This window comes from Lutra lutra, chromosome 7 (genome assembly GCF_902655055.1).
Source record: "Lutra lutra chromosome 7, mLutLut1.2, whole genome shotgun sequence".
NCBI lineage: Eukaryota > Metazoa > Chordata > Mammalia > Carnivora > Mustelidae > Lutra > Lutra lutra.
In genome coordinates, this window is record NC_062284.1 from 23,686,922 (window position 1) to 23,831,100 (window position 144,179).

The 144,179-nt window shown below is 36.3% G+C and overlaps 1 protein-coding gene across 6 annotated transcripts; it reads right to left on the reverse strand.

Moving 5' to 3' along the window:
* Positions 1-19,145: 19,145 nt before the first annotated feature.
* Positions 19,146-116,789, reverse strand: UBE3A (ubiquitin protein ligase E3A). Of its 6 annotated transcripts, XM_047735568.1 has the most exons (13): positions 116,658-116,789; positions 91,553-91,616; positions 89,283-89,402; positions 85,921-85,965; positions 63,915-64,222; positions 56,218-57,464; positions 46,750-46,894; positions 43,455-43,660; positions 42,630-42,794; positions 40,932-41,087; positions 40,764-40,837; positions 25,328-25,471; positions 19,146-24,328 (listed from the first exon to the last, which is right to left on the reverse strand). In XM_047735568.1, the coding sequence occupies exons 3-13, from the start codon at positions 89,300-89,302 to the stop codon at positions 24,208-24,210; spliced, it is 2,631 nt and encodes an 876-aa protein (XP_047591524.1). In that variant the 5' UTR covers positions 89,303-89,402; positions 91,553-91,616; positions 116,658-116,789; the 3' UTR covers positions 19,146-24,207. The 6 variants fall into 6 exon arrangements, with proteins under 6 accessions (XP_047591524.1, XP_047591525.1, XP_047591526.1 ...); XM_047735569.1 differs by lacking the exon at positions 89,283-89,402; XM_047735570.1 differs by lacking the exons at positions 89,283-89,402; positions 91,553-91,616 and having other exon boundaries at positions 116,658-116,737.
* Between the last annotated feature and the right edge of the window lie 27,390 nt (positions 116,790-144,179).

A 144,179-nucleotide genomic window follows, 5' to 3' on the forward strand; every position in this document is an offset into this window, starting at 1 on the left:
GAGTGCTACAAACAGAATAGCTCAAAAGAACAGAAATTCATTGTCTCAGTTTTGGAGGCTAGTCATCTGAAATAAAAATGTCAGCAAAGTCATATTCTCTCTGAAATCTGTAGGAGAGAATCCTTCCTTGTCTCTTCTACTTGTGATGTTTTTCAGGAATCCATGGGATTCTTTGTATTTTAGATGCATTTCTCCAATCTTTGCCTTTATCATCACATGGCCAACTTCTCCATACATGTCTCTGTTTTCTTCTAATAAGGACACTAGCCATATTGAACTCAGCCCCAATTTAATGATTTCACCTTAATTTGATTATATCTGCAAAGATCTTATTTCCAAAAAAGGCCATATTCACAGTTGTCAGGGCTTAGGACTTCAACATATCCTTTTAGGGGACACAATTCAACTCATAATAAATGACCTATATAACTTTATTTTATGTCCATTGTTGGTTTATTAGTTACAACTCTGCTTTATTAATTTAGTGGTTGCTTTAGGATTTATAGTATGCATCTTTACCACAGTCTAATTTCAAGTAATATTATACCTATATAATATCTGTAGAGTTTAAGAACCTGTATAGTTTAAGAATCTTATAATACTATATTCCATTTCTTCTCTCTTGCCTTTAGTCTATAATTTACACAATTTGATTTACGCCTATTTTATAAATCCCACAATATGTCATTTATGTTTGAAAAGTCAGGTATTTTTAGAGATATTTAAATAAGAAAAAAATCTTACTCAAATAGTTACCAGTTTTGATATTCTTCATTTCTTTGTGTATCCATATTCCCACTTGGTATCTACTCCTTCTGCCTGGAAGCTATGTATAATTTTCTTTTTCTTTATCACTGTTTTTGAGCCATTTCATTATTATCTGTTTTGGTATTGTTTTCTTCTTGTACTTAGAATTAAGTGGTATTTTTTGATTCTGTGAACTTAGGGTTTTTTTAAGTCAAATTTGGAAATCTTTGGCTATTATATCTTTAAATACATTTATTTTTAATTTTTCCTTTGCCTTTCCTGTCCTTAGAGAACTCTAATTTACATCCACCCATATTAGGCTGGTTGAAGTTATTTCAGGGTTGTTTTTTATTTTTCTGTTTCATTTTGGATAGTTTCTACTGCTACAACTTCAAGTTTATTAATATTTTATTTTGTAATCTCTGATATGCTGTTTACCACATTCAGTGGATTTTTCATTTCAAACATTATTGTCTTAATCTGTAGAATTTCATTTGAGTCCTTTAAAAATATCGGTCATGTCTTTACTTTTGAACATATGAAATACCATTATAATAAGTGTTTTTATTGTCCTTGTGTGCTAATTCTAACATCATTTTTATACGAATGAAAAATGAGTACTTAAGGGCGCCTGGGTTAAGCCGCTGCCTTCGGCTCAGGTCATGATCTCAGGGTCCTGGGATCGAGTCCTGCATCGGGCTCTCTGCTCAGCAGGGAGCCTGCTTCCCTCTCTCTCTCTCTCTCTCTCTCTCTCTGCCTGCCTCTCTGTCTACTTGTGATCTCTCTCTGTCAAATAAATAAATAAAATCTTTAAAAAAAATGAGTACTTAAAAAAAGATGCTTGATATTATTAGGCATCACAGAAATTTAAATTGAAGCCATGAGATACCACTTGAGTCTGCTATTGTCAAAAAGGCAGATAATAACATATTGATGAGGACATGGAGAAATCAGACATTCATATATCACTGGTGGGAATCTTAAATGGTGCAGCACTTTGGAAAATGACTGGCAGTTCTATTAAAGGCTAAACAGTTATCTTATGATATACAATCCACTCCTAGGTATATATTCCAGGGAAATTAAAGCATATGTCAACCCAAAATATGAACTCTAAAGTTCATAGCAACATTATTCAAAGTAGCGAATTAGTAGAAAACACCTAAATGTCCATTTATTGATGAATGAATAAGCAAGTTGTGGTATATCCATATAATAGACTATTATTCAGTAATAAAAATAAGAACTGACACATGCTACCAGAATAAACCTTGAAAACATTATGCTAAATGAAAGAAGCTAAACAGAAAAGGCCATATATTATAATTCCATCTATATGAAATGTCCAGAATAAGCACATCCATAGGGACAAAAAATAGATAACCTAGGGCTGAGACAGTTAAAAGCTAATGGGGAGTGACAACTAATGAGTACAGAGTTTCTTTTTGAGGTGATAAAAATGTTCTGAAATTGATGTGATGGTGAATGTAAAGCTCTGAACATACTAAAACCCACTGTATATTTTAAATGGGTGAGTTGTATGGTATACTAATTATATCTTAAGAAAACTGTTATAAAAATACTATAGCATAAAAAGCTTAAAATTATCTGTGTTTCTTTTGGTCTTTCACCCTGAGTGCTGCTAGGATTCACCCAGAAATTTATCCCCAAGTAGTCAGCTGACTGTATGTTCAAAGGCAATGCTCTATAAGAAGCAACTAACTATACATACTTCAGTGATTTTATATCCAGTGTACACCAGAAGCTTTGCCAGGGCCGTAATAAATGTTAGTAATGGCTTTTTATTGGTTAAAAAATGGTGTTTTGCTAATTAGTATGATATAAAAATTGGCTTGCATTGGTAAAATTGTGGATATTCAAGATATGTATCCTGACTAAAATACTTTAGAGACCCTCTCCATGGATCAGAAATTATCTGCCTTGCCATGTGGCAAAGCCTCTCTCTGAATCACTTATAATGATTATAATGATTCACACAAACTTTTATGTAAAGTTTGCAAATCTTGAGAGCATGGGATCTTACAGTAACTCTTGTATGGACACTCCTGTGTGTGCTTGGGAAGAAGTGTGTTTTAATTAATGTCTATGGCAAAATTTGTTCTGACACTGGCTCTTTTTATAAACTGCTAACAAAGTAAAGGGACATAGCTAACTCTTACACACTTTCCTTGCCAAATAGGAACCTACTGTTACCTACCAAAAGTTCCTAATAGTTGTATGTAATCAGTATGCCTGTTAGGTCAAAACACATCAAAAGCAGTTTGGTGTGAGAAAATCAATAATTTCACAAAGTGTCTCTCTCATAAGAACAAGTTTTTCACAACTTGATAGGGTTGTGAAGGGTTACTTAAGTTTTAGATATGGGTGGTGATTCCCAGCTTGTGTGACAGGACTATTTTATTCTCAAAGTTGTTTTTTCAGTAGGTTACCTGGAATTTGAAACATTGGTAGTTACACTTAACATGGGTTCAAAGAAAACTATCTGCTGCTAGGAAGAGCTGCCCAGGTGCATTGAGGAGAATAGATGTAGGTATCCTAACTCAGGTCAGAAGTCTAAGGGGGTCTCGGTGTACCTTGTGAAAAGAGAGCCCCATAAGCAATGACACTTTCATCTTGGCCTGTGCAGTGCTGCAGGTCCCATTTGGAGCCTCAGACATAGGGCTTGCCTGTGTCTTTGAAATGGTTTTAAAATGATCTTTGATTTGGCTTATGCTCTAAAAGTGGGTTGAAAGCAAATGCTTTCTGCTTCACTTGCCCATCAAGAGATGGGTTAGCAGGGGAGAAACCCATTCCCCTCTAAAGAAGGCAGCACCTGTGCAGATTGTGAAGGGAGAGAATAACATGCCCATTCAGTTTGAATGAAGGGGACATGGGAGCTCTGCCTTTTTGTCCACAAAGAGCACTCCGTAGCCTTGCACTTTGTTAGCTATCTCCTCAACCAGGTTAGAAGCAGAGGCAACCGAGTATAGTAGACAGTCCTGGGTACAGAGTACTGGGTTCAACTCCTAGATCTAGCTCTATGTGAAAACTTGGGAAGTCCCGTATCCTTTTTGGCCTTCAGACCCTTCATCATTTGAGCTTTATGACCCCTGGAAGCCTTTCCTACTTTTACATTCTGTGATCTCAGAGGCTGAACAAAGTGAGGATTAACCCATAAGGAAGTTCTCAGTTTCTAGGGGATTGGAACTCATGTTAAACACACCCCAGACAAGAAGAAGCTATAGTATAAAGAGTGAGTCAGAAGATCCTAGTAGTTGATGTCATCAGATAATGCAATAATGCAAGATAACAGTTCCTTATAAGCATATACTCCCTGCATTGATGGCCTATGTCCTTCATAGCTAAGAGCTTGTCCTATTGGCCATTGACTCCTCCAGGGCTAGCCTTTTTCGGTCTTTCTGTAGAGATTTCTGTGGCTGATCAATCCTTTTCATTGATACAGATCTTCACAAGAATTGTCACGGTATTGTGTCATGTTATACGTTTTGGAATCCTGCCTTGTTAAAGTAATCTTATTTCCATATTTCCAAATTCTACAGGGAGGTGAAATATCAAGGGTGAATACACTGTGGCACTTAGATCCTAGGTTCCAGAAATAGGATAAAAGATTGAAGGGTCAAAAAAAAAAAAAAAAAGATTGAAGGGTCACAAAGGCTCCTTAGTCTATGTGATGATAACTGAAGTGGTAGCCAAAGAGCAGAGGTGATATTAAGGACATTTCTCAGATTTTATATATATATATATATATATGACTAGAGGAATAACTAGATCGGGAGGGTCAGAAACAAAGAGCTGGAGATGTCTTTGAGTTTCCCAACATAGCTAACATGTTATTTAAGAAAGCATCAACAAGAGGTTAAGCTATAGTCTATAGTCACTGAACTAAACTGTAATTTCTTAATGTTTATTTAATGGACCTTTAAGGGTATGGTGACCTGATTATCTGAGATAATAGTCCTATGACTGTAGAATAAAATCACATAGATTGGTGCCATGTCAATGGTAAGTGTAAATGTCACCACTATAATCAGTGGGGCAGTGCTATTGGTTATTCATATAGAATTTGGTGTTGTTCGACATTTTAGTGGTGCTCACCTCCACCAAGGGCTTTTTGGCCCCTTCCTCTCTTTTCCAACATCAGCAAATCATTGCACAGCTAATCCTCAAATAATCTGCAAATCATTGCACAGCTAATCCTCAAATAATAATAATTAGTATAATGTGTTACACTAATATACTAAGATCACTTACAGTGGTAAAATTGTTCTATTATATGGACACATTAATAGTTATGGACACATCTATAATTAAAGGCAGTGTTTCAGGGGCTTATGGATTTTCTGCTGCAATGGTTGTTTACATCTAGCATCCATTCCGTTTGGTTAATGCTGCATTGTCAAATTTTTAGAGATTGTCCTTGGATGTTTTAAAGTGCTGGGCTGGGCTCTGTTGACTGTAGAACAAACTAGTATTTCTGACTTGACCTATAGAGGCTCAGACTAGGGGAAACCACTGTGAGGAGGCAACAAGGGTTGTAACAGTTGGCTGTAAAGACAGCCAACAAAGGTGTAACGAGTAAATTGAGCCCCTTCACCAGTTGCAATAAGACAACCCAACTGCCCAAGTCATTATGATGGTTATGCTGCTATTTAAGGTTGATGAGGTCAAAGAGGGATCCTGCTATACATTGCAGTGATCAACATAATTTTTACAAAGCCACTTATTTAGCCTTCACAGTAATTCTGGTACTTTGCTAAGAAGTAAAATTTTCTTAAGTCAGTAACAGGAGTTTATCAGTGAAGATACTGTTACCTGAAGACTTCTAGGATGACTGGATGATATGCCTCAACCACATGATTTAAAATCTGTGTTCTGTCCCTCCAACAGCTATCCATGGGTTAGCATTATCTGAAGGCTAGGTGCCCTTGATTGTAGGAAGACTGTTAATAAAAACTGGAGCCAAGAGCAACTAGAGAAATAAGTTTCCTTGTTTAGGTAGAGTTTCTTCCCAAAACTCATATAAGAGCAAGCATACTTAGAAGTGCCTGTGTGGCTCAGTCAGTTAAGTGTCCAACTCTTGATTTTTGTCTCAGGTTATGATATCAGAATCATGAAATGGACCCCCTCTTTTGACTCTGCACTCAGCTGGGCATCTGTTTAAAATTCTCTCTCCCTCTCCCTCTACTCCCACCCTCACCTCTCTTTCTCTCTCAAATAAATAAATAAATCTTAAGGGGAAAAAAAAAAGAGCAAGCATACTTTCCCCCAACCCATAGTAAACATCCTGTCATGTCTTATAGGTTCACAGTGGTTTTGGCCAGCTGAGATTCAAACCAATCAACCATGGCAAGGCAGGTTTTGCATTACCCTGATAGGCTTAGACAAATCTTCTTATCCCTGGAGCTGGCACAGGGGTCAGCCCTCTAAACTACACACAGCCATTCAGAGAGGAAGGGTGGCTTGGATGTTTGGGGACAATCTGGATTTATTAAAACTCACTTAGATTTATATAATATTTTCTAACTGAAAAGCCACTTTTATACATTTCATTTTACTGATATACCTCTTTTACTCTAAATGTAAGCCAAGGATAAGGTCCAGGTTTGTGGATGGAGCTATCAAAGTTTTGTGTTTTTACGCAGTAGGGCTTGGCAAAACAGTAACTATTAAGGAAGGAGAATCAACAGGAAAATCTAAGATTGCAAGAAGGTTTAGTGGGCTAAAGGCAGACTCAGTGCTATTTTAGGAATTCAATATTTGGAAAAACAAAGTTGGAGTCTGTTTTCTTGAGGAGAATTGAGAATGGACTGGAAAACAGAAGCAAGAAATGCAAGGAAAAAAAAAAAAGATGGGAACAGGTGATTTACATACTATATGGGCAACACTCTATGGACCCTAAGGAAAGGAAGATTATAATTGTTAAAAGCTTAGTTGTTAAAAAAAAAAATGAAGAGGAAGAAAGGAAAGGAGGAAGGGAGGGAGGGAAGAAAGGAAGAAAAACTTTACAACTAACAGTCTTGAGTTACAAAGTGGCTGGGTCGCAAATACACTAAATTCCTGGTAGAACAAATGTAGCAGCTTACTTAAGGTGCTTATGTAAGTAGGGCTACAGTTTGAAGGATAAGAACCAGGATTAAAAATTTAGGGCTTCTGCAGGCTAGCACCAGCACTATCTGGGGGCTTCTGTGGCACTCCCTGGTGTTACCCTGTCTGAGGCTGTCTAGAGAAGGTCTGACATCCAGTTAGAGCCACATCCTTTGAGCTCAGCATCCAGAGACATATTGTTAATAGTTGATGTGCCTTCAACAAGAGGATCCTCATTTATCTCTTCTCTTCTTCCTCCTTCTCCACCTCTCCCATAACTCTCTTTTCTTTTTTTCTTGGCTTTTGGAAGGTCTCATCTTTGGATAAAGTTCTTACATATCACAATTAATGAAGGGGTCCAATTTCAAGCAACTGACCAATTTCATCCTTGAGAGGTTCACATAATAAAACTATATAAAGTAACTTTTTCAATCACCTACATAAACATTCTCCTATTAGATTATACTTCTAAATCTCATTATCTTTTTAGTAATCTTATTAAAAACTTCCCTATCTTGTAACACTACATCCAAAACTAATGACATGCTGTATGGTGATTAACATAACAAAACATAATTAAAAACAATAATAAATAAATAAATTTCCCTATTATCACCTGCCAGGGAGATAGAAGGAACTAAATTTAAGAAATTTCTAACACCTGTAAGTTACTAAAAAGTAAATACATGGACCTTTCAGCCCTGCCCCTGCAAATTCATTCCAGTCACACAGAGACAGGATAGATGGCCTTCAAACTCCCTTCCCTTTGGAAAAGGGACAGTTCTTAGGTAGAAGCTGAGTTTGCAGTAAACAGGCCAGTGAATATGTTTCCCAAGACCTCTGTTCTTGGGAGAAGGACTTGTGCCCTGATGACCCATAGAGTTCTTAACAATAAACACTGAAGCCCGGAATAGAACCTTTTGATCATAGTGCCCACATGTCACTAAGCACCCTCACGGGTCTGCTGACAGAATACTGGCAGCCGTGTCCCAGGTAGAAAGAGAAATGTCTGATCCCCAGGTCCAACTGGGCATCTTGTGGAGAAACCACCAGAAGAGAAACTGTCAGAACTTGTTGGACAGCATCAGTAATCAGGGAAACAGACACTATTCCACATTTGGAGAGAACGTAAAGCTTATGGAAACAGAGAAGTCCTACTCAATTCTGTCCTTCAACTGGAAAGAAGAAAACTTGTTGAAAAAGAAACTCAGTTTTCTGGAGTCCATGAAGAAATATGAAGCTAATGCCTGGCTAATGGAGCAGAAAGCCTTTTATAAACAATGCCACTTGAAGCTCCGAAGGTCAGAGCTGGCACATGCCCGGTTGCTAGGCAACAAGGACCTGGTCAAACACCTCACTTCCAAGAGCTTGTTGTCCAACTACACCTCCACCATGGTGGATGAGAGTGAGGCAGCAGTGAAGGCAATAGTCCAGAATAGGAAAGGGTGGGAGAAGGACAAGATGATTTTCAGACTCAGCCTGGATAAGAATAGGCTCTACCCATCCCTCAGTAGTAGTCTGCTGAAGAAGGTGGAGGCCCGACCAGCTTCCAGGGCAACTTTAAGGGCAAACTCTAAGACAGAGAATGCAAAGACCACTGTAAAAATCAAGAGGTCTCCTTCCAGAGAGGAGGGCAAGTCAGCTTTGGTTTTATCTTTGGAGTCGCTGAAGAGCCCACAGCAGGAAGAAAAACAGAAAAAGCTTCCTGTAGATAGCAAGCCACTGCTGGACAGAGAAGGAATCACAGGGGACTTTTCCAGCAGGCCAACAAGCATTGTGCAGAGCCATCTCCAAGATTCAGGCACTGACAGGAAATCGAAAGGCAAACTTCTTAAATACATAGTGTATGGAGACAGAAGTGTGGAACACCCCAAAAAGAAAATGCCAAGACCCAGGAAAAACCCCCATGGCTCAGAAAACGTGCAAATGGACCCAGCACTGCTGACCCAGATTCAAGCCTTCCTAAGGCAAAAGTTTCTCATAAATGAAAGAACTACATATCTGGAGGACAGAATCCAAGGTCTTCCACAGCCCACACATTTTCTCTTTCAAGATTACTCTCCCAACAGTCCCTTGGAGAAAGGAAGTGAGGGAGTACTGCATGCTCCAGTAATCAGAACGCATGCGGTAGGAAGAAAGCAGAAAATCATTCTTGAAGAGATCAGAAAACAAATCTGAAGCAATTCCATCACCAAGAACACTTTTTTTTCCCTAACGTACTCTTCCCCTCTCTACCCATTTATCATTCAGCAACAATTTCTTAATATTTAACAAAGAAAAATATTACCCCTGACCTCAAACTACTGCTGAACTCAGGGAGAAAAGGCTTTTTTCAAACTCTTCTATAAAAACATGACAATCAAGGCAGGATTTAAGAGTAAGAAAGTGGACAAAGGTCATGACTGGCTCTGCACACCTTGAATATGAAGACACAGAGATAAGCAGAGAGCACAGGCTATGCTGGGACCAGGGCATCTTGAACTTTCCACAGCAGGTTTTATCTCCACACCAAACACTTCTTGAGGAGTAATATCTAAGAGGAAAGTGATCCTAGGAAACTCTTTGCTAATATTGCTTTACTGTAAAAAGAGAGTGAAAGAAAATAATTTGGGAAATGTTCACAAATATGCTTTTCCAGTGGCATGAAGAGGGAGTGGGAATGGAAATTGACTATAATTTCTCACCTTTTTGTAATGAAAACTAGTTGACTTGAAAACTAGGAGAAATCTCTTTCTCTCTTTTCCTCCCCCAATCCTTCATCCCAGGTGAGACCCTTATGGGGAGCCTCCTTACATTTCATTAAGCAAAGACACTGCTGACTGAAGCAGGCTGAAGTTTACTGGCGTGTTAATGTGGAAAGATCATGAAGTGGGAGGCAAAGGTTCTGGTTTCTACCTTTATTTATATAAATGCAATGGCCAGAGTAATCTTGGGCAAAGTGCTTCACAATTTGATACCTGTTTCCTCATCTATAATATGAGGGTTTGACAATATGATCTTTTAGGTCACTTTTACCACTACACTTCCTCAGTACAATTACTTTGACTTGTGTCACAAAAACAGGTATCAGATGGCTGCCCTTGAGGAAAATAAAACATCTTCAGTCTTTTGTCCCTCCAGTGGACTTTCCAGTGATAATATTTCAGACTTTTTTCTGAAGTAACATAAGGCAGTAAAAATCTTTTTATTCTCAATTAGGTGATAATGAAATAAATATATATGATGGTAATTTTATACTTAAACAATGGTTTTTCTTTAAATATTATTTCTGTATATTTCCTAAATATTTAAGTCCCACGATGACAGCAAAGTAACCTAAGAATATGGAATTCATGAAAGCACATGGCTCTTTCATCACAGGTTTAGTGTCACCTGTGAAAATCAGATGGCTGACATGAGTCCCATTTGCAGGTAGAGGATACTCCTGTCACATATTGCAGTAGTCTATGCTGTCCCAAATAATTGTTTCCACTTCATGTGGGTTCAATGCAAATTTTATTAATTTCCTCTGTGGGTTACTTGAGTAGAAGCATTGGAAACACACAAATGGTTATCAGAAACAAAAAGCCACCTTTAAATAAATCATGTGATTACAAGAGTGATTTTGAAGTGGGAGGCTAGTTGGAGAACTGGACTAGGGAGGAATAAAGCAGCTCTCTTTAAAGTCACTTAGGAAAATGTGATTTATTTACTCACCACATTTTTAGGAATATATGGAAAACAAACTGGTTTTACTCTTACTGCTTGCACAAACCAGCTATATTCATAAGGGTTGTGCTGTCCCTGAACAGTGGAAAGAAACTGTGAGAGGCACCAGAATGGCAGAAAAGTTCCAAGGTCCTTCTTCACATTCAGGAATAATTCTTACATTATCTTTTACTGGTAGTTTCTATGGAGAACTGGAAGTCCAGATGACAAATCAGGCCCTTCAGCTTTGCAAGTATAATTTCATTCATGCATATACTCCTTCAATAGTTATGTACTGGACATTAAGGTAAAGAAAATAGACATGTTCCTACTCTCCTGGAGTTTACAATTTAGGAAGGAAGTTAGGCAGTAATTAAGCAAATGAAAAAATTCATTGTGATAGGCACTATAGAATTATGATGAACATTTTGGAGAACCCAATTTAAATTTGAAAAAGATGTCAGCCCCATTAATAATACATATTGAAGTCAAATGGCATTTTCACTGCATTGGATTGCATTCACAGAATGCAAGCATAATGGAGGCAATTTTGAAATGCATTTTTAGGTAAAATACTTCCATTTCACAGGCCCAAGTTTACCCTGTCTAGTTGTGGTGAGCTGGGATAGTCTCAATCTCAGTTTGAAGCACGTGAAGGTTCTGTTCTTGTCCTCGGTGTTATCTCTGGAACAAGTCTACTTTCTTATTTGACTCAAGTAACAGATTTTATATCATCACTGTCTCCTTTAGGGTGCACTGAGAAGTAGATCAAACCCAGCAGTGTCAGGTGGTGATAGGTCCTGAAAGGTGGATAATGTAAATGACTTCAGAATTTATAGATCCCATTTCAAAGTTTTGAAATATTTTCACTTAGCTGATTTATCTTCATGTGATGCACATATATACCCTTCTTAAAAGCTCAAGAGGAGTTGCAGTCAATGGGAGGGTGTCAGTCAGTGGTGTGCTAAGTTACAGCAGTGAAGATGAAAAGGCATTTCTGAGACACCCAGATTGCTATGTAGCTGGTACTTGGGGCACAGCCATGAATACGACAAAATCACAGACTTTATTGGGCTTGGTTTCTAGTGGAGCACAAATAAAAATGAGCAAACTAACAAAAACAACATCAACATCAACAATTTTCCTTTATTGAAAGTTCCATGTGTAACTCAAAAGCTACCATTTTACCATGATACTGACCATATTCTTCTTCCTTCCCTTTATTCCCTTTCCCTGGTTCCTACCTATGGATTTACCTATGGCCTATATGACCTATATGCTGAAGAGGCAACATTTTTATCTTCTGTGCATGCTTTTCTTTAGAAACATATTTCTCTCTCTCTCTCTCTGGGAAGCTTCACTTGCATCTTTCAGATACTTCAACTAAAATAACTAAACCCAACTGTACTAGATTTCCCTCCAAAATCTGCTCACCTTCTGTTTAGACCCAATAGCCCCAGTGTCTACCCAGTTACCCAAACCAGAAATGTGGTAGTTCTTATGACTCCTCTCTGTCCCATGCAAGAATATCTAATCAGTCACCTGGTTCCAGTCCCTGACATGTCTTAGATTGTTCCTTCGCTTCTATTCATAGCTCTTATATGCATTTCTAGCATTATGTCAACAGTCTCCTAACTACAAAGACCACATGGCACTTATGCTCCTCCAGTTTATATTATAAAATAGATATAGAATGCAAAACTGATTATCTTTGCTTCTTAATGTCTGCAAAATAAAATCCCAAGTGTTTGGTATTGTATTGTCTACAAGGCCCTCCATGATCTGACCTATCATTGTCCTTTCCAACCCCAACTTGATCCTTTTATGTCTCACAGTGAGGCATATTGAACACCCTCCAGTTATCTGCCTAGTATATACCTACCTATCCGGTAAGATTGAGTTAAAACTTTTTCTTTTTTTTTTTTAAGTTTTTTTTTAATTAACATATAATGTATTATTAGCCCCAGGGGTACAGGTCTGTAAATCATCAGGTTTACACACTTCACAGCACTCACCATAGCACACACCCTCCCCAATGTCCACAACCCCACCGCCCTCTCCCAACCCCCCTCCCCCCAGCAACCCTCAGTTTGCTTTGTGAAATTAAGGGTCACTTATGGTTTGTCTCCTTCCCAATCCCATATTGTTTCATTTATTCTTCTCCTACCCCCTTAACCCCCCATGTTGCATCTCCACTTCCTCATATCAGGGAGATCATATGATAGTTGTCTTTCTCCAATTGACTTATTTCGCTAAGCATGATACCCTCTAGTTCCATCCACATCGTCGCAAATGGCAAGATTTCATTTCTTGTGATGGCTGCATAGTATTCCATTGTATATATATGCCACCTCTTCTTTATCCATTCATCTGTTGATGCACATCTAGGTTCCTTCCATAGTTTGGCTATTGTGGACATTGCTGCTATAAACATTCAGGTGCACGTGCCCCTTCGGATCACTATGTTTGTATCTTTAGGGTAAATACCCAGTAGTGCAATTGCTGGGTCATAAGGTAGCTCTATTTTCAACTTTTTGAGGAACCTCCATGCTGTTTTCCAGAGTGGTTGCACCAGCTTGCATTCCCACCAACAATGTAGGAGGGTTCCCCTTTCTCTGCATCCTCGCCAGCATCTGTCATTCCCTGACTTGTTAATTTTAGCCATTCTGACTGGTGTGAGGTGGTATCTCATTGTGATTTTGATTTGTATTTCCCTGATGCCAAGTGATGTGGAGCACTTTTTCATGTGTCTGCTGGCCATCTGGATGTCTTCTTTGCAGAAATGTCTGTTCATGTCCTCTGCCCATTTCTTGATTGCATTATTTGTTCTTTGGGTGTTGAGTTTGCTAAGTTCTTTATAGATTTTGGATACTAGCCCTTTATCTGATATGTCATTTGCAAATATCTTCTCCCATTCTTTCAGTTGCCTTTTGGTTTTGTTGACCGTTTCCTTTGGTGTGCAAAAGCTTTTGACCTTGATGAAATCCCGATAGTTCACTTTTGCCCTTGCTTCCCTTGCCTTTGGTGATGTTTCTAGGAAGAAGTTTCTGTGGCTGAGATTGAAGAGGTTGCTGCCTGTGTTCACCTCAAGGATTTTGATGGATTCCTGTCTCACCCTGAGGTGCATCATCCATTTTGAGTCTATTTGTGTGTGTGGTATAAGGAAATGGTCCAGTTTCATTTTTCTGCATGTGGCTGTCTAATTTTCCTAACACCATTTGTTGAAGAGACTGTCTTTTTTCCATTGGACATTCTTTCCTACTTTGTCAAAGATTAGTTGACCATAGAGTTGAGGGTCTATTTCTGGGCTCTCTATTCTCTTCCATTGATCTATGTGTCTGTTATTGTGCCAGTACCTACTGTCTTGATGATGACAGCTTTGTAATAGAGCTTGAAGTCTGCAATTGTGATGCCACCAACTTTGGCTTTCTTTTTCAACATTCCTCTGGCTATTCAAGGTCTTTTCTAGTTCCATATAAATTTTAGGATTATTTGTTCCATTTCTTTGAAAAAAAATTGATAGGTTTTTAAAAAAGATTTTATTTATTTATTTGACAGAGAGATCACAGGTAGGCAGAGAGGCAGATAGAGAGAGAAGGGAAGCAGGCTCCCTGCTGAGCAGAGAACCTGATGTGGGGCTCAATCCCAGGACCCTAGGATCACAACCTTACCTGAAGGCAGAGGCTTTAACCCACTGAGCCACCCAGGTGCCCCAATGGTGTTTTGATAGGGATTGCATTAAACGTGTAGATTGCTTTAGGTGGTATAGACATTTTCACAATATTTGTTCTTCCAATCCATGAGCAGGGAACATTTTTCCATTTGTTTGTGCCTTCCTCAATTTCTTTCATGAGTACTTTAAACTTTTCTGAGTACAGATTCTTTGCCTCTTTGGTTAGGTTTATTCCTAGGTATCTTATGGTTTGGGGTGTAATTATAAATGGGATTGGTTCCTTAATTTCTCTTTCTTCTGTCTTGTTGGTGGGTGTATAGAAATGCAACTGATTTCTGTGCATTGATTTTATATCCTGACACTTTACTGAATTCCTGTACAAGTTCTAGAAGATTTGGAATGGAGTCTTTTGGGTTTTCCACATAAAGTATCATATCATCTGCAAAGAGTGAGAATTAGACTTCTTCTTTGCTGATTTGGATGCCTTTAATTTCTTTTTGTTGTCTGATTGCTGAGGCTAGGACTTCTAGCACTTTGTTGAATAGCTGTGGTGATAATGGACATTGGTGCTGTGTTCCTGACCTTAGCAGAAAAGCTCTCAGTTTTTTTCCATTGAGAATGATATTCGCTGTGGGTTTTTCCTAGATGGCTTTGATGATATTGAGGTTTGAACCTTCTGCCCTACACTTTGAAGAGTTTTGATCAAGAAAGTATGTTGTACTTTGTCAAATGCGTTTTCAGCATCTATTGAGAGTATCATATGGTTCTTGTTCTTCTTTTAATGTATGTATCACACTGATTGATTTGTCATGTTGAACCAAACTTGCAACCCTGGAATAAATTCCACATGGTCAGGGTGAATAATCCTTTTAATGTACTGTTGGATCCTATTGGCTAGTATTTTGGTGAGAATTTCCACATCTGTGTTCATCAAGAATATTGGTCTATAATTCTCTTTTTGATGGGGTCTTTGTCTGATTTTGGGATCAAGGTAATCCTGGCCTCATAAAATGAGTTTGGAAGTTTTCCTGCCATTTCTATTTTTTGGAACAGTTTCAGGAGAATAGGAATTAATTCTTCTTTAAGTGCTTGGTAGACTTTCCCTGGGAATCCGTCTGGCCCTGGGCTCTTGTTGGGAGATTTTTGTTGACTGCTTCAATCTCCTTACTGGTTATGGGTCTGTTCAGGTTTTCTATTTCTTCCTGGTTCAGTTGTGGTAGTTTATATGTCTCTAGGAATGCATCCATTTCTTCCAGATTGTCAAATTTGCTGGCATATAGTTGCTCATAATATGTTCTTATAATTGTTTGTGTTTCTTTGGTGTTTCTTTTAAACTTTTTCTCATAGTTGAAAATTTTTTGGATCTGAATTCTCTGCCCAAATTGTACGTTTACATACTTCTATTAACCTTTGTGGTTTGTTCATGTCTGGCCTATTAGATTGTTCTCCCCATAATAGACATAGCATTTTTGAATCAATATAAAACTAGTTGCAGCAATCCTGCAATGTGGCAAGCATTCAATTGTTATTTGTTAGTAAATGTTAATGAAAGGAAACTTTACACTTCAGTTGGAATAGGGTAAGACACGGGTTTTGGTTATCTCCTGTAGAAATCTTTTCTTATCGTATTGTCATCATATGTGCCTCAAGTTCTTTGTGGGCACTAAATACATATTTAATATGTATTAAATAAATAATCGTTAAATATTTATTTATATATTTATATATTATATATATTTATAAATATATATAATTTATATATTATTTTATTAAATATTAAATAAAATAATATAATTAAAAATAAATCAGATTTACTTAGTGGGGACTGTAGGGGGGGTAGTGTGGAGCAGCAGAAGACAACTTTCTTTTTGTAAACCTACTCTCTGACTCTGAATTGTTTTCTCAGTGATGAAATCTCAGGTCATGTAACATTTCTGGTATTATGTCCACATTAGTGAAACTCAAAACATAACTCTCACTCAGGTCTTCTTCTGGTTGGGAAGTCTAAAGATAGGTATATGAGCAACCAGTTTCTTTTCTCTTCTGCCCTTTCCCTTTCTTCTTACTAAAAACCTGTTTCTGGCCCTTCTGGAAGGGAGGGATTTAGAGAAAAGGAATCTGCCATATCCAGTTGGTGCATCTATAATAGGGTATTGAAACTTGAGGGAGAGGTGGGAGTTAATAGCTTTCTTTCATAAAATATGTCCTACTGGGAGTCTAGATTCTCAAACTAGAGATTGAGAATTTCTAGTTTGGCTGGCAGCTTCCCATTTCTCTTCCTTCTTGCAGCATTTGATGGTGCTCAGATGCTGTGGGTAGTTGGCCACACTCAATAAGCCAACACGTGTAGGGTAATTTGCAAGATGGCTCATCTCACAACTACATGTGGCATATAGGAAACATACACCTATGCCCCATTATTGGTGAGTGTGCCCTTTATTCAGTTGTCACAGGCCCCTTCAGCCACATCTTATCCAAGTACCCTTTCCAGGAAGAGTCAAGTACCATCCTTGTGTTCCCCCAAATCTAAAGATCACAGGGTCAAGGTCTCCAATTATTTCATTTGAAACATAGCTCACTGAGTTTAAGATGAAGGAAAGCCTCCAGCTCTTTCTATGAAACCAGTATTACCCTGATATCAAAACCAGACAAAGATATAACAAGAAAACTACAGACAGTATTTATCAACACGGATACAAATATTCTAAAAAAAAAAAAATAAATACTAGCAAACCAAATCCAGCAGCATATAAAAGTGTTTGTTTACCATGGACAAGTAGGATTATCTCATGAATGCAAGGTTGGTTCAATCCATCAATGTAATAATATACCCTATTAGAAGCAGAAGCATTTAATAAAAATCCAATATCCTTTCTTGATAAAAACACTTAACGGACTAGGAAAGGAAGAAATTTTCCTCAACCTGAAGCACCTATAACAAACTTACAGCTAAAATCACACTCAACAGAGAAAGATTGAATGCTTTTCTCCTAAAATCAAAGGATAAGACAAAGATGTCTGTTCTTGCCACTTCTATTCAATATTATACTATAAATATTAGCTAGGCACTTAGGCAAGAAGAACAAGCAAAAAGAATCCAGAGTGGAAAGGAAGAAATCAAACTATTTCTATTCATAGACTCATGATGTTGTATGTACAAACCTGGAAGGAAGGAAGGGAGAAAGGAAGGCAGGAAGGGAGTACAGAAGGGAGGGAGGGAGGGCAATACAAGATCAATAAAAGATTTATATTTTATATACTAGCAATTAGCAATCCAAAAATGAAATTCAGAAAACAATTCTGTTTATAGTAGCATCAGAAACATCAACTTAGGAAAATATCTAACTAAAGAATTTAAGACTTGTACTCTGAAATCTATAGAACATCAATGAAAAAAATTAAGGACCTGAACGAATGGAGAGACATCCCAAGTTCATGGATTGGAAATGTTTATATTGTTAAAAATAGCACTAGTCCCTATAAACACAACACAATCCTTATCAAAATTCCAGATGTGTGTTTTGTTGATTATAAAATTCATATGGCACTGCAAGGGACCTCAAGTAGACAAAATGATCTTGGAAAGGAACAAAGATGGGGGACTCCCACATCCCAAATTCAAAATCTAGCTATAGTAATTAAGCTGTGATAATCAAGACAATGTGGTACTGGCATAAGGACAGACATATTGATCAACAGAATAAAATTTTAAGTCTGAAAATAAAAGTCTAATATTTACAGGCAATTACTTCTCAATAATGGTGCCAGGACCATTTATAGGGGAACAAGTCTTTTCAACAACTGTGCCTGGACAACTGGAGATCCATCTGCCAAAGAATAAAGCTGGACTCCTACAATGCACAATATGCAAAAATGGATCAAAGACCTAAAACTATAAGGCATTTAAAACAGGTATGATTGCAGTAGGTTATTTTTTTTCTTTTAAAATATGACACCAAAAGCACAAATCACACACACACACACACACACACACACACACAACAAAACAAAACAAAACAAAAAAACAAACGAACACAAACAAAACACACACACAGAATTTGGACATCCCCCAAATTAAAAACTTTGGTGCTTCAAAGAGCATCACCCAAAAAGTGAAAATACTATCCTGAGAATGGGAGAAAATAATTGCAAGTAATTTATCTGGTAAGGAACTTACATCCAGAATAAAGAATTCAGTAATAAAAAGAACCCAATTAAGAAATGGGCAAAGGATATGAATAGACATTTCTCTAAAGATGAACAAATGGCCAAAAACATATGAAAAGATGCTCAACCTTATTAGTCATTAAGGAAATGCAAATCAAAACCATGAAATACTTCACTCCCAAAAGGATGGCTAGAATAAAAATGTCAGTAATAAATGTTGGCCAGGATGCAGAGAAATTGGAACTTTCACACTGTTGATGGAAATGTCAAATAGCACAGCCACTTTGGGAAAGTTTGATAGTTCCTTGAACGGAGTAGGCATATGACCCAGCAATTTCACTCCTATGTACATAACCAAGAGAAATAAAAACTTATAGCCACATAGAAACCTGTACACAAATGTTCACAGCAATAGTATTTATAATAGCCAACAGAAGTAATGCAAACATCCATCAAACGAGTGAACAAAAATATGGTATATCAATACAATGAAATATTATTCAGCCATAAAAAGAACTGAAGTACTGATACATGCTACAACATAGATGCACCTTGAAAACATTGTTCTAAGTGAAAAGTCAGATACAAAAGGCCACATATTGCACGATTCCATTGATATGAAATGTCCCAAACAAGGGACTCTATAGACAGAAAAGATTAGTGATTACCAAGGACTTTGGTGTGTATGTGTAGGGGAGCTTTGGGGATATTATTGAGGGGAGAATAAACAGTCATTCCTAATAGATACAGGATTTTTTTTTTTAACAGTGATAAAAATGCTCTGTATTTAATGGTAATGATTGCACAATTTTGTAAATATTCTAAAAGCCATTAATTGTACACTGCAAAAAAGAGTGAATTTTGTTACATGGATTTTATCTTACACAAAAACGAGAGACGTACCCCTCCCTACTTTGAGGTAGATGAGGGAGGGTCAATCCTGCAAAAGCAATCATATCTCCAACCTCTCAATGACTCCTTTTAATTGGCAAATATTGAGAGAACCTATAGCAGTTTCTGTCTTGCACCGGGTTTTCTAGCATCTATATCTCGAATTCATTGAATCCTAATAATCTGCAATGAGGTGGGCTTGAATATGACAATCCAAGCTGAGGCAAGGGCAGGGCCCGGACTGAGACCTAGTCATCTGACACTGAAGGCGGCACCCTCGACACCTGTGTACCATTTACCAGACACATGCTTATTGTATTTTCTATGGTTTTCTAAAGACCAGAAGATAGCTAGGATAATTACTCCAGGTTCTGTTCAAATGAACCTAAGAATCCTGATTTGAGGGTTGATTCGTAGTAAGGCTTATGATGCATTCATTCATTGTGGTGCTTCATTTAGTATAAAAAGCAGTGTTTGGCAGAGGATTGTTCCTTGATAGACATGAAAGTCTGGCAACAGTGGGGTTGTGTAAGATGCCTGCCCCTATGGGAGAGGAGTGTGGTCACCAGACATGTCTGCACAGAGGCTCCTGGTTGTGAGAGCACATCCAAAGGGTAGGGCTGGGGAAGTCACACAATCTTGCTCTCAAAGACATTTGTCCTTTTCATTCTTTCCCTCTTACTGTCTTTCCATGGATTGGAACAGTCACTGATCCAGGGGAGCCACATCCTCAAGAAGCAAGTCCTTTAGCCACAAACATTTAAATATTTAATTAAAAAAAAAAAAACTTTTGTGGGGGAGAAGTGTGGGGAGACAAGAGGTCATCTTTAGTGATAAAAACAGGAAGCTTCATTGAACATCCTATTGCATGCTGAGCCGTTTTCAATCATTCAAGTGGTGACAAGCTGGTAGAAAGATTAAAAAAAAACACTCTCTCTGCCATGAATCTGGTCGCATCCTGGGTAATGGTTATGGGGCTGGGAGGAGAAAATCTCAGGTACTCCTCGTTTAAATAAGGAATGTGCCCCAACGAGCTGAACTACCATGTTAAGTATGGGTTGCTGTGAGGTCACACAAGCACTTGGAAGTCCATTTTGGTGGTGACTTTATGGGTAAAGTGTTTTTAAATTTTCATTTTGAAGGGCACTTGAGAAATATGAAATAAGCACAAATGAAGATGTTGTGCTTCAGGGAAAGTGCCTGTAACAGATGGCAAAATTGGAAAAGCACGTGGGACCCAGTTTATGGAGGGCCTTGGATGCCAAGCTTGAAGAATATTCAAACAGGAGCAAATTTTGAAGCAGAGGAAATTTAAATCAGCAAAATTGTTTTAGCAAAATGAAAAAGATTCGAAGAGGAGTTTACAGTCAGGGTGGTTATTTGGGAAGCTACTGAAAGCAACCAGGTGATTCAATGGACCAGAACCTGAAAGGAAGTATGATGAACTGGGGAGACTGGAGGGGAAAGGAATTAATAAAAGCTGTGACAGCTGAGAGATGATGGATTTCAATGACTGGGTTGAAAGTGATCCTTTTAAGGAAGAAACAAATTAACAGTAGGTAGAGATGCAAAATGAAGTTCTGGTATTAACTTTGAGGTATCAGAAAAATTATCCTGGGGATAGAGTCTGAGAAAAAAATATAAATTTAGACAAGAATCTTCAGGAGTGGTTGAGGTTGACTAGAAGAGAACTGGACAAGAACTTTAAGTAGAATTATACTACCCATCCAAGATCTGGATGATAAACATCCAACTGAATAAGGACCAGAGTAGCAGCAAAATTAATTTCAAGGTGTTGGCAAGGTTAAACAGTTCATACTGGCAGTTGAAGAGGTTGTTTTGTTCAGGAAAGCATTTTCAGTGGCACAGAAATGGATTAGCAGCATTTCTCAGTGAGAAATTTTCATCAAAATCTTGCAGTGTTTAACAAATGCCAACCTACTGGATTTGAACAGGGAAGGGGGAAAAGCCTTGGGATTTTAAAGTTGTTAAGTCTTCCCCAGGAAATTCTTGATAGACTAGTAACACAGAGAAGACAAGAGGGAGCAAACAGAAGTTTGTTCTTTAATTCTTTGGTTAAAAAAAAAAAAAATTATACGTATACATATGAGAGAGAAGGTAAGGAGATCACGACTACAAATAAAATAGCCTTAGGGAAACAATTCTTCTTGAGAGACCGTTATGAAATTCTTGAGGAAAAAAAACAAAATGGGGCCTGAAATCCCAGCCATTGTGTTCTTAGGGGAACAGGGAGTGGTGTTACTAAGTCACAATGAATGAGTATCAGCAAGTTCAGTTTGAAGCCTCATTTTTAAGGTTTTGTTTGTTTTTTGGATATTTTTCTCCCTACACAGGTATGCATCCCAAAATAAGCTAGGGAAGTTGTTGTATTTTATCACACAATTAACCACAACTTGAAACAGTAGTATAGGGTGAGGAAATCCAACTCATTTACTGAAGCTGCCAGGCTCCAGAAAAGTTTGATAGCAGGTTGTATTTTTATGTTGCATGTTTGAAATTTTCTAAAATAATAAAACTGTAAGATAAAGTTTCTACTTCATTTGGAAAGCTAATTATTTTAGTTTATGGTTCATTTTATCGCCACAGCTTCCTGCAGACTGTTGGCTGATTCACAGATAACCAAAATATGTAAATGTTCAGGCAAAAAAGTACTTTCATAAGAAATTTGGGTAGAAGAATTAGTCATTATAGTCAAAATTTCTGTTTTCCTCTTCCTTGAGATACTGTTCAATGGCATTCTACTAAACAGTAGTGAACAGGAGGCAATGGTAAGAAAAGTGGTAACATGCCCAGGATAATTACTAAGCAAGTGAGAGCGGCTAGTATGGACAACCAATGACTTTTTCTCTTAAAATATTTTTAAGGGTAGGTTTATTTTGAACTGTTTGTTAAAAGTCTATTTGATGTGAATTCTATATCTGATAACCTATACTCAATTACCATTCACAAACTTCATACAGATATGTTAATACAATTATAGAACTTCAATACTGTGATAATAGAACTTGAGAACTGAAGAACACACATTTCTTCATGAATTTATTATATAAAATGCCCCCAGAGTATTTGATTTCTCTCCTCCTTTCATTATACACAAGCACATGGATGAGACGCTCTTTAAGATGACTAGAGTATCATGAGAGTCCCTTGCATCAAGGTAGTGTACATACCTTAACAGTGTTCTAAAGGATGGCCCAGAAAACAACAACAACAAAAAAAGTTACCTTATCACAAGATGAAACCACTGTTTTCTTTTTCCTCTAAATAATGATGAAAAATGTCACTGTTTTATTTAGCATTATGGTACACAACAGATCTCTCTCAATTACTAAAATAATTAAAATAATCCTGAAAGATATCCTTTCTCCCCTCCCGTGATTTGAAAAGCTGTATTTTTCCTGCCAATTTCAAACAAATCATCCGGTTGATCTAATCTGTCTGTTAAAACAATCATCAAAGCACAAGCTCAGCACATTAGCTGTATATAGCTTGTAGTAAAAGGATATATCCATATCTCTCCTTAGTTAAAAATACATAATCCTTTTATTTATATTGTAATAAAAGAAATTAACATCACAGACACAGAAGACTAGAAAGGGGAAACTACTTACTTCTGAACGTCCAGTAATTTAAACCTATTTGTACTTTTCCACATGGAAGTAATATTTAACACTTACTTTTTGAAGTATAACTTAATCTTTGGGGATATACAATGTAAATAGGACTTAAGAGTAATAGTTCCATTCATTCCAGGTCTGCTTAACGTATGATTAGGTAAAACAAGGCACAAGAGCCATCCTTTCTATTATGTTGCAACACTGATCATGTGCCTTGATAAAATGGCTGATTAGACAAGATGATGGCAACATGAAGGGAAGACTTTGGATTGTCTATTTAAAATGCAGGTAATAAGTAATTAATAAAAAATTTAAGTGCACTTTCACATGCTTTGCGTTTATAATAAACAACAAACTTCCTAGCTTTCTTGCAACAGGCTTTACTACCATTTCTTTTGGCCAAATGCACTTTTCCCCAGTAAACTTAAAACAACAACAATAACAATAACAATAACAACAACAACAACAACAACAACAACAAGATAATCCCTGTCCTTTCATATACTAAGAAAGAGGATTGGCTACTGAAACAGTTCATTGCAAGACACATGAAGACGACATACTGTGGCATGAGTTGTTTTTAATTTGTTGTGCTGTTACTAAAGTAAAGTTCTGAGGGCTGCAGTTAAAACATTCCAAGTTCTCCCTTCCATCTTTATTGATTTCAAGATTTTGCACAGAAAACTCTTTGGGGACTAGAACAGCAGCAATTGCATCACACTGTTTTCAAGACTTCAAGTTTCAAAGCAAATTGTTTAAAAAAAAAAAAAAAAAAAAAACAACAACACAGTTCCTGATTTGAGTTAGATACAGGGACGAAAATAGCACATAGTTGAAGGTTACACAGTCTACAAATGGTGGCAATATTTTCCTTGGGAGAGTAGTTTTGTTGGTATATATTTTTTAAATACTCAAAAAGGCTCAACCTCAAGCAGTAATAAACACAAGCAAAAGTGATTTAACCCTTAAAATAAATATTCAGAAAAACCTCTCTGTACATACAAGTGAAAGAATAAGTAACACTTTCACGCAAAAAAAAAAATAATAATAATAATAATAATAAAGGATTTGTTCATATAAGTAGCTGAAATCTGCTGTTCCAGCCCACATATCCCCAATAAAGAAGGGAGGCACAGACATAAGGTGACTACTGTGGTTCACTATCTTACAGCCTTTTTGTACTGGGACATTATCACCACCAAATTCATCCCTCTTGTTATGATTATTAAAATTTAAAATTTTTCTTTTCCTTTTTTTCCATTCTTCTTCTTCTTTTTTTTTTAATTAATTTTTTTTTTTTTACAGCATGCCAAATCCTTTGGCATAAGTGATGGCCTTCAGCAATCTTTCTTTAAGTTTTTCCTTGCTTGAATATTCCGGCAGTAAAAGGACATTAAAGCAAGTATGAGATGTAGGTAACCTAAACAGAGAGAATAGGGGAAAATAGGAAAATAAATCATGGAGAATATGCTCAGCAGTAAAAAAAAACCCCTACTTTTAAATGGTATGTATAGTTGAGATGGTTTGCAATGCAGGGTACACATTAATGCAACTCATAAACTTTTTGTTTTTCCTATGCAACTACCAAATATCAGTTTGTTTTTAATCTTATTATTCAATCCTAATGATGATGATGATGACTGATGATAACATATTGTAACCACTGAGTCATTATGACCTACCACATATTGTTTAACTGTTAGATCTCATTTAACTTTATCTTCTCAAAATAAAACTATCATTATCCCCACTACAGAGCTGACATCATTGAGAAGTTAATTTACTCTAGGATAAAGATAATACTCAAACCTGGCTTTTAAGATTTCAAAGTCTATGTTCTTTAATGCCAGTTAGAAATATTCTTGGCAATATGAGCATGTAAGTGACTTGATAACAAATATACATAAAGTTACATTAAAGCCATTATGCATCAAATAATGTGGAATACTAATAGAAATGTTTCTATATATTTAAACCCTTAAATATGCTACTGTTCATGTAAGATCCTTACTCACAAAAACATTAACTTATACAATGAAGAAAGAACAAGAAGATTATGAAACTTGATTCAAATGTTAAGATTAAGAAATCTAGTGCTGAACAATTTTGAGACTCAATTTAACCATTCTTAAATGGATTACATAATACCTTTCAATTTAAAAAATTCTGAAAAACTGAATGAATCGTATCACTTTGCAAAATTCAAAATCAAGTGAGCCCTTTAATAGCTTTGAACTAGGCCAGTGTTTTAAAAATTTCTTCAAACAAAAGCAGCAAAATATTCTCTGAATTACCAGTTCATGTGATTTGGAGAGTTCCACATAAAACTTTTAAAAGTGCTCAGAAGCTCCCGGACAGTTCCCATGCGTGTGACATGGAATGTACGGTTGTCGGTATACAGTCACAATTTAATAATTACCTTTCTGTGTCTGGGCCATTTTTGGCTATAATCATCTTTAATTTTCCTAGTCCACCCACAGGTGCTCTGTCTGTACCTGTTGTAAACTGCAAGAAAAGTCTTTTCTGCTCATCTGTAAATGAATGAACGATTTCCCAGAACTCCCTAATGAGAAAAGACAGAATACTGATTTTAGTTTGGCATTCATTTATAACTAGTACTAATGTAAAGTTTATGACTTATTAAAACTGTATTATGGAGATAACCTAGAAATTAGTATCAGAAACCCTAAACATTCATTCCTGGTGATCAAGGATCTACAAATTACTGATGCAAATTTATCTTATGGAAACACTTAAAGGCATAGCTCATGGCTACATTATCTAGAACAGTAATAACTGGTAAACTGAAGTGTCCTATAACAGGAAATAATTATGTAAACTATGGTATACTCATACAATATAATCAGGAATAAAAGACAAAACCCAAAACTCAAATCCTGTAAATTGAAAATACGAGATTGGGGGGAGGGAAGTGATACCAATTAAGGACAAAATAAAAACACATACACATACACACAGACACACGTGTAGTAGTAGTAATACAAAGGCACAATTTTTTATATAAACCAGAACACTTTTGATTTTGTAGGCTGTGGAAGTAGGGATGGGGATAATTCTGGTATTTCTGCTATATGCAATGATTTAGTCCCTGACATTCCTAAAATCTACGTGATAAAAGTCATGTTGTTATAATGATGCTTGTTATATAGTCACTCTAAAAACAAAATGCAGTTCATTAAGAGCAATCTTGGCATACGTGTATGAATAATGAGGTATCCATAAATTTAACAATATGCACTAATTCTCAGCTCAAAAAATTTCAAGAAAAGAATACATTTTAACATTTACTTGAAAAACTCTTCCCAGAATCTTGGCAGAGAACGTCACACTTCCTACATGTGTAATTATAATTCTAGTTTTTGATATCCTTGTATTTCAGTATACAATTTCTATTATTAAAATGTGGGCATTTTTATTGGTATAAGGCCAATACTTCTGACAGGGTTAGCAGCTTAATAGACTTCTTGGTTCTCCTTCAATGTCCTCCCACTTCTCTACCCTGATATTCTAACACCCTCCTCAGTTCCTGCAAACCTCCCATTCACCTTGGAGAACACAATAAAGAACTACATCATAACAACAGGAAATTAGACATGGAACTTGCAGGTGCATCTTTCAGGAAGAATTAAAATCATTCCACAGTCTAGATCATTCCTATTGGGTGGCTGACAAGAAGAAAGTCTCCTATGGCCCAGAGTTCTCTGTCAGGGCAGAACAGCTCCCCTGCAAATGGGTAGTAATCAAGTCGTCTTATCAGAGCACTGTAGGAGTGCTCTGAAGCCTAACTGAACCACCCACACCTGAAAAGGCAGATAGAAGGGTACCCTGACCAGTCTGTCTACAATATTGATTTATTTGGTTCTCTCTAGAATTTAAAATTAGAATTTAAAATATTGAGGTTACTACCAGTTTAGACAATGAAAACACTTAATGAAATTCTTCTCTTCCTATAAGTGCTATGTTCTATATTAAAATTCTGAATTAGGAATGCAACTATTTAGAAAACTGAAAATGAAAAAAAAAACTTCTGCATTTCTCCCTAAGTGATAGGTTCATGGATCACATCCCATTCACATCTCCTAAAACCTATGCAGATCAAAAAAGGAAATCTGATAAAAACACCCATAACCTTAAGTTTAGATTAAAACTAAGAAAACAGAAGAGCAAACTCTGAAGTGACATGTAAGTTGGAAGTATGAACACCTGAGCCCAAACTATCACAGCCCTACAAGAGCAATACAGAAGACAGGGGTGTGCAGAATAATATGGGTTAGACTTCACCCTGGGAAAACCCTCACTTCAAGAGTGAACTGCTAAAGAAAGGTAAGAGGAATGGGGTGGCTAAAAGGGCGGGCCCCGGAAAAGTACCAGGGTAGAAATGACAGGCAGAATCAAAACCACAGTGAGATACCACCTCACACCAGTCAGAATGGCTAAAATTAACAAGTAAGGAAACGACAGATGCTGGCAAGGAAGCGGAGAAAGGGGAACCCTCCTATACTGTTGGTGGGAATGCAAACTGGTGCAGCCAATATGGAGAACACTATGGAGGTTCCTCAATAAGTTGAAAATAGAGCTACCCTACAACTCTGCAATTGCACGACTGGGTATTTACCCTGAAGATACAAATGCACTGATCTGAAGGGGCACGTGCACCTGAATGTTTATAGCAACAATGTCCACAAAAGCCAAACTATGGAAATAAACTAGATGTCCATCAACAGATGAATGGATAAAGAAGAAGTGGTGTGTATAAATACATATACAATGGAATACTATACAGTCATTAAAAAAAAACTCGAATCCCTGCCATTTGCAACAACGAGGATGGAGTTAGAGGGTATTATGCTAAGCGAAATAAGTCAATCAGAGAAAGACAATTATCATATGATCTCTCTGATATGAGGAATCTGAGAGGCAGGGTGGGGGGTTGTGGTGGGTAGGGAGGGAAAAAATGAAACAAGATGGGACTAGGGAGGGAGATAAACCATAACAGACTCTTAATCTCAGGAAACAAACTGAGGGTTGCTAGGGGGTGAGGGACAGGGTGGCTGGGTTATGGACATTGGGGAGGGTATGTGCTATGGTGAGTGTTATGAATTGTGTTAAGACTGATGATTCACAGACCTGTACCCCTGAAGCAAATAATACATTATATGTTAATTTAAAAAAAAATGACAGATAGGCATGATGCCTGGAAGTGATGGGGAATACCCTGGGAGGCAGAGGTGTCTCCTGAAAGTAGCTTCTGGCTATAATGTAATGGAAGCAGCTAATGAAAGATTCAGGCCTTAAACAAGATAGAGTTGAAGAATCAGAAGGTGCTAGGCCACATAGCCATATATTAAAGAAACTGCTGTTACCATAATAACAAAAGAGGGACCCATTCAATCTAGAGACCACTAATGCCACCCAAACTTCTCCCCACTGTACCATGAGATCTACTAATAGCAGGTCCAGGAAAACCTCAACCAATAGAAACATAAATGGGAGAAACAGAATTCCAAAATCCAAATAATTATGAAACAAGTTCAGCAAATAAATAAGCTAAATTGTCTAGCAGAAAAAAGTATATTTGAAAAATTCAGTCATGAAAAATGGAAAATCCCATATTCCAACATGAAGAGAAAATGCAACAGCAGATCAAAAAGAACACCATTAATCAGAAATACAAAACTCAGAAATGAACAAATCTGAAACAGAAATGACAATACTCGAATATACTCACGAAATATGCAAAATAAATTCGGAAACAGAAGGTTAACTTATATGGTGACCAACGGAATGACCAAAATTTCTAGTAGGGACATAGAGAACACAAAAGAACAAGAAAAAATGTATTTATCTGGAACGCATATGTATGGAATAATCCAGGTATGAGATGATTCACTGTGACATTACTTCTCATAGCAAAATGCTGGAAATAAACACTATGTCCAGGAATATTAATAATCTATACTGCTTTCACACAGTAACAGTAGTCAGCCATACAAAAGAACATGGACGATATCTCTACCTTGACATGGGGCAATTTCCAGGATACAATGAAAATTCCTCCTCCGTCCCCTAGAAAAAGTCTGCATGCACTAGTTTAATAACAAAGGTCACAACTTGTGCCCTAAACAGACTTTTAAAGACGCCATTCCCCAAGAATTTCTTCTAAAAATGGCTTATTTCAGGCCTAGAGTTAAAAATGCTCCAGGTGAGCTAAAAATTTCAAAATGTAAAATGAAGTGATGTTAGAAGCATACCAAGACTAAACAGTATGAACATCACTAAGAATAATGACTGTGAAACACGCTCAAGATATAAAAATCTATGAGTTCAAAACAATATCCAGAAAGAGGCAAAAAACAAAACAAAAAACAAAACCAACTAAAATCCAAACTCAACTGTTACTACTCAAATTATTACAGTAACTCCTTACTCTAAAATATTTAATTACATTTTATTGTGCCTTTTCAGTAAAACTGTTTTATACAGTAATCAAGTAACAACCACCAATGAGGAAAAAGAACACCAGGTATATATGTAGAATTAACAGAAGAAATCTTTTTTTTTCCTTATCACCATTTGGCACGCCCCAGGGAAACAATGGATTCAGATAAGGATACTAATAGATATGAAAATCAGAAGAAATACAGATTAAGAGGTTTGGGAAAGATGATGGTAGCAGTGACAGTTATTTTGTTTTTGCTTTTCTTTTCAATTTTCCTACTCTCTCTCATAAAACCAGAGCTAACTGGATGGGAAAATGGAAGACCTATAGATAACACCTTCAAAACTAGACGACAAGATATTCCCCCACAAATCCTTCCATGTAAATGAAAAGAACACACCACTGACAGCTGGAATATCTGGTTGGTATCCATGTCAGTGGGTGAGGATGCAAAAGGAAGGCAAATGGGTTTCTTACAGCCCTGGGAGCAAGGGAACCTCAAAACTACCAATCCACCGGAAATCACAGGTCAATCTGAGAAGACAGCTAAAAGAGAGTTACACAATTTGTAGGCAAATGCAGGAGATCATGATACAGTATACAGCAGAAGCTCTGGGCCCTTAAAGCCCTTGAACACCAAAATTCCTTTCTGAAACTGAGGAGAAACTGCTGGAAATAAGGTCCAAATTCACCAAATCAAGAATAAAAAGGCCAAGAAATACTCAAATAAATGTACTTTTCTTTTTTCTTAAATCATTTTGCAAAAATAAAATGCATAGAGTTGAGGCATTAAAAATCTGCCCTGGCCTATCTCTCCCTCTTCCAAATATGAGAAAACTCATCTCACTTAAAAAGCACACCAGAAAAGATCACAAACACTATGAGTTACTAGAGAGGAATAATATGTGTATGTGCGCATAGGAATGATATCTCTATAGAGAATAAGATTATACTGAAAAGATCTGCGAATAAAACACATGAAAATTGTAAACAAATTTCAAATGAAGCTAAAATGTTTTAAATAACAGTAGAGGCTATGAAAGGACAACTAACTTAGAAAAAAACTTTCGGACAAAATTTCAGAATTAATGAAAAAAGATTCTGGAAGATAGGACAGAACTAGGGAATAGCTAGAAATAAAAATAAGTCATGTCAAATTGAGGAAGCAAAAATTAATCTAGAGGAACCATAAGATAAATAAGCACAATGATAATATAACAGAAACAGAAGATAAAAACTTAAATTGAATCAAAAAAAGAAGCCATGCCTGAGAGTCTCCTTCTCAACCCAGAGACACAGTTGGCAGGGGATTTCTGCCACAAGAGGTGCCGGCCTGGGAAGCGGTCCCCTTCTTGTGGAGCCTCGAGTCCCTCCTAGTCCACAGACACTGAATGGCCATAAGCACCAGCAAGGGGGATCCTGCTATAATACACATAGAGCCCAGGAAGAGCTTTCCAGCCCTATGGGCTTGATACACGTGCAACTCAGCCTGGGGAAGCTGTTAATTTCACCTCCCTCAAGCAACACCATCATGGACCACAGGGAGAACCTCATGGAATGAGATAAATAAAGCAGAACAGAACAGTGCCACAAAAGCTCTGAAAACTAAATTTGTCACTGGAACTACAACCCACAAAAAGTATGCCAGCACCTGCATGCTACACTTGAATAGTATGAATAGGATGACTCCCTGCTAAAGTAAAAAAGTGGAAACAGGACCCAGAATCTCCTAACAGACACAATGCCCAGGACATAAAACTACAACACAAAGGAAAGAAAATCAAGTGGTGTCAACACTGGGATGAGTAAGATGTTGGAATTGGGGTGCCTGGGTGGCTCAGCTGGTTAAACATCTGCCTTCACCTCAGTTGATGATCTCAGAGTCCTGGGATTGAGACCCCATATCGGGCTCTCTGCTCAGGCAGAGTCTGCTTCTCCCTCTTCCTCTGTGCTCTCTCTCTCAAATAAACAAATAAAATCTTAAAAAAAAATAAGATGCTAGAATTATCTGACAAGAATTCTAATGCAGTCATCATAAAAATGATTCTACAATTTTAAGTTCTATTGTTTCACAAATGAAACAGGAAAATCCCAAGAAAGAAATAGAAGTTATAATTAAAAAAAAAGAAAAAGAAAAAGACCCAAACATAAATTATGGACTTGAAAAACACAGGGTAAAAGAAAAATACTGGATGGGCTCAGTAATAGAGATGACAGAAGATAAAAAACTGAACAAGAGAGAAAACTGGAAAACAAAAAAACAAAAACAAACCAGAGTCTCAGATACCTGTGGAACAATGACAAATGACTAGACATTGGTACTAGAGGCACAGAAAGAAAGGAAAGAGAGCGGACTGAAAAAGTACTTGAAGAAATAATGGCCAAAAACTTTCATGTTGGGCAAAAAACCCACAAATTCAAGAAGCTGAACAAACCCCAAATGGCATAAACAAAACTACTCTTCAGCAATAAAGGGAAAATAAAGATATCACCAGATAAAGGAAAACTAAAAGAATTTGTCATTACCAGACCTGTCTTTCAAGAATGATTAAAAGGAGTAATAAAAGATGGGACTCTTAAAGCAAATGGAAAAAAGAATGGAAATAGCAGAAACATAGGTATATATGACAGACTACTATTCTCATCAATTTTGTAAATCCTATGTGATGACTGATACAAAAATCCTAACAGCATTAATATTCAAGACAATATTTAAAAGTGGGGAAAGAAATCAAAATGGGGGTGCCTGGGCAGCTCAGCTGGTTAAGCAACTGCCTTTGGCTTGGGTCATGGTCCCAGAGTCCTGGGATCGAGTCCTGCATCAGGCTACCTGCTCAGTGGGGAGTCTGCGCTCCCTCTGACCCTCTCCCCTCTCATGTTTGCTCACTCTCAAATAAATAAATAAAATCTGGGGCACCTGGATGCTCAGTGGGTTAAAGCCTCTGCCTTTGGCTCAGGTCATGATCCCAGGGTCCCGGGATAGAGCCCCGCCATCGGGCTCTCTGCTCAGCAAGGAGCCTGCTTCCCTCCCTCTCTCTGCCTGCCTCTCTGCCTACTTATGATCTCTGTCAAATAAATACATAAAATCTTAAAAAATAAATAAAATCCTTAAAAAACAAAAAAGAGAAAAAAAATCTAAATGGAAGCAAGGCTTCCATACTTCACTGGAAGACATGTTGAACCACTCTCTCATATGTACAAAGCAACCACGAAGAATACTATACTGAACAATACAACCCAAAAAAGCTAAAAATAAATCAAGAGTGTGTCCAAAAAAAAAAATGTATGAGTAATTAAATAACCCATGGAAGGCAAAAAGATAGAAACAAGCAATCATAGAGAAACAGAAAATATAAAATGGTAGACATAAACCCTAACGTATCAATAATTACCTTAAATATGAATTGTCTAAATATATTAATTATAAGGTAGACTGACAAAGGGGATGATAAAAAAAAAAGAACCATAAACTGTTTCTAAATTCATTTCAAATTCAGCAACAGATTGGTTGAAAGTAAAACAGAAAAGGATACCAGGCAAACATTAAAACAAAACAAAACAAGAACGGTATATTCATATTAGAGTCAGAGCAAAGAAAATTACAAATCGTGAGGGACCTTACATAAAAATAAAAAAGACATAATGACTCCAAATGGGTACATGCAAAAAAGAAAAAAAGACAAAGAAAAAAAAGGTAATACTAAATGACAGAGCCTCAAAATACATGAAGCAAAACCTGACAGAGATAAAAGGAGGAGATAAATATCAGAAGAGACCTACAGAAATATGCTCAGCTGATTTTTGACATATATGAAAAAGTAATTTATTGGAGGAAAGATAAAGTAGTGTATCTAGTCTATGCAAATAACTCTCAAACTCAACAGTAAAAAACAATCAAGTGCACTCTTGCCATTTATCAGAGAAATTGAAACTTGTGATTAGCTAAAAAACTGCACATGATTATTCATAGCAATTTTATCCATAATAGCTCCAAAATAGGAACAACCATGAAGTCTTTAATAGGCAAATGGTTAAAAAGACTGATGAATCCATATCAAGGAACAAATACTACTCATCAATAAACAGAAACAAACTATTGAATTGTGGAAAAAAATGTGGTTAATTGTCAAGGCTGAGTCAAAAAAGCCAATCCCTCGTTTGCAATCTTTAGATAAGCTATCTAGCTGATCTCCCGCTACCTGAAGTAGTCTCAGCCTGCTACTTCTCCGCCATCTTGCCATTTGCGACGACGTGGATGGAACTAGAGGGTATCATGCTTAGCAAAATAAGTCAATCGGAGAAAGACAACTATCATATGATCTCCCTGATATGAGGAGAGGAGATGCAACATGGGGGGTTAAGGGGGTAGGAGAAGAGTAAATGAAACAAGATGGAATTGGGAGGGAGACAAACCATAAGTGACTCTTTTTTTTTTTTTAAAGATTTTATTTATTTATTTGACAGAGAGATCACAAGCAGGCAGAGAGGCAGGCAGAGAGAGAGGAGGAAGCAGGCTCCCCGCTGAGCAGAGAGCCCGATGCAGGGCTCGATCCCAGGACTCTGAGATCATGACCTGAGCCGAAGGCAGCGGCTTAACCCACTGAGCCACCCAGGCGCCCCAAACCATAAGTGACTCTTAATCTCACAAAACAAACTGAGGGTTGATGGGGGGAGGGGGGTGGGATTATGGACACTGGGGAGGGTATGTGCTATGGTGAGTGCTGTAAAGTGTGTAAACCTGGTGATTCACAGACCTGTACCCCTGGGGATAAAAATATATTATATGTTTATAAAAAATAAAATTAATTAAAAAAAAAAAGCCAATCCCAAAAGGTGACATATTATATGTGATTCACTTAATACAACATTCTTGAAATGACAAAATTAAAGAAATACAGAACAGATGGGTGGTTATCAGGGATAAGGGAACAAAGTGGGGTTAGGGATAGGGTAAAGGTATGGATATATAGGTGTGACTCTGCCTATAAAAGAGCAACAAGAGGAGGAATTCTTGTAGTGATAGAATTTTTCTGTATCTTGACTGCATCCTACTTGTGATACTGTACTAATATTTTTTTTATTGTACTAATATTTTATAAAAATTTGCCACTGAGGGAAAAATGGTTACAACTGTATGCCAATCTATAATTATTTCCACAATAAAAAGTTTAATTTAAAAAAAAGTGTTAAAGAAGATTAACAGATGAGATGAGTAGATTTTGGAGGAAAAAAAATCAGCAGCTGGGGCGCCTGGGTGGCTCAGTGGTTAAAGCCTCTGCCTTCGGCTCAGGTCATGATCCCAGGGTCCTGGGATCGAGCCTCACATCGGGCTCTCTGCTCAGCAGGGAGCCTGCCTCCTCCTCCTCTCTCTCTCTGCCTGCCTCTCTGCCTACTTGTGATCTGTCTGTCAAATAAAAATAAATCTTTAAAAAAAAAAAAAAAAAATCAGCAGAGACAGAGAGGCACATCACATAATTATAAAGGATCAATCCACCAAAAAGACATACTGAGGCTCAAAGTATATGTACCAATCAAAAGATCTTCAAAAATAAAGTAAAAACTGATAGAGCTGAAAGGAGGAATGGACATATCCACCATTATGGAGGATTCAACACCCCTCTCTCTGAGCAACTCATAGAAATACAAATTAGTAATCTGCAAAGTCATCAACAACCAGAATCTAAATCAACATTTATAGAACATTCCACCCACCAACACAGAATACAAAAATTCAAAAGTATTAGAAGAGTCAGGTAGAGTTAAGTTCTCTGATTATAAAAGAGTCAAACTAGAAATCAGTAACAGAGATGAGGAAGATAGCCAAAAACCCTGGAAATTCAACAATATAATTTTGTTTAAATTACAAAGAGAAAGTCTCAAAATAAATCTTAAAAAATACATATGAAAAAAATGAAAATGAAACATAAAAATACAGGATATAGCTAAAGCAAGGATGAGAATATTTAAAGCACTAAATGGTTACATTAGGAAAGAGGAAAGGTCTCAAATCAATCAATTTCTATCCTCAGTAACCTAGACTAAGAAGAGCAAATAAACCAAAATAAGGAAGGAACTAATAAAGAGCAGAAATCAATGAAATTAAAAACAGGAAAAGAACAGAGAAATAAAAAGCTGGCTTTTCAATATAATCAGTAATTTCAACAAACCTCTCAAGCAAGACTAACAAGTTTAAAAAAGGGGAAAAAAAAAAACCACAAATTACCACTATGAGGAATAAAAAAGGGTATGATAGTTCAGATCTGCAGACATCAAACAGATAAAAATGGAGTATTATGAACTCTGCACACATAAATTTGACTACCTTAATAAAGTGGATCAACTCCTTGAACAACACAAATTACCACCACCCACCAAATATGAAAGATAATTTTAATAATCTTATAAACATTGAAGAAGTTGAATTTGAAACTAATATCCTCCACAAAAAGGAAATTCTAGGCCCAGATGGTTTCTTGGGAGAACTCCACGAGACATTTAAGAAATAATTAGTACCGGGGTGCCTGGGTGGCTCAGTGTAAGTTTAAGCCTCTGCCTTCACCTCAGGTCATGATCTCAGGGTCCTGGGTCCCCACATCAGGCTCTCTGCTCAGCAGGGAGCCTGCTTCCCCCCCTCTCTCTGCCTGCCTCTCTGCCTACTTGTGACCTGTCAAATAAATAAATAAAATCTTAAAAAAAAAAAAAAAGAGAAAGAAATAATTAGTATCACTTTAACACAAGCTCTCCTAGAAAACAGAATACTTCCTAATTCTTTATGAAGCCAGAATTAACCTTGATGTTAAAACCAGACCAAGACAACATTAAAAAAAGAAATTACAGACCAGTATCTTTCATCAACTTAGACACAAAATCATTAACCAATTACCAAGTCAAATTTGACAATGAACTAAATGGAAATGACTCAGATATGCAACACTGGTTCAGTAATGGAAAATCCATTAATGCAATGTGCCATATCAAATAGAGAATAAAGAAAAATCATGCTTGTATCAATAGATGCAGAAAAAGCATCTGACAAAAACCAAAAGCCTATTCACAATAAAACTTAACAAACAAGGTATATAGGGGAACCTCCCTGAATTTGTAGAGAGAGCACTAACTACACTAATGTCAAGCTTAATAAAGATAAATGCTTTCTCCTAAATTCGGAAACAAGTCAAGGCTTTTGCTTTTACTACTCTTATTCAGCACAATGGTAAAAGTTCTAGCCAGCATAATAAGGCAGGAAAAAAGAAATAAAAGGCATACAAATTTAAAAAGAAGCGTTAACTATCCTTATTTACAGAATACATGACTGTCTATACAGAAAACTCCAAGATGTCTCAAAAAAAAAAAACAAAAAACCTTTTAAAGGTGAGTTCAGCAAGGCCAAAAGATAAATGGTCAAATATTAAAAAACAAAACAAAACACACATTTCTATATACTAACAACACGTGGAAACCAACATTAAAAATACAATGCCATTAAAATAAAATAAAATACATTACCATTTACAATCACCACATTATACTTAGGTACAAATCAAACAAAACATGTACAGAATCTATGTGCTGAAAATTACAATGCTAATGAAAGGAATTTTTAAAAAAAGACCTAAATACGTGGGGAGCTATACTGTATTCACAGATTGGAAGAGTCAACATAATAAAAATGTTAATTCTCCCCAATTTGATCTTAGTGTAATTCCTATCAAAATTCTATCAAGGTTTTCTGTAGGCATAGACAAAGTGAATATGAAATTTTTATGTTAAAGCAAAGAGTAGCTAAAATATGGAAAAGGCAAGAAATCTTTCATTTAAAACAGGAATAAGCATTCTATCTGATGTTAATGCTTACCATTTACCTGTACTGACAGTGCAGTACTGGCAGAGGGATGGATAGGCACACACATCAAGGGAAGACCACAGGGATTTCAGAAAAAGATTGACACAAACATTATAAACTGATTTTTGACAAAGATGCAAAAATAATTCAGTAAAGGAAGGACAGCCTTTTCAATAAATTATATGGCAACAAGTGGACATTCATAGGCAAAAAAGTGAATCTTGACTTGAATTTCATATATTATATAAAAATCAACTCAAAATAGACCAAAACTTCAATATAAAATGTAAAACTATAAAAATTTTAGGAAAAGAGAGAGAAGGAGGAGGAGGAGAGGGAAAGAGAGAGAGAGAGAGAGAGAGAATGTATCTTCAGGACCTGAGGCTGGCCAAGAGTTTTACATCTGACTTTACCAAAAACATGATCCACAAAAGCAAAAATCAAAGCTCAACAAAATTAAAAATTTTGCAAGATTCTGTTAAGATGGAAAGATTAGCCACAAGAGTAGGAGAATGTATTTGCAAACCACCCACCTCAAAAAGGACTAGAATATATGAAGAACTCAAAGTTCAACAATTAAATAAAAAACAGACATTTCACCAAAAACAATATACCGATGGCAAGTAAGTATACAAAAAGATATTCCTCATCGCTGCCATCAAGCATACTTCAAATTACCACACAGTAAGACATCACAACATACCTAGCAGAATGGAAAAGCTAACAATTTTGACACCACCAAATGCTAGCAATGATACGGAGAAACTGAATCACTCGTATATTCCCCAGGGAAATGTAAAATGGTACAGCAACTCTGGAAAACAGTTCAGCAGTTTCTTAAAAAACTAAACATGTACTTATCATATGACCTAGGATTGCACTCCTGAGAGTTTATACCAGAGAAATGAAAGCAGGTTCTCGCAAAAATCTTTGCTTAAATGTTTAGTAGCTTTATTTCTAACAGCCAAATACTGACAACATCCAAGTGTCCTTTAACAGCTGAAAGGTTAAACTGAATATGGTGCATCTATGTCACAAAATACTATGCAGCAATAAAAAGGAATGAGCTGTTGATACATGTAACAAAGTTGATGGATCTCAAGAGAATCATGCTGGAGGAATATGAGCGTGCCTAAAAAAGGATAGCAAAACGGACCCTTCTGGTGATGGAAGAGTTGTACACAATCATCATAATACTGGTTATGCAAATCTATATAATGTGATGGAAATACACAGAAACACAAATACATAGAAATAAGTGCGTGAAAAACTGATGACATCTGACTATGGTCTATAGAGTGAACCAGTACCAATTTTCTGAATTTGATACTGTACTACAGTAATGCAAAAATGTTACCATTGTGGGAAAGTGGATGGAGGGCACAGGGGACCAACCCGTACTTTATTATTTTTTTCTAAGATTTTATTTATTTGACAGAGAGAGAGAGGCGGGCAGGCACAGAGGAGAGGGGGAAGCAGGCTCCCTGCCGAGCAGAAGAGCCCAATGTGAGGCTTGATTCCAGGACTCTGGGATCATGACCTGAGCCGAAGGCAGACACTTGACCGACTGAGACACCCAGGTGCCCCTCCAACCTGTATTATAAAAGAAAAGTCCAACAAATCTATAGTTTTTTCAAAGTAAAATTCTTAAAAAACCCCCAAAACAAAATACCTTCCAACAAAGAAATGTCCAGGCCCAGATAGTGTCACTGGCGAATTTGAGCAAATATTTAAGAGAAAAAAATACCAATCTTATACAAGTATTTCTGAGAATGAGGAACAGTACTCCTTTCAACTCATTATATAAGGGTAGCAAAAACCTGATGTGTATTTAAAAAAAAAAAGGAAATTACAGGTTAATATTCCTCATGAATACAGACAAAAAACCTTAACAAAATGTTAGTAAAATAAACAGAGCAACATATTTGTAAACTAAAAGGCCAAAGCTGTTAGGCTTATCTAAAAATAAAAGGCTGATGCAGTACTGAAAAATAAAATGAAATTAATCGCATTAACTGTGAAGTGACGATAATCAAATGTGAATTTGACCAAGCCTTTTAAACAGAAACTATCAACTAAAAAGAAACTGTAGTCCCTGCTTCTCACCCAAAAACACTAACCCAAAAACGCTAAGGAGGACCACTGAAAAAGATACTTCTAAGTCTCTCAGTAGTCAAATGAAATCAGGGAGAACTTTATCAGCAACTGGAAAACATATACACAAAATCTTGCTTGAGAGTCAACATTTTCACACTTTATTTTTATTAATGCTAGACTTTTAAATGTTCACATTTTACATATGGTTACTTTTTGAATAATTCATTTTCATTAACCTTATTTGTGGTAAGTTGTACTAGAATTTTATTTTTAATATTAAAAACTAAAATATTTCTATTGGTATTTTACATTGCACCAATGTTATGCTACTAATTTTTAGTTGAAATGTATTAAATAGTTTCAAAGTTTTTTTTTATTCATTTCACTTCAATGAATCCTGAATACTTTAAATGAAATAAATACCAACCAAGATACCAATATTGCCAATTTTTCCCTCGTATTATAGTAACTATTCCAAGTCTTCAACTTCCTACTAGTTGTAGATCCTATTTAATGGATTAATATTTTCATATATATGTTGACAAAATAAGTTTGAATTTTGTTTATAAAGATTTTTAGAATACCACTAAATGGTGAATGATCTGGAAGCTACTAAAACTTCTCACTTGCCTTTCAAATCACACTTAACATGTGATCTTAAGATATGTTATCAAGTAAGAATTACATTATTATAAGCTAGAAATAAAATTACCTTCATTCAAATATCTAACTTCAAATAAAATTACCTTCTAGAAATAAAAAAACCTTCAGAGACAACCTCCAGGAACTTAATGTTTGCATTTCTTCCACCTTATCCCACTAGGGGGCATCAAAAAAGCATCTTTGTCCCCTTTTACCAATCTCTACAAGGGAGGAAGAAGCCTATGTCTTTTAAGACTGAATTGTGTAGTACAGAAAAGGAGATAGTACGGTAGGAAGGGCATTTGTTTGGAAGCAGAAAAGATAGGGAAACTCTCCCTCTTGCTGAGAAAATCTGGGGCTCAGTTTCTTCAGGGGTAAAACACATACTAACATGTATCTTGGCATGTGATTGTAACAATTAAGTAACATTTCACACAAAAAGTGCTTCATATAAGGTGGAGAATAACAGTTCACAAACACAGAATTCAAAAGAAAGGAGAAATATTCAGAGATGGTAGCTCTATTTTCTCATTTTCTAACCAGCAGTAAGCACATGCTAATTAGAATCACTAGGAATATTAGCTAATTTATATCCCAAATGCAGAAGAAAACATGACTTACATAAAACACTTCATTCAAGAAAATAAATCATACACTGGTGATTGTATTACAAATACATTTCTAATATTACAGATTGAGAATTCGTGAGTTTGCTTACTTGGTAAGTAATACCTAGAGAGATGAAATTCTAATGCATAAACTACACACCCCTTTGATGAAGTAAATCTTCCTTTTAAGAATTAAGCACCTCACCTAATCAGAACAGAGTCCCTAGTATAGCCACCGTCATATTCCGTAGTTTCTTCTAGTGCTTGGAAATCTAGATTCTGAAAATTCAAGAAAAAATGTCTTAATATATATACCATACCATTACAAACAATAAATCAATTGGATATTTTTGCAGACACTTTGCTTTCTTACCCGGCTTCCACATATAAGCAATTCAATTTCCTCTGGTCTGAATAAATACTTTAAGGGAGACTCATTGGTCACCATATGAAAACCTCTCCGAAAGGCTTTGAATTGTTTTTCTACTGATTTATTGAGAATGTAGTCAGAATAGAGATTGACAAATTCCTGCAGAAAACATTAACCACAAGAACTTCTTATAATATGCTATACAAATAAACACAACAAGATACTGGGCTGCGTATCCTTTTGTTTTTATTTTCCCAAAGAAGAACAATCAAGAATATTTTTAAAGATTCAAACCTTACACATACAAAGGAAAATACAGGTATACCTCAGAGATATTGTGGATCTGGTTTCGGTCCACCGCAATGAAGCGAGTATTGCAATAAAGTAAGTCAAATGAATTTTTTGGCTTCCCAGTGCATATAAAAGTTATGATTATGTTATGCTGTAGTTTATTAAGTTTGTAATACAGAATACCTTAAAAAATGTACATACCTTAATTTTAAAAATACATTGCAAAAAAATGCTAAGCATCATTTCAGGTTTGAGTCATAATCACTGAGCACAGATCATAACAAATATAACAATGATGAAAAAGTTTGAAAAGTCTGAATTACCCAAGTGTGACACAGAGACTCAGAGTGAGCAAATGCTGTTTGAAAATGGTGCTGACAGACTTGCTCAAGACAGGGTTGCCATAAACCTTCTAATTTATGGGAAAAAAAGCAACATCTGCAAAGTGCAATAAATTTGTACAATAAAACAAGGTATGCCTGCAACTTCAACAATTTCACAGCTCTCTGCAATACCAATATTGAACTATAAAAAGGCCATGTACATAAACTAAATATAAATATGTTTCAATTTTGATATTATATTAAGCAAGACTGAATATAAAAGCTGGACCTCAATACAATTTTGAGATCCCTCAACCAGGTGTGCAAACACAGAGACATTTAAATCGTATACATCTATTTATAAAAGCTAACAATGCAATGTACCTGATTTGAGCAAACCAGGAAGCCTCATGTTGTCTATGCTACAATATATGAGAAGGGGCCTACTGTATCCAGTTCAGCAAAAACGCTGGTGTTTTACTTGATACGTAAGCTACTATATCAAATCATAAAAGGTAAATGCACTTTGTATCCTAACTTGGAGAATATTTTATCAAAAATTATGCTGTTATAAACATTTTTTTAAGGCTTACTATTTATTATCTTAATTTTCCTGTCATGTTCCGGATTATTCCCAATTTCCGAATGGATACAAAAAACCTATCTGATTCAACACTTTTCACTAGCATATTTAAGTCACATATATATGTGTATACACTAAAGATAATGATCACTTGTTTGGAGAGAAGGATCTTAATCATGATGTCCCTGTTCCCTTTCCCATGTGGAGTCTAGTATCAGAAACACACTATTTCTTGCTTTTTTTACAGCCACACTATTTCATTCACTATCTCCAACTCCTGTCCTCTTTCTTAGAAAGGGCTTTAGTGCCCAACTACAGGCTCTCATACCAGCTGATATTCAAGATTTAGGAAATGGGCTATTTCATTTACAGGAATTTGATTACTTGATTTCTTGAGTTTTTGTATGAAGTATTTGATACTTCTTTAAAAATTACAAGCATATATGCTTTAAAACTCTGTTAATAAAGAGACAAAGACAAAGATGGTATTAAAACACTTATTACCTTCCTGTTTTCATTCGTAATTGGAATTTTATCACCATTTTCCTTTAGATCATACATCATGGGATTACCAAAGAGGTCTGTCTGAGATATCTGGAAAGTGATCATCATGTCATCTTCCACATTTCCTTCATATTCCAATAAATCTTTTAAACTCTGATATAGGACCTAACAACCAGAAATGAAAAATTAGGTTACCACAATACTATAAAATACAGTAATTTGTATCCCTCTTCTAGGGAAGAGAAAAAAAAAACAAAAACAAAAAACCTGACAGAACTAAAGCATAGAAAGCATTCTCTCTGTCCCCCAAATAGTTTATGATACAGAAAGACTGACAGATACTGATCTAATTCTCTGCTGAGAAAACCAGAGCGTCAATTTAGCAATGGATTTTACACTGTACTCTATGAGAGAACCTCAAAGGTTTCTCACAGTGAGGGAGGGGGTAGAGACAGAAACAGATGTACTAACTGTAGCCACCAAACCCCCTCTCCAGAGCACCTCTGATTTCACCTGGCAATCTCATGTGGCTTCATTAAAAAACAAAAAACAAAAAACACCTAAAACCCCAAATCCAAAATGACATGTTAAAACTCATTCCTACAGAATCAATCCTACAAAACTTACCTGCTGACGGTTATACTAAATTTCCCCTTTGAGTTTTTAGTGTTCATGGTACTTCAACAGATTAAAATGACTTTATCTCACTAAGTATAAATATTAATAAAAACTATTTCAAATGAAAACTAATTTTTTTACATAAATTAAACTTTAGTTTTGCTTTTAAATAAAATCTAAACATAAAATAAAAAATTACAGACTTACAGGGTGAGAATCTCCTAGGTCACGAAAAGTTCCTTTTTTCCCCATTAGCTTCCTGTAGACAACCATGGGAAAATGTACATCCAGTATACAGTTATTGTAAATAGCCAGACCCAGCACTATGCCAATCAGAGTGAACTGACCCTCAGTTTCAAAAGAGGATGGATTAAACCAAAACAATTTTGTAGATTCATCATATGTGAACATACCTATAAAAAATGATTTTAAGAAATATATTACTTTTATATTTTATTAAATATCGATGAATACAAATATAAAATAATTACACAAACTTATATGTAGTAAGTGCACAAAGTTTTTTCTCTATTACATTAACACTTGAGAGACCAAAGCTCATACATGATTGTTATAAATTGTGGCAAATGGTAGTATATCATTTTAAGCAGCCATGGAAACAAAACAATAAGAAATTCTGGCTGCATTTTCCAAGAAGGTAGGGAAAATGTTTATTAAAGTTCTCTAATTGTCTACTAATACAAATGATAACTTAATTTGTATTGATACTTTATCCACTGAATGGTTGAAAATAAATGCAAAACCAAAAGGAAAAAAAAGCTTTATTAAAACATATTTAATCTACATGTGATTTCAAAAAATAGTTTTGAATTTCATCAAAGAAAAGTTTTTGTTTTTTGAAAACTGCAATGATCCCATGAGGTTTTTTTTTTTAGCACCTTTCAAACAAAGTCAGATGAAGTCATAATAAGCTTAAATAAGTTTGATGAACTTAGATTATATCCAAAACCCAAAGCTATTAATACACACATTGTGAGCCAATAAATAAAACAAAAGTAGCTTGCATTTATAGTCTTATTTCAATTTTACATGGTCTCCACTATTCAAAACCCAAGCTTAGAAATCTTTTTTGTATCATTCATTTTAAAAACTAGGAATGTTTGGTTTTACCTATCTGAATACCATTACTAAGGCAGAATTATTTTCTTCCCTTTAGACAGAGTATCTAAGGAAAAGGTTACATGGTATTTTATGAATTTATGACTTTTCTCACTTTGCTAAAATGTTTTTCAATTGCTACTGTGCAACTGAATGAAAATACCTTAAGGATTAGGTCTGAGGGGCGCCAGCATGGCTCAGTCCATTAAGAGACTGCCTTAGGCTCAGGTCATGATCCCAGAGTCCTGGGATCAAGCCCCACACTGGGTTCTCTGCGCGGTAGGGAGCCCGCTTCCCCATCTCACGCTCCCCTTGCTTGCCTTGCTCTGTTTCTCTGTCAAATAAAATCTTAATTAAAAAAAAAAAACTTAGTTCTGAATTAAAAGGGGCAACGTCCAAAAGCACAAACTTTAGAAATCAGTATGACACATAATTACATTCATTTATATGATTTTTAAAAGCTTTAAAAATGTTTTGTTTTGTTTCTTAAGATTTTATTTATTTATTTGAGAAAGAGACAGTGAGAGAGAGCATGAGCGAGGAGAAGGTCAGAGGGAGAAGCAGACTCCCCATGGAGCTGGGAGCCCGATGTGGGACTCGATCCCGGAACTCTGGGATCATGACCTGAGCCGAAGGCAGTCGTCCAACCAACTGAGCCACCCAGGCGTCCCTGTTTTTTTTTTTATTTTTATATTTAGTTTAAGTTCAATACAAAAGGAACTGTAAAGTGTTCCCTGGATCATCAAAGTATAAAGTAAGCAAGGACATTTTTTTAATGAAGTTAATGTTCATGAAGTAAAAGTGAAAATTATCCAATTCTCACCTGAATTTCAGTTTAGATCCAAACTATTTTTTATCAAGAACAGTAAAAAATTATTACAATTAATAAATAAATTTGATGAAATATCACAAATGTTGTCCTTGGTCTCAAGAACAATAAACTACAAATTAATCAGAATATAAATTACAGAGGCCATTACTCTCATCTGTGTTATGAAAGATTATAATTTTAACGTTCAAAGTGATTCCATTTTGGGCACATTTTTGCCAGTCCCTGGAAGAAATGCACCATAAAAAGTGGCTCTTCTAAAATATTCATTTCTGATAGTTTTAACTACTATCATTTCAATTACCTTACTATCAAGTGGAACTATTAAATGTTATGTTTTTCTCTTGAAAGTATTTCTGCATATAATGTTAGTATGCTTTACAGCTGATGTTTAACGGGTCGAGACACAAAGGAACCAGAGCTAAGGTTTACCAAACCTAAGAAGATCACAAATTAATTTTCTTTCAAAAAAAGGCATGGTTTTAGGTGTCTTGATTTACTTTGAGCAAATTACGTGGAAATTACATAGGCTTCTGATTAATAAACATTAGCTAAAGTAGTCTTAACTGTATACATGTCATGAATTCAAATGTCTACTTCCATTTACATGTATGTATATATATATTACCAACTAAGAATAACAGAAAAGTCAATTCAATGTACAAACTGAGAATCAACAAGCTCAACTTTCAAAGCTTAATGGAAATGATATATGCATTATTCTATGTCACATTCTTCACAATTCTGACAGTACATTTAATGGAATTCTTTTCCTGTAACTGTCATGCATTCAGTTGTAAAAATAAGCAAACCTAGTAACCAAGTTAGTGGTTATATTACAGAACTACACAGTCCTATACTATACAGTTCAGAACTACACAGTTAAGAATACAATCCAAGATGCTGCAGTCTTTTACCAGCTCTACTTTACCCACTTTTATCAGTAAAACTCAAATCCTTCACTTTCAAACTGACATATACAGATAAGTTTTTCCCGAACTGTTCAATAAAAAACATTCTGGGAGGCAAATGTGGGGTGGGAAAGAGTTCTGGAGTTTAAAGAGTTTGGGAAAACAATGTAATATTATGCCCCATGAAATCCTGTAGCAAATAAAACTTAATTAATTTGATACCAGTCAGGGTTTCCAAACTTTGAGCATGATACACTTGTGAGACATTCTCAACATTCTTCAGACCACTGTTTGAAATTCTTATTTCAGAAATGCTGTGAGTTTGACGAATGTTTAGAATTAAAAGAGCAAGAAATCTTTCAGTTGTTCTAATGTACCATTCTAAAGTGTTTTCAGTTTATTTAACTACGAGATAATGTCCTGTAGTAAAATATTTGGCTAAGTAATCTAAATAAGAACTTGAGTAAATGAGTGATGCAAATCAGTACTCCAAACCCACAAGTTCAGTCATTAACCGTGACTCTAGGAAATCCACATCAAAACCTATTACTGTTCTTTGTAACTGAGAATATTTATAAACCCTCGTAAACAAACCTTTAATTCAAAAGATATAATATCATCATCACATCACTGAAATATTTACCAATATCTGGATTGAAGATTTCCTCCACAACCAGCTGAAAAAATTCTTTGGAAACACCTCCCTCATCAACTCCTTGTTCTCCTTCAAATTCCACATACAACTGTTTCTTCAAGTCTGCAGGATTTTCCATAGCGATCATCTCTAGCTAATGAGTGAAAAGATAAAGTGAAAAGAAGATGACTGCCAGTTTAAGAATGAAAGCAAAATAAAAATAAGGAGAAGCAAAAAATAAAAACCAGGAGTAGGGCTATGGAGCAAATAAAAAATACTGACTTTTGGTCCGTTTTAAATGGAAACAGGAAGCAAACTGGTAAAAAGCCAGTAAAGGCAAAGATTCGGTCTCACAGATATTAGAAAAAAATAGAGGACAGTAAAGAAACCAGCACAGATTTATAAAAGGTTACTTTCTCACTACAGATTTGTTATGAAATTAACATATAGTAGAAAATTAAAAGGTTGGTTTTTTTTTGTTTGTTTGTTACTTCTGTATAACAAACCTGGGTTTGTAAGGTTAGGATGTAAAAAGAAGTCTTGACAGCCAAATACATATGATACTACTCAAACTAAATCATTTCAACAAAAATAATAGAGTATAAAAGTTTGGCTTCAAATTTGTTCACTAGTAGTTCTTTATGTTTAATAGAACAGAAACTAAGAAAACAATTTCAACTAAGAGAAAAAAAACACCCTGAATAAATAGGGAAACAATTTATGGTCTCTTATAGTACTTAGTATAAATTTCCACTTCTTAGTTGATCACAGCACATCTCATATACACTTTTTTTTGGAAGCAGATGAGACATACGCTTGCTCATATCCTTACTCCTTATTTCTTACTAACAAGTTATCAAACCCTAGTATCTAGCATTTTTTAACTATAAATCTTTACCAGATACTTCTTTGTATTGACAGAATAATATACATAGTAACTGATCTTAGTCATTAAGAAATTAATCTGAAAATCCATACTAGATTCTAATGTGAAATTATACTGCATTTTTTTTTAATGTATCTGAGATTTACTAAAAGCCTGCCTGATTGTTCACCCACCTTATTTGCTACATTGACTTTAAATGCCATTTGGCTGTTAAAAAAAATTTAAATTTGCCGAAACAGAATATTTAATAAGGGTGTTCAAGTAACTGCAACTATTCCAACTAAAATTTTAAAAATGGTTTTGAGCAATTCAAACATCAACAAAGTAACTTTACTACAGTCCTAAAGTAATGACTTTAGGTAACAGCACTAGTTTGAACATTCTAGCATGTCTATAAAAAATAAAATTTCCTAGTCATAAATTAAGCCAGTTGCCCTAGATCAATGTTTTTCAAACAGCCAATTGAAACTCCCTAGTGAGTAGCCTAGTCCGTTCATTTAGCAGTTTAAAACCAACAATGGGAGGAAAAACTCAGAACGTATTCCATATAGTAATGGTATCTACTTGTTCTCTGAAACTTCTATTTCAATTATATGTAGAGACAGATATGCACGTGTACACCTAATGCTATGCAAAATACCTTACTTGGGACTCAGTCAAAAACATTTTAAGAACAAAGGCTGAAATGATCTCTTAGATACCTTCAACTTTTGGATTCTATAATTCTGTGAATTTTGGATCTTTAGCTTTAAGAAATGTGCTGCACAACAGTGGTCTTTAATATTTACAAAACCATTTTTATGCCAAGTTATATTAGGATAACTTATTTTTGAGACAGAGTGTAGTGGAGACTGAGACAGAATACTCTGTACTAGTTCCAACTATCACTTAACTTTTAAAATTTAAATTTTAGCAAGCGACTCAGGTAAGCCTCAGTTTCCTCATCTGCAAAGAAAAAAAAGGAATAGTACTCTTCATACTGAAAAGATGTGAAGGCTTAATAAAAATATAAAGCAAAGAGTTCTAGAATGGGCAATATTAAGGGAACATATCATGTTGCAACCTTTTAAAACAACTTTGATCTTTGAACAAAAGATTCACAAAATTTGGTGTTATAGCCTTGTCCCAAGTTTTGAAAATAACCTTGGGGAAAAATAGTTCCAGTTGGAAACCTGTTTCAAGCCACAGAAAATAAAGAATGCTGAGAACTAAATTAGAATTATCAGCTCCAATGTGGTTTACCCATCACGCCAACATCCCATATTGCCATGGAACGCATTCCTAGTTTCCTTCTTCCAGTTCCCACCTGCCTAGGTGTTAAAGGAATATAAGTCAATGTTTATATATGCCCTTATAACACAAAGACAAACCTGCTTATAATCAAAAATATAATGCATTCCAAGGTGAAAAAAATTATCTGATATTTAAATTATGCTTCCTATAGTTCTTCCTCAGTAACATTCATAAATGAGAGCAGACTCCATTATCAATGTGACTGTATCTTTTAAAGGATTTGGTGTTGTTTCTACAGAATTCTGAGACCATGTGCTGCAATCTTAGCTCCACCTGAGACACTTTATAGGACACTGAAACAAATTTATCTTCATTCTTAATATTAAATATTACTATATGTCCGTCTCCACTGAGTGCCAAAATAATTCAATGTCACGTTCTATAATTGTAATTGTAAACATATAGCTTTATCTTTTTTAGTTTCATCTTTGAAATGAGAACACTATTTTAAGAAGAAATAAACAGATTATTAGATGAATTATTAGATTATTAGATGAATTTCCTGTACAACAATGCCTTATAGCACTAGCTTTTGTTGCTATTGTTACTTTAACTTGTATGGGAAATTTTTTCAGGCTTGCCTGAAAACCGAACAAACCAGACATTACAGAAAAAATATTCCAGTAAAAATAACACAACAATATATAGCACTTACATGCCAGGGGACTATTCTAAGCACTTCACATACACCAATTCATTTCACTTTCACAACCTTATGTGGCCAGTAATTTCAAGCTCATTTTACAGATGAAGACCCCAAAGTATTAAGAGATTCAATAACTTGCTTCCAGTATTAGCTCTAATTCAGGCACCAAGTTCTTAAATATTATGCCTTCCTGCTCTCTGCAATGACTACCAAGTAACTTATTTTCTTCCTTGTGCTTTTCTATATTTTTAAGTATTTTTTAAAAAATAAACATCTATTTTAGAATCAGGATGCTAAATGCAAATATGTAAAAATAATGGTTTGAAAAACAGGTGGCAAATGAACTCTGCAGGCAAAAATTTCCCATTATTATCTATATTAGATTATCATTATCAGGTATATATTAAGGGGCTCTGGAACACTTTTATCATTTATGTATACATGGGTAGCCTACCTTTAAATAACAATTTTTACTTTTAATTATAACATAAAATTTACCAGTTATCATTTTGACAAAGGCTATTATGAAGTAACACACTGCATATATTTTATTTTTCTTAAAACAACCACTTCTGACCCACTGAATTGAACGGTAAAGGTGTTATCACTTTCTGTAATATATACATACCATTTAGAACAGAATTTTCACAATCAAAAGCTGTCCTGAATGTAGTAGGATATGTGGAAACTTAATTGTCAGTGAACACTTATTCTGCAAAGGAGAATTTGTATGCATCCCTGAACAGAAATCACTTAGTATACAGACCTGTGTTTTTATATATAGAATTTCTTAAAGGAGGGTATGTTAATTTAATATGGAGACTGGCAAAAGACAGATTTTTGGGGAAAAATAAACAAAAATAGACTGGACATAATGACATCTACCTCTTCCTTATATGACTTCCTCTTCTTACTAAGACTCTTGATTTCATCAATTGTTGGACAAAACGATTTTCAATTTCTGAACTTTTAATTGGCCATGATGATGAAATCCTGGAGAGATCATTTTTAAAAAATTGATCTGGTATCAAAGCATTCCCAGAATACCTAGGTAGGATGACATCTTAATAATAAAAATATCATATTTGCCAGATTTACAAGAGTCAAAAGGAAAACCCCATCCTTTAAAATCTTACAGTATTCTGGGCTATTACTCATGATAAAGTCATCTTTATCCATAATTGAAAAAAAATGCCTTAATAGTAAAGATATTTAAGTAGTAGTAGTAGTCACATAAAATAGACCTCCCTAATACTTAAGAAAACCTGGATCTCTAAGAATGGCTGGCTTAAGCAATTTCATTCAACTTAACTAGATTCTACGGTTAAACACTTTGTTTACCTTTAAGATACTGGCTACAATAAGATCTTTAGATTATCCAAATATATTTAATTTTTTTCAATTCTCTAAAACAGATGAAGGAAAGTTTTTTATATCTTACGTATAAAGTTTAGATGTTTGGGTAACAGTCATATCATATAATCACATCTGTTTTTGAGACCAGGAACCCTGACTTCTACTTCCAATTCTGCCATTAATTTCTGTAGGCCAGAATTTCTTTTTTCTCACATATAAAGGTAAGGAGTTTGACAAATTTCATTGTTTTAGATTATTATAGGATCCTGAGAATCTAAGTAGATCTACTTAATTCTCTTAATCTCCTTTGAGAACATTAAATTGGGCATGAAGTTCTTCATTTCATTTAGAATAAATTATAATGATCACTGCATTGAGCACAATATAGTGAATGTATAAGACACAATCATACTCAGAGCAGCACAGGATAATCTTATTCTTAAAGCACTATAGGTCAATTATTAAATAAAAGAACCAAGTTTTATTTCAATAATAACCAAGGGTATTTGCCAAGGAAAATGGTGGGGATTAGGACAGATAGCACTGTTAGAGCCCAGAAAAAAATGATTTTTTTTAGAAGGGATTGAGCAGAACCAATTGGTAGTGGGGCTATTTATTTGTGTCTATCACTTTGATCTGTACTAGTTCATATTTTGGACTCTCCTATACAGTTCTCCATTTCAGCCATTCCTTTCGGTCTTTAGATCCCTACACAGAATTCTAGGATTCCCTGACTAATCTGAACCAAGTCACACACCAACATCAATCCTTACTCTAAACCTGCTATTTTCATCATCCTCTCAAAGACTGCCAGTTTCCTAAATGTATAACTGTATATAAATATGGCCTCAATAAATATGTATCTATAAACTCTACCAATAGCCATCTTTCCCAAATACTGGTTTGCAGTATGGCTTTATCAGAGTATCTGGGGGCACTGCCAGAAATATAATTCCTAGGCTCTACAATGAACTCCCAGTCTGAATCTCTAGATGGTAGAACCTTGGATTTTTTTTTTAAAAACATTATTTCCTGTTTAGATGGGAAGACAGTTTGGGGTATGTCACAGATGGCAATATTGTCTTCCATGATACTCCATCCTCTACTAACATAATCTCTTAAAATAAAAAATAATGAAAATAAATGTTCAGACCCTTTTCCTTTGGAAATGCTTTGTCTAAGAAAAATGACAAATTATCTACTTTTAAAGAATACACAAATAGATAAATGTTATTAGTAAAATATAGTAAAAGCCTATCATGATTTGGATTGTTAATTCAAGTGAGCTCATAAGTATCACTGTATTATTTTCTAAGAAACAACAACAACATATAGTGAAAATAAGTCCAGGGAGGAATATTCCAATAATTTGAAGTGTGGGGTAGTCCTTAAATGATTCTGAGACACCTACTTGTGAAAAGGCAACTTATATTTTACCATACTTCACTGATTCTAAAATTCATTTTTTTCCACATTTTAACATCTCTGAAATCAGGATATACCATAAAACTGGTAGCATCTCAAGACAATTGGCAGCATATTTTCCTACTACTAAAAGTGGTAAGAAAATAACCGTGTATCCTACAATCAACAGTATCTAAGTTTCAATACACTAATTCTTCAGCTGTCATCAAAGGCAATTCCTCTAGGGGCACCTGGGTGCAGCTGTCATCAAAAATAGTTCCTCAAGGGGCTCCTAGGCACAGCTGTCATCAAAGACAGTTCCCCTAGGGGCGCCTGGGTGGCAGAGCTGGTTGTGGATCCAACTCTTAGTCTGGGCTCAAGTCATGATCTCAAGCCCTGCATTGGGCTCTGCATGGAGTCCACTTGAGATTCTCTTTCCCTTCACCTCTGCCTGTCCCACTCATGCTCGCTCGCTCTCTCTCATAAATAAGTAAATCTTAAAACAAAAACCCAGGTCCTCTGAATACTCCAGTTAGTAAATAATTGGCTCGTGTGGTATGAATTACATAGTACATGAAAGTGAGGAACAGAGTTTTCTTTAAAAATAAATAAATAAATCTGTAATTATTAACGGAAGGTACTACTCCTCCCTTTTCCACCATGCCAGCCAGTCTTACGATTAATAACTAAAAAATAAGACCTAACAGAAAACATACTCAAGTGTGTCAAATATGTAGTCATTATTTTCTGGGCCTCGTTTGTAGACGAATGAGTAGATGGAACTCCAAGGCTCCTTTTAGCTCTTAAAGTCTACAATTCTGTAACCTTAATTATTCAAATATTAATAATTAGCTCAGCAAATTTTTCATTTCCTCTTCTCTTCCCCACCCCACTCTGTAGGTCAAATTAGCAGGTCATAAAAAGTAGTCAGTAAGGTTTTTTTTTTTTTTTTTGGTCAAATTGTTACAGAAGAATAAGGCTTTAAAAAAGCAAAAGTAGATCCTTGAGGAATAAGATGTTAAACATCCATCAGTACTTTGAGAGTTCAGCTGAGAGGATGACCTTAAACTACTTTTTGTTGTAAACCTTTTTGTTACTAAAATACTAATACTTTATCATAATCACACCACTATGAATATTTTTTTAAAAATAGGAGTCTCGGGGCGCCTGGGTGGCTCAGTGGGTTAAAGCCTCTGCCTTCAGCTCAGGTCATGATCTCAGGGTCTTAGGATCTCAGGGTCTTAGGATCGAGCCCCGCATCAGGCTCTCTGCTCAGCAGGGAGCCTGCTTTCCCCTCTCTCTCTGCCTAATTGTGATCTCTCTCTGTCCCAAAAAAAAAAAAAAAAAGAGTCTTAATTTTACTAACTCACATGGCCTACTGTGATTTTTTTTTCCTAACATTTTCACATTGTTATTTTTAAAAAAGAAGAAAAAAGGAAAGAAGAGTAAAATTTGTTTAGTATGAGCATTTAGTATGAGCATTTAGCACTAAGAAGATTCTCAGTTGTCATAATTCATCTTTACATCTCTAATGATTAGCAAAGTGCCTCACATACAAGATTTCTGAAGCAAACTGCTTTTGTGGACTTGTAATATTCATGTACAGATATTATCTAGTGAATCCCGATTTAAAATCGGTCAAATTGTAATATTCAGGTTTGACAGAATTAAGAATTCACTTAAAAAAAAAAACCAGTATAATTAAGAAGTTCAGAGTTCTACTCTTAAAACCCTCTTTTATAAAAGACCTTATAAACCAAAATGACTGTTTCCTTAAAATTCTAGGTGATAAAAGAAGTATACAACAAGTACTTAAACTTTTCTAAGTTCTTAGCCTTGCTTTACTAAGAGGGGGAGGTGGTGGGAAACAAGGCAGGGGAAGGAAAATAAGGTTGGGTAGATTTCTTAGCTGACGGCAGGTAAGGAAGGTAGACAATTCTTTTTATTTCTAACTCTGTATTAATCTTATGAAGAGTAGTTTCATTGTTTTTTAAATTAGGCAAGGCATAGCTTTTACAGGAAATAGATGAAAGGATCCCAACCCAAGAAGCCAAATATAAAATGCATGGTCTTGGGATTTACAGTTCTGCTCTAACAATCGAAATTCAAAGACAGACCTCAATGTACTTTCCACAAAACATCACTCAACGTCCTTATATGATACCCCATCATTCTGCCGACCTACATAAAAGTTGGGGCTGCCTGATGATTATATTAGTTATTTATGTAGCTCAAAACTACAAGAGTGTAATAAAAAGAACACCAGAAAGCAAGCAATGATAGTTACTCCAAACAACTAATGCCTTTCTGCCTCTGTTGAAAAACTGCTTGAGGGCACCTGGGTGGCTCAGTGGGTTAAGCCGCTGCCTTCGGCTCAGGTCATGATCTCGGTCCTGGGATCGAGTCCCATATCGGGTTCTCTGCTCGGCAGGGAGCCTGCTTCCCTCTCTCTCTCTGCCCGCCTCTCTGTCTACTTGTGATCTCTGTCTGTCAAATAAATAAATAAAATCTTTAAAAAAAAAAAAAAAAAGAAAAACTGCTTGAGTTGCCTAAGGCAGAATCTCTCCTCAACACTAGAAATGTATTTGGTGTTCTTAAAAACCAGTTAACAAACAGAAGAGGCACACAATCTCTGCAACTTTCAAATTTCTGAGATATCAAACAACTCTTTCCATTGGTTTAGTTTTATGAATACTCAGATTTAGACAAATCCATCCTAAAACTAAAATATACTTTAAAATAAGTATCACTATTTCCTAGTTGTGTCGTGCATTCTTATCTTTTATTAGTATGGAAGGTTGACTGTACCTTAATTTTACCTGACATCAAATTTTACTTGAAGTTGTCTAAAAACAAAACAAAACTAGTAATGATGGGTGCATGTAATATCATAAATAAAACTCTGTGGTAAAGGGGGTGGCCCCTGGCTAGTACAGCATGAGACTCTTCATCTTGGGGTTTTGAGTTCTAACCCTATGTTGGGTGTAGAGATTACTTAAAAGTAAAACTTTAAAAAAAACACACACAAAAATAACCTGTGATAAAGCACCCTAGGACAAATGAAAATTTTGGTACTTGATAGGCAATTGGTTTTTGTCTTCTCCCAGGCCTGCATTCTTAAATGGGGGCACTAAAATTCTTACTTTTTGTGGAGGCAAGCAATTAACAAAAGGCAATCTGGAGAAACAGGAAGTTGGAAGGTGGGTATTTGAGTTCCTAATATTCTCCCAGCTCAATCTCCCTGGATTGGGTTGATGATAAAAAGCACCATTAATCAAGATTCCTGGAGTTTCAACCAACTCCAAGATACTTAAGTGGTAAGAAAATATCACAATAAGGCAGTGCTATACGAGGCATTCTGAGTGATTCAGCAGGAACTCTTACTAGCAGCATGCACCAAACTGCCCAGATCACTTCACCTTCACGATAACATAACTCTAAATTTTACATCATGGAATTTCTGGATACTACTTATTATTTCATGGTATGATTTTATTGTTTCACTCTTCCCAGTTAAGATTTGACATTCATACGTATTAGTGGGTATCTCCACATCCCCCTTGTTCCTGTGCTTTGGTCCTTTCCCAACATCCACTTGTCTTCTGAATAGAGAAGAAATTTTTGGAGTTATTTGTCCATATTTGGAAAATCTATTCGTTTTCAAATAGAGAGTGATCATTATTCGAGACAACTAATACTTTGTGGGACACGTTTATAAATTTGGACAGGAACAAAAGAATAATATTTACAACTTATAATACAAAAACATCCATATATTCCTATACCATATAATGCCGTATTTTTTTCAAGTGAATGCACTGAACTGTATTACAATCTCCCCAATATTAGGTATTTATTCTAGTACTAATTTTTAAGCATAAGCCCAACTTACCCGGACAAGTGCATCATCTATGATATGGTCACGTCTGACTTTGAGTCTCAAATACGGATTCAACTGCTGTCCTTGAACTAAGCTGTAGAGAACAGTGATTCTTCGTTCACTGTACATGCGAATTCTATTGTCATAATATAATCCCAAATTCTTTGTGACAGCATTCAATATAAAGGGACATGTCATGAAAGAGAATTTGTTCTCTGTTTCTACTTTGAAAAAAGTATAATCTTTATCCATTTCTAGAACATCATTCAGTGGTTCATTAATAAACTCTTCAAAAGGGATAAGTGGTTTTCGACAATCCAGAGTTTTAACACCAAGTTCAGTTTCCAGGGGGTCCACTCGAGGACCTTTCTTGTTTCTTCTTTCCTCTCCCAAAAGCTCCTGAAGTGTCAATTCACTGGACTCAGGGATGGGCTCTTCATCATCTTCTTCATTATGATTTGTGTCCACTTCCCCACCCACTACATTTGCATAGTAAACCATTTTTAAGCACTTTGAAGCAGCAACAATAGCATCATCATCATTCACTAGATTCCGACTGTTAAATTCATTGCTTATGACTTTGTAAGTAATAAGTTGCTGAAATGTTTCCATCATTCTACGAATCTGGTCTGCACTGTATTTAGACCACAGTCTAACCAATTTTCCTTGGGCTGCGAGGGGTAGCTTACTCATTGCTTTGCAAAATAAAGGCAAAGCCATTTCCAGATATTCAGGACTGTGGAGATTTCTATTCTCCATTACAATAATGAATAAATTCAGATAATTAGGATCTCGAGAGTATACATTGTGATACGTCAAGTCACATTCCACATTAGGTGACAAATACACAAGTGCATTGAGAAAAGCAGTTTCTATTTTTTCATTAGAGAGTAATCTGGTGTAGACCCTTCTAATGGCCTCAATATCTACAGACACATCATCAGGGCCTAATTTTTGTAAGTTGTTATCGCCTTGTGAACTATCACTTATCCTTGAAGAAGATGCCTCTGAATCTTCTTCCATAGCAGCAGCAGAACATGCAGCTTTTTCCTTTTCATCTTCATCTTTGTCTTCATCCTTTCCTTGAAGAGATTTAAGTTCTTCCTTGGTGTGTTGTTTGACTTTCCGAAAGCTCTGTACCAATGCCTCAGCACTAGAAAAAACTCTTCCAATAACACGGATTAAAGGGGAATAATCCTCTCTCTCTCTACATAATTCAAGAATTTCATATACCGTCTCTTCTGTTAGGTAAGTCACATCTAAAAAAATTAGAGAGAAAAAGGAGAACATTTATTTTTATAAGTATGTTTAGCTTGTCTTAAGTTCCAGTGCAAAGTAAAATAGTATTGTACTCAATACCATTTATGACTTACAACTCTTTTAAAACATTTCTAATGCTTAGATTCAACAAACAAAACAGATTTAATTATTTTTGTCAATGAACTACTATAAGAGCCAACAACCTCACCCATTCTTTGTACATTCTTTCAATAATATGTAGCTTTTAATGAGCTCAAACTCTTTCACAATCACAGTGGAAATTAACATGCAGCTTTAACTTATAAATATGAACCAAGACAATCATGTGTTGATTTGATTCATGACAATACACCTCTTACAACCTTATTTTAGAGCAGAAACACATTCTTCTGAGAGGTTTCTTTCTTATTTCACTCTTCCCAAAAGACTGAGGCAAAGTCAAGAAAGATTCTTTGAACATCCTCTTTGGGAAACAGCCCTTGTCTAAGTTGTATCTTAAAATCAAACTGGTTCCTTCTGAGTCTTTTCAGTTTTTCCCAGGGTGGTCATTACATGGGTGATTGAGAAAAATTACTACACCATTTCTCAAAAGATCTCAAGCTGACAAACAATGCCATCTGTAGCCAGGAATCAGGTTGGAATAAACAGGAAATAGTGACAAGAGTAATAAAAAATTGAGTGGTAGAAGGCAACTTAGAAGCAGACAAGTGAAAACAGATTACTATGTAGTCACCAAAATCTTTTTCCTCTCCTTTCTGGGCAGAATTGGATCGTATCTCCCAGCTTTCCCAGGTTTTTGAGGTTAAGTGCTATTTTCAGGCCAAGGCTTTTCCTTCTGGCTAAATGGTAGGACGTTCCCAGGATGCTTGGGAAGCCATGTGCTGAAGATTTACAATGACACTACAGCAGCATTTCTGAATGATTATGTGATGTGGAACTTTGCCAACCTAGAATATCATGGCTATTAGAGGACCTAGAAATAAATTTCCACTTTGTTTAATAAGCTAGTGCTTTTTCTGGTATATACTTAATATTGCAGTCTAGTTGATCCTTACTAATATAGAAAAAAGCTTTTCACCTTTCCCCACCTTGCCGTCAAAGTCTTTAAAATACCAGCAGACTGTCTAAATTATGCTTAATCCTTCTTGGTACTTTTCTGGTGCTAAAATTGTATAGGTCAGATGAGCTGATCGGTTTTTTTGTAGACTGCATTACCATCATAACCATTATTTTTGCAGTCTGTATTATTCAAATCCAAGGGAATTTTATTATGTTTTTCTATAACATCCATGAAACTGCATGATCAAGAAACAACCCTTTGTAAGAGGCAAAAATGACAGGAGGCAATGAAAGGCTAGACCAAATATCAATTTATTACACATTTTCAGAGTTATACTAATGTTAACAAGTTGAAATTCCAATGAAATCACAGAAGAAACAAGAATGAAAAGAACATTTCAAGGATTTTTTGAGATAAAAATCTCTGGAAGGAGGGACTACTACAGGGATGAAAGAGTCTATAGCAGTTTGCTGGTATGCATTTTACTTCCCTCTCACATCTGTCTCTAAATAGTAGCTTAGACCTCCATTATCACTTTTTTAAGTACTTTTATATTTGCTCTTTTTATATTTGCCAGAGAATACTCTTTCAAACAAAAACCAGATAAACATATGGCACTAATTCTCTTCACCAACAAAATATAAATCTATACATACATCCCCTTGAAAGGAATGAAGAGTTAAGTTTGGAGATTATGGAATGCATAAGCATCCCACTCCCAAAAGGGAATGCCACTGAATGAAACACATTAGAACAAAAAAGGAAAACTCCATGTGTGTTCCCTCTTATGCTTTGCTTACTCACACACACAAAAAAGAATTTTAACATGCTGTTTTCTAAAACTCCAAGTTGTCATCTTTTACTCAAATGTTAATTTATTTCATCAGTTTCATATGAGCTTTCATAACATTTAACTCTTTCATAGAAAGCACTGAATACAGTGATTGAAGAGGAAAACCATGTAAAACATTCCAACTCCAAGAGTAATAGATCTCAATGCTTGGAGACATCATACAATTGACAACTCACAGATTCAATACCTCAAATAATAAACTCCCTGGTACTTACCATGAGTTTCAATTTAAAAAAAGAAGGAAAAAATCCAACATTTTAAAAGTTAAAATTAACTTAGCTCTGATGTACTCACTCTCATGATCTATTCTCAAAAGAAAAACAAAAACAAAACCCCACCTTTCATTTTCTCACTTATAATCTGAGATAAGCTAAATAATCACAAAATTTCACCTTACCAAAGTTAAGAAATATACCTCAACAACACTATTTTTCTCTTATGACTTGCATGAATATCAGGCAACTGGGGATAAAATAAACTGTTTTAATATTCAAATAAGAACATAAATGATTACATTTCACATGAAAATATAGAAATAAAAACATTCTGACCCTATAGACAAACAACCTCATTAAAAAAAAGTAAAAATATCCTTTAAACATTAGATAATTGAATTTCACTTTACAAATCAACTGTATAACCTATTCTAAAAGCTAAAGGAAGAATGAATGCTCTGAGCAAAGATAATTAAAAACACTTTAAAGTTCCATGTTACTTATATGTACATGTGTGCTTTTGTGATCCCTAAGGGACTATCACACATATCTGCTATTGCTCAAAGTATTCAAATGTTGGTCGACAGCTAAGACTAACCAATTACTAAAAGGAAATGAAACCATTAATGATCGACCAAAGGACATAATTTTCAACTGATATAAAGATGTCTACATTCAATGCTGGATAGTACCCCCAGAGTTTTGTGTCCTGAGTTATCCTAATTTAGTTTACATGAATACGGCAACTTATATTTTATACTGAGATTATTTATAACTCCAAATTAGAATTATTAATCATTCAGTATCTAAAAGCTGATCTTATGAAACTCTGGTCTTCCTCTAACTCTCTAATATACCTGGACAGACACTGTAGGCTGGCAAACTCCAAATCTATTCATCCCTCTTCTCTGACATGCCATCATATAACAGAAACTATAGAAACTAAACACTAGTATTCTAATCCTCATTTGCACCTGGGGGATGACATGTGGCACAGGTCTGCCAATTACCTAAGTGGAAGTCCACTGATGCACTTCTGAAGGTTTATTTTCCTTCAAACATGATAAACGGGGTCAAACATGATTAACTCATATTATGAGTGCAACAGAATCGCCTAATTTTTTATTAATGTATCAAATAAGCTAATAACATCTTCAAATTATTTAAGCATAAGCTATACATGTCTCTACAAATTATAAAATACTGTCCTTCAAATTAAAAAGTAAAAAGCAATGTTTACTAATATTTCCAAGACCATTTTCCATAAGGCAGTACTATACAAGCCAATAAAAAACACCATCAAATTGTGGAAGAAATAAAAATGGAGCACCCCAAATAGTCTCTGCATTTTGAATAAACTATTCAGATACATTATTTTACAGGAAAGAGAAAAAATGATATATTTCGTCTATTAATTTTATGGAGATTATATTTGTAAAATATAGTACACTATAATAAAAGTCTAAATATACCAGGAAGTGGCAGGCCTGTTCAACAAATACTTAATTGAAGCAGAGGATATTTTAGAGGCACAGAGGTAATTTAATCTTCATTGTGACAAATGGACTCATATACATGTACTGTACAACATATAAAATTTCTCAATAAAATTTCTACCTCTTTTAATATTTGTTTCACAAAGACAAGATACATGCAAATGATCATTAAATGAACAACTATAAAAGTTCAACCACAAAAGTAACAGTTTACCACACCATGAATCTGATCTTCGGCCCCTGCTACCAGACTGTCAACACCTGTAGTTTCTTTTATGGGCTTTAACTCTTTAAGAGTTAATCTTTAGATCTGTTCTATTACGATATGTAGATATCCCTGCTTTTCGAAAGTTCCCACTAGGCAACCTCACTTACAGTAAGAAAGTTAAAAAGCAAAAAAGCGTTTAGTGTTTGTTTTACTGGAAGCCATTACAGAGGCAAAACATACTCTGAGGAGCAAGAGCAGCACTGACATCCCCTTCCCCAAGAATTACACTCAGCATCTCAGCCTCAAGTCACCATAGCTTTGAACTGTGTCTGTGGGCGTCTGTGTTTATCTCAATTCATTTTGTACATCCATTAGTAAGATGTGTCCTAAGGTATCAGAAAAACCTAAGAGAGGCTATTTTTTGGATAAGGGAACCTCAAAAGGTTTTCTGTATAAATTAATGATAATTGCTTCTTCGCTGCGTATGCCATTTTGGCTCATGAAAGTTTCTTAGGACTGCTCTACTTTCAGAGGACATCTTCTGCTAAACATCAGTAATCTCTTTCCAAAAAGTGTGAAACTGCTAACTGGGAGCTTATTTCCCATTATTTTAACTGGAAAAAAATTGTAACACCTTCTTACAAGAAAATGAAAAACCCCCCATTTCCTAAAATGTAACCAAAGTAGAGTAAGTAACTATTATAAAGTAACCGTCTTGTTGGACATAAAACACTGTTTCCTAAATCACCAAATCATAAACTTAATAACAAAAAGTTATTTTTCATGAATCACATGCTGTATCTTACCGGACAGTGACACTCTAGACCCAGACACCCTTTGTTGACATGTTGTTCAGAATACCTTCAAGTGATTCTGACATTCTACTAATTCCATATAAAATGTATCAATACTTTCCCTAGATAGTGTTTTGTTTAAAATATTGGACTGAATTTTTCAGACAAAAATTAGTTTAAAAAACACTAGATACAAATATTCACAATGTTTATCAATAAAAAGAGATTTCTACTGAGAAAATATTAAATGAAGAAACATTCCTATATGGGATATCTGTATATTTTGTAATATATGTATGTTCCTGATAATAAACTTAATTCTACAAAATTTTACACTTAAAATTTTTATGCAAAAACAGAATTTGGGGCACACTAAACAATACATATAGAATTTTGTAAAGAGAACCAACAAATACAATTAACAATAAAAATGAAAGTACTAGTGTAGTTAATGCATTTGTAATTCCTAGTAGAAAAAAATACTACAGTAAATAGAAAGCTAAGAGAAAAAAGGGAGTAGGAGGACAGAGTAGCATATTGGAATAAAGTATAAAGGACTGCTAAATTACACAGACTTGAGTAAAAATAGGAAACAAAGACTCAGAATAACCACTCAATAAGCACCTATGATGAAGCACATAGCAAAAAGATGTGTCCATCCACCCTGTACTATATCCCCTACTGCAGACTGCATTTAACTGCACCAGCGCATTCTACATTTAGTAACTGTTACTCTGTGATGCACACTTGCTAGAGAAATGTGTATAATGGAGTTTCTGCAACTTCCCTGTTACACATACTGACAACATTAACCTACTTATCTACAGTGTATGAGCTAAATCATGTAACAAGCACACCTTTTGAAGCTGTGTAAAGTTACCAAGTTATGAAAACACCTTTTACTGTGAGGTTAAAGTAAAAAATACAAGAAAATTCCATGTCACCAATTGAATTAAATCTGCATTAAAATCATGCTACTGAAAACTTCAGAGCTGTTCTCCAACTTATACATGTCTTCCACAAAAACCTTCCCCTTTTAAAATATAATTACCTCTGGTAGGGCTGAGCCCTGTCAAATTATTCAGAAATTCAATTACCTTGTTACTAACACTGATTAGTAACTGAGGAAAAGAAAGCTTGGATTTAAAGATTTAAAAAAATTTTTAAAATTTAAAAAAAAAAGATCCTGAAATGCAGGATCGTTTAGAAAACAAGGGCTTAGGTGAAGACTGCCACTGGTAGGTGGTGACGATTCTTGGCAGCATGTGTGTGCCAAATGCCTAGAAGAATCTGAGCAGGATATGTGAAGAATACTAGAAAGAAAAACTGAATTATTTCTCAACGGCTACAAAATTTTGCTCTGCCCTCAGAAATGGAAAAGAATGCCAACACTTCGTTCTGCTTCTTTCATCTCACAGTTCTAGGGTTCCACAACTCATTCCACATATTCAGTCCAGCTATTTGATAATTTAGTTAGATTTTGTGGTCTAGTTTAGGAGATTACCACTTAATATATTTTTCCTAGTGGAAAATGTTCAAAAACTTCCATTAACAAAGGAATCCATTAACAAAGGAACTTTTGGAATATAATCTGCTTCTAATTAGGAACCATTAGAACACTAAAATGTTCTTAAACCATTACTTCAATTATTAATTCTGTCCTTTATCGCAATAAGTAATAAAGTGGTAAATAAATACCACTGTACTATCATGTCCTAACGTCCACACAATTAGACAAAACAAACAAAAATGTCACACATTTTATTTAAATCTCCAATCCAGGTTTCAGTCAAAAACTCTCAATTAAAAATAGAACATCTTACCTCTAAAATCATCTCTTGCTCCTTGTCCTTCCTTCTTGTTCATTTTTATGTCAGAGCAGGAATTGTTAGGGGCACCTTTCGAGTTTTCAAGGTAAGCTGAGCTCGCTCCTTTCTTGGAGGGATGAGGATCACAGAGTTTTGCATTAATCTTATAAAGCTCGAGGGCTTTAATAGCTGCTGCATTGTTATCCATACGAAGAAAAGTTGGACAGGAAGCACAAAACTCATTCGTGCAGGCCTCATTTCCACAGCCCTCAGTTAACTGGTGGTAGTAGCGTTCTATTAGATGCTTTGCAGCTGCTCGCTTCCTGTAGCAAACATTCAAACAATAAGCACAGTGATTAAGATTAGTATAGCTCCCATGTAAAAAGCTCAAGGGATCTTAAAGCAAGGCCAGTTAGTCAAGCAATAAAGTAATAAATCTGCATATTAAGATGAGGTGAAGAACGTGGAGATTCACTGTTTATATACAACTTTTAACCAGTGAAATGTTTGATAAAATACTGCCTAAGATACCTCTTTTTATTTTTTTTAGCAGAAATTCTATAAACATTTTATTTATTGTTTTTGAGAAAGCAGCTTCAGAAAAAGAGGAAAACAATCTAGGTCATACACACACACACACACATACATATATACACTTTTTAATAAAAACTTTTACATAATCTTCATGCATAAAGACCCAGAGGTGGCCATTTGTCTGTGACAGCTCTAATTCCAGCTGTCAAAGGCCTTTACCTGGGACTCCCCATAGCTGACAGCAATGTAGCAAAGGCCCTCCTCTTGCCCATAAAGCCCAGCTCCCTGCCTGCCTCAGTAACGGTTTTATGTTCTGGGACTGTAGAAAATGGGTAGGAAATGCTTTGGGCTAGAATAGGAAGGACAGGGAGGACTGCCCAACTTGCCATGTTTTATCCAAACTCTTCAGGCAAATCCAGACAGGAAGCCTAGCAAGATGAATAAAAACCAGGGACCAAACTTAGTTCTGGAGCTTCCCAGAGACATGGAGTCTGTGACCATGAGTTCCTGCACATGGTAGTAGGAAAAGTTTGATGTTTGTGGAACATTCAAGGCAGGAACAAACAAGCCTTAAAGATCCATCCCTCCATGGCAGGCACGCACTTCTACGCTAAAAGAGTCAGAAAGACTCTCTGGTTCTGCTTCCTAACTCAGTCCAACCCTCTTTTGACTCTAAAACACAACAACTTAAGACACAAATTTTCCTTCCTTCTGTGGAAGGACAGTCCTTGTTCAACATCTGTCCTATTATAAAAGGGCTGGGGTAGGAGTAGGGTAGCAGGTTGGCATGGAGGGCCACATGACGCAGAATAACTGAGAGTGGAAAGGATTCCCTGGTTCTCTGGGGGGAATTCTGCAAAAGGTATTTTATTGACCATTTTTTAAAAGGGGGTGGGGGAGAATGGTCTTAAAGATGGTAAAAAGGAGACTTGGCTTCTTTCTTGGGTTCTGAAAGCCCAATGCTTTGTTCAGTATTAACAAAAGCCCTGAAACAAACGGAGGATGCTGCTTGGGGCAGCAGAAAAAGAGGATGGATTTCATAGCCAACCAAGAGAATGGCAAACAGTGCCAATCAATTCAATTTGGGGGGATCTCTGTGTGGTGAGTATGAATGAGCAGGTGAGTGTGGTGGGAGGAACCTGGGGATCGCTGGCTCCAAACAGTCAACTGTAACAGGTTCATCAAAATCATTGCTGAAATAAAATGTGCTTTTCTTTGGTTTAAAAAAAGGGAGAAAAAAACTTGTTTGATGATGTATGTGCTTCAATTATTTAGCAGAACAAATGAAAGTCACAAGGTTTATGGCCAAGACTTTTAGTATTTAATCATTTTAAAAAACTAACATTTAAGAAAATGAGAGTCTAGTTAAAAGTACCAATCCAACTTCCCTTTATGTAATTACTATTTTGTTTTAATAGTTTGTAAATACTTGATTTATAGTTAACATAGAACTTCTAACTGGAAACTTTGTTTTCCTCCCAATTATCTACCATGAGAGATATAAAAAAAAACTTATAAATGAAATATCCAAAGCTGTGTTATACTATAAGAAAATGATTCTGAGCATATAATGCTGAACCTAAAACATGTCACTGAACTTGCTCATTAATGCCATGTCATAGAAACATGGAATATTTTAAGTTCCCTTAGGGCAAAGTCTTGTTTCACTACTACGAGAACCTAAAATATGTAGATTCATGTTCTTAACTGGCTGTTCTAGCAGAGCTTGCAAAGATACTGAAGAAGAGATTATTTCATCAAGCAAGAAGCCAAGCTACAATATCTATCTCTATGGTTTATTCAACTCTAAGATCTATGCTTCTACTGTCTGATAATGTGAGATTACCGTAACTTAAAAAAAGTAATCTACTGGATCCAAAGAAACATAATTCATAGCTATTCCTTTTGGTTTGAAATTCACATGCATGGGAATAAAAACTACAAAAAATCGAAACTATTAAAAAAAATTATTTGACTCTCAAATTTTCCACAATTATCTTACTAACATGTAAGACTAAATGGCAAATGGCAAAAGAGTTCACATCTTGTTAATTGTAAGCTATATCTTGTTAATCATGAGAAACTGAACAAGAAGGCAAATGAGCAGTAGATAAGACTTTTGTCTCAAAAGTAGAACTTTGTCTCTAAACTATCAAGGTAAGTGACAAAGACTAGCACAATTAACCCTTGAACAATGTTGGCATCAGGGGTACAACCCCCTTGCACAGTTGAAATCTGCATATAACCTTAGATTCCCCTGTAACTTAACTTCAAATACCCTACTACTGACCAGAAGCCTTACCAATAACATAAAAAGGCAATTAACACTTTCATATGTTATATATATTATATACTATATTCTTACATTAAAGTGAGCTAGAGAAAAGAAAATATTTATAAAATCTTAAGGAAGACAAAATACATTTATAGTACTGTCCGGATTTATCAACATGTAAAAAATATATATATATATTTGTGCAGGTATATATATACCCGCACAATTCAAACCTATGTTGTTCAAGGGTCAACTGTAATTCAAAAACATTCAATTCATTCTGATGCTTCTATTTTTCAAATGTTCCATGCAAACCCATGCATGCAAAGAGAGAGAGAAAAAAAAACCTACAAAACACACTTAAAAACTGCATGGGCATCACCTATTTTATTACACGTACCTACAAACAATCCAATTTCTGAAAATTAAAGATTATTCCAGATATATCACCATGCAAAACAGTAAAGTAACAACATGTAAAGAAAGAAATACAGAACCTAGAAGATTTATATATACCATATGTTGCTATCATTTATTAAAGAATGGGAGATTAATAATACCATCTTCTCCAGAAATACAGTAGCTTTCCCTAAGAAAATGTAAATGGAATGTATTTCTACTTTGTAGGAAAATTATGAACATATATCAAAGTCTTAAAATTATAATGTCTTAAAAAGTCTAAAAAAATATGGAAAAATGTATTAACATTTTGATTTGAATAGCCTCAAAACTTATTAAATTATCCATATGACTTTTTAATGATTATAATAATTCAAAATACCAAATACTAGTTTGATATGTACACAAATACATGATTTTTGAATAGCCTCAAAGCTTACTAAATTGTCTGTATGAGTTTTTAATGATTAATTATCAAAATTCAAAATAACAAACACTAGTTATTTTCTTAATAAGAATATCAGGTTTTGTCCTAAGAAAAACTTCCCCAAAACCGAGTCATATTACCTAATGCTTCTGTGTGTAATCCATAAAGGAGTGTGAACAGCAAAAATAGGACAAGACTGAGAAATTAGCAGATCTAAGTTACATGACCGCTCCTTCTGCCTCTAAAACCTGTAAGATCCTAAACAAGTAATTCTCTGAGCCTCAGTTTTCCCACCTTTCAGTTCTAAAGTTTAGGTTATTCTACATAAGAGATAGGCAAACACAGTACTAGTGATTGATGAGTGTCTGGTAACATACTATGCACTCTGGTGTAGGTTATCTCATTTGAATCCCATGATGAGGATTACCTTCAGTTCACAGCTAAAGGAGACAGTACTGAAATAAAATCAAGTACTCAAGATCACATGAAGGAAAATGCAGAATCAGGACAAGAACAGGAGTCAGGGGTCTTTTGGCTCTGGAGTCTAAGTCATTTCCACTACATTGTCTCACAGAAAGTGACTGATTTCAAAATAGTTCTTAACAATAGTAGTACTAAAAACTCCTTTAGAAAAAAAAATTCCCCATAAATAATATGTAATAAAAAAAAGCAAAACCCTGAAAAATCAAAAATTTGAATCTCATATTTATGCATATCCACTACCTCATAAGTATAACCAAATTTTTTAAGGAAAAAATACCACAACATTCTGTAAAGTTAATGTATCTGTAATTTCTTGAGAATCAATGTGCTATAGATGTTCCCACTCTGGAAAGGCTGTAAGCCCTACCAGTTAAGAGCTTGCACTCTGAAGCCAGGCTCCCCAACTTCACATGTTGGCTCTGCCACTTATAACTATGTAACTGTAAATGAGTTACTTAACATTTCTGTGTCTCTGATTCCTCATCATTAAAGTGATGGAATACATTAACAATTATGGGTATGAGAGAATTAAATGAGTTAATGTATATAAAACAGTAAGAACACTGCCTGGCATCTAGTAAGCACCACGATGAGTTCGCTGCTATTACTGTTATGATTATTACTAAAATCTAAGTTTATGAATTAGCTATATAAACCATCATTGTGCTGATGCTCAGAGCAGTTACATAACAAGTTACAAATCTAGTAAGAGATTTGAGCCCAGGCTTGACTCAAACCTGGCTTTTAAAACCGCTAAGGGGAGGGGCGCCTGGGTGTCTCAGTGGGTTAAGCCTCTGCCTTCAGCTCAGGTCATGATCTCAGGGTCCTGGGATCGAGCCCCACATCAGGCTCTCTTCTCAGCAGGGAGCCTGCTTCCCCCCTCTCTCTGCCTGCTGCTCTGCTTACTTGTGATCTCTCTCTCTGTGTCAAATAAATAAATAAAATCTTTAAAAAAAAATAAATAAAAAAAAAATAAAACCACTAAGGGGAGATTTAATATCAGACAGAAGAAAGCAGCCCCCTCTATTCAGTCCACTTCTCTGCTCAAGACCTAGAAATAGTAGCTACACAGGTGAGACAGGACTGAAAAGAGGCCATGCCAGAACTTCCACATTATCAGCACAATCAATCATATTAAACATTATTTCTTCTTTACTCACACCAATGATACCCTGAATTATCTCCTTACAAGTCTGTATCCCCATCTAATTTAGAGCATATAGAAGGCCTCTATGTTGGGAATATGTACATAAATGATCTTTTTATAAATAAGTAAGTTGTACAGGGTTAATTCCTATATAGTAGGAGTCACCAAATCTTAGCTTATGGGCCAAATCTATCCTGCACCTGGTTTTTATAGCCCCCAAGATAAAAATGGTTTTCATAATTTTAAATGGTTGACAAAATCAGAAAAAAATATTTTGTGATATGCAAAATTATATGAAGATCAAATTCAGTGACCAAAATTCTTATTAAAACATAACCAAGATCATTAATTTAATTATTGTCTATGGCTGTTTTCGCAGTACAAAAACAGAGTTGAGTAGTTTGAAGAGACTCTACGGCTTGCAAATCCTAAAATAAATCCCACCTGGCCCTTTACAGAAAAAATTTCCCAACTCTTAATTTAGAGTCTGTGTTCTTTACTTTCTGTGACATTTCCATCTAAGCACATGGCCTGCTCACTTTCTCCTCTGCAAATCAATATAGCAAGATGTGTACTTTTCCCTGCCTATGATTAAAGCAGAGAAAAAGAAAGAAAAAGGAGGACAAGAGAAAAAAAGAAAAAGAACAAAACAATATAGAAAACAGGAAAGAAATGAAGAGACTCCTTCCATAACCAGATCCCTTTAGGGACACCTTATCTGCCACTCATAATCAAAATTACAAGAGAAGAGGAGCTATGGCTTACTATCTTTTTTAGAAAGTTTGTATTTAAATTCCAGTTAGTTAACAGACAGTGTATATTAGTTTCAGGTGTACAATACAGTGATTCAACACTTCCACACAACACTCAGTGCTTGTGACAAGTACAGTCCTTAATTCCCATCACCTATTTAACTGATCTCCCCACTCATCTCCTCTCAGTTTGTTCTCTATAGTCTGTTTCTTGGTTTTTTGCTCTTTTCCCCCTCATGTTTGTTAGTTTTGTTTCTTAAATTCCACCTATGAGTGAAACTATATGGTATTTGTCTTTCTCTGACTTACTTCCCTTAGCAAAACACTCTCGAGCTCCATTCATGGTGCTGCAAACGGCAAGATTTTATTCTGTTTTTATGGCTGAATAACATTCTATTGTGTATATATACCACATCTTCTTTATCCATCCATCAGTTATTGGACACTGGGGCTGTTCTCGTAATATCGCTATTATAGATAATGCTACTATAAACACTGAAGTGCATGTATCCCTCTGAATTAGTGTTTTTGTATTCTTTGGGTAAATACCTAGCAGTGCAACTTAAACTACAAAAATCCTAGAGAAGAACATACACAGTAACCTCTTTGACATTGGCCACAGCAACTTCTTTCTCGATATGTCTCCTGAGGCAAGGGAAACAAAAGCAAAAATGAACTACTGGGACTTCATCAAGATAAAACACTTCTGCACAGAAAAGGAAACAACCAACAAAACTAAAAGGCAACCCACAGAATGGGAGGAAGATATTTGCAAGTGACAGATCTGATAAAGGGTTAGTACGCAAAATATATAAGGAACTTAACACCCCCCCAAAAAAACAATAATCCAATTTGAAAATGGGCAGAAGACATGAACAGATATTTTTCCAAAGACATCCATATGGCCAACAGACAGATGAAAAGATGTTCAACATCACTCATCACCATGGCAGTACAAATCAAAACTACAATAAGGTATCACCTGTGTCAGAATGGCTAAAATCAACACAAAGAACAAGTTGTTAGCAAGAATGTGGAGAAAGGGGAACCCCTCTTGCACTGCTGGTGGGAATGCAAACAGGCACAACCACTGTGGAAAACAATATGGAGGTTCCTCAAAAAGTTAAAAATATGGCTTATTTTCTATAATTTCCTCACGTTTCACGTACTCTTCTTATTGAGTCAATAATGATGGAGGGCAAGTGAGATTGTCCAGTGAGAAAGCTCTCAAAGTTAAAGTAGACAAGTGAAAATATGCACTTAAAACAGACAACACTTTCTATTTACTTATTTTATTTATAAGGCTCAATTTGTTAGTTCTACAAATAAAATTACATGTGGTAGGCCAAAGTTACTCTAGAAAAGTTGACAGAAATCTTTAAAAAATAGTTTCACCTGAGAGGTAAGGACACGGAGGTCAGCAATTTGAAATGCATGAGGGGAAAAAAAAAAAAAAGATGGAATGATACACTGACAGACAAAAGGATATGTGATAGAACATTATTAGTAAAATCTAGATGATAGGCTTATTGTGTCAATTGCAAAAGTCTTTCAACTTTGCTGCATGTTTGTTAAGTTTTCAAAATAAAATACTGGGAGAAAATACTGCCACCATACTATAACTTTTCAGAGCAGTCAACAGCCAGAAGAAATGGTTTCAGCCACTGGTGGATGAAAAAGGAAAACCAACATGTTATCAATGGCAGTAATACTGTGTTGACTGACTTTAAATCTAATTTTTGAATCAATCCAATATTCAACAAACAAAACAAAAAAAATGCCTACAATACTAATAAAAATAAAAGTTATAAGCTGGCAGTAACTATGCATAGCAACTTAATTTACCTTCATGGAGACAAATATAGGAAGTATGTTAAATATACCTATGCCAATGGCAAGCCATTGGGGTTAGAACCACTGAAATGGCTGCCAACAATGTAAAAGATGAAAGTTGCAAAAAGATCTTAAACTTAATGGGTAGTCAGAAAATACGTAATGAATATAAGAATGAAGATGAAGCCACAAAAATTGCTATTGTCCTAAAGTGAAGATGTGTTAGTGAACAATGAGCAAACAAGATTGAAATGAGAGTTAAAGACAAAAATGACAGAACATTAAAGAAATAGTTAACTGTGACATGCATCATAAAAACTAATGCAGGGCGCCTGGGTGGCTCAGTGGGTTAAGCCTCTGCTTTTGGCTCAGGTCATGATCCCAGGGTTCCTGGATCCGGCTCTCTGTTCAGCAGGGAGCCTGCTTCCCCCTCTCTCTCTGCTTGCCTCTCTGCCTACTTGTGATTTCTGTCAAATAAATAAATAAAATCTTAAAAAAAAAAAAAAACCAAAAAACTAAGAGAAGGTACAGAATAATTAAAAAGGCAAAGATTAAAAAAAAGTCAAAGCAGAGTGACTTTAATTGAATATGAAGTTAAATAAAGATGCGAGGAGATAAGAAGCCAAAGATAAAAGGCTTATATAATGTCTACAAAGCTAACAACCACTTACCTAGTGGTTTCTCAAAGTAAGTTTATCTCTTTGTTCCTTCTGGGATGTTGCCTTTGTAAACATTCCATCCCCTCCCTCAAAGTTGCATTTAACAAAAAAATTCTGGAAGAGTGAACAATGGTATTCTAGATATACTACACCTCTTAGAAATGGATGACATAAGACATCTGTGACACAGTTATGGTAGGTTTCAAGTTGTGTCTGTTAAAATGGAATTGCACAAAATATTAGATTATTTCAAGACTGAATCTATGATTGTGAAGTCATTATTACCATATCCAACCAATAAACCATTTACTAGAGAACAAAATATAATTTTCAGGGAAAAAATTTTAATTATAAATCAGCATTTTTACTATAATAAACACTTTCAACATAATAATAATTCCTAAACATTACTAGACAAGGAAGGAAATTACCTTAACATAATAAATGCCATATATGAAAAGCTAAGATTATACCTAATGGTTTAAAACTGAAAGCTTTCCTTCTAAAATCAGGAACTACAGGCAGGGATGCCAGCTCTCACCAATTCTTTTTTAAACTACTACTGGAAATCCTAGCCAGAGCAATCAGGCAAGAAAAATAAATAAAGGCATCCAAACTGGAAAGGAAGAAACAAAATTACCTCTGCTTGCAGATGACATGATCTTTTATGTAGAAAATCCTAAAGACCTCACAAAAAAACTATTAGAACTAATAAGCCAAATTTAGTAAAGCCGTAAGATACAAAACTCAACCGATGCAAAAACCAACTGTGCTTCTCTAAACAAAGAACGAAAGGAAATTTTAAAAATATTTTCATTTACAACAGCATCAAAGAGAATAAAATTCTTTACTAATAAATTTAACCCAAGAGGTGGAAGATTTGTATTACAGTCCTCCTTATCCACTGGGGGATACATTCCAAGGCCCTGATGAATGCCTGAAACCACAAGAGTGCCAAACCCTATGTATGTTTCTTTTCCTGTACATACTTACTTATGATAAAATTTAATTTATAAATCAGCCATGGTTAAGAGACTAACGGTAATAACTAATAATGAAATAGAATAATTACAATATAATAAAAGTCACATGAATGTGGTCTCTCTCTCTCTCTCCCCAAATATCTTATTATACTCACCCTTCTTCCTGTGATGATGTGAAAATGGTAAAATAACCTACATGATGAAATGAAGTGAGACGAATGACATAAGCATTGTGATGTAGTGTTAGGCTACTATTCTGATAATATTTTAAGAAGAATCATCTGCTTCCAGACCACAGCTGACCATGGGTAACTGAAACCACAAATAAGGGGAGACTATTGTACAATGAAAACTACAAAATACTGCTGAAAGAAACTAAAGACACAAATGTAAAGGTCCTGTGTTCATGGATTGTAAAACTTGATACTGTTAAAATGTCCATACTAGGGACGCCTGGGTGGCTCAGTTGGTTGGGCGGCTGCCTTTGGCTCAAGTCATGATCCCAACATCCTGGGATCGAGTCCCACATCGGGCTCCTTGCTCAGCGGGAAGCCTGCATCTCCCTCTGCTTCTGCCTGCCACTCTGTCTGCCTGTGCTCACTCTCTCTGACAAATAAATAAATAAATAAAATCTTTAAATAAATAAATTAATTAATTAATTAAAATGTCCATACTACCCAAAGCAATCTACATATTCAATTTAATTCCTTTGAAATCTCAACAGCATTTTTTAATAATAAAAAAATCTACAATTCCTGGATATGGAATCTCAATGGAACCCAAAGAGCAAAAACAATTTTGAGGGGGAAAAAAAAAAAAAGCCAATCTCATACTTCAAAACATCTTACAAAGAAATCAAAACAGTATGGTACTGGCATAAAGATAAGACACACAGACCAACTGAACACATCAGAGAAGCAAGAAATAAACCCTTACATAATATATAGTTAAATGAGCTTTGTCACAGGTGCCAAGGCTATACAATGGGAAAAGGAGAGTCTCTCCCACAAATGGATATCCATATGCAAAAGAATAATGGTGGACCCTTACATCTCATACAACATTAAAAAAAAGAGTTAACTCAAAATGGATTAAAGACCTAAACATAAAACCTGACATTATAAAACTCCCAAAATAAACACAGAGAAACAGCTTCATGATACTGGATTTGGCAATACATTCTTCAATATAACACCAAAAGCATACACAACAAAAGCAAAAAATAGACAAATAGGACTACAATGAACTTAACTTCTGTACAGCAAAGGAAATAACCAACAGAGTGAAAAGGGAACATACAGAATATGATCTATTCAATCTCCTGGGTCTGAACATTCTATGCCAGGAAGCAGAAGAACCAGAAGGCTAAAACTCAAAGATAAGGAAAAACAGATGGGATGAGAGAAAGTAAGAAAGAAAGCATAAAAAGACAACAACCTGAAATGGGTGTTTTAATTAATATTTAACAATAAACATTAGCATGCCCAAGGGAATAGGAAGGCGCAGCAAAGCAGAGGTCAAGATTATTGAAGATAAAATGGTTGGGGAATGCTAGAGAGTTCCAAGTTAAGCATATAAACAAAGACTTCAGGGATCTGGGGTTAGAGTGGAAGAGTATGAGTTCCTCAAAGACTGGGAAGTCACCAAACAATAAAGACAGAGGAGATATACACATTGTAGCTTCAAAGGAGCAGGAATTTTCATGCTGAGAGAATAATAGTCCAGAAGCATCAGTGGAGAACAAGATAACAGTGTGTGGGAAACAAACAGGTCAAGGCTTGCGGCATCTATAACCTAGCTTCCCTATCTAGTGATGTAGAAACCATTCTTGCTGAGTCATCACTTTTCACTCCTTATTTTGTTTAACCTTGCTGAGAAATGTAGACTTCTGGAAATTTACTGTGTGCTTTCCGGACACCATTTTCCTGATTTCCTCCTTTCTCTCTGGTTGTTCTTCAGATTTCCCTTTCTAATCTGGAAATGTTTATACTCTCCAGGGACCAGCCATGAGAGACTTTCTCTTTTAAATTCTCTCTGGGCTATTTCATCTTCTTTCAAGGTAATACCTGATGGCTTCCAAATGTCTCCTTCAGCATAGTTCAAACTCTGATTGAGAATCTAGTACTATTCCAGGTCCTCTGACTACCTTCATATGGGCGCTTTCCTCAAGAAACTTACTGTTTTAGGAGGTAAGGCCAGATGACTTTAATATCATAGGAAATATAGAGGTATGGCAATTTAAAGAAAGGCAACTTAGCCAAGATAAGGATGATTAGTAGCTGATGACACACACACAAAAAAAATAGAATGTTTCTGGTAAGAAGGAAATGAGGGAGTAAAGGCACTAGGGCCTGAGAACAGCTTATGATAACTTAGGTTCAAGAGTATAAAAGTTCAAAAAAAGGACTAAAAAATATGAAGTAGCAGGGAGGAGCCAGATTATGAGACTCTGTAAGAAATAAGGAATTCTGATTTTAGTCAGCAGAGGAATAATCAATAAAGATGACTTTCTCCCCATAAAATGCACATGTATTCCATCTTGCAAAAAGTTTAGAAGATTCATATACCATTCAAAAACCATTGAATACGAACACCTGCAATACAAGTCACAAAAGGATTTAAGCAAGTAAGTGACTAAGTCAAATCTGCTTTTATGATTAACTACATTTTTGTAAACTGGGACCAAAGCTGGCAAAAGTGGAGGCAGGCAATCTAGTTAGGTGATGACTACTGTAAAAGACCAGGGAAAGAAAGTAGTAGTAGCAGGAATGGACAGAAGAAAACTACTGCAAGAAATATTTAAAAGATGTAGTTTGTAGGGCCGAAAAGGGAGGAAAGAGCTAAATGCCTAGGTTTCTGTCGTGGGTAACTGGGTAGAAGGTAGTACTACAACGAAATAACTGAAATAACAAAAACCATGAACATTCATTAGCCTACGGTGAATGGTTTTTGTTATGTTGTATCCTTTTATACTTATAATTATCCTAGGAAAGAGATTGGAGAAGCCAAAAAAGGACCCAGTATATTAGAAAGTCCTGCTTTTAAATAACGTAGGGGTAATGGCATCCTTTTTCTTTTCATTGACCTCTTTTAGCTTTGAATCCCATTTATAGCTAGTAAGTTCTGTGTAATAAAAGTACACCATTTTCATTAATGTTTCCTAAAACCTTTTTAGGGACACATTAAGATATAATAAATAAAATGCATACTTCACATTGATTCTAAAAACCCTTTTATTAGAGTATCTCAACAAAAAGGGCCAGGTTTTGCTCATTCTACTTTCTGAGAAGACTCAGCCAGATGCAGTCCATCTACTCATCCATCTCTACCAGGAACAAGAAGCTTGATACCCTCTATTTAAAAGAGAATAGGGTTGCCCGGGTAACTCAGTCAGTTAAGCATCTGACTCTTGATCTCAGCTCAGGTCATGATCACGGGGTTGTGAGATCCAGCCTGCAAGCTCCACACTGGGTGTGAAACCTGCTTAAGATTCTTTCCCTCTCCCCATCACCCATCCTCAAAAAAAAAAAGATAAAAGAGAATGTATATAAGCTTATATGATGCTTCATTTGGTAGAAAAGTAAACAGACTATGACTCAGGCGACTTCTATGCCTGCCATTTTTCACTACCTCCCACATCTATCAGAAAACCCAGGACTTTTCAGTAGTGTCAAGGCCTTTCACTATCTGATCAAGGCTTTCTCTTCCAGCTACATTTTTTGGCACCCTTCTCCCATCTCCTATATCTACATTCCAGCGATACTGAACTTCTACAGTTCAAAGGATTTGTTCCTGCTGTCTTCATTGGCTCCAGGTCTCAAAAGTTTTCTTCTTGTCTAGAATACTGTGATCTCTGTTTATACCAAGTCATTCTCAAAGACTCAGCTTAGACATCATTTCCAAGATGATTACATATCCCTTCTCTGCTCCCACAGCAACCTGTACCTACTCAGTACACCTCATTATAACTGCCTATTATTTAAATGGTAAGCTCCCTGAGACACACGACCAAATAATTTCTTTACAGTTATATTTTCAGAACCTAGCAAATCATGAAACTTTAATAAAAATCCTTCAATTTATCTTCTGATATTATCTAGATAAGTGTCCATTAACCCTACCTTTTTATAGTATTTAACCATAATGCCTCCCAGTTTCAGAATAAGGAACCCTTGTGCACTGTTGGTTGGAATGCAAACTGTGCAACCACTCATGGAAAACAGTATAGAGTTTCCTCAGAAAATTTAAAATAGGATTACCATATGATATAGTAATTCCACTACTGGGTATTAACCTATGAAAACCTTAATTCAAAAAGATATTTGCACACTACGTTTACTACAGCATTATTTACAATAGCCAGGATATGGAAGCAATCAAGTGTCTATCAACAGATGATGGATAAAGATGTGGAGTGTGTTCATCTATACATCTAGTATCTACACACACACACACACACACACACACACACACACACACACAATGGAGTATCAGCCATAAAAAAGAATGAAATCTTGCCATTTGCAACAACATGGATGGATCTAAAGGGTATAATGCTAAGTACAGTAAGTCAGTCAGAGAGAAACAAACATTGTACAATTTCACTCATATGCAAAATTTAAGAAAACGAAACAAAGAAAGACATAAACCAAAAAACAGACTCTTAACTACAAAGATCCAAACTGATGGTTACCAGAAGGGATGGTAACCAAGAAGGGGAGAGAGAAGAAACAGGTAAAGGAGATTGTAAGCCTATATTTACTGTGATGAGCACTGAATAATGCAAAGAACTACTGAATCACTATACTACATCTGAAACTGACCTAACACTGTATGTTAATTATACTGGAATTTAAAACAAAATGGAACAAAAATAAGTATTTTTTTAAAAAAACCTCCCAGTTTCATAAGTATATCAGACATATAAAAAAAAATGCAAAGAACATGACATCAGAATCTATGAGAGGATCATGAAAAAAGATCTCTATTCGATTCAAATTTGTATCTTTTACTTCAGAATGTACTTCAAGATGTTATTTAATCCATAAACGCTATTATACACAGTAAGTATACCTCAACTGGAAGTCATACAGAAATATTTTCCTCCCACTTCATATAGAAAATAAAAGCATCCAAGCTATATCTCAATTTCTGACTTCTCAGTTACACACAGAAGAGCTAGGAAGCTGCTACCCCAATCTAGTAACAGGTAAAAAGCTAAATAGACTAAAAAATGAATAACTCTTCTTCTATTGAGAGTGACAAGAATACAGAACAGACTGCTGCTCCAAAGACTAGAGAGAAAGGCAAATACAGGGAGTCATGCCTTACTGAAGCAGAGAGCAGGAAATTGCCAGAGGAACCTGTGATGGGACAGGAAAACCTAAACTTCATGCACAAATTCCTGTAGGTTCAGCACAGAAAAGTCTTAATTGTTAAAAACTCTAGGGGGCCTAGTCCCAGCAGATCCCACACAATTTTGTGCTATTTACATCAAGAAGCTCGACCACATTCTCAGAGCAAATGTTGGAGAAAAATACCCTCAGGCTTCTAGCAGGGGAGTGAAAAAGGAACCGTTAAGAGATACACCAGAGCGCTTTATTCTTAACAAAGCTTGGCCTAAGAAGAAACTAGTTAACCCAAGCCTAGTCTGCCAGGTATTCTCAGACCCTAACTGACCTGTATAAAAGAAACATCCAATTCTAGCCCACTCTAGTCATCCTGTCCCACTTGAGAGAGGAGGGGAAAAAAAAATGAGAAATATTTGTGACATTCACAATCCTGAGACACAGGCAGGCTCACTAGAAGATTGAGACTGAAACAGGACTATAGAATGCTTCCTTTCCCCTATACCTCACCACCAGATTACTAAAGGCTTACTTATAGCAATTCTTTTTACCTGGGAAGTCATACCCAGCTATCAAGAAAAACAATGAGGCGTAATTTTGCCTTTAGGCAAAAAAAAAAAACAAAAAAAAAAAAACTGTCTGAAAAGATAGCAAGCGTGAGAACTAAATATAGCAGGGATGTTGGAATTATCACACCAAAAACTTAAAACACCTGTGACTGATATGAAAGGGATCTACTAGATAAAGTAAACAGCATGAAAGAACAGCTGAACAATGTAAGCAAAGAAAAACCAAAGACCCAAACCAAAAAAGCCAGAGTTCAAAAACACTGTAACAGAAATCTTTGATGAGCTTAATAACAAACTAGAAACTAAAGAAAGAAACTCTGAACTCGAAGATACATCAAAAGAAACTTCCACAACTGAAAATCAGGTGCTACTACACAAGTTCTATGGGCTGTTTACATACTTATTACTTATTTACACATAAACTGATGCCAGAAAATTCTTCCTACATTTCTATAAGGGAATTAAAAAGGCAGAAATAAACATTTTGCATTAATTTAGTAATTTCACTTTCATATATTAAGTAATTATTACCTATTGTAGACCAGGCACTCTCATTAGACTTCCACCCTAGAATTAAATGAACCAGACAACAAAGAAATCAATATGCAACAAATCAAGTAACATTAAATCCCATGATGATAAATCTAACAGGGTAAGGCTAATAGAGAACACAGAACATGACCATTCTTCGATAAAGTTGGTCAACAAAGGCCTTTCTGATAAGGCATCATTTAAGCAGAGAGCTCTGAGGCAACTAAAAGGAAGCCATGTGGATTATCAGAGAAGGGTCACAAACGGCACAAGTCTTAAGAACATGAAAGCATAAGGACAAGACATAAAGCTAGTGCAAAGATGAGCAAGAGAAATGGAAAGGCCACACAAAAGCAAGGAAGCTCATACAGGGCCTTACATACCCTCAGATTTTATTCTAAGATGGGAAGCCCTTGCAAGGTTTTGAGCATATATATCGTGGTTTAACTTTAGTTTTAAAAAGATCACTGTGGCGAGCCCTACGTGGTGCAGTCACTTACGCATCCAACTCTTGGTTTCTGCTCAGGTCATGATCACGGGGTTGTGGGATAGAGCCCTGTGTCAGGCTCCCATGCTCAGCATGGAGTCTGCTTCAGATTCTCTCTCCCTATGCCTCTCCCACTCATGTCCTCTCTCTTTCTCTATAATAAATACATCTTAAAAAAAAAAAATCGCTCTGGCAGCTACATAGAAAATACACTGAAAGGAGCAAGGATGGAAGCAGCAAGACTACTGGGAAACAACTGCATTCTTTTGACAAGAGATGATGGCTTTAATAAGAGTGACAGAGGTGGAAATGGTATAAAAAGACAAGTGGTTGAATTATGGTATTTTCAAGGTGGAATCAACATGATTTGCTGATAATTTGAGTGAGACGAATAGAAATCAAAGATGCTTCCAAAGTTTTGGATAAACTGGAAGAAAAAAAGAGTTGCGACCAACTAAGATGGCAAAATAACAAGACAAGTAGATTGGAGAGGATAAAAATGAAGAGCTATTTTGGACTTGATAAATTTGAAAATCAGACATTCAATTATTGGATATATGAGTCTACAATTTAGAGGGTAAGTCGGAGTTGGAGGTAAAAATATGACAGCTGATAAAGCTCTTACCTAGAGAGTCTGGGTCTTAGGTCATACCAACATTTATAGAAAACTAAGTATTTATTTACATAGCCTTGACATATACTGAACCCTAAGTCAATTGATACTCCTACCCTTGTTCCATTTACTGTCTTTGTTATACACTGGAAAACAACCTAAGGATTAAATACAGGCGTGGAGAGTAAATACCAAAGGATAAGAAATCTGTAGTTATTAGAAACTGCTTTGAAATCATTAAAAAAATTAAAGAATCTAAATTATCATGTGCAAAAAGATGCCACTAATACATAAATTTAAACAAACTACAGAGAGAATATACACACAACTGGATAAAAAGATCTGGATTGGGGTGCCTGGGTGGCTCAGTGGGTTAAAGCCTCTGCCTTTGGCTCAGGTCATGATCCCAGAGTCCTGAGATCGAGCCCCACATCGGGCTATCTGCTCAGCAGGGAGTCAGTTTCCTTTCCTCTCTCTCTGCCTGCTTCTCTGCCTACCTGTGATCTCTGTCAAATACATAAATAAAATCTTTAAAAAAAAAAAAAGATCTGGGGGCGCCTGGGTGGCTCAGTGGGTTAAGCCGCTGCCTTCGGCTCAGGTCATGATCCCAGGTCCTGGGTTCGAGCCCCACATCGGGCTTTCTGTTCAGCGGGGAGCCTGTTTCCTCCTCTCTCTCTGCCTGCCTCTCTGCCTACTTGTGATTTCTCTGTCAAATAAATAAAATCTTTAAAAAAAAAAAAAAAAGATCTGGATTATTGTGTTAGTTCTATTTCTAGGTTAGACTATAGAATGGCATGCAAATGTTGAAAATTTTTACTGTTTTTCTGCACCCTAGAGAATAGACAACACTAAGAATTCCTCAAAACAAATACATATAGTCTTTAATTTTATTAAAATTACCCTTTAAAATTCACCCAAGATGCTCCCTAGTTAAAACATGCCAAATGCAAACGTGTCTCCAAGTGCCCAAAACATCATACTTCAATAAATATAAGATGGTGCCATTAATCAACGATCATAACTAATTCACAGGTAAAACCAAGAATCCTTCATTACCTATTCTGTAAATCAAGACTCACAAAATTATGGTAGAATAAACGTTGACCTATTCACCTTACTAAACTACTGGCTGGTATGGTTTCCACAGGTATAGGAATTTGAAAAATGGGGGCAGACATGAAGACTTAGAACTATAATACAGAGATTATGTCTGGAACCTTATACACCGTTATCAAGACATTGTGGTAAGTCTAATTTCCTGCTATTCTACCTTAACATGCTCAAGTTTTTTGCTGAACTCAACCAGAACTTAATACCAGAGCTTCATCTGGAATCTTGTGACAATATCCTATCATGCCTCAGATTCTTGCCATCCTTGATTTTTACTACGAAGTACCAAGCTTCACCTACCCTTTCCTATTTTTTACTACTGATTTGTCCCACCAATCTAACTCTAAGATCTCTAGAAAAACACTTATAATCAGGTTGTCCCTAATCTTCAACTGTTTTATATAATCCCCAACCTCTTAGCTTTCTCTAAAGTCTGGATTACTCCAAAGACACTGCTTATCTTGTTTCCCTTTTCTGTGAACTTTTTCACAGACAACTAAAACCCGTAAGTCCACTATTCCTCTTCTAATTCCTTGCATTTAAAACAATGTCCATCAGGGGCGCCTGGGTGGCTCAGTGGGTTAAGCCGCTGCCTTCGGCTCAGGTCATGATCTCAGGGTCCTGGGATCGAGTCCCGCATCGGGCTCTCTGCTCAGCAGGGAGCCTGCTTCCCTCTCTCTCTCTCTCTCTGCCTGCCTTTCTGTCTACTTGTGATCTCTCTCTGTCAAATAAATAAATAAAATATTTAAAAAATAAAAAATAAAAAAAAATAAAATAAAACAATGTCCATCTAAACAAAATAAAAAATAACACAAACACAACTTACACTTCAAAAGTCATGTCATCTACCTGAATACCTTTACCCTCTCTTCTGGTAAATTATACCCATTACACTAAAGGCTCCATTTTGCCCCCAGTTATATCACGGTCATGCTGACTGCAATGTCTATGTTCATGACCTATCCCAACACTTGAGCTCCCCTCACACCCAAAATACTTGACTTTCTTCAAAAAGCTTCACCTCCTCACTATGTCAGCCAATCACTACCATAGGAATATTGAACACCCAACCCCTGATCATCATCATCTACATCGTTCTAAAAAATTTCATTTACACTGAACTATTTATTTGACTTATCTGGCTTTTTATAACTTACCCAATTATGGCCATCACCAATGACATAAATTCAACTACTTCAGTGTTAACAACCTACGCACATGCCATTAGTTGTTCTATACTATCTGTTTTGCTAGCACCCAACCTTGAAATACCATTCCTCTTTTCTGGCTATTAAAGAAAAGTCTTGAAATTCCGAGTATGATAAGTTTCCTAACTTCAAATGGCCACTCAGTAGCATATGAGAGTCAGTATTACGTGGTCTTCTACTTCACTAATTTCCCCCAGACTCTTCCAAGTTTTCACAGGCTCCTCAAGCTCCCTAATCAAACTCTGTGTTCCACAAATACTATTAAAACATATTTCTTACAAAGTTACATGGCCACAAAGCTACAGTTAAAAAATAACTTCATTAGGATGGCAACTATCAAAAACAGATAATTACAAGTACTGACAAGAATGTGGAAAAATTATAACCCTTAGTTGGAACATAAAATGGTACAGTCACTATAGAAAACAGTATAGAAATTCCTCAAAAGATTAAAAAAAAGAATTACCACATGATCCAGCAATCCCACTTGTGGGTATATACCCAAAGAAATGAAAGCAGGGTCTCAAAGAGATACTTGTACACCCATGTTCACGGAAGCATTGTTCATGATTGCAAAAACATGAAAGTAACCCAAATGTCCATCAATGGGTGAAAGGATAAACACAATGCCATACAGCGCGCACGCGCACACACACACACACACACAGTATTATTTAGCAACAAAAAGGAAGAAAATTCTGACATGCAACAATGTGGGTGAACTTGAGGAAATTAGGCTAAGTGAAATAAACCATCACAAAAAGACAGATAAAAATGATTCCAGGTACATGAGATAGAACGGTCAAAATCATAGACCTAGGAAGTAGAATGATGGTTACCAGAGGATGGGGAGAAGGGCATATTGGGAGTTATTGTTTAAAGGATATAGTGTCAGTATTACCCAATGAAGAGCTGTTAGAGATGATGGTGGCAATGGTTGCACAACAATATGAACATAAGAGAATTACAGAGTTAAAAATAAAGTTAGTCAACTTTGTTACATGTATTTTACCAAAAAAAAAAAAAAAGTTTGGGGGAAAAAAAAGTTACATAGACACACAAATTTGAGAAATACATCTTATAATCGCTTCCTGAAGATTCACAATGTATAACAGCACTTTAAAGTATATTTCCATTATTTTCAGTAAAGAAACCTGTTTAACTACAGTTTCTAAACTTACTCAACAATTGAACCTCCTTTTCAGGAAGTAGCTAGTATCATCTCAGAGGAGACAGAAAGAGTGGTGTAGCAGACCTAAACAAATTTACTGAGAAAATACTTCAGGTAAAAATGACCCTGTCTTCCCCATTCTCACCTACAAACACAGTTAACATCACATATCCAACTTTACCTCCTTCTAGTTTAACAAGATGGGGTCTTCGCCCTTATTCAAGAGCAATCCCTATACCTATATTCTTCATTCTAACCCTTTCTACCTCAAAAACCTTGCTTCAATAATTACCACCTTCCCATTACTTTAAACTTCTTAAATTCTTATAACCAACTCTGAAGTCTTACCTATTTCACTTTCTAAATATTTTTCTTACAGCCAGAGAGAATGTTATCTTGAATTTCTATTATGTCAAGTGTCTTTTTTTAAGGCTTTCACTGACTGAACTGCTAAAGCCCTGGTCATCCTACCACCATACACTTCTCTTCAATTCTGTTTCTCTGCTGTCAGAACTATTAACATTTTATGTCTAACAAGGTTTACTACCCTTTCCTTAGCAAATTCTTTATTGACTCCCAAATACCTATGAAATAGGCCTAGGTCTTCTACAAGCAGGCAAAGCTCTAGCCCTTCCATTGAGTCTTACCTTCCTCACTTTTGGGCCTTTCAGTTTACGATGTAAAAATCCTCAACTGCCTACTGTTCCCTATGCTCACTATGCTGCTGTATAACTTCACCCACACTTCTGCTTAGAATAACCCTGCCAATGCTTTCTGCTACCTAATTCCCAGTTACAATTCAAGATTTAATTTGGCCTACCCTGGTACCTACTTCCCTACCACATGGATTAGGTTCCTACTGTATACCTAGGTAACCAGTACTCCTTTATGTTCCTGTTGCATAATGATATCCTTCTACCACAAGGACTAAAGATTTGCTTCTTTCACACTGAGTAGACTATAAAATTCTGCTGGTTAGGAACTAATTATTACACATCTTTGTATCCACAACACATCACCAGCTGAATAAGTAGTGTTTAATAAATGATCGTTAACCCGAACTCCTTCCCCTCTCTATTTCCACACAACGGCTAGGTAACCAAAAACACATTACAATCCAGGAGTCTACAACTATCTATCTAAAAGTAGAAATCTGTTGACACAGTACCAAAGTTGAGAGGTATTTATTTGGTAGGAAAATAGTAATCTGAACTCCTTCCCCTCTCTATTTCCCCAAAACTGCTAGGTAACCAAAAACACATTATAATCCAGGAGTCTACAACTATCTATCTAAAAGGAGAAATTTAGTGACATGGTACCAAAGTTTAGAGGTATTTATTTGGTAGGAAAAATAGGTACACTATTCTCTCTCAATTTATTTTTTAATATATTACTCTCTTATAACTAGAAATTATTTTCAAATAATTTAATACCTTTAAAGCAATCTAGGGTAACTCAGAAGACACCACAGCCACAACCAAGTTACACTTACATTCGGCTAGCTTCGATGTCGTCAGACTGAGGTTCTCCTGGTGATCTGTAAAATGCAATTGAGAAAAGTTAAGCAAAATATTCCGTATTCCAAAAAGGGGCAGACATGTTATATGAGTAGACAATTTTGAAAACAAGATTTAATTGTTAACAGTTTTAAAAGTAACTAAAGATTTCAACAGAAGAAAAAAGTGATCAAATTAGATTGCCATTCAACACGTTTATCATAAAAGCTGGACTAATAAAACAGTGCATTTTTTTTAAGGAAACTGTAAACACTACATTTAAATACCAACATACAAAGGAGTAAAATGTATAATAAATCATAATTATTCACAAAGTCAAATATTTATAATAAAAACATACAACTATGAAACTTTCTGCAGCCAATTATTAGTTATCCAAAATATTAAAAGTATTCACTGGTATTCATGGTCCCAAACTATACGTAGGTCAAGGGTCAGCGAACTATTTCCTGGGACAACACACTAAGGCCTGGGTCAGGCACCTATTTTTGTAGTAGTATTAGAACACAGCCACAACTCATTCATTTACATATATTATCTATGGCTGCTTTGATACTACAAGAGCAGAGTTGAGAAACTCCTACAGAGCTATATGCCCCACAAAGCCTAAAGTATTTATTTATTATCTGGCCCACTGAGAAAAAGTTTGCTAACTTCTACTCTAAATAATTTAATCTAATAGGCTTAGTGAATTCTGAGACACTTTAAGTCAGATTTACCATTCTAATCATGATTATCTTGGTTCAACAATGAAATTAACCTTCCCTGAAAATATACTGGCAAGATGCACTACCTATCAAAAGTATACCAAGCTGGGGTATTAAAATTTTACTATGGATAACTGTGAACTGATTTCAGTTATAAAAGGTTGCCAATTGTTTTCTATTCTTTTTTAATATACTGTTACTATCTTGCACAAAAATATTCAAAATTCTAAGACATTAAAAAGTCTTATTTTCATTTTGGGGTATGAATGAATTTTGCCTATTCCTAACATGCAGTTAAAAAAATAAATTCCTGTTACCCTATTCAGTTTTATAAACAGCATCAGTCAATATATACTAAGTTAAATCAACATAATATTGATTGCTAACTCAAATTCTCAGAAAATTTTTTTAGAGATCAAAAACTAAATTTTCCAAATGACATTACAATCTGATCTGTAAATTTATCACTGACTTGAGACTTCAAATTGTGAACAACTTTAACAAAAGAATCTTAGAATCAGAGCCACCAGCCAAAAAAAAAAAAGAAAAAAAAAAAAGAAAAAGGAAAGAAAAAGAAACAAACTGTTTTCCACATTTCTTAGCTTTTAAAAATCTTATTTATTAGACTTTCAAAATTACCCCTCACTGCAGTTCATTCAGAGTCCAAGGACAAGAATGCAAAAAAAAAAAAAAAAAGAAAGAAAGAAAGAAAGAAAGAAAGAAAAAAAAAAAAGGCAAGACTCCAGCAACTCAAATATTTTGATATTTTAGATCCTCTTTGAAGTATCTTTACATTTTCAATTTTGCACAAAGTTATATTAGAACTAAAAATTGGGGCATGCTGGAGGTGGCAGTGACTTGGCACTGACACAAATGCAAAAATTTCACTCCACCCTCTTCCCCAGGGAGCAAGCAAATCACCTTTGTGACACACCTGGTCTCCACCAGCCTTGTGGGTAAGTACCCCAAGATTGCTTCCAAACTTGTTTGTATGTCTCAGACAGAAGAGCTAAAAACTGATGATAACCCCATGTACCAGCTGACTCATTTTTGAAAGTGCGACCCTCCAGCATCAGATGTCATACTGTAAGGAGGCAGAGCAGGCTTGCAAAACAAAAAATAAACCTGCTGGCACTAAGGGAAGAGAGGCAGATTAGAAGCTTTCAAACACGCAGGCGGCAAAACTTTAAAAATTAACAGGGAAAGAGAAAGAGAGAGGGGGAAAAAATGAGGACACAATGACAGGAAAATTAAAATACTACTGCAAAAAGGTAAGACACAAGCAGAAGGAAAACAAATCGGAGTCTTAGAAGCACAATATATAACTGCTACAAAGTTTTGAGAAATGGGACTGAAGTTAAATACATCATCAAATGGTAACTACACTCTTTTCCGATTTCTGTTCCCTAAACAATAGAATATGTAAACATTAGCATCAAACTGTCACCAAATTATAAAATAGTGGATTATCGCTTAATATTAACATATATTCAAGAGAGCTACAAAAACCATTTATTTGTCAAACCAAGTGATTTAAACCAATTCAGTCTAACAGGAGGACAGAAGAGTAAAAATGGGATGAAAGAGTATTACCCTGAAACAGGTCTATCCTGGGTCTCATAAACATTGTTATTAGCCCAAGTTGTTTTCTACTCAAAACGCAAACTGTTTTTAATTAAAAGAAAAGTGAATATACAAAGAATTAACAGAAACACTTTTCTTGCAGTAATAACAGTACATGTCTGAATAAATTTCTAGTCATTCTGCTTATATTTCTATAATACTATAAATAATACTTACCAAAATATATCCTAAAGTTAGCATTCATTTCCAAAACTATGAAATCACCTAACATCTAGCATTTGTTTCCAAGCTTTACTCTGGCCACTAAAAAGTCTCATTACTGTCCAGTTTTGGGAAGTAAGGATCTGGTATATGCTCTAACTTTACCAAATTCAGGACATAATCAGAGGGGGGGGAACCCAGAAAGTACTGACTTAGGTTAGCCTAAAGTTTGTCAGACTAACAAACGAGAAAAGAAATTTCAAAACAAATAATAAGTAACACTAGAAAATAAAAAATAAATCTTGGAAGTTTCTATTTTAAATCTTGATTTGGATCACAGAAAAGTGATCACAAAATGCCTCCAAATCTAAATACTGCAGGATGAGCCAGAACACTCATATGGAGGCTCATTTCCAATAACTGGTGCAGCCTGTCTAGCCTATAAGCCACTCCTTAACTTCCACTGTAACTCTTTAGGAAAGTAAATTATACCAGTTTTATTAAAGTTTCAAAACTCCTAGAGCAGCATTTTAGTTAAAACTCTCACCACATAAAATGCGCACTGAGAATTTGTTCATAGTTTTTACAATGTTCATAGTAACATGTTTACTTAAAAACTTGAAATCTGAGAACTACTTTCCTGTTGACTTATGCACATAGATTGGGGGCCGGGGAGGGAGGGAAAGCATAAAATAGTTTAGGAAAGATATTTAATGGAGAAGCACATTAAAACTTAGGTATTCACATCATTCCTGCCAACTATACATTTTCTTCATTTTTTATAGCATGTATTTTACTTTACAATAACAGCCTTTTAAAGGCTGTAAAATAACATTCAAAATTACCTTTTACAAGCTGTGGCCATTCGGTGACATCAGGGTGATCACAGCTTTGAGTCACTGATTAAAAACAGGTTGTCACACCAGTCTAGCTGCTAACTTGATCTGAGCGTAGGTTTAATAACTCTAATAAATTAAACAAATCTTTAGTTAGAACACTTTAATATATAAATCCAATCCACTGTTCAAAAAATAATCTCCAAAGCTTCAAATTAAGTGTCAATGCAACATTCATCAGAAGAGTAATTATTATAGAAATGTTTTTAAGGACTATTTTCCAGCATTATTTTTTTCCCCTTAAATGATTTCTTCTCTTTAGAAAATGTGGTGATAATCTCTTGTACTTTTATGGAGTGTTACAGTTTACAAAGCACTTTGGTGGATAGTATCTTGCTTGAGTCTCCTGACAACTTTGGCTCTACCTAACTAGGGCAGATACTACAGTAAGAATTTAAGAAAACAAACAAAAAACAAATTAAGCAGACTTAGAGTGATTAATTTACTTGCCCAAGACTTCAGAATTAGTGCTGAAGTAAAGATTAAAACTCAGATCTACTGACTTCCTATCCAGGGTTAGAATTTCTTGGTCTTACAATACAAGAGTTTCATATGTTATATACATGTAATTGAGCAAAGAATGAGAATTTGGATTGAGATCCCACTATTATGGCAATTGTTTAAATGAGACATAGGGTTTTCCAGGTAGCCAAATGCTTAACAGATAATTACACACACACACACACACACACACACACACACACACACACACAGAGAGAGAGAGAGAGAGTGTCTAGTCCTACTTATTCTATATTAAAGTAAGGTAATCTAACATTAGCTCAAACCTCTTGGGTATTTCATGAAAATCTGCTCTATTCTTTCTCAGCCACAAATCCACTAGTACTTAATTTCATGAAAGAGATTGGCAAAATATAGAAATATGTCCTCCTCCCTCAATCTAGGATCTTTTGATTCCCTTACCTGGCCTTAGCTGAACTTTCTTGAGTGTCATGGTTCATCAGGCATCCTAATGTTATATATAGTTCTGGCAAAGATACACATCTGAAATATTCCAGTATGGAGAACTCGTTTTGTGCAGCTAGTTTTCCCCCTTAATTATTTCCCTACCAACTGTATATCCAGGCCAAATCTGAAAAGTGAACTAAGGAAAATGAGAAAATTAAGAGGGAGAAACAAATACTCTTGACAGTTAACACCTTCAAAGTGACAAGAGACAACTATAGAAGGTAGTTACCAGCATGGACCCAGAACTCAATATAAAATAGTAAGGTACTTGAGAATACCAAAAGAAGAGCTGAAATATCAGTGCTTAGGCCCAGACCTCTGCAGCAGCCTATACACTTGGGCTTCGAATTCAAATAAGGATGAGGGCTGGCCTTAGTATATATAATTAACTGTAGGTGACTTCAATAAATGGGACTCCTAATCCTTGGAAGAAATACAATTTCCCTATCATAGCTACATGTCTCCTAATAAGAGCCTAGGACATTACTGAGGCCACATGAGGAAGAGGAAATGGCATCCCTGAAATGAACAACATTCCCTCTTGGGTTCTCTCTCGTAAGACTAAATGTGTATGTAGATTTAGAGGATCCAAAGAAGTCTAACTTTCTTATCTGTCAATATAAAAATAATAAAGTTAAAATATCTCTTAACTAATCAACTGAAGTAGATTAATTCGTTGAAGAGCGACATGTTTTTTGAAAATTACTGAGTCAAGTTCTCTCAGTCTCCTTTTTTATGAGGTCTGGTGTCCAACAGAGCACAAACAAGCTCCAGAGCCAATTTGGATTCAAGTTCCTATTTGGTCACTTACTAGATGGCAACTCTTGGGCAAGTTTCTTAACCATTCTGAGCCTCATTTCATTTACAGGGAGAACTAAGACTGTAAAAGTGTCTTTTTCAGAGGGCTGTCCTGAGGATGAACAAACCAACATATAAACTACTCACAACAGTGCCTGGCACATAGAGCTCAACAAATGGAAGCTATTATTAATTCATATAGCTAAACCTGCCCCATTTAATCTTCTCATGTGTAAGATTTCACTTCTCATGACACACTAATCTTTTCTGATTTCTTTCAGAATCCCACTTACGTCCCTTATGGTCTACCTGGTAGCACAGTGATTTAGTACCTAGCAAAAGGCTTTAAAAATGGCAAGTGCCCATATATGCTGAAAATGTTTGCCATTATTCTAACTACGACATTCAGATATACATGCAATTTTGAATTCCAAAAAATAAAAACAGAAACATACCATATTTCGCCAAACTTCTGAGGAGCTGGTGAATTCTAAAATCAGGTTCTTACAGATTTTTAACCTAAAATATAAAACACCTCACTCAATTCTTTTCACATAAACAACTGAGTAAACTCAAAAGAAAAATTTCCCCAAAATTCATTAAAAGTAAATTCATTTTGTTAGTATTTATGAATATCCAAAAACACAGGAACAGACAAGTGTCCCTAATGTTGTTGCCAGGATACAAGCAAGGGTGGTTAGACAGGCCCCATTGCCTCAGTGCTCTCAGCTGACAGAGCCATGTTTCCCATATTCATCCACAGAGCTGAGAGCTTGCCATTTCTTTACTCTTTCCTCCCTCCAAAAGGGCTGAAAATGTATGAAAACTGTTTGACTGTATGCCTCTAATTCTTTCAGATACCTAAAACAATTTAGCTTTTAATTAAATTCTCTGCTGAGCATCTGCTACGTTAGGTACATTTTACAGGCACCTGTCCACTACCTCCTGGATTAGCAGCCTTGGGGCAGGTCCTTTCCTTTCTGAGTCTCAGGTGTCAGGTCCTTGTGAGTTTTAGACAAATGTTTTCAAAGTATGTAAGACAATGCTTCCCCACACATAATAGGAGCTCAATACATGGTAGCAATGACTATTTCTTAAATCAAAACTTAATGCACCAAAAACCAAATTCTGAGCTTGAAGCATGCAACCAAATAATCACTGTAAATTCTTAACTCATTTGTTTATGATCAGAGCATTTCTCAGTGGACAAGAACTGCAATATTTTAATGCATTTCCTTTTATCATATATGAAAAAACCAACTCTCAAAGATTAAGAAACCCACCCAGTGCCTATGGCATATATATATATATATATATACGTATATATATATATATATATATACGTATATATATATATATATACGTATATATATATATATATAGAGAGAGAGAGAGAGCGCGAGCGAGAGCGCGCGCGAGAGCATTTTCTGCCATCAACCTGTAGGGCATTGGGTGGGTTTCTTAATCTTTGAGAGTTGGTTTTTTCATATATATATATATATATATACACTTTTTTTTTCCTAATTAACCAAGTTTTAAGATCTTAGAGGACCAAGTTTCAATCTATTCAATAATACAATCAGTTGGGAAAATCAATAAAAAAGTGGATACTTAATCTCTACTTTCAAAGACTGTGATTCAATGCATAAACTGGGGGTACACGAATCTGCATATTTAACATACACTGCAGGCAATACACAGATCTCAATTTGAGAAACCTTGCCTTAGAAGAATAGAAACACATAATCATAGGGAAATATACCAAATTTAGAATGATACAGAATAAGTAAGACAAACTGTAAGAACCAGAAATCTTGGGTCGTCTCGCTGAAAATTTACCATGAGCACCCTAATACCAGACCTAGTGCCTTTATTTTATTTGTATCTGAGTCCCTCTCCAATAGAGGGCTCAGTCTAATAATAATCTAAGAATAAGAAATAAAATCTAATTAAGAAATGCCTTTATTGGTCTACATTCATCTGCCCCTCTAACGTTTTCATTATTCTTAAAATGATCCATTTTCCAACTCTCACTCTCCATATATATACACACACACACACACACACACACACACACACACACACACACACGTCTCTGTATTATTATTACTACATCTGGTAAGTGCTTCATCTCCTCTCCAATAGCTTATTTCCTTCACCTCCTTCTAAATCTAGGTCAAAACTTAATTTCACAGTCTACCTTCTCTATCACTTTTTTGTTGTTCTCTCAGTAGTTCCCTTCTCCTTTGCACTGTGGTTATGTCTTAAATTTATAGGTAAAGCTAAAAGGTTATGTCTTAAATTTATAGGTAAAGCTAATTAAAGGTAAAGCTTCCCTTCTCCTTTGCACTGTGGTTATGTCTTAAATTTATAGGTAAGTTGAAACTCTTAAGTTTTCCACATTTATAAATTTCACAATTTATAATTTCACAAAGGATCATCTATTCTGGAGTTAGGCTAAATGTTTAATACTGCTTTCATATAGTATTCCCCACATAAACCCCTCAACTCCATTAACCCTTCTGAGTACCAGCTCCTTATTTTCTTTCCCTTAACTGCTAAAAGACCTGAAAAGGATTAGCTCAACCTCTGATATACAAAACCTTCCATCTACTGACATTTTTCTTATAGAAGTTAATCACTCCTCAGTATTCTAAACCCTGTGGCCCCTAATCCTACTTTATTTCTGTAGCTTTTCACACCGTTAACAGTTCCTCACCTCCTCTCACTTCCATAATACACTCTTTTACCTGTGACAGCAACTAGATCTGTTGGTTCATCTTCCTAGCTCTCAGTCTTGGTCACTCAAGATTCTTGCACACTAGGTCCCTTTTCATCTGTGCAATTCCATCCACTTCTGTAGCACCTCTATACTTAGGATCCCTAACTCTGTATCTTTAAGCCTTTATCTCTTAAGTTATAAGCCTACTACTCTCAATTACCACATACACCTGATGTATCATTAGCATCTAAAACAAACTCAGTTATCTTCCAAAAGTCACACCACCTTAAATGTGCCTCATCTTGCTGTTCTTCTGGTTAGAGGCTGAAAAAAATTGGTTGCTGCCATTCTTTATTTTCTCCCTCTCATTTTTGTTTAGCCTAACCACTATGCAGGTTGATACCTGTTAACCTTCAAATTCTTATTCATTCATTCAAAAAATGTCTACTAGCTGAAACTAATACAATGTCCTACGTCAATTATATCACAATTAAAAAATTATAATAGATTGGGGCGCCTGGGTGGCTCAGTGGGTTAAGCCGCTGCCTTCGGCTCAGGTCGTGATTTCAGGGTCCTGGGATCGAGCCCCGCATAGGGCTCTCTGCTTGGCAGGGAGCCTGCTTCCTCCTCTCTCTCTGCCTGCCTCTCTGCCTGCTTGTGATCTCTGTCTGTCAAATAAATAAATTAATAAAATCTTTAAAAAAAAAAAATTATAATAGATTTTGAGTGCCTGTGAAGTGGATAAAAACACAGTTAAAACATCAGACATAGTCTCTTGTCCTCATATAATAAGCAAAATGGGCACAAATAAAAGCCACAGTAAATTATGCAATTGCAATGCATAATTCAGTGTTGTGAGGGAGAAACGGTAAGGATATGGTAAGTGTATATAGAGTTCTGACTTAATCCAGGAAAACAGGAAAGGTATTCTTCATGAAGTGACATATAAACTAAGCTCTGAGGCATGATCAAGATTTATCACACATATTAAGAAAAACCTTGTAAGGTAATAATGGCTCTATCAGTCCATTTTCCCAAATTGGAAAATTTTGAGTCATATTCTAAACAGAAGGCCCCTCTTTCCCAGTAAAACAAATTGCTCTCCCAGTGCTACCAATTCTATCTCAGAAATCCCCCATATTCCAACACTACCCCCAATTCTTCCTTTGTTGCCTTTTGGTTGCTCTCAGAATAAAACCCAATTTCCCAAACATTTCAGATCAAACTATACACAATTTGGCCCAAACCTGCCAGTCCAGACTCTGCATCATTCATTTTTATACTTCTAATGCTTGAAGATGCTCACAGAGAGGAGAGTTTTCTCTTAGGTGACTTGCTTTATTTATATTTAGGTCATTTAACTGGTAAATAAAGGTTATGATTCAAACACAAGTTGTATGATTCTAAAGGCCATGCTCATTCCATTATACCACGCTTTTAATTTATAATCAAATCCTATAAATTTTACCTTTGAAATATCTCCTACTTCCTTTTATTTTCCTCCAGGCATACCAAAATAGTACAGACCCTCATTACTTCATCTGGTTCCCCATTTGCCTTTATCCCTTACTTCTTCTACTAGAATTATCTTCCTGACTTTGTTCATATCACTCTCAAGCTCAAAATAGTCTATGCTTCCTCAATGCCTACAGGATAAATTCCAAACTCCACATATCATATGAGGTCCTTGTCACTGATCTCTACCCACTCATACAATCCTTACTGCCCACTACATAACATTATTACCAGGTACTTGATGATCTGGTCCCATCCCTGGATTACTAGTTATTACATGCTGGCCTTTGGATCTTCTGACTTCAGTTATTTTGTTTCTTGGGTCACTTCACTCAGAAATACTTCCCTATCCCTTGCTAACTAAATTCTATCCCCCAACAATCTACCATACCCTATTAAGAACTCTATTGGTTCTAAAGGCTGTATCTCACAGGGTTCTCTAAGCTCTTCTGTAAATAACCACAGTCTTTTGGATCTTATTATATGTTACTAATACACATAAATTTCTATCCTATCATTTGTTATTTTCTACCTTGTATTATAGCTATCTGTATACATTTATCAGTGCTTCTAGTTATAACCTGGTTCATGGTAGGGCTCATCTTACCCATATTTTTACTCTCATAGTAATGGAGAGACTGTTCTCTTGACACCACAAATTCCCTCTAAAAAATCAACAACAACAAAAAAGAATCAGGATCCTGACAAAAGATTTTGGGCTAGTTCCAAATGGAATTCATGTATAAACAAACAAGAGTATGATTTTCCCCCCATTAACACAAATTTAATCCAATGCCAATTTAATCAAAAGTCTGAAGACCAAGCATACCACAATAACCAAGAAAGTGTCACTTTCTAATGGAAGAATAATGTCTCTTTTCCCCAAGAAACTTGTTCTGCCAGGGATTAAACCATGAAATATTAAATAATTAAAATCAGTACAATTCTCGAAAACCTGACAGTATTTACTAAAACTAAATGCATGCAGGGGCGCCTGGGTGGCTCACTGTCTGCCTTCGGCTCAGGTCATGATCTCAGGGTCCTGGGATTGAGCCCCACATCGGACTCTCTGCTCAGCAGGGAGCCTGCTTCCCTTCCTCTCTCTCTACCTGCCTCTCTGCCTACTTGTGATCTCTGTCAAATAAATAAAATCTTTAAAAAATAAATAAAAAAAAATAAATGCATGCATACTCTAAAACTTAAAACTTCCACTTCTAAGTATACATCAAACAGAAATGAGTACATATTTAGTGGAATGTTTAGAATAGCAACATTCTAAGTAGTCCCAAACCAAAAGTAACTAAATATCTGCCCATCAACAGCAAAATGAATAAATTGTGGTATATTCCTCAAACAGAATACTATGCAGCAACTATCATAAACTCAATGACTACAACCAACAATGTGGACGAATGTCATAAATAATATTAAGTGAGAGAAGCCAGACACAATTAAAAATGATGGATTCTAGTTATATAAAGCATAAAAACAGGAAAATCTAATCTATGCTATTCGAAGTCAGAACAGAGGTTCCTCTGGGAGAACAGAGGTAATAACAAAGAGTATAAGGGGCTTCAGAGTTGCTGCTGCTGTTATTTCTTGATCTGACTGCTGGATAAACATGTGCTCAGTGTGTGAAAGTTTGACAAGCTCTGTGTACGTTTTATGTGCATTCTTATGTATATTATACTTCAATCAAAAGTTTATTTTTAAAGGTAAGTTATGAGTATTAGATAAACAGGTTAAGTGGAACAGAAGGTAAGCCCAGAGAGAGATCGAAAAGTGTGTTAACAGTTGCTTTTCGTCAAAAAAAAAAAAAAAAAAAAAAAAGGACAACATATGAAACAGATGTTTTCAGATTTGGTAACAGGCAATGCAGGACTGTGATCCATTAGTGAACAAACAGAAATAAAGTGGGCCCCCCAGTGCTTAGATTTCTGTCTGGAGGCACTTTCTGATCTCTAGCCAATGAAGGGAAAATCTAATCAGAGAACAACAGTATCACTAAAATGAAAACTAAGAACTCAAGAGTTCCAGAAGCTGAATGGTAGAATTTGTAGAACAGAATGAGAGGAGGGCAGCTACGCAGAGAAAAGGCTCCAGAAATCTGCCACTTGGCAGTCCTTTGCTTCTGCTCCTAAGCTGTAAGGTAAAAGACTCCTTGAAGCTAGAAAAAAGAGGAGCAGTGAGTTCAATTCCCAGTGCTCATACAGGACTGGAAAATGCCTAAAATCCCCTTAACCAGAATGAAGACTGACACTGGGGATATTTTGTGGAGAAGGGCCATGACTTTATGGTAGCTACTGGCTTTAAATAAAGACACCCTAATATAGCTTTGAGGGATCAAAGTGACCAGCAAGTTACTTAGTTGGTTGCCAAAACAAAGTTTAATACTCTAAAAAAAACAACAAAATCTAGTCACTCAAAAACAGACCCTTATGTGCAGCATCCAATAAGAAATTACTAAATATGCAAAAAGGAAATATGACCCAGAACCAAGAGAAAAACCAATCAATGGACCCTGAAATGAATGAACTGATGGTACCAGCACATGAGGGCTTTCAAATACTATTAAAAATATCCTCAAAAATTCAAAGACTATGTAAGAAACGGAAAACACAAATATAAATCAAATGGAAGTTTCAGAAATGCAATGTACAATGACACTACAGGAAGAAAAAAAGGAACAATGAAACAGAAAACAAAGCAATCTCAAGCACAGAGAGACAAAATGACCAGAAAAAATATGTTAATGACCTAAGGACAAGTTCGAATGATTTAACACACCCGTAACTGGAGTCCCAGGAAAAAGACGGTGTAAGAGGAAGGTAAGTGATTTAAAAAATACATAGAAGAAATAATGGTTGACACTTATTTCAAATTTGAGGAAACCATAAAACCTAAGGAGGATAATCACAAAGGAAACCAGTGATAAACAGAAAATCTCAAAAGGGGGCAGAGAGAAAAGACTTTAAGTACAGCAGAAGAGAAGTATGACCACAGACTTCTCATCAGAAACAAAGGCTAAAATGGGGCACCTGGGTGCCTCGGTTATTTAAGCATCAGACTCTTGGTTGACTCAAGTCACGATCTTGGGGTCATGCGATCAAGCCCTGCACTGGGTTCTGTGCTTGGCGCAGAGTCTGCTTGAGATTCATTCCCAGAACCTCCCTCTTCTTCCTCTTCTGTTCCTTCCCCTGCTTACGCTCATGCACACACTCTTTAAAATAAGTAAAATCTTTTAAAAATATATAAATAGAATCTTAAAAAAAAAAACCAACAAAAAAAAATGACTGAAAGAAAAACAGGTCAATCTAGAATTATATATCAAGTGAAAATACCCTTCAAAATATGAAGAGAAACACCTATACATCTACCAGAATGGCTACATCAAAATAACTAAGAGCCCTAAATGTTGATAAGGACGTTGGGCAACTGGAAATCTCATATATTGTTGGCAGGAGTGTAAAACAAAACAAACCAATCTGGAGAAAAGATCTGGTATTATAACTACCCTATAACCCAAAAATCACATTCCTAGGCATTTATCCAAGAGAAAAGATACCATATATATCCACACAGACTTTCAAATAATTGTTTACTTTAGCTTTATCTGTAACAGCTAGGAACTGAAAACAGTAAAAGAATGACTTTACAAACAACTTATACATGCAATAACATGGATGAATCTCAAAAATATTATGCTGAATAAAAGAAACCTCATACAAATTCTAGTCCAAGGTAAACTAATCTAGGATGAAAGTGATGAGAACGATGGTTGATTTGGAGAAGTGATGTGGAGACAGGAACTGACCTGGAATGGTGTGTACAGGTTCTACAACTTGATAGGACTTAAGTGCTACAAAGGTGTACACATTTGTCAAAACTCATGGAATGGTATATGTGGCAGATTTTATTTTCCAAAGATTGCTACCACAATATAATCACACATGCCTTTCTTACAAGGTCAACACTGGCATTCTCCATCAGGTGGTGAGGTCTATGTCCTTTTTCCTTTATATGAGTGGCCTCTAGGATTCTTTCAGTCAAGAGTATGGTGTTCTATGACTTAATGCTAGGTCATAAAAATGCCATTCAATGCCATATTGAGTAAGTCAGCCACTTGGCAAGAAAGCCAATCAACCACATAGATATAAAGGCAGTATGTAAGTGTTCTAGACCTCAGCTCTAGCTGAAGTCCTAATAGCCAGCAACAATCACCAGACTTGTAAGCCATCCTTCAGATAATTCCAGCCTCCAATTATCAAGTTACATCAATTATCAAGCCACTCTGACGTGCTTCAAGCCAAGACAAACTATGCTTTCTAGTCTCTGCACAAAGCACAGGTTCATAAGCAAACTAAATCCTGATATTTAAGGGTGATTTGTTACACAGAAATAAATAATTAGAACAATATACTAAAATCAGTTAAATTCAATATACTAAAATTAGTTAATAATAAGTTACTAAGTTTCAGTTGACAATATACATGCTGAAGTTAAGGATGAGGAATACTAATAACTGCAAGTTACTTTGAAAAGCATCAAAAAATAAAACAAATAGGTGGATAGATATGACACAAAGCAAAATGTTAACTGAGGAATTACATTCTACAATTATTTCACACCTGTGTGAGTTTGAGTATTTTTCCTAATAAAACAATAAAAGAGAAACAGGCATTTTCATGCAAATAAAACCTTAAAAAGTTTTTTGGCCAAAAAGATCTGATCCCAGTGTCCTGGGATGGAGCCCCTCATCCCCTGCATCCCCCCTCCCCACACTGGGCTCCCTGCTCTGAGGGAAGCCTGCTTCTCCCTCTCTCACTGCCCTTGCTTATGTTCCCTCTCTCACCGTGTCTCTGTGGAATAAATGAGTAATTTTCAAAAAAAGGTTTTTTTCCTAAATTCTTCAAACCTGGGTCTACATAAAGAAATCTATACAAATCTACACAAAGGAAAATGAAAATGGTAATTACGAGCATAAATATAAAAAATGTTGATGAATTTGGTTTAAAAACTTGGTTTAATAACTTGGTTTGATAATTTCTTGGTTTTTAAATGTCTTTACAAAACAATTAGCCATTTAAAAGAAATAATTACAAATAAGACTATGGAGTTTATACCTTATGTAGAAGTAAAATATAAGACTACAATACGAAAAAGGATCATAGAGTGTAAACAAATTTATACTGTATGAGAATTCTCACAATATATTCTTAGAGGTATATTTCTGAAAGTAGACTGATATAAACCAAGGGATATTATAAGTACTAGTACAACCACTGGGGGCAGAGGAAGAATAAGATATAAGCTAATAGCAAAGATCAAACAAACTTCTATAAAAATGCTCAATCCAAAAGAAAACAGGAAAGGGGAGAAAGAAGATAGATGGAACAAACAGAAAATGAATGGTAACTTGGTAATCTGAAACCCAACCACATAGTAAAGTGTAACAAATGCAAACTGACTGAACACTCAGAAAGCAAGATATTATAAAAATCAACCCAAAAGATCCAACTATACATTGTCTAAAAGAAAAACATTATATACATAATGACAGGTAAGTATGAAAGATGTAATATTCCAACATGAAGCATAATAAAGGAGGACTGGTTATACTAATACCAGACAAAGTAGACTTTAGGACCAGGAACATTACCAGAGAACCACAGAGATGTAACAATACAGAATCAATCCATCAGAGAGGTCTAAGAGACCTAAACGTGACGGAACCTAGTATCTACAGCTTTAAAATCTATGAGGCGAAAATGGACAAAACCTGAAAGGAAAGATAGCAAGCTCACAATTACAGTTGAAGATTTCAATACTCCTCTCTTGGTAATTAATAAAATAATTAACCAAAAAAATCAGTAATGACACAGAAGAAATACATACATCTAATAAAGAGTTTGTATCCTGAAAAGAATGAGCAAAATATATGGATACTCAAAAAAGATATACACATGGCTAATAACACATGAAAACTTCTCAATATCATTCTTCATCAGGGAAATGTAACAACCATGATACTTCACAACCTTTAGTATGAAAATTAATTTTAAAGAATAACAAAATAACAAGTGTTAGCAAAGATGTGTAGCAACTGGAACCTTGTGATTGCTGGTAGGAATGTAAAATGGGTACAGCCATGGTACAGTTGTACCATGGGTACAACATGGTTATGTTGATTCACCCCTCCAAAATTACCAAATGACCCAGCAATACCATTTCTAGGTATAGACCCAAGAATTAAACATGCAAGAACTGAAAGCAAGGACCTGAAGAGATTATTTGTATACCCATGTTCACAGCAGCCTATTCATAATAGCTAAAAAGCAGCAGCAACCCAAGTGTCCAGTGAATGAATGGTTAAACAAATGTGATCTTTTTACATACAATGAAATACTACTCAGCCTTAAAAAGGAGGGGCACCTCGACAACTCAGTCACTTGAGGATTAGACTCTTGATTTCCCTCAGGTCATGATCTCAGGGTTGTGAGATGGAGATCAAGCCCAGCTTTGGAGTCTGCTTCTCTCCTCTTCCTCTGCCCTTGCTCATCTGTGGGTGTGAGTGCTCTCTTCTCACATAAATTAATGAAGGAAGGAAGGAAAAAAGAAAATTCAGATATATGCTGTAACATGAGTGAACCTTGAGGCTATGAGGGTAAGTGAAACAAACCAGAAGCAAAGGACAAATACTGTATGAATACACTTACATAAGTAGCTGGCAGAGTCAAATTTTTAGAGACAGAAAGTAGAACAGTGGTCACTAGAGGCTGGAGGGAGGGGGAAGATAACAGGGGCGGTAAAGTGTTACTATTTAATAGGTACAGAATTTGAGTTTGGGACTATGAAAAAGTTCCAGAGATGAGTAAGAATGATGGCTATACAACATGAATGTACTTTATGCCACTGAACTGTACACTTAAAAAAAGTTAAAATGATGGGTTTTATATGTATTTTACTATAGTTAAAGAAAAAGAAATTGCAATGGGATACCACCACACACCCATCAAAATGTCTACAATGTCTATCAAATGCTGACAAGGATTTGAAAGACCTGGAACTTCCACACATTGCTGGTGGGAATGCAAAATTGTTTAACTATTTGGAAAAGAATGCCTTATACACTTGAACATAAACCTTTCATGTGATCCAGTAATTACATCTCAAGGCGTTTACCCTGGAAAGATGAAAATATGTTCAAAGACACGTGCAAAGAGTACCTTTATTCACAGTAGCCTAATCCCAGAAAAAAATCTAAATGTTCACCAGAAAAAAATCTAAATGTTCACCAAAAAAAATGAAAAGCAAACTATGGCACAGCCATACTGTATTTTAAAAAAAAGTAATAAACACAAAATGGAAGAAATCTCAAATTCATGCTAAAGGAACAAAGCTAAAAGAAGAGTATATAACTTTTGATATCAATCATAAGAGTATATAACTTATGATACCAACTCTAGAAGAGGCAAAACTAATAAGCAGATCATTGTTGCCCAGGCCCAAAAGGGAGGAATGACTACAAAGGAACATTTTTTCAGAATAATTCAAATGTTCTAGATCTTAATTGTGGTAGTTGTTACAGTGTATACATCAAAACACATCAAACTGTACACTTAAAAAGGGGTATACTTTAGAGGATATAGGTTATACTTCAAAAACTTTATTAGTTTATGAAAATATATAAAAAGGTGGCATTTTGGGGCACCTGTGTGGCTCAGTTGGTTAAGCGTCCAACTCTTGGTTTCAGTTTAGGTCATAATCTCAGGGTCATGGGATTGAGCCCCAAGTTGGGCTGGGCATTCATCAGAGTCTGCTTGAGATTCTCTCTCCCTCTCTGACCCTACCCTGCTCATGCACACATGTACTCCCTCTCTCTAAAATAAATAATATTTAAATAAAATTAAAAGGTGGCGTTTTAAAACAGGAAAGTATCCCTCAAGAGGTCTAGAGAATTGCCTATCCAAGTGGAAAAAAATAAAAGATAGCTATTTGTATGCCATATCTAAAAACATGCCAAATGCAATCCAGATCTAAACCTAAATCACACTATATGCAAAAATTAACTCAAAAACAGATGACAGACCTCAAGGTAGAATTAAAACTACAAAATTATTAGAAGAAAACAGGCATAAACCTTCATGACCTTAGATTAGGCAATGGTTTCTTAAACACCACCACCAAAGGCAACAAAAGAAAAATACATAAATTGGACTTCACCAAAAATTAAAACCTGGCTGCTTCAAGGAAACAATCATGAAAGTGAAAAGACAACCCTATAGAATGGGGAGAACTATCTGGAAATCATCTATCTGATAAGACTTGTAACCAGAATATATAAAGAATACATAGAACCAAGTAAAAAAAAGAAGACCCAATTAAAATACAGCAAAGGATTTGAGTAGACCTTCTCCAAGAGGGCCAATCAGCACATAAAATGTAATTATCATTAAACATTAAGCAAATGCAAATCAAAACCAGAAAGAGATATCTTAACACCCATATAAATTACTAAAATAAAGAGATAATAAACTTTGGCACAGAAGGAGAGCTATCAAAAACACATACATTGCTGAAAACTATAAAATGGTGCAGCCACTTTGGAGGATCCCGGCAGTTCCTCGAAAAGTTAAACACAAATAGATAACTTATGACCCAGCAGTTTTACTCCCAGATATTCCTGAGAGATGACTATGTATGTTCATACAAAAGCTAGTATGTGAATGTTCACAGAAACATAATTCAAAATCAAAACATGGAACAATCCAAAGAGTTATCAACTGATGTCTGAATAAACAGTGCACATATTAATAGTGTAATATTATTCAGCCATAAAAAAATAAAATGCTGTTACATGCTACAAGTAAACCCTGAAATACAATACCATGTAAAAGAAGCCATACACAAAAGAGCACATATTTTATGATTCCATATATATGAAATGTCTAGAATAGGCAAATCCATGTAGAAAGCAAGCAGATTAGTGGCTGTCAAAGGCTGGAGGACAGAAAAATAGAGAATGACTACTAACAGGTACAGGGTTTCTTTATGGAATGATGAAAATGTTCTAAAATTAGCGGCGGTGGATACGAAAACCCAAATATACCAAATATAAATACACTAAAAATGAATCGCATGTTTTAAAAGGGTGAATTTTATGGTATGTGTATTACATCTCAATAAAGTCAGAACTATAAAAACTATATGCTTGTTTTTTTTTTAACTTCACAAAAAAGGAAAAAAGCTGCATGTATCTCTAGTTACACAGATATACTTACTTTGTATTTGCCAGGCAATTTTCTGTTTTTCTACAGCTACATTTAACAACTGTTATGTTTTAGAATTAAGAAAAAGCAAACTTTCATTTATTTTTGTACTTAAAAATACACAACTATATGTTTATCTCCTCACTCAAAAATAATTCTACATACCAATATTTAAGGGGGGGACCAACCAGGAAATACAAGAGGCTCTCTGGAAATATGAAAATATTAGAATTCTTGGTTTTATGATTTATGGGAATACTCTACTAGTTAAAACTGAGACTGTGCTGCAAATCTAGGTTATACACAATCAGTTACATATAGGAAAATAACTCTGGGATCATTATCGCTGAAAAGAAATGAACTCTCTGAAATGACAATTGGCCTGCCCCTCCCTCTGGGTTCTGTGAACAGTTCAGAAATTAAATAAATTATGCTTATTTACCTACCTGCATAACTACGGAAAGTACACTCATGACTGGCCAATATTAAAATGCTATTTCTCCCAATAAGGTAGCTTTACTTAAGTGTTTTATTACATGGCTTAGTGGCACTGAGAGTATCTTACCTAAGTGCAGATCAAGTATCATCTACAGAGATCTTTTAGAAATTCTAAATTACCAGAATTATTTCAATTTCCTGGCTTTAATGATAAACCACTCATTCTGGTCAACAACTCTATGATCTGAAAACAGAAGCAAATGTGCCACATAGTCCCAAGGACTGACTATTGTGAAATTTTCCCCTGGGTTCTTTTTACACTATAGTTCAATTGAGTTCTATCTTATACAGTGCTTAACCTAAAATTAAACCTAGAATTATGCTAGGTTTCAGCCTGTGTTATACACACACAAAAGATGTATAGTAGAAGACACTAAAATAACTAAAGGTAGGTGGGTTTTCCTTGAAATAATCATAAACACATATTTTCAGGTTTACTATATTTCATCTGTATATCAAATGTAGTATATAAACTCATAAAATTTGATTTAAGGATAACAAAAGACTGGCTTCTAATTTAACTTCAAAATCCTTTTAAGAAAACTTAGCACATATAATTTTAAGTCAACTAGACTGCCTCTTGTTAAAAGAAAACTGTTGTTCTGAACACCAGCCATATTTGAAGGACTTAAATAATAAAAATTGAGGGCATTTAATTTTCTATGAATGTCTAGTAAAATACTTAAAATAGCCTAATGATATTCTTTTGAGCGGTTAGTTACCAACTGGAATAGTATTTCTGAATCAATCAGTACATGAACATTCATTCATTTACCTAGCACTCACAAATGCTTGAAATTGCACATTAAAAAAGAGAGAGGGTGCCTGGCTGGCTCAGTAAGGTGGAACATGAGACTCTTGATTTTGAGGTTGTGTGAGCCTCAATTGTTGGGTGCACAGATTACTTTTAAAAAATCTTTAATAAAACAGACAGAGACAACTATTTACTTTTCATAAGAAAAGATTCATAAAATGACTTTTACACATACTTTACTCAGGAAGTGAAGAAATTATTTAATTGCAGTTGAAATTACTTACTTACTCAGGAAAAGCAAGATTCATTAACACCATAATACAAAGAAGCACTAAAATCAATGAGTACAAAGAGATTCTCAGGAAGGCTTCCCTAAGTAATATTTCGGCTTATTTAGCAATATTCCCTGAGACCTGTGAATGGGTGAAATTTGTTGTCTAACTGTGCTCACTGGCAAAGGGTCTGGCACAGAAAGGTTAGACATCTCAAAAAACTGAAAAGGCCAGTACTGTTAGATGGTTCTGTTTAGCGAGGAGTATGGAGAAAGGTAAGGCTGAGGAAGTACAGAATCTAGATCATGTCAGACTCTGTAAACTAATAAAGGCTTCTGAATTTTACTCTAAGCAGTGGAAAGCCAGAGAAGAATTTTAAATAGAAAGTTACAAGGTCAGAATTCTATTTTTATTTTTTTTAAAGACTTTATTTATTTGAGAAATAGAAATCACATGTAGGCAGAGAGGCAGGCACAGAGAGAGGGGGAAGCAGGCTCCCTGCTGAGCAGAGAGCCTCATGTGGGGCTCAATCCCAGGACCCTTGGACCATGACCTGAGCTGAAGGCCGAGGCTTAACCCACTGAGCCACCCAGGTGCCCCAGAATTCTATTTTTAAAAGATCACTTAAAAAGACAGAATTGTTATTTGTTCACAATAACCCAAAAGAATTATAAACTATTAGAAATGATGGAGTTCACCCAAATTGATGGATACAAAATCAATACCAGCAATAATCAAATGGAATAAAAAAGATGCTATTTACAATGCAAAAATTAATCAAATATCTAATGAATTCAATAACATATGCGTAAAAGGCATTTATGAAGAAAACCGCAAAATACTGAAGATTCAAATAAATAACAAGGTAATTCTCAATTTATATATTCAATGCAATTCCAAATAATATCCCAAAGGAATGTGATAAACTGGTTTTAAATTATTATGAAAGAATAAAAGTCTAAGAACAAGACAGTTCTGAAAATTAATAAAGGGGAGGCCTGTATTCCCAGATTTCAAAACTTAACTATTTAAAATAAAACAATGTAGTACCAGTATTAAAAAAAAAAGACAAAAAATTAAAAAAATAAGAAAGAGAGAAAAGAAAGAAATTAAAATCAAACCCAAGCACACAGCAGATGATACAGATGACATGCAAAAAATAAAGTGAAATAATGGGGGAAGAATTCAATACTTAATGTTGGGACAACTTGCTTATCATGGAAAAAAAAAAAAAAATCTGATTCCCAACTCCCTCCCACATGGACCTAAATGCAAAAAACAAAAAAACAAAAAACACCAAATAACATAAACCTATTAGCAGACAATATAAAAGAGAATTTCTTGAATAAAAAATACAAATCATAAAGGAAAAGGTTCATAATTTCAACACTGAAACTTGAGATTCTATATCCCGAAAGAGAATACCGTAATAGGCAACCAGCAGTATCTTTTTCTTATTCTGATAACTTTCATGGCTGCACTATAAAATAAAAAGGTTGGATGAGATGATGGTCTAGGTCCTTTACAACATAAATACTATATACTAATGTCTCATTCTTTATAAACAATAATTTACAAAACATTTAAAAGATACCAAAAATAATAAAATTCATGTCCATTTACCCACCATTTATACCATTTAATGTGAATTAAAATGAGGTATATAAAAAAAGGTATCATTTCACATCCATTTCAACTTTGCAAAAATTTTAAAATAGGACAATTCCAAGTGAGGGCGAGGATACTGGAAAGCAAAGTGCAAATATGAAGTATACACTGGCATGATGATTTTAAAGTTTTTTTTTTTTTTTTCAATTTATTTATTCGTCAGAGAGAAAGATCACAGGCAGGCAGAGTGGCAGGCAAAGGGAGAGAAAGAAGCAGGCTCCCCGCTGAGTAAGGAGCCCGATGTGGACTCAATCCCAAAACCCTGGGATCATGACCTGAGCCCACGGCACCTGGTTAACCGACTGAGCCACCCAGGCGTCCTGGCATAATGATTTTAAAGAATTTAGAAATATTTACTAAGGTCAAAGTTATTCACAACCTATTCCCAGGCAATTCATTTTCATGAATCTTCCTAAACACCAATACCAAAAAATGTGTAAAAGCAATCATTTCAGCATTATTTATGACAACAAAAAAGAAATAACTAGAAATATCCATCAATAGTGAAATATATACATTTTATAAATGGAGTACCATACAGCAAATTGAATAAATACATATATATTTCCAAAAAATGCTTTTTTTAAAAGGACTCTGATGAAAGATTATGTATAATACAGTACCATTTTGTAAAAATTTAAAGATTTTATTTATTTATTTGACACAGAGAGATCACAAGTAGACAGAGAAGCAGGCAGAGAGAGAGACAGAGACAGAGATGGAAGCAGGTTCCCCGCTAAGCAAAGAGCCGGATGCGGGACTCGATTCCAGGACCCTGAGATCATGACCTGAGCCAAAGGCAGCGGCTTAACCCACTGAGCCACCCAGGCGCCCCCCATTTTGTAAAAATTTAAAACACAAACACTTGTCACTTATGGATACTTGTACAAGCATACAGTAAAAGTATAAAAAAGAGTATGATGTATACTCAAGAACCTCAGGATAGTTATTGCCTTACAGAGGGTTAACAGCATTTACTTCCCAAAGAATCAAAAGTGGCAGAATTTACAGTTCTGGATGGTGTATATTTGCTCTATTATTTATGGTATGTTTTAACTATCTTATAATTAAGATACATACATATATTCAAAAAGAAAAAAATGAATATATAATACCTAAACTGAAAATTACCTTGGAGATCATCTAATCCAACCCACGTACTTTTTAAAGAAAAGATATCAGAGTAAGAATATAAAATAAATATTACTGTAGTCTTGACAGTTTTAAACATATGCTACTTGTCTAAAACAGCACCTAGGAGAATTAAATCTTGATCACTTAAGAGAAACTTGTAGGCCCTAGTGATCAGCGTCAATTTCTCAAAATCTGATGTCAGAAATATGGAGAACACAAACACACCCCTCCTAGAAAAGCCTTGTCAAATTCAGCACACAGAGAGACAGTAAAGTCGGGCTGTAGTACAGATGTCTTTGACCCGCTGTCCAGGCTGACCCCTAGTCCTGTATCTACTTAAAATTAGTTAAATGTTCTGAAGCTTAGAGGATTTTGTTCCTGATGATTCTTACTCATCAGCTCACAGCAGATACCTTAAAGTAGTCCTGAATGGAAAGCAGTTACATTCACCAAGCACTTACAAATACATAAAAGGGCATGTGAAAACAAAAAAACAAAAAAAAAAAGAGACACACAGCAAGTGTTCTCACAGAATCTTCAATTCAGGATGAACGAAAGGATTTAATTTCAGTTGAGGTAACTTACCTATTTTCCAGTTGAGATCCAACTATTTTTAAGTTCATCCCTCTTTAACTTTCATTTAGCCCAAAAGATAAAAGAGGAATTTTAGAGGGAATAAACTGACTCCCTAATGAGTTAACTGACACCAAAAAACTTTTTCATTTTGAAAATAATTTGAAATAAAGTTCACTGGGCAATAATTAATGAAATATGCAATAATATGAAATGCAGAAATCTAGTTTTATGTGTTTAAAAGACTAAAGTTAGCTTGGTTTTTCTAATACATTCTCCTTAAGTGTTCTCATTTCAACACTATATATAGTCAACTTTTTTTTTTTTTTTAAGATTTATTTATTTATTTGAGAGAGAGACAGTGAGAGAGAGCGTGAGTGAGAAGGTCAGAGGGAGAAGTAGACTCCCCATGGAGCTGGGAGCCCGATGTGGGACTCGATCCCAGGACTCCGGGATCATGACCTGAGCCGAAGGCAGTCGTCCAACCAACCGAGCCACCCAGGCGTCCCTATATAGTCAACTTTTAAGCACTTCCGTTCCGTCAAGCACAGTGTATCACTACCTTAGCTACCAAACTTTATCCGTTTAATTTTCTATTTTCCCTCTCTATTCTTAAAACATTTTAATGTGTCCTAGTCCATTTCTGGCTGCTAAAAGAAAATACCACAGACTGGGTGGCTTATAAACAGAAACTTATTTTTCAAATTCTTGGAATCTAGGAAGCCCAGTATTAAGGTGCCAGCAGATTCAGTGTCTGGCAAGAACCAGCCTCCTAGTTCACAGATAGCTGTCTTCTGGCTAAGTCCTCATATGGCAGAAGAGTCAAGGGAACTCTGCAATCTTTAATAAGGCACTAATTTCATTCATGAGGACTCTACTCTCATGATCTAATCACCTCAGGAAGGCCACACTTCCTAATACCATTACAATGGGTGTTACAATTCAATGTATGAATTCTGAGAGGACATAATCATTCCATATATAGCAGTATGTCACAGACATAGCAAAATGTGTAAGAAATTGAGTATGAATGAAACAGCTAAAGTAATTAGAGAAACTTTTCATTCCATAGAAGCTCTAAATTTAGAATATCTTAAACAGCAGTTTTTATCACTAACATGCAATATGATACAGTGTCAGCCCACTTCAGAAAACTAGAAAAGAAAAATTTTACCCAATTACTTTTTGTGTGAAATGGGATTTATCGATCAGTATAAGTGTCTTATACAATAGATGCTCAAAAGACATGTATTTTTCAAACAAAAACTTTATATTTAACAAAGGTAAATACTTAACATTCTTATTTATGGTACACTATGAGGTTATCAGTATTGGCACATACATACACACAGAAGCACAATAAATAGAATTCTTAAGAAAAAATACTAAACTAATTAATAAGCTGGATATACCTGTATTTCTCCCTATGCTTTATACAGAAAACATTGCTGGCATTTCATCTTTTCCCTTCCCAAGAGGATTATGCTTTACATCTGATAAGAGAAAGGAAGTATTTGTTGGCGGTATGAAGAAATTCCCACAGTGGTAGCTGCAGTGCTAGAAATCATCTCAGAAGAAAATAACACCAGTTTTAAAGATGGATCTAAAGACTATAAGGAAGTGACAAAATGTGACATTTGTCTATACTGAATTCTAGATACATAATTCTTACATTATTTTCTGTACTTAGTATATAATTCAGAGAGAAAATTCAGAATTTATTCTGCATCACGAAGAATATGAAAGTAAACAGATTAGGATAGTGGTTACAGCCACAAAAGCAATTCTAAGACTACCTTCTCACATCCAAGAATAGAAATCTATTATATTAGAAGCTTGAAATGGATAAGGTATCCCTTTTGATACAAAGAGAAAGATGTCATCACATTAAGAACAAAGAATTACAAGACTGCACACCACAAAGAGACAGGTCAAAAAATTTTTTTCATGTTTTATTTCTGTAATATAAAAGGATCTGTGCTTGACTAACCTCAACTAACCCCAAAGGGTACAGAAGGTCAACTTCTATAACACACTTAACTGTTAAGAGTCACCACATTAAGCTCTATATTGGCCAGCCAAGAGTTTCATTTAAGGAATATTTTATCCTGCTTGTATAATCAAGTGTTCAGGGCTCAAATGCAATTTCCATGCTTTTTATTTGTGGCATAGATGTTGACTTTAATAAGTCTTACATAGGATTCTTTTCTATGATCCACATGCGCTATCTTATAGATTCCAGAAGACTTCCTAGGATGGAACTTTTGTAATAATCTTACCCAATAAGAATCTATGTCTCTAAAACCTCTTTTACTTTCAGGTCAACCTTACGGCTCACCTTAATTCAAATTAACAGGAGAGGTCAAAAGTAAAGCAAATTAGGGTGTCTAGGTGGCTCAGTTGGTTCAATGTCTACCTATATATGATCAGGTCAGGATCCTGGAGTCCTGGAATCAAGTCCTGTGCCAGGATCTCTCCTCAGTGAGGAGTCTGCTTCTCCCTCTGAATGACCCTCCCCTCTCTACTGCTTTCTCTCTCGCACTCTCTCAAATAAATAAAATCTTAAAAAAAAAAAAAAGTAAAGCAAATTACAGAAGGCATTTTTGACTTAGGATTAGTAATACTGAATCAGTAATCAGTAATACTGAATCAGTATTATTAAGATCTTACTATTTATTTCAAAGGTAGTTAACAAATTTAAAATAAACTCACATACTAAGTAATTCCCAAAATAATACTTCTGAAAGTATGAAAAATAAAAAATGTTTATAGAGAAAGCATGAAAATATATCAATGTTCCAATCACCTGCTTATACTAACCAACTTGTTTTCTTGGGTAAGTCACTAAGTCACATATAACTTCACTTTATACAGTATTATTCTACTTTTTTGAGAATCATCACATCTGAAAAAACAATCCTTTGAAAGAGACAAAGCAATTATCAGCTTCATTTAACAGACGTTAACGGAACAAAGGCTTTGAAAGGTAAATGACCTGCTCATGACCAGCTAGGAAGCTAGATTGGAAGGATGAACCCATGCATCTTCTGACACCAAAGTTAGTGCTTCTTCCTCCACATCAGTGGTTCTTGGTGGCTTTTGTTCACTGAACCTGTTGAGACTCTGAAACTTAAAATTTATATATAATTTTAGGGAGTTCACAGTCACGAAGCTTAGCATCAAACAGAAACAACTGTCAACCAAATCTCATTTGCAAACAGCAATATTCCCAAAAAAAGGTATTAGCTTTATTTCATTCTCAGATTGGCCTTAAACTTACAAAGTTCATTTTGACTCATTATCCATAATGGTGTTACTTATTAATGATAACTTAGATCAAAACACACTACAGGTAACATTTCTGAGGGTAAATGAAAATTAAAGTTGGCAAAGAAATTTATCATCTATTTATTAATTAGTTATTTCATTTAAGAAATTATATAGCATCTTTAAGTATTTTAAACATCTGTTCCGGACATAGGATAAGTTTGTAGATTAATACCATTACTACTTACTGTAATTTTACTTGACTTCCTTTATTAGGAGAAAAAGCCCCACTTCCTGCACTGTTATGCTCAGAAAAGGCCCAATGATGGCATCTTGTGAAGTCTGCCTTCTAATAATAATGTAGAAAAGATTCAAATAGAAGCAAATTACTCCTCTCAAAAGGTAGAACAGAACATGCACCACTGAATGCAAAGAGTCCTGAACTCTAGTCCAGAGACTCAGACTGCGGTTCTAGCTCTATCACCGGGTAGACTTCAAGAAAATCATTTTAAAACTTTGCACTTCAATTTCTTCATGTATAAAATAAATGGAGTGACTGGCCTCAAGAATAGTCCTACTGAGGTTTGAAACTTCTATAAACCTAGAACCAGAAGAAAGAATGATAATCACCAAAGAAAAATACCAAAGTACTTGCAGGCAACTGAAAAAGTAAATTTCTTTCTTTCTTTCTTTTTTCTTTTTTTTTTTTTTTTTAAATACATAGCCATTCACACACAGACACACACACACAACCTGCCAGGTTTTGGATTACAGAGTAGGACCAAGGTAGAGAGATAAACTATCTCACAAGGGGTGCCTGGGTGGCTCAGTGGGTTAAAAAGCCTCTGCCTTCAGCTAAGGTCATGATCCCAGGGTCCTGGGATCGAGCCCCACATCATCGGGCTCTCTGCTCAGCGGGGAGCCTGCTTCCCTCCTCTCTCTGCCTGCCTCTCTGTGTACTTGTGATCTCTGTCTGTCAAATAAATAAATAAAATCTTAACAGGGAAAAAAAAAAAAAAAACTATCTCACATAGGCCAAAGAGTTGTATAAATACTGTATTGTAAAACAATATTCTTTAGAATAGCAGCTACCACTGGAAGTGTTGAGTCCAAAGAATTGCCCTAAGATTACAAGAGCTCAGAAGAATGAGGCTCCATTATGTGATAGGATTTCACAAAAAAAATGGTGCTACATGGAGAAAGTCATTAGACAATAAGCTTCCAAAAGATAGACATGATTCCTGACTTTGTAGCTCCTACATATAACCCAGCTCACAGTCACAGTAGGTACCCAATAAATGTTAGTTGACTACTGATAACTAATTCTATATGCTGGCAACACACTTTCTGGTAAACACTAGGAGTCCCTGCCCTTAAAGAGTGAGTTCCCAGCTAGTGAGAATGAAACAATGTAAAGGATAACATGCTAGAGTCCACCCTATGTAAGATGCTTTGAGAACAACAACAAAAATAATAGGGAAGGAAGACTTCAAAGGATTAAACTTATTAAGGGCCTATGTGTTGGACATTTTATAAACTCTAATCCTCAAAACAACTCTACTTAGTTTCACCATTCCCTTTTTACATATGACAAAACTGCAGCTCACCAAGACTAAGCAACTTGCCAAGATCAGACAACTAAGGTGAGCCCAGAATTAAAAGTACAGTGAACTGTACATACTGTAAGGTTTTTGAATTTATCTTTACATCTACAGTGAAAGAAGAGTCAAAATCGGCCAAAACTCTGTTATCCTGAATTATCCTGAAAAGAGAAAACTTGTCTTCACTCATAAAAATCAAAAAACTAACTTTTTAGCAGCTCTATGTGCATTTAATGAAAGGTCTCTACGTTTTGACCAATACAAGTTTGGGTCTAAGCAAAAATGTGCAACATGATAAGAACATAACCAGTAATCATTTAAGAAAATAAATATTTATAAATATTTCAAGTGCTTGGGTTGAAAAATTTACATATGATCCATAGTTTTGGATTATCCCACTTACTGCTAATTTGAAAGAGCAAATTATTTCTGATGGGGGGGTGGGGTTTTTTTTGGCAGGGACAGCAGAAGGATCATTTATAAAATGATCTGAAGTTTAAGAAATACAAATGATTAAAGGTTAAATACTCAAGACACTGTAAGTACCCAATAAATCTTATTAAATGAACTTAACAAGTGGAATGAGAATGTGTCTGCCTCACACTTCTAACAAATATACTTAAGAAGGTATTTTTTAAGCCAATAAAAAAAATGTACAGTTTAAGAGAGGTAAAATAAAAACAGCTTACAAAACCTCTAAAGAGAAATCAGAACACCGTTATTGTATCTCTGTGTAAAGTTAAACTCCTCAGGAACTAGGCAATGTCCAGACAATAGTGTACATAATACTTAGCATACTAACGCTAGTTAATAAATACTGATACAAGACTTAGTTTCCAGTTCTAATTTTGTATAAAGAGAGGGTCATTATTTCTTGAATCTATTTCTTTTGTTGTCATTATTATCAGTTTCTTTAAAGAGCTTCTGGGTCATTCTTTGGGCTTATCAGGACCGTCACTAATACTGTATTCATTTTATTACAAATGTGATAGCTCAGATTTATAAGATCTAATTCTAAAATTATTTCAACTATACATATCACGACAAAAATTTTATTTTTATCTTCCTAAATTCTAAACTTTTGTACCTGGTTTACCCAGTAATCTAAGTAAGAATACTCATTAGTCAGAGATTATGAAGTAAACACTTCTCATCCCTCTTGTCTAATTCATCAAGATTTATTGTGTATCTACTGTGACTTTGACAGGTGACTTTTTAACAGTTATACTTCCAAACTTTAGGTCATTTCCCTTTCAAGGCCCCTACCCTCCCCCGAAGAATATTCTGGAATAATTTCCTGCTTCTTTCAATATTACAGGCAGTGGAATTCTTCAAAATTATGGGTCATATCTATACCACCTCATGATTTATGGAGGATAAATCTAGATTGTAAATCCCATACTACTATTCGTTTACATTTTCCAAAGTACCCTAGCACTTAATAAATATAATCCGAGACAGATTTAGTAACGTTTCTATTTTAGTATGCCAATTGGCCGTTTTTAAAATTTCAGAGCCTAAATTATCTTTGAAGAATTCTAAGCTCAGTGTCTATGTTAAAATTATTTCTAACTATTTTATGGACTAAAGCATTTGCCACATTCAATTCTGACTTTACCAACAAAACCTCCACGCCATGACGAAGAAAGAGTCCTTTTCATTTTCTCAACTGAAAAGGGAAAATTAAAAAAAAAAAAAAAGCCAACTGTTTGCAGGTCTGCATTTAACAGAATCTTTGGCAAACCCGATACCTCACATTTAATGTGAAAACCCCGATAATCGATAATCTGTGAACATAACCCTTGGGCTTGATTTCCCACTTCATCCGCCCTCCCTCCCCACCAGTCCACCTCCAAAGCACACATCTGAACATTTTCACCAACAGGGCCCAAACCTCGAAAAAAGAGCTCCCCTAGGAAAGAAAAGGGCAGCCCTGCCCTGCCTGGGGCCCGGGCCTGCTCCGTGAGCTTCGCTCCAAGGAGGGCCAACTCTCGACGCCCTACACGCCCCGCCCCGGGCCCGCTAGCGTCCCCTTAGGCACAAAACCCTCCCTCCGGCCCTCAGCCAGGACTGACAGTTACGGTAGCAGCAGCCGCTGCTTCCAGAGGCCTACTTCTGGCACCGACCCCTCCAAACCACGCGCCCCCAAACACTCGCGGTGGCGCGGTTTGGGAGCGTCCCTACCTTAGCCAGAGGCAGCCCCGAAGGGTGGTTTGGGCAACAGAGAGAACGAAGGGAAATGCCGCCCAGCCTCCCCGGCCCAGGGCCGGTCCTCCGCCGCACTGACCTGTTGTCGCCCCCGCGCCTGGGCTGTGGCCCTCGCAGCAGCGGCTGCCTCACTGGTAGCGGTCGCCCTCGCTCGCCGCCTCCGCCCGCCACCGCCTCGTTCCCTTTCGCTGCCTCCACCGCCGGGGCTCATACGGGACCCGCGCTTCCTTCTCCGGAGATTAAGGCCGGGAAAGGGGGCGCCGGGGCCGCAGAAAACCCCACGCTCGTCGCCAGCCGCCGCTCCGCCGCTGCTTCTCCCCACTGGGGAGCTGCGGGGCCCTCTGAGCCGGAGCTACGCTGCGAGCTGCTCCGAGAGCGACCCCAAGGAGGAGCCGAGGGAGGCGCAGCTGCCCGCGGCCGTAATCGTTGGGTTCGTAGAGATGAAGCGCAAGTCAGAGGCGGCAGCGGAAGGCGAGCGCCCAGGCCAGTAGATAGCTAAGTGGCAGCGGGGTGCGCGAGCGGGAGGAAGGTGATGTGTCGAGGTTCTGGCGAAGGGGATTCAAGCTCTGTCGTCTCCTGCAGTCACCCCGAACCAAGCGCCACCATCTTGGGAAAAACGCGGATCTCGCGGCCGCAGCGATAGCTGGGAGGACTGGCTGGGCGGGCCGAGTATCCCAGCAGGCAGCGCGCGCCGCCCGGTCTGGCGAGAGCTCTGGGCCGGACGCAGGGACGTGGGGCGGGGCCGGGGTGCGCGCGGGGGGGCGCAGCGTTATCCCCGCCCTCTCTTGCTGGCTCCTCCCCCTTCCTGCTTGCCGTCGTCGGCAGCGCAGGGGCAGTTGGGAAGGGGAAGTGGCTCGCGGCTACCTGGAGTCCAACCAGGGTTGGTCGCCATCTTGGGATCGAGAAGAGGGTCCGTGTTTCTCTTGAGCCACCGCTGTCTGTGGTCCCCTCCCCCTCCGAAAGAAGAGGGTACACACCGGAAGCCCCCTGGAGCCTCCGGGAGTGTTGGAGAGCCACCTGGTATAAGCAAGTCGACGAATGTGCTGGGACTTAAACGCGCCCGATTTTAGGGGGACGAATCAGCTCTGAAAATCCGCCGGGGGCGGGGGTGGCTTTGTAGCTCCCTGCCCCGCTGCGAGGCTGCAGCCTCCGGATACCAGGCCTCTGACCCCCAACCCCTTTCCGCCCAGAGCTGCCTTTGTAAATACTGCAGAGGTACCCCGAAAGTGTGAGCCATCTTTCAGGGAACCAAGGTCATTTGCTCAGGCCTCTCTCCAATACGATGTCATTAGTTTACTAGGAGATGAAAGTCCGTCTCGCAGTTTTGACATTCGGTAGGTGGTTGTTAAAGAGATTGTGGCCTTCGGGTTAACATCAGCTGGATGGATGCTAATTTTGATCCGTATGACAACTGAACCCATTTAAAACCATGCATCTTCATGTTTAGTAGCAAGGTCATCATTTTATTTAAAAAGGGTTTGTTTGTTTTTTTTTATGGCTCTGCGACGCTTAACTGGCAAATATAGTGGAATCACTAACAATTCATAGTCTTAAGGGCTTGCAACTTTACTAAACCCGAAAATACTATATGAGATCCCATTCATCTAGTATTCAAAGAATTTTTTTTTTAAATCAACAGTCTTAAATAGCGGTGTATTTAGCTGCCATTCTTAGAACATTATAAGTCAGGGATATATTTATGTATACTGCTTCCCAGTTATAAGCAACTAAAAAACTTAAACTATAAAAAAAAAAAGCTAGTGGAATTTAAATGATCCGAGGACAATTAATGATAAATGACAGTATTAAATCATGTCTGATTTTAACTTACTTCCTCTTTCTTTTTTTTATTTTCCCGCATTATAGATCCTCATTTGGAAATAATTTGTAGTTACATTTTATAGAAGAGGCTAGTTAAAATCATAATCTTAGGGATTTTCTTTGCATATTATCAAAATAGGCAAATGAGAATGAAAATCTTCAAAGATTTTTTTATTAAAATGATCAAAGCAATATGTTACTTCAGTATCTAGCCTGTGAAGATACTTTTAACTATTCTCCTTAAGTAGAAATTGCTTGAATAAATGAAATTTTATATAACCTGGTGCATCAAAAATCCCGAGTACCAAAAAAAAAAAGACTGAAGAGAAATAAGTCTGCTTTTTTTTTTTTTTAAAGATTTTACTTATTCATTTGACAGAGATCACAAGTAAGCAGAGAGGCAGGCAGAGAGAGAGAGAGAGAGAGAGAGAGAGGGAAACAGGCCCCCTGCTGAGCAGAGAGCCAGATGTGGGGCTTGATGTGAGGCTGGATGTGGGGCTCCATCCCGGGACCCTGAGAGCATGACCTGGGCAGAAGGCAGAGGCTTAACCCACTGAGCCACCCAGGTGCCCCAATAAATCTGCTCTTAAATGTTAGAATGACTATCCCGATCTTTACTAAAATCAAGAAGGATTGCAGTTCCTCCTCTGAATATGGAGAAATTATGCATAGGCTTTTTTAGTTCATTAATAGGTATTCTGTCTGATATTAGTGTCACGCCTGATTCAAGACCGCACTATGCTCTTTATCTTACCCATTTTCAAATTTTGTGATGTTTGCTCATAAAAATTACTAGCACATTGACTGGCATAAGATAAGTGCTCAGTAAATGTTAGGGCTTAGTAATAGTAGTATTAGTATTATCAATACCATTGTTTAGCATTGCACACTTCATGAACTCCTCTACACCTCCACCGTTAATTCTTACAGAGCTACCTAAATTTGTATTCACCCTGATCTCCTGTCTTACAGTATGAGCCATCCTTCTTCCTGCAGCTTTTTTGGGGGGGGGAGGCGGGTGTAGGGGTACTGGCAGGTGAGGGGTGAGACCTCAAGACTCAGTCCCTTGGTTGTTCCCACTCTTGTTCATAAATTCTTGCTATGCTAACTCTGTCACTTCTATTTAGAAGAGCTATCTGTACTTGGATTGTCTTCTTTCTAAGTCTCTCTTCAACTACTGAAATTTAACATTTGTCCCCATTTTACTATAAGCTGTCTGTAATAGCATAAAGGCCAAATCTAAAAGTTGCTTCTCAATTTGCATTGTACCTGACCTTTTTGCAGGTTTCCCCATTGGTAACTACTGCCTCCTGGAAATTGCTCCCTTGGTTCCATCATCCTGCATTCTCTAGCCTCTCTCCCTATGTCTTGGGCCCTCTTCTTCAAGTCTTCTTTGCAGAATGTTCTTCCTCTCAATCCTCAGTTCTTTTTACCTACTGTATTATACAGTCTGTCCCAGTACTATATATATATATATATATACACATATAAATATATGTGTATATATATATATATATTCTTCCTTTATCACTTATTTCAGTTAGGGATCAAGTCTGAATCTTGGACACTGCTCTCGCTCAGAACCAGACATATCTTCAAACTCTTTTTGGAAATTTGTACTGGATGTTCTACAGCACCTTAAAGCTCAGCATGTTTAATATTGAACTAATTTGTTCCATTTTCCACCATTAACTGAGACGGGAATTATTTTGGAGAACTGCAAGTTTTGGAAGAACGAGCAGTAATTGGGTTTTGCAAATGTTGAATTAGAGATGCCTATATCTCTGGAGTGGATATCTGAGGTAGAGATTGACTGCTAGTTGACCCCTAATATGCATTCTCCTCTTCATCCATGATAATGGAGTTATCTAGCTGGACATATGGTTGCCTATAGTAAAGTAAGTATGGCCATGTCAGTAAGGTTCTGGCCAGTGGGACGTGAGCAAAAATGACGTAAGCAACTTCCAGATGATACTCTAAAATAAATGGGATGCCTCTTTTCCTTTGTCCCTTTCTGATGATCAGACTGTAGAAAGGGTTGTGAGCTATTTTGGAGGTACAATAAGGTGGGTTCCTGAAGACTTCATGAGTTGGAGCCTGTGTACCAGCTTGAGCTTTGGTGTGAGATGGCTAACTACTATAATCTGTGTGGTTATTCTAGACACCTTTTACCAAAGCTGACTTTGTATCCTAATATCCAAGTGAAATCAAAGAAGCACTAATTCAAAGGAATACATCACCCTATGTTTATTGCAGCATTATTTACAATAGCCAAATTATGGAAGCAGCAGCAATGTCCATGGATAAATGAATAGATAAAGAAGAGGTGATTATATATCTATAGGAATATTATTCAGTCATAAAATGAAATCCTGCCACTTGGAATGACATGGATGAAGCTAGAAAGTATAATGCTAAGCAAAATAAGTCAGAGAAAGACAAATACCATATGATTTCATGCATATGTGGAATTTAAAAAACAAAACAAATGGGGGAAAGGGGCAAACCAAGAAACAGACTCAGCTATAGAAAACAAACTGATGGTTACCAGGGAGGTATAAGGTGTAAGGAGGGAACGTATGATGAGCACAGTGTGATTTATGGAATTGTTGAATCACTATATTGTACAACCGAAACTAATATATAACACTGTATGTTAACTTCACTGGAATTAAAAAAAAAAAAAAAATCATTTGAGCACAAATCCTGGAAGTGCTAACATGCTTTGACTTTGGTCATTTTGGTCTCTTTGTGCCTACAGTAAGCCCAGCAGGAGAGTAGGTGGAAAAGAGTTTCATTGACTACCAGCGGCTGCTGCTGCTAATCTGAACTGTTCTGAATAAAACAGTTTGAATGAAATCAACGAAGCCATCCTTAGAAATTTTGTCTCTGACAGGTGCATCTTTTATTCTTTGAAATCATTCACATTGCACTTACAGGTCTAATACTATTTTTAATATTTATTCTAACAGGAATTCTAACAAAATATTTTTTTTAAATCTAAGGAACTGCATTGGTTAAATAAAATCAATTATTAGAAATGGTGCAGAAATGCCTGGATGGTTCAGCCAGTTAAGCATCTGCCTTTGGCCCAGGTCATGATTTCAGGGTCCTGGAATGAGTCTTACACAGGGCTCCTCACTGAGCTGGGAGCCTACTTCTTCCTCTGTCTGCTGTGTCTGCTGCTCCCCCTTCTTATGCTCTCTGGCTCTGACATAAATAAAATCTTTAAAAACAATTAATTAAAAATTAATTAAAATAAAAAATTGAAATAAAAATAAATTGATTGAAAATCAATACATTTTTTTCTTCAGAATATCTTGACAAAAGAAAACTTCTGGCTAGGGAAGAATCATGAGTGTAGTTTTCAATTGATAATACTTCATTTTTTTATTCTTGCTTGACAGTAACAATACAAAATTATCAAATTGATAAAATTTACTGTTGATCTCTTTGAAATTGCTTCAAACAATTTTTTATCTAACGCTTGCCTTTTTTGTTTGTTTTTAGTTGTGTTTTGTGACAGTAAATCCATAATGATACAGAAAAGGGAAGGTTTTTAAAGATAAGAATGTAGATATTATTCATGACATAAAATGTTTTGTTTTTAGTTTGGTTAAGTATTATACCAACTGCATCTGTATTTCAGTAACTAACACAGACTTTCTGGAATGACAGATTATTTCCCCACAGATGACATTTGTGCACCCATTAAATGCTAGTTGTCTGAATAAATCTCATTAATTCTTACAATTTTGGGTATTGTGCATTTTACCAACTAGGAAAATAAGCCTAGAATAAGTAACTTGTCTATGTCCTACAGCTGAGTAGAGGTAGGATTTAATCCAGGGGTTTGTGTGTATGTGTCTGTCTGTCTGTCTTGTTGCTGCTTTCCCAGAAAATAAAGATATATTTTTATTTGAAATTCAAATATGTTTCATTGAAGTGCTTTTTAAATCAGCCATCCCTAACGGTATTACAGGTTTCCCCTGCTTTTCAAAAATAGAATGTTCCTATGAAATCTTTTATAAATTGAAATGACATAAAGCAAAAAGCAAATACCATTAATTTACATGGAAATTTTTTTTAACATTCCCAGATCCAAAAAAATAACCTCTCTTAGGTTTTTCTGGTACCCTAGGACACATCTTGCTAATTGACACATACAATGAATGGAGATAAAACACATATTCATAGAGTTCAAAGCAATGGCAGCTTTGATGCTGAGATGCCGAGTGTAGTTCCTAAAGAAGAAGCTGGATGGTGACACTGTCACTGCTTTGGCTGTGTGCTGCTTCTATTATGGCTAGGGGCAAAACAAATACTGAACACAATTTTCACTTTTCACCTTCTTTTGTAAAAGCAAAATTCCTCAGATTTCTTTCAGTCAGTAAAAATAGGTATGTGCTAATGTGTGTCTTTCATAAAAGCCAAGTAGTGTAATAGCTCTCAAAAGTGGGAGATACCTGTATACCAGAAAAATATTTTCAACTTGTTACCCCACCAGAAACCTCCTTTTCCATACTGTTCAATTAAAAGCTCAGGTTCTGAGAACCTCAGCCAACCTGATATGCCACCATTTCCACTCCAGCATTCAATCTTATTTTGTGATGTTGGACCAGCTGCTCACCTTCTTTAAGCATCAGTTTCTTCATTTGTAAAGAGGATGATATGAATAATGATTAAAGAGACCATACATTGCTAAGGACTTGACTGCGTGCCTGGAAGATGATGAATGCTCAGTAAATGTTAATGAATGAATGGGTGAGTAGATAAAATTGTCTTAATTTGGGATTCCCCAGAAGCAGATTTGAGATAATTGAGCACAGGTATTTTCTTTGGGAGGTAATCCCCAAAACTTTGATAGGGAAGGAAGGAAGTGAGTTAGGGAAGGAGGACAACCAATAAAGTGTGCAGTATCACTCAAGTATCCACTGTGGGCAACTAGTGCTTACTTCTGCTGACGAATTCTGTGAGAAATTGTAGAATATTCACTTCAGTTATCCTGTCAGTAGAGAGAGGTAGCTGCTATTGTACAGTGACCATCCCAGTGACTACTCACACTGCTGGCTTGCTGTGGTAGGGACATGGCAGTTCCAGCTGGTCAGGGAGTGCCCAAAGGGGGGGAAAAAAAAAAAGCAAATGCAAATGCTGGCAATTGTAACTAGAACTGGCATGTACTACATTGATAAGACCCAGGTTGCCAATAGCATCTGCTACATGAATAAATGCACAAATAAACAAAGGGACAAATGAGCCAAATTTGATGAATTTGCCACATTCAGATGGCCCTCATCGTTGCAGGTTTACAAGCCTATTAGAGTAGTCCACCAACCAAATTAACATTGTCGAAGCTGAAGACATGGAATTTTAAAATCAGAATGCCAGTTTATTGATTTAAATTGAGAAATAAGGAGGAGGGGCAAGATGGTGGAAAAGTAGGAGACCCTGTTTCAATTGGTCCCCTAAAGTGAACCAAATATCTACCAGAACACTCTGAACACCCATGAAATCAGACTGAGATGTAAGACTATCCACTTCTGGATCTCTACAGGGGTAGAAGACACCGGTGGAGAGGTAAAGCAGAGTGAGAATGCTTGGACAGATATCAGAAGATAAACAGAAGGGGAAGGAAGCCACTAGAAGTGACCCATTGGAAAGTAATACCCCAATATGAAAGTGCCCTGTGACTGGGGACCAGTATTAATTTGGAGACTAGTTAAAAGCACTCAAAAAGAGCAAAAGATTTTAAGGGGCAGCAGGTGGAATCAGGTGGTCACAGGCACGGGCCTAAGCCCATGGTCCCAGAATAATCACTGCCGGCAACAACCCATGACAGAGAGAGCCGGGCAGGACCTCCAGTCCATGGTCCCTGAGCCCATGGCTTTCCACTGCTTGCATCACTGCTCAGGCTGAGCACACTCCTGCCCGTGCCTGAGAGAGCCCAGTGTGGGCACCGGCCCACAGTCACTGGGCCCCCAGCCTTCTGCAACCTGACCGACCACGGGGTCTGAGAGCACCCAGCCTATGCCTGAGAGAACACAGCCCTGACTCAGGCCAGGGCCCACAGCCTTCCACGACCTGTGCCTCCGCCAGGTGTGAGCACACCCAGCGTGGGCATGGTCCCCAGACAGCAGTCCTGGCCATGACAGTCACCCGGGTTTGAGCTCACTGGGACCAAAACTGCTCACAGTTTTAGTGGCATGGGGGTGCAGAGACAAGCGGGGGCCTCGGGTGACCACTGAGACAGTGGCTGGGGGTACACACTGCCTGTGGAGGTTGTGGTATTCAGCAGAGTTTGCAGAGGGGGAGTCTGTATATTCTGGACCACCCAGAATAAGCTTCAGCTTATCTCTGAAGTGGAGGTCTGTCTAGGTGCAGACAGTTTGCTTTCCACTAAACCTCCAAAAAGCTGCAAAAAGCTGCCAAAGAACAAAAACCACCAGAGAACAAAAGCCTGGAAAACCAGTTTCCACAGAGCCAAGCCCCTACATAGGGAGCAGGGTGACTCAGCCCAAGCAGGACGGACTGAAAAACAATGCGGCAGGCCCCTTCCCCAGAAGACAAGACAAAAGAATAAGAAGACAACCACCACAGGGTCCCCATAAAACTATAAAACCCCAACAATAGAGGAAAACAATATATTAAGCTCCCAATATTGCCCCCAAACTTGTATATTTCATAGACACAACTTTTTTTTAAATTACTTTGCACAATCCTTGTTTTTTTTTTTTAACCTACTTACCAATACACAGGAGGTTTAATACAACATATTGCATAATAACTTTTTTTTTAAAGATTTTATTTATTTATTTGACAGAGAGAGAGCGCAAGCATGTAGGCAGGCAGAGACAGGAGAAAGCAGGCTCCCTGCCAAGCAGAGAGGCCGATGCGGGACTCGATCCCAGGACCCTGAGATCATGACCTGAGCCGAAGGCTGAGGCTTAACCCACTTAGCCACCCAGGCGCCCCGCATAATAACTTTTTAACTTGAACTTTTTTCATACATATACCTCTGTTTTTCTCTTTCTTTTCTTTTTTTTTTTTAAATACGTATAGACATAAGCTTCAAGGTAATACTTTTCTCCCTATTCAGTACTATCCAGATATATAAACCAGTTTTAATTTCCCTGTATCTCTGGAAAGTTGAATCCTTTAACAAAGACAACAAGATTCACCCAGGAAGAACCGAAATAAACTTCCTTGCCCACATTGAGGGTTTATAGCCACCTTCCCATGATATTCGTCTGTTGGTGTATTTTTGTATTTATTTTTGCATTTACAGTATATAAATCTTATTTGTGGGGTTCATTTTAGCTGTTTTTCTATTTTTCTCTTTTACCTTTGCCAGTCTTTTTGTTCATTTTTGTTTATATACCTTATAAATCTTAATTTTGGGACTCACTTTGGCTGGGTTTAATCTTTTTTTCCCCTCTTTCTTTCTCTTTGGTGGTAACTTCCGATAACTCCAAAACTTTCCAGGGTGAACCTTGCCTGGATCATGGTTGATATATTCACCTATACATCCCCTCAACCACCTCTCACCAAAATGATGATGAGGAGGAATACCCAACAGAGGAAAAATTCAGAGACTGTGTCCTTTGCCATAGAACTATTGGGTATGGACATAAACAATATGCCAGAAAGGGAATTCAGGGTAACAATTATCCAGGCAATGGCTAGGCTGGAGAAGACCATTAGTGACAACATAGAAACTCTAAGGGTGGAAGTCAGGGCTGATCTGACAGTACTAAAAAATGCTATCAGTGAGATCCAATCTAATCTAAATACTCTAACAGCTAGGGTAAGTGAGGCAGAAGATCAAATTAGTGATCTAGAAGACAATCTGATAGAGAAGAAGGATCAGAGGAGGCCTGGAACAAACAGCTTAGAAGCCCTGAAAACAGAATTAGGGAAATAAACGATACCATGAAACGTTCCAATGTCAGAATTATTGGGATCCCTGAGGGGGTGGAGAAAGAGAGAAGACTAGAAGATAGAGTTGAAAAAATCCTGGATGAAAATTTCTCCAGTTTGGGGAATAGAACAAGTGTTCATGTCCTAGGGGCAGAGGGGATACCCTCTCCCCAAGATCAACAAGGCTAGAAAGACATCTAGACACTTAATTGTGAAATTCACGAACCATAATTTTAGACAAGAAGTCGTAAGGGCAGTTAGGAGGAAGAGATTGCTTATGTACACAGGGAGGACCATCAGAATAATGTCATACCTGTCCACAGAAACCTGGCAAGCCAGAAAGGGCTGGCAAGACATATTCAAGGCATTAAATGAGAAAAACATGCAGCCAAGAATACTTTATCCAGCAAGGCTGACATTCAGAATGGATGGAGAGATAAAGAGCTTCCAAGACCGGCGAGGTTTAAAGGAGCGTGTGACCACCAAGCCAGCACTATAAGAAATATTAAGGGGGGGTTCTACAAAAGAAGAAAGAACCCAAGAGTGACAGGACAGAAATCTACAGAGACAATCTATAGAAACAAGGACTTCACAGGTAACATGATGTCAATAAAAACTTCTCTTTCAATAATCACTCTCAATGTGAATGGCCTAAATGCTCCCATTTAGGATTTGATTTGTTAGTATTTTGTTGAGAATTTTTGCATTCATGTTCATCAGGGGTATTGGTCTGTAGTTCTCTTTTTTAGTCGAATCTTTGGTTTTAGAATCAGGTTAATGCTGGCTTTATAGAATGAGCTTGGAAGCTTTCCTTCTATTTCTATTTTTTTGGAATAGTTTGAGTAGAATAGGTATTAACTCTTCTTTAAATGTCTGGTAGGACTCCCCTGGGAAGCTATCTGGCTGTGGACTTTGTTTTGACATCGTTTCCTTTTTTTTTTCTTTTTTGTTTTTTTTATTACTGGCTTTTTCCACGGTCTGTAAGTACGCTCAAATTATCCCCACTAGAAAGGGAATTCTCACTCAATCTCTTCACTCTGTATTCTTTTATAGCTAAGGTCTCCTGAAGAAATAAGCTCATACTGGGTGACTATTTCTTCATTTTCATTCATTTTTCATTTCTCTGCAATCCAGTGTTTGTCCCCACCACCCCACATATACTCTTATTACCCTTAAAACAAGCAAGATCCAGCAACTAACCCAAACCCTAACCCTCTATTACAGCCTATATAAGCCTGTATGTCTTATTCCACCACCTCTCCTTACAGTCTCATTTGCTGTCCTGCACTCCTGGGCTTTCTTATAGTTTCTTAATATGCAGAACTCTTTCCTTCCTCAGGACCCTTGCACTGTTCCCATCTGGAACCCAATGCTCTCCCCTTGCTTCACCCCCATAGCTTGTCATGTGGATATCAGAGAGAGGCCTTCCCTCCCTACCTGATTTAAGGTAAGGCTCCCTATTATTCTCTGTCTTATAATTCCTGTTCTTTTTCTTGAGTGTACATTGAAAAAACTATATCTATCTATATATATCTTTATCTGTCTATCCATCTATTATATATCTATCAACTATCTATTTATCTATCATCTATATCTATCTATGTATCTATCTATCATCTATCTATCTATCTTGTCCCTCTCTATGAACTTCGAAGGATAGGAGCTGCATTCGTGTAGGTTATCACTATACCAAGACCAGTTCCTGATATGTAGAAAACGTGAATGAATGAAGGTGTTTTGTCAGAGGTAACTAATAACCCCTTTTCTTCCAGGTTCTGTGCCTGGATGCATAAGTGAGCTAGCAGAAAATCTTTGACTCAGCATTCTGCACCTTCCCCACCCCCAGATATTCTGAGTTGTGTCAGGAAAAAAGTCATACTCTTGGCAATTTTTGTTGCTGTGTCTGATCCCCATGCTAGAAAGGTCTTGGGGAGTTTTGTTTTTAACAATTTCACTCAGAAGAAAAACCTATGTCCAACTTCTTCCTCTGTACAGAAAGATGGTACTGCTGATTACTCTGTGATTATAAGATAATCTTAAAAAATGAACTTTTTGGTTTGCCTGTTTTTGAAGAATAAATGAACTCAAGGGAAAATTACAGTACCTACCAGACGCCATCTTCCTGTGTAGTGCTGTGATTTCCAGGTTTCCTTTATAAATAAAAGTTTTAAGAGTTTGAAAGTTTTGCCCTTCAGCACTTTCCGCATTCCACCTTAGCTCCTGAGTGCAGTGTCTGATAGAGGTTTCCTTTTTTCTTTCTTTCTTTCTTTCTTTCTTTCTTTCTTTCTTTCTTTCTTTCTTTCTTTTTTTTTTGGCTGCATTTCACTTTCCTTCTGGGGGGGTATAAATATGCTAACAATAAAATATTCAAGTGAGTAATAATGTATGCAATGTACATTGTTAGCATTCCTAATAACTATTAGATGGTGGTATGACTTAACTATTTTGAATGGAGAATTTAAAAAGTCATTAAAAAAAAAAAGCTGGTGTCTGCCTAAATACCTTAAATGCTCACACACACACACACACACACATTGAAAACTTCAACAAATCATTATATGTGCCCTTCAAGATACTTTCTTAGCAGATGAGACACTCTTAACATTCTGATTGAGAATCTGGGCACTTCGTTGTTATTTTATTATTTAAGAATGTTTTGAAATGCAATGCAAAAGAAATAAAGGTAAAAAACATAATTATTCAAAAGAGGAAAGTGGTCACCATTGTTAAATAATAAGACTAGAGGGCGCCTGGGTGGCTCGGTTGTTAAGCATCTGCTTCAGCTCAGGTCATGATCCCCAGGGTCCTGGGATCAAGTCCCACACTGGGCTCCCCACACAGCAGGAAGCCTGCTTCTCCCTCTCCTACTTCCCCTTCTTGTATTCCCTCTCTCACTGTGTCTCTCTCTGTCAAATAAATAAAATTTTTAGAAAAAAAAAAAAAACAACAAGACTAGGAAACCTATGAGAAACACTTGCTTAGAATTAGTTTAGGAGAATGGCTAGGTATGAAATAAACTAATGAATCATTGAATACTGCATCAAAAACTAATGATGTACTATGCAGTGGCTAAGTGAATATAATTAAAAGAAAGAGAAAGAAAGAAAAAAAGAAAGAGAAAGAAAGGAAGGTAGTTGTGACATCATGGCATGAATATGTGCTTTCTTTGCAAATTGATATTAGTTTTCATTTCAATTTGCTACTTTTCTGCTGTGGGACAATTTACACAATCTATTCCAACATCAATTTTTTAATTTACTTATGAGGAATAAAAATACATATTCTACTGGGTTACTAGTGAGATTAAAATGAAATACCCATTCCATAAAAAAACAAATTAAATATTAAAAATAAATATAGCTTGCTATATGCTTACTTGTATGTGCTTTACGCACAAAATGCTGAACAGATGGAGGAGGTTACACAAGTAAATTGTTAGTATCTCTTTCCTACTCCTTGCAATTTCCAGTGTCACTGTCAACTCAATCCAGGTCCTTTATATAGTTTATCTGAATTATTGGAGATAAATTGTTCCCACTTCTAAGACTCAATAGATGATCAGATGAGGACAGTGTTATTCATAAATACAGTGAGCATCTTTTATTCTGTGTTAGGCCTTATGCTAGGTGCCTGAGCCAGTGTAATGAAAACCCAGTGCTACCTCAAGGACATGCAGAAAATGTTGTTCCAAAACTCCTAGATTTAGTGATGGGAACAGAAAAAGATTCACAAAGAAGAGTAAGTTGGGGGGAAAGGTGGTGAGTTTTAACTTGGACACTAAAGGATTGCATTTCCAAAGTGCTGTTTAGACAGTGACATCCAATAAACAAGCAGGAACAAGAGACTGGAACAAAGGTAGAGTCCGGAGTCTGAGATGTACTCCAGAGGCAGGCCTGAAGTGGGACTGAAGTTCTACTAGGTAATGTATCTGCCAAGAAAATTCACACAGAAAAGGGAAAGTTCCTGAGAACAGAAGTTTAAAGAGGGCTCATGAATTTGGGTGTGCAGTAAGAAATAAAATAGTAGAGGAGTAACACATTGAGGCCAAAAACAGCTTTGATGTGACAAGAGATGCTCGGGTCAGTTGTTCCCCAGAGCAAAGAAGATGAAAATTATCAGCAAGGGCTATGGAATCAAGGGATGTGAGGGATGGAGGCTGCAAGGGAGCCTGAACTGGGGGATGTGTGTGGTCACTAAAAAGGGAAAATGTAGAAGAAGGAGAGAGACTGATAATGCTGGATATCAACAGATGGTTTTCCAAATGGAGTTGACTGCAAAGGAAAGCAACAAGAGAAGAGGAAAGCTAAGAAAACATGAAATGAGATGGAAAGAAAAGAAAGTAGGGAAAGTTTTACAAAACTGGGAGGAGGGGGTGCCTGGGTGGCTCAGTGGATTAAACCTCTGTCTTCGGCTCAGGTCATGATCTCAGGGTCCTGGGATTGAGCCCCACATCAGGCTCTCTACTCAGAGAGCCTGCTCCCCCCGCCCTCTGCCTACTTGTGATCTCTCTCTCTCTGTGTCAAATAAATAAATAAAATTTAAAAGAATATTTTAAAAAACTGGGAGGAGAGGTAATTTTATAAAAATGTAGGGGGGCAGAGATGTCACTGGGGGCTTGAAGAAGGTGACACATACTTGGAGCCATCATTTTAGATAATGCATAATAAGGTGAAGAAAAGATTAACTGAAAAAGGCTGCTTACTGTGCAGTCCCTCTGAAGGCCAAATTATAGTTAGCATACAATTTGAGAATCAAAACAGCACAGTTTTTGTTTTTCTCCAGAAATTTTTGGACCAAAAAAGGGTGATAGGTTGGAAAAGCAGAAATTCTAAGGTTCCAAAAAAATCAATGATTTCAAATGACTAACCATGGAGTCCAACCTGGGTAGATGTGAAAGTGATGGCCAAAAGGAGAAGAAAAGCCAGAAGAACACAGAAGGTTTTAAAGACATGACACTATGCATTGAGATGAATACTTCCATAACCTTGGCAGGAAAAAGTCCATTTCAAGAGCCAGTAATGTTCCCCCTTTCCCCTTCCTTGCTTTCGCCTTCCTCACAGGTGATGATTGATGTAGGAAGCAAAGGCAGAATTCACTTACTCCCTAGAGCCCACTGACAAGTTTGAAACAGGCAGAGTGACATTCCTCTAGGAACTCAACTGCCTCCGTCTTGACACTTCGCTAAGGGCAAAGGCCAATCCTAGCCTGACCACACCCCCCCACCTCTGACCCTGTAAGTCTACCTTAACATATACAAATTCCTTTAGAAATTTCCTTTATCTTTCCCCCCCAAATACATGTTGACAATCATCCCCCAAGCCTGGCCCACTGATATACATCTGAAGAGTCTCATGACTAAGATTTTTTAGATGGTAATAAGTGACATTTCCAAATAATAGCTAGCCCCCTCGAGGTCCCAGAAACCTTGCTTCCTAATTCCTTAGAGACTTACATTATTCCTAACCACCCCCCCCAACTTGGAAGTATATAATGGGCCTCTCCTCATGACCCCAGTACAGTTCTTTCTGCCCACGGTCTTGTCCCTGTGTTTTAATAAAATCTCCTTTTTGTGCCAAAGATGTCTCAAGAATTCTTTCTTAGCTGTCACCTTCAAACCCTAACATTCTTTGCTACATCAATGAAGAGTTTTAGCCAGAGCTACCTGAGAAAAGCCCGTATTTCTAGTGGTAGCTTCCCTGGGATGCCCAGGTCTCCCTTACCTTATGCAAATATCTGCACTGCAGGAGAAGATGTTGCACTAATTAAGGCCTTGGGATTGAATAACCCATATCCATAATGTCTGTTAATGTTAACAAACTACACAAATCATAAAGGTGATTAATAATACCAATGCTCTCCTGCAAGTAATACAATCTCACACTGTAGTTACATATACCAAGTCACTGGTTTAATCTATTAGAGTCCTGGAGGATTTAAGAAGCCCAAGATGAAAGCTGTGCCTTTTTCATGTCCTAAAAGGCATATATATGCCTTATTGCCTACCTTTCGATATAGAAGGTTATAATTAATCACAGAAATGTGACTGGATGCAGTGCCATTCCTTCTGTTGTTTCTTGCTGCCAGGAAAGAAAACAACAGCCCCTGAAAGACATGTAAAAGCATCTCTGTTGCCATGTGAAGCATTGACTTTAAATCCCTGTTACTCAATCCTGCCTCCCTGCTGTCTTGGCTTTCCTTTTTCTGTTCTTTCTTTTTCTCTTGGCTTTCCAAATTTGGGCTTAGTCAGTGCTGTGGTGTTAACACAGAGGCTCATAATGAGCCAACTCATGCTGACTCAGAACCAAAGAGCCTCATCAGCACTCTACCTACAATCAAGGACAAAAGCAGGGGCCAAGATGCTTGAGCCAGATATGTTTCCTGGAGTGCTTCTCTTTGTTCAAAACTTATAGATGCCTGAGGTGAGAAGACAGGAACAATGTAAGAGGAGATGAGCTTCTAAGAAGAAAATACTATTTCACTAGTAAGGAAAGATTGCAAGTTTTAATATGTGTGTGTGTACGTGTACTTTTTCTTCAGGATTTTATTTATTTTTTGAGAGACAAAGAATAGGAGGAAGAGGGTCAGAGGGAGAACTAGACTCCCCACTGAGCAGGGAGCCCAATGTAAGACTCTATCCTGGGACTTCAGGATCATAACCCAAGCTGAAGGCAATCGCTTAACCAACTGAGTCACGAGGAGCCCTCATGCATTTATGTTTTAAAACAATTCTGAATATGTAAGTTATTTTTAATTGAAAAATTTACTGATATAATTATAGATTCACATGTAACTATAAGAAATAATACAGAGAGATCCTGTATTTACTTTCCCAGTTTTTCCCAGTGGTAATATTTTGTGAACTTATAGTATAACAATGAGGATACTGACATTGATACAGTGCATATTTCCCATTTCTCAGTTTTACTTATACTTATTTATGTACGTACATGCATGTGTGTGTATTTAGTTATACACAATTTGATCCTATTTTAGATGTGTGTGTTATCCACCACAGTCAGGATACTGAAAGTTTTATCATCCATTGAACCAGTGCACCCCTCCCCCCAATTTTGCTCTTTTATAACCACATCCACCTTCCCCCACTCCTATTTACATCCTTGCCCCTAAGCACTGGTAATCTTGTTTTCCATTTCTAAAATGTTGTCATTTTGAAACTGTTATATAAAAGAAATCATACAGCACATAACATATATGATTTTTTTTTTCACTTAGCATAACTCTTCTGAGATCTGTTGAAGTAATTGTGTATTTCCATGCATGAATTGTTCCTTTTAATTGTTGAGTAGTATTTCATGATATGCATGAAACATTTGAACAATTTACACATTTAACTTACCTATATTGATATAACTGAAGTGAGTCTTTTGTAAACAACATTAAAAGTGTTATGTTTTTTCATCTAATGCACCAATATGTCTTTTTATTGCTATATTTAAACCATTTATATTGAAGGTAAATTATATGTTGACACTTAAGTCTGTCTTTTTATTAATTTTCTGTTTATTTCCTCTGGTTCTTGTTCTTTTGTTTCTATTTTCTTGTCTTCTTTGGGTTATTTGAACTACTTTTCGGATTCCACTTTGATTTATTTATAGCGTTCTTGAGTATATTTCTTTGCATAGTTATTTATCTATCTATCATCTATCTATTTATTTCATGGTCTTTCTTGGTATTACAATATAAATATGTGACATTACAGTCTACCAACTACCTATTGACACTTTACTACTTTGTGTTAAGTGTAGAATTTCACTTCTACCTAGATCTCTTTACTTTCTCCTCTCTTAAATTTCATTGGCTTGAATACCAGATGGTATTAACAATTTTGTTTTAATAATCAAACATTTATGAAACCCATGAAAAGGATAGTCCATTGTATGTACCCACATTCCTGTAATTTCTGTTGTCCCTTCTTTTCTGATGCTCCAAGATATGGTCTCTTATCAGTTGTTTTTCACTTGACAAATTACTTTTGGCAGTCCTTAAGGGCACATTCGCTGACAAAAAATTATTTAATTGTTTTTCATCTGAAAATGTCTTTCTTTTTTTTCCTTTTTAATTCTTAAGAACAGTGTTGATTTATTTTCAATTCTTGAAAATGGTGTGTCAGTTTCTTCTGGTTCTCATGGTTTTAGATGAGAAATCTATTGACATTTGAACATTTTCCTCCTACAGGTAATGTATCATTTCTCTCTAGCTTCTTTCAGGAATTTTTAAATTTGTCTTTGGCACAGATTTCTTTTGGTTTGTGTGTGTCATCAAATTTGGAAAGTTTTTAGTTATTTCTTCTTCAAGTACTCATTGAACCCCATTCTCTTCTCTTTCTAGGGCTCCAATGACAGAAATGTTGGATTTTTTTCAGTCCTTTAGGTCTCTTAGACTCTGTTTATTTTTTAAAGTCATTTCTCTCTGTTGTTTAGATCACCTGTCCAAACTGTGCAAATTATATCCTCAAATTTAGTGATTCTGTCCTCTGTCATCACCATTATATTATTGAGCCCATCCAGTGAGGTTTTTTAAATTGCTATTGTATTTTTCAGTTCTTTAATATCTAATTGAGTTTATTTTTGTAATTTATATTTCTTTGATGAGATCTTGTAATTGTTTTTATTTTCTCTAAGAAAATTTGTTAATGATTGTTGAAGCATTTTTATAGCAGCTATTTTAAAATCCTTATCAGATTATTTCTACTTATTCAATTTCAGATATTATTCATACCAGTGTTAATGTCATTGGATTGTTTTTTCTCATTCCATTTGTGTTCTTTGTTCTTGACATGGCAGGTGATTTTTTTGTTCTATTCTTAACTTTTTTCTTATTGTGTTAGGAGATTCCAAGTCTTATTTAAATTTTAATTTTAACAGGCAGTTACCCTGTTTAGGTTTAATAGGTCCTGGCTTACTTTTCCAGGCTGTGGTTTAAAATTGGTTTTATTTCAGAGCCTTGATTTAGGTCTTCTTAACTTACCTACTGGTGTTGGGGTTTCCACTCCCTTTTAGTGCTTCCTAAGGGAGTGGAACAGGTTTCCCCAGATTGAACTACTTAGTGTGTTAGGCAAGGAAGATAGTCTTAGGCCCATGGTGACAAAGAAGCTTCCTGGACTGGGCCACCTGTCATGGTGGCATTTTTCTGTGGTTCTGCCCACCCAAGTATGTAGGGAATCTCAATATAGTGGGGTCTTTCATTTGTATTTTCCCTAAACTGTAAACCTATGTAGGGAAAACCAAGACTAGCAGGCAGTAGTTGTGTAGCTGTCCTGTGAGAGGCACAGGATAGACTGTGTAAGAAGCCGTGTGTGGTGGGCTGGCTGTACTATTGTTCTCCAACACCCAGAGCCTGTTTGAAATTCAGCTTACCCATGTGACTCACCTGGCTAACAAAACACAAGCAGGAATGAGTGTCACCTACATGTGGAAGGATTGAGAGCCAGGAGGATTTTTGCTTCTTACTCTTTCCTCTGTCACAGTTACTGATGATGTTTCAGATGGTGGCTGTTCAATCAGCCCACATCCCAGGGTGGGAATGATGACAGCTCAGAGCAGAGCCCCCGCAGATCTAGGAAAGCACATTGTTGTGAGTGATATAAATGAGCAGGAACCTTTGTGTGAATCATGAAGATTTGGGGTATTGTTTGTCACCATGGCATCACTTAGCCTACTCTGCAGTGAATTTTGCTTAAAGGAAAAATTGAGTGAAGAAGCAAATCCTCATAAACCTGGAGGGTACTAGAAATGCACAAAACCATATATATTTTAAAAATTACACAAATTAAGGACTTCACTAATTCAGCTTATGTTATTCAGTTAAATATAACAAATGGGGTTTTACTCTACAGAAATGAAAATCTGTAAGTTTGGTTTGGCAGTATTTGTCTATATTAGACTACCTAAGTAGCCTCTAAAAATATTTGCAATGTGCTTTCCAGTAGGAGAACAGGGAACTGTTTCAGAGAAATCTTTATTTTTGTCTCCATTTGCTGTGATCTGAAGATGCCCCCTACCCCGCCAAATTTATTTGTTGAGCTCTAAAGCCCAATGTAATGGTATTAAGAAGTGGGGATCTTTGGAGATGATTAGGTTACAAGGACTCTGCATATTATTTATGAGATTAATGTCCTTAAAAAAGAAGCCCCAAAGAGATCATTTACCTTCTACCATGTGAGAACATAGCAAGATGGCATCTGCAACCCCAAAGAGAACTCTCACCAGAAGCTGACTATGCTAGTATCCTGATCTTGGCCTCCCAACCTCCAAAACCGTGAGAAATTAATGTCTGGGGCTTATAAGACACCAATCTCTGATATTTTATTATAGCAGCCTAAATAGACTAAGCCACCATCCCAGAACAGACACCAGCCTTAAGGATTATTGAATTCATGGCTTTATGCTTATCCCTCAATTTTTGCTATCTGTAGCATTTACATTTCTTCATCAGTTTTCTGCACATTTCTGTCTCCATTTAATAGCCTTGTGTTAAGACCTCCACAGGTCGGTAATAGAATGAGTTCATATTGTACCAGACAAAGTATAGCCTCCAGGTATGAACAAGATCATAGTTGGGGGAACTGGTTTCCATTTGGAAAGAAATCAATTTTTTTCTGGGAAATCTTAAGAGACTCACAGAACTTATATTATTGTCAGATGATGTTTATTAAATTAAAATGGCTTTGACACATTTTTCCAATGCTCCTAATGTAATTTGTACAGAGGAAAAGTTTTCCTGGTCTTTTTGAGATGATGAAGAAATATTTCAGTCAAATTGTTAGAAAGATATCTGTACCTTTTTACAATATTGAATTGTGAAAGTGAAATCAATTTAAAATGAATTTAAAATGACACATGTGTTTCTGAATTAGGAAACAACAAAACCCCTTTTCCCCTTATGCCCCTGGGCCAAACTCTGGTGTTATCCCTAAGCACCATTTTCTACTGAGACACCTGGGACATCCAGCTCATTATTTCCCCCTCTTTCTATCTTTACTCTACAGCTGCTAACACCTACTATTTATTCTTGAGGTTTCTGTTTCCCCTAAGTCTAGTAGTGGAATAACTTTCTTTTTCTGCATCTGCTGGTCTTTTTCTGCTGTTCTGATCAGGCACATTGTAGACTTTTTTATTTTAAGAATTTTGTTTACCGGAGGTATAAATAAAGAGGATAAAACAAAAATACAAAAACTTGGCAAGTAGCAACATATAAATAGTCTCACAATGTTCCTATAGCTATTCTCTGGCTGGGAAAAAATGTAGATGGAAATGGCTGTGTCAGCCCCTTCACTTAATTCCCTGATCAGATTCCCTCCTTTAATCCTTAAGGAAAGCCTTAATTTCTTTCTCAGTTCACTTATTACTATCCATGTGTTAATTTCCTTTGTGAGTGTTGAGGTTTTGAGAGTAAGTCCTATTTCTTTCCCATATTTAGATCTCTATGGCCTAGCCCAGTGCCCAGTAAAAAGAAATAGACAAAGAAAAAAATAAAGAAAATTTAAAAAATCAACTTCAAAATACTAAAGAACCATGAAAGGAAAAGCCATGAATTCTATGTGTTTTATTGACCTAGCACTGGACTTTTGCATTTCTCATTGATTGGTAAACTTGGTCTTGGCTGGATGTTCTTGCTGATCTTCTGGAGGCTAGGCTTGTTGCAGTTATTCTCAAATGTTTTTGCCCCAGGCAGAATTGCACCACCTTCGCCAGGGGCCAGGTTAAGTAATCTCTCCTGTTTCCTCTCAGTAGCTTTTGTTCCCTGACAGCTTTCCATATAAATTTAGAGGATGAGAATGAAAATGGCAATCTCCCAATCTCTGGCCCTCAAAGAGCCTGAGAGCTCAGTGCCCCACAACTTAGTGAGCCCTCCTAGAGAAAAGCATTCAATCACTTCTGTCTCCCTGGTCTCTGCCCGCACTCTGCTCACCCAGCCTGTGACTGAACATTTCTTGTCCAGGCACAATGGCCCCTGTCTCTGGCACATGACACCGTTTGTAGTCTCCAAACCCAGCAGATTCCTGCAGCATGCTTCCGTGCCACTCCTCCTGGAGGAAGAAGAGTAGTCTCCCTGGGTATGCTGCTTTTTTGATCCCCTCTCAAAAATCAGTGGCCCCACTGTGCCATGGATCATGGTTATGACAATCCCAAGCTGCGAGCCCATTCTTTGGTTCACTCTTTGCAGCCAACTTCCCTACTCTGCTACCTAGGAGCTCTGTCACACTCCAGAACTCTGTCTTTCGGTGACCCTGAGAGTCCTGAGACCACACCATCCCAATGAGGGTTTCACCTCCTGCTTAGCCACTGTAGCAACATCCCTCACTGGAGCAGAATTCTAAATATTCCAATTTTGTGCTCTGCTGCTCTATCACTTGCTGGTAGCCAGCTGACAGAGGCTCCCTCCCCCTGTGGTCTATCTTCCCATATATCACCTCAGATTCACTTCTCCACGCATTCAACTTTCCAGAAAGAGGTCAGTTTTTTGTTCATAGAGTTGTTGTTATTCTTTTCCTCAATCTCCTGTTGAGTTCATAGGTATTCAGAATGGTTTGATAACTATCAAGCTGAATTCCTGGAACCAGATGAAACAGGTTTCCTACTCCCCTGACATCTTGCTAGCCCTCTCCCACAAATAGAACTTTTAGAATTCTGCTACAGTGGGGGACATGCCTGGCTTAAAGGTGGGGCACAATGGGACATGCCTGGCAAAGTGGGGCACAATCTCTGCTGTGACAGCATGATCTGAGAGTCCCCTGAGTTATAAGAAGAATGGGTGGCTCCTAATTGCAGCATGGTTCCCACACATGGAAGTGTGAAACCTAGCTGAGAACAAAGAGTCTAGGTGCTGGCTTTCTGCTCTGTTTTGACACAAATTGTCAACTCCTGTGCAGTCATATGACTGCTTTCCTGGGACCGATCCAACAAAAGGTGGAAGTATAGTGAGACCCTCCCCAGGAGGAAGAGCAAGGGTCTTTGCCATGGGAATCCCTAAAATTTGGAGTTTTGAAACTTAGCTGTGTGCCTGGTCTAAAAAAGCACAGAAACAAGCAGGATGAACATAGAGTTCTGGAGAGACAAGAGTGTTTGATTGCTTTTCTGTGAGGTCTCACTGAAGAGTGGGGGGCAAGAATTCTCAGCTCTGGGGCTAGAGAGAGGGCACTTCCCCATTCATCTCACCCATCAGTGATGAAATTCTTCAGGGAGCAAAACAACATCCTTAATGGAGTCCAGAGCCTCTTAGACCAAGCCCTGCCTCCCTGCATACTAGAGGCTTTCCATTAGGGCAGGTCCACCTAAGAATGAGTGCAACAAGCTCCTCCCCCAGAAGACCAGCACAAACAAATTGCTCACACCAAGTTTACTGATCATAGAGAACTGCAAAGTTTCATCTCTAGGGGAAAATAATATCTAACATCCTTTATACTTTTACTTTCCAGGTTTTTATTATTGTCTTTCAGTAATTTTCTTATTTTTAAAATTCTTTTAAAATTTTTGCCTTTATATATAGTTTATGTATATTTTATTTGTTTCTTTCTTGTGTGTGTGTGTGTGTGTGTGTGTGTGTGTATTCTTGCTTTCTATTTTGTGATCTAGTTTCTTTTAACAAGCAGACCAAAACACACCAAGGATCTAGTTTTTGTTTGTTTTTGCCTTTGGTGTTATAGTTGCTTTGTTGTTTCTTTCTTTTTCTTTCTTCTTTTCTTTTCTGGACAAGATGGCAAGATGGAGAAATTCACCCCAAAAGAAAGAACAGGAGCTAGTACTTGTAGTCAGGGATTTAATCAATACTGATATAAGTCAGATATCTCAAATATAATTTAAAACAATTATAAGGATACTAGCTGGGCTTGAAAAAAGCATAGAAGACACTAAAGAATCCCTTACTATAGAGATAAAAGAACTAAAAGCTAGTGAGGTTGAAATTAAAAATGCTACAACCAGGGGCATCTGGGTGGCTCAGTGGGTTAAAGCCTCTGCCTTCGGCTCAGGTCATGATCCCAGGGTCTTGGGATTGAGCCCCACATCGGGTTCTCTGCTCAGCATGGAGCCTTCTTCCCTTCCTCTCTTTCTGCTTGCCTTTCTGCCTACTTGTGATCTCTGTCTGTCAAATAAATAAATAAAATCTTAAAAAAAAATGCTGCAACCAAGATGAGGCCCAAGTGGGGGCTATAAAAAGGAGGATGAACAAAGCATAGGAATGAATCAGTGATGTAGAAGATAAAATTATGGAAAATAAGGATGTTGAAAAGAAAGGGAAAGAAAATTAGAAAGGTAGACTTCAGGAACTCAGCAATTCCCTGAAGTGAAATATCCCCATTATAGGAGTCCCAGAAGAAGAATGTGGAAAGGGACAAAAGGATTACTTTGAATAAATTACAGCTGAGAACTTCCCTAATCTGGGGAAGGAAATAGGCATTCAACGCAAGGGGCACAGAAAACACCCATCAAAATCAACACAAATAGGTTAACACCACAACATATTATAGTGAAATTTGCAAATTACAATAATAAAGAGAAAATTCTGAAAACAGTTTAGGATAAGAAGTCCTTAACCTACAAAAATATACATATAAGGCTGGCATCAGATCTCTCCACACAGACCTGGCAGGCCAGAAAGGATATATGCAACATGCTAGATAGGAAAAATATGCATCCAAGAATACTTTATCCAGCAAAGCTGTCATTCAGAATAGAAGGAGAGAAAGAAGTTCTAAGACAAACAAAAACTAAAGAAATTTATAAACACTAAAGCACACTGCAAGAAATATTCAAGGGGATCAATTGAGCAGAGACAACAAAGTAAGTAAGAGCAAGAGGACACAGAGACAATCTACAGGAAGTGTAACTTTTCATTTAATACAATGGCACTAAATTCGTATCTTTCAATAATTACTCCAAATGTAAATAGACTAAAGGTTCCAATCAAAAGACATAGGGTATCAGAATGAGTAAAAAACAAGATCCGTCAATATGCTCCTTACAAGAGATTTATTTTAGACTCAAAGTCACCTCCAGATTGAAGGGGCAAGAAGGGAGAACCATCTACCATACTGATGGATATCAAAACAAAGCTGGAGTGCCCATCCTTACATCAGACAAAGTAGATTTTAAACCAAAGACTGCAATAAGAGATGAAGAAATACACTGTATTATAATACAGGGATCAATCCAACAAGAAGATTTAGTAATTGTCAATATTTGTGCCTGTACCTTGGGAACACACAAATACATAAATCAATTAATAACAAGGTTAAAGAAACCCATTGATAATAATATATAATTATTAGGGGACCTTAACACCCTATTCAGCAACAGACAAATAATCCAGCAGAAGATCAACAAGGAAACAGAAGCTTTGTATGCCAGCCTGGACCAGATGGATTTAACAGGTATATCAAGAGCATTTCATCCTAAAGCAGTGGAATACATAATCTTTTTATTATTATTATTAAATTCAATTAGCCAATATATAATACATCATTAGTTTCAGATGTAGTGTTCAATAATTCATCAGTTGCCTGTAACACCCACCTCTCATCACATCATGTGCCCTCCTTAATCCCCATTAACCAATTACTCCATTCCCCCCACCACCAATTTCCCTACAGCAACCCTCAGTTTGTTTCCTGTAGTAGAGTATTTCATGGTTTTTCTCCTTCTCTGATGACTTCCCTTTCAGTTATGCCTCCTCTCCCTATGATCCTCTGAACTATTTCTTATATTCCATATACAAAACCATATGATAATTGTTTCTCTGATTGACTTATTTCTTTCAAGTTCAAGCCATGTCAATGTAAATGGTAAGATTTCATCCTTTCTGATGGCTAAGGAATATTCCTGTGTGTATGTATACACACACATATACCACATCTTTTTTATTGATTCATCTAATGATGGACATCTCAGCTCTTTACACAGTTTGGCTATTGTGAACATTGCTGGTATGAATATTGGGGTCACCACAATCTGTATCACTACAAATTGACCCTTCAGGGCACTACATTTGTATCTTGGTGGTAAATATTTGTAGTGCATTGTTGGATTTTTAACTTCTGGAGAAACCACCGTAGTGTTTTCGAGTGGCTGTATCAGCTTGAATTCCCACCAACAGTGTGAGCAGGTTCCCCTATCTCCACATCCTCACCAGAATTTATTGTTTCCTGTCCTGTTATATTTAGCCATTCTGACTAGTGTAAGGTGGTGTCTCATTGTGGTTTTGATTTGTATTTATCTGATGACAAGTAATGTGGAGTACTTTTTCATGTGTCCATTGGCCATTTGTATGTCTTCTTTAGAGAAATGTCTGTCCATGTCTTCTGCCCATTTCTTGATTGGATTATTTGTTTTTTGGGTGTTGAGTTTGAGAAGTTCTTTATAGACCTTGGACACTAGCCCTTTATCTGTAATGTCATTTGTAAATATCTTCTCCCATATTATGGGTTGCCTTTTAGTTTTGTTGATTGTTTCCTTTGTTGTTTAGAAACTTTTAAGTCTTTTTTTAACTTTCATTTTTACATTTACATTTTATAGCTATATTCTTCATTACTGGCTTCCTTTCACTGTATTCAATTTTCTTTTGTGTATATGTAAGTTTTACTTTCTTTACAATTTTAAGATTTAGTGTTTCTAACAAGTAGAGCAAAATACAAACAGGACCAAGTGGATCAACCATTATTTGTCCACCCCTGGATTATATTCTTTCCTCCCCCCCCCCTTTTTTTCTTTTTCTTTTCTCTTTCAATTTCTGACCTCTTCTGATTTCCCTACTGTGTATTTCACTTGGGTTGTGGCTGATAATTGTGATTTTGTTCTCCCATTCATCCATTCTTTTCTGGGAAAAATGACAGGAGGGAGGAATTCACAACAAAGGAAAGAACTAGAGGTAATACTGTCAGCCAAAGATCTAATTGATATGGATATAAGTAAAATGTTAGAGCTGGAATTCATGATAATGATTATAAAGTTACTGGCTGGGCTTGAAAAAAAACATAAAAAATGCTAGAGAATCTCTTAATACAGAAATAAAATCTAATCAGGCCAAAATTAAAAATATTTTAACTGAGATTAAGTCTAAATTGGATGCTGTAATAGCTAGGGTAAATGAAGCAGAAAAGAGAATCAGTGACATAGAAGACAAGATGATGGAAAGAAAGGGACCTGAGGAAAAGAGAGAAAAACAACAAATGGAACAAGAAGGGAGGCTTTGAGAAAGCAGCAATACCATAAAGTAAAACAATATTAGAATTATTGCAGTTCCAAAGGAAGAAAAAGGGGACAGAAGGTGTATTTGAGCAAATCATATTTGAGAACGTTCCTAATCTGGGAAGTAAATGAGCATTCAAGTCCAAGACATAGAAAGAATGGCCCCCAAAATCAATAAAAATAGATCAACCCTAATGTATAATAGTGAAGCATGCAAATTCAGAGGTAAAGAGAAAATCCTGAAAGCAGCTCAAGGCAAGAACTTCTTAACCTACAATGGTAGATAATAGACTGGCATCAGAGCTATCCACAGAGACCTGGCAGGCCAGAAAGGACTGGCATGATATATATTAAGCTGGCTAAATGAGAAAAAAAACACGCAGCCAAGAATACTTTGTTCAGCAAGGCTGTCATTCAGAATGGAAGGAGAGATAAAAGCTTCCTGGACAAACAGGAAACTAACAGAATTTGTGATCACTAAACCAACCCTGTAAGAAATACTAAAGAGGGAAGAAACAGAGACAATCTACAGAAAGAAGGACTTTACAGGTAATACAATGGCACTAAATCCAATCTGTCAATAGTCATTCTGAAGGGAAATAGGCTAAGTGCTCCAATCAAAAGACACAGGGTGTCAGATTATATTTAAAAAAAAAAAA

Excerpts from the sequence above, each read along its gene's own strand:
- UBE3A (XM_047735568.1), bottom strand. The coding sequence starts at position 89,302 with ATGGCCACAGCTTGTAAAAG. Across the intron at positions 46,895-56,217 it reads TAGATGATGCACTTGTCCGG|CTAGAGATGATCGCTATGGA; the intron begins GTAAGTTGGGCT and ends TTCACTCATTAG. Across the intron at positions 24,329-25,327 it reads AATGGCCCAGACACAGAAAG|GTTACCTACATCTCATACTT; the intron begins GTAATTATTAAA and ends CTCTCTGTTTAG.